Below are 144,179 nucleotides of genomic sequence, written 5' to 3' on the forward strand. Positions count from 1 at the left end.
AAAAAAAAAGTTTGCACGAAATGAGGATTCAAAAATGTGCACAAGACAGACAGCATTTACTGTACGTGACACACCAGCCCGACAAGCTCATACACGGACAAAATGAGCTCAGCCGTAGATACATTTCTCATGGATTTTCCCACACTACTTATTAGCATATGTGTTTCTTAATGTAAAAACTGCAGTGCTGAACAACCAGCAGAGACGGCAAATATTAACTCATGCGTTGCCAGAAACATGTGCAACACATTGCAAAGCTCTTGCTTTTTCCCGAGGAAGGTTCAGGTGTTGACACTTTTTTCGACCACCTACTGATGCAGCCGCCGTGTCTAATCTCGCAACCGTGGGGTTAGTTGATGTACAAGCTCCTATTTGTGATTTATGAGTCGTGCACAAGCCATGCATATAATGTTCCTTACTGTTGAAGGTGTGCTCACTGGACACACACACACACACACACACACACACACACACACACACACACACACGATTTATCTTTAAAAAAAAATAGTCTAGAAAAAAAAAAAACTAATTAAAACCCAAGTAATCATAGAATCAGCAGTTGATCCAAAAAGATGGTTAAAAAGGTGTTCATTGACCCATAACACAAACGGTTGCCTGACGTTTCGGTCCTTCTTCAGGGGTGAGATACCATCAAATATACTTTGTATTTTCACATAGATCAGAAACATCAATGGATATATTTCTATTTATGTTGCTTTCTATATTCTGCTCTTCGGATTTTAACCTTTTTCCTTCCTTCCTGTTAGTATGGCGTCAATCACGTCGCTTGGCAACAAACTCCCGGCATGGGTTGTTTCGGCGCCAAATAAGGGTATTTATGGTTTGGTTTGTCCCTTTTCGTCTATTTCTAATCTCCATCTCTCTTTAGTTGCGATTTATTTTAGATTTTTTTTTGCATGAGCCGCTACGACGTTATATAAAAATCTAAAAAGTCCAATACATCCGAATACAAAACACTGTTGCATTAACACCGATTCATTACCGGAAACCTGTGAAAGTCAATTAATCAAATATGGGTCACATTTTGGCATCCTGCGCTCATAACTTCCCAAGCCGATTAAAGAAACAACGTTTAAAAATCCAGTCTCTTTAACCCTTTCATTGCCACGTAGCTGTGCAAGGTTAAGCGACACACTGTGGGCGCTATGACACAACTAATAAAATGTAACTATTCACTTTTTAATAATAAAAAAAAAAAAAGTTACATCTTCAGTCAATAACAAATGTCAACATTTTTTCCAGATATACTTTCTCCCCTGCTCTCATGTAAACAATGCATTTTAAACCCCTTAAAACAATCCAACCTCATAAGCATGTAAGCAATATACAATCACCTGTTCACTTCCTCTAGTGATCCTCTTTTCACAGCTAACCATGCTCTGGAGACAGGGTCCTCCGGAAGTCATACATCGCTTCATGCAAGTTCTTATTAAGTTCAGTTTTCTTTCATGCAAATGTACATTTAATGAAGCAATCCAAGCCATTTAAAAAAATTAAAAAAATGTTTAAATAAAATGTAACATAGGATTGAAGCAGTGGTTCTCCGGAGCAGAACCCCATTAATTTCAGCTCAGAGGACCCCCCTGCTACCAAAGATACATACCTTCATAGGTGGTGCCGGTAGCCACTCTGGCTCGGCTAGCAGGGTTCATGTAATGGCCGATTTTTCAAAGCTCCTATACCCTGCGGGCCAATTGGAAGCCGTGATGTAGGAGATACAAACCTCTGAAGGGGTACCAGTATCTCCTGCATCACGTGGGCCAATAGGAAACCGCACCGGATGACATCACGGCTTCCAATTGGCCCGCAGGGTATAGGAGCTTTGAAAAATCGGCCATTACATGAACCCTGCTAGCCGAGCCAGAGTGGCTACCGGCACCACCTATGAAGGTATGTATCTTTGGTAGCAGGGGGGTTCTCGGAGCTGAAATTAATGGGGTTCTGCTCCGGAGACCCCCTGCTTTATTCAAAAACAAGGGGGGAACGCCTGCTTGGATTGCCTCTTTAAGAGATTGAATATACTGTAGTTATGTTGGATTTTTTTAAATACAAATATACAATACTCACAGGAATAAAACGTAAAGCATAGCCTTACTGTTTATTACGCATTGATAAAATGTGATACAGTGAAAGCTCAGTACAGTATTCAAGTGATGAATGTACATCAAATCAACATAATTCATTGGTATCATTCTTACATAAGCGCATTCTCTTTTACCAGGTCACTGCAACCCCATTTTTGAAGCAGAAGTTTGATTGTATGGTACAAACTTATCAAAGTGCCATTCAACCAGGAATATTTAAATTGCAACAAAGGAAAGGCACTTAGCTATGTGATCACCTTCACTTCGTATGGGTTTTGTGACTTAAAGCAGCAGTCTTCCCAAATATTATATACATTTTAATCTGGCTTTAATGTAGGAATTCTCTGAAGTTAAAAATAATGTTTGTTTTTTTTCTACTTTTTCTACTATAGAAATCCTAATGGGTTTATTGAACAAGAGAAACACTGCATTCCCCCGTAGTTACTGGCCTGGCTGCAAGGATGCAGTCTGGGGCTCTTTCCATTTCCTGAAGCACCAAAAATACAGCTCAACCCAGTTATAACGCGAATCCGCTTATAACGCGATGCAAGCGTGGCTCCCAATTTTCGTATCTATGAATACTTTACAACACGATTATTGGTATCTTAAATACTTTATTGTACAATGCATACAGTTGTACATTATTTCTAACGCGATCGCTTATAACGCAATGTGATTCTTTGGACCCCAAGCACAGAGTTATAAGGGGGTTGAGCTGTATCTCCTGAGGGATTCCTGGTAGCAAAATAGCAGCCATTCTGCTCCTAGTTTCAGATAAGTGCATGATAATGCCATTTTATTACATTTCTGAGTAGCACAAAAGGATCACCACCAACGGCTGCACAATTGATACTTTTCTATAGTTGGTGAGAATGCTGCAGCACAATGTTATATCGCAGCACTGACAGCAAAGTTAGAGAGATCTGCGACTAGCCCACAAATATTATTGTACATCATTCTTACGAGAAGATGTCTTACTGAAGTTTAAGGCCGCGCTTATTGTGCCGATGACGCGACTGATGACGTCACCCATCGCCATTGGCGAAAGTTGTATTTAAAATTTGAGCGACGTCGCTGGCGACAAGGCCAGTGACATCACCAAGGGGGAGGGCAGAGTGCAATAGGCGCTCTGTGATTGGTTTAGAGACAGTCACATGTGGCGACTGTCTCTCCAAAAATCAAACAATACTGACTACCAAATTTTTGGTCGCTACGTCGTGCTTACTATAAGCGCACGCGACGGATTCAATGTATTTGTTTTGGCGCGACATCGCGTCGCCGGCACTATAAGCGCAGCCTACGGCAGCAGAATACACAGGCTAAAGATAGTTCGTCAAAATAGAAACAAATATTGTCTAAAGTAAACAAAAGTAAACAAGACATTTGCTTTCAATGCCCAATAAATCTAGCAAATGTTAATTCTATTATTTGAAATTATCTGGGATAGGACTGCTGCGGAATAGAAGGAGAGAGAAAAAAAAAAGACAATTTGTCCAAATGTCGTATAAACACCGGACTTAAAAATATTCACATTTATTATTCCAACTAAATCAGGAGTCTTACCGCTGTATTTCACAAAGTACCCAAAGTCGCTTTCTAGCATCCGTGAAGCAGATGTCTGAATACTGTTAATGGCAAAATAATAAGCACGGAAGGCGTAAACAGCATTTTAGAAGGCCTGTTGCAGCACATTTACAGTACATTATATAGACATTTAACATTACATTGGTGAATGCTTTGTAAACCTTCAAGCTTCTTCATATTACAAAGTAATGATTGACAGGATTATATGTATAGATTGCCCTCTTGAAAAGCAGAGAGAGAGAGGTGACACATATTGAGACGTCTGGCTAGGTAACTAGCAAAGAGGGTTGTTCCTGAGTTTGTGTCTTTTTTTGAAATTTTTTTTAAACAGTTCAGAGACTCTATTTAAACAGCCGAGCCAGATATGAAAAGACGTGTGTTTGTACATAGATACTCTCGGAGGTCTCTGGGAATCCACGCAGTCGTTCTCTTTAGACAACACGCCACTGCATGATACTTGTATCCTTCCCTCCAGTGGAGATTAGATGGCCGTCTTCATATAAAAAGTTCACATTGGTGACGTGGCTGCTATGCCCACCATAGGCATGGCCCGCGGCCTGAAAAATACAACATCATGAACTAACACTTCCAAGCATTAACCCCCCCCCCCCCAAGAAGCCTAGATGAGTTTAACTCATGTAACGCTAGTATTTTGCCCGTGAACATTTCCTAGTGTTAGAAATCATTGTTTTCTTAATCTGAGATTACCATGGTAACTCCCAGACTGCACTGGGCACCGAGGTGACAGCCATATTTTGCCTCACAGGCATTTAATATTCCAACGGTTCATATCTCCTAAAATCAGTGGTTCTCAACCTTTTTTACATTGAGCATCCTGTGCTAGAAAATAGTTTCTCTGCAAAGCGCCCAATTAATAAATCTTATTGCCCAATTAGATTATTACCAATAAAACCATTTAACAGATCCCAGGTAGTGTCCCGAGCTTGTGAGGGAACAAACGCCCAGTAAAGCGCTATACTGCACCTCTGTGTATGCAGACAGCATGAGTGGTACAGCAGTCAATTACTGTGGAAGCTTCCAAAGTCACGCCCCACAATACCTTGCAGCGGTGGATGCAAAGCATTGTGGGGAGTCGTTTTGGAAGCTCTCGCTGTAACTACACCACCCACGCCACGGTGCATTTGGGGCCTTACTAAGTGCGCAGTCTCCACATGCGTTCAGGAACACAGCCTGGGACCTGCCATTAGATTTGTTAATAAAAATCACCCCCTGAAAGGGCAACAAGAGATCTTTTAAAATTAAATCTTAAACAATATGCAATAAAAATAAATAATGCAAAAAAAAAAAAAAAAGTCAGCGCAATCTACTACTTTAAATTGTTCTGTAAAAAGGCACCATTAAAACATGCTTACGCCTAAAGTATATAGCTTACCCTGAACTGTGAGCATGGATACGAGAACAGGTGCACTTTGCCAAAATCATCACCGGTAGCCAGAAGTTTTTTATCAATGGACCTGCAGATGGCGTTGATGTCTGTTCCATCCGAACCTTCTGGCCATACACCTGTAGAAAAAGGACACGTAAAAGGGCGAGTTATCTGAAGTTAGAGCCGCAGATCGGGTTCCTCTCAACAGGAATATGCTTTGAAGCCAAGGGAAACCGCATAAACGCGGGAATGCTCCAGAAATCCTGTTCTGAGCACCAACCCTGCACCTGAACCCCCACAAAGTAGCAGTCCTGAACCAGGTTATTTTTTAGCTCCGGGACCTCCCAGTTCATGAGATACTCACCAGCGTTCTCCCTTGATATTTACACGGCTGTCCAATAGGAAGCCGCAACGCTGCGTACAACTAGCAGCGCTATACAAGAACATGCAACAACAACACATTGCAGCATCCTATTGGCCTGCGAGACCAGAGGGAGGTCGTGGCCATATTGACTTCTGAAAGAGGAGTACACCAGCAAGTTAACGGGAAATTATTTTGGTCCCCAGAGCTTTAAATAATACAGTTGAGCCCTGGAAGACACCTCAGTTCCAATGCAGTTGAAAACACACACGGTATTCCTGCATAATTTACAAATTATTATTTTATTTTTTATTATATTGTATAATTTATTATATATATTATATAATTATTATTATTATTTAAATTTTTTATAAATTATACCATATCATACAAGAATCAAACCTTGCATATGCTAGCTCAGCACTGTGTGATGAGATAGAGATATATATATAATTCCCCCTCCATGCTGCTGCTGCTGTTAGTCCAATTGTCAATTGTTAGTCCAAATAAAAAAAAGGTATCACCTAATACTGAAGAACTCATTTATTCTGCACTGGACTAACACGGCTATTTCCGGATATAGATATTTATATCTATATGTACAGCGAGTGCAACAAAAATAAATACAATAGTTACACAGTGGCCAGGCCAAATCACGTTTTAATCTCGTTTTCCTTATCCAAGAAAACGTGCCCCAGGGAGTGTTTGCTTTCAGAAAACTAACCAAAAACGTGGAATCCGAGAGTACAGGTGTACGTTGCCCACTCGATATCTCTAGTCGTTTCAACGCTTACTACTTGCTTGCAGGCTGTGGGAATCCCTAGAAAAAGGGAGGACGAAAACAATCTAAAACGGAGCAAAAAAGTATGGAAACGTGACATGAACAGCGTATTAATATCAAATGTTCTGCATAGATGATCAACGCAGCCTGGCAAACAGAATACAGAATTTATAGCAAGCCCTTCATCCCAAGTGGCATCCTGGTTTTTACCCCATAAACCTACTCAAGTTTAGCGTCCCTTTATTGTGGCAATGCTTCAGGAACTTCTCTATCTAATGCTGCGAAGGTTAAACTGGATAGGTTGCAGCGGGTTGGTGGGACAACTTTTCAGGAGCCTCCATGAATGTAAAAGTAGCTCCAGAACATTAATGTTGAATTCAATGCTAAACTCCAATGAATATTTGCTATAAAAAAAAAAAAAAACACACACTTACAATACAGGATTTCGTAGTCCCCCGAATTAGACATCAAATACTGTGAATTCACAGACCAGTCCAAGTGAGTGATGAAACTTGAATGCCCCTGAAAAGAAAGGACATGGTCAAAATCTTCCCATTGTCTAAATCTTCCAAAGTTTATGGTCTCAGTTGCTGGAAATGGAGACAGCTCGGAACAATTATTACAACACTGAATGCATTGCAGTACCATTTCCAGTGGGTATCAGACACATTTATTTCCCCCTCACACTACAGGTCGGTGCAGGGCCGTATGGGAATGTTGCGGGGCAAGGTGTAGACGTGGTGTGGGTCCTCTTACCGTCTCCATCTCCTCCTGCAAGGGCCCTCATCATGGTGTCGCGTTGTCATGGCAACGCCATTTGATGTCACGGCGCAATGATGAAGGACACTGCAGGAAGACATCGCGAAGGAGAAGGTAAGAGGGTTAGCGGCCCCGCGCTCTCCCCCGGCAATCAGTTTCAGTGTTGTGGGGAAGAGCGCGGGGGCCTCTCTGTTACCGCGGGGCCCGGTGCGAAGGCGCCGCCATCAAGCCGGTCCTGAGTCAACATAATGCTTAAAATGAACATATCAAAACCTATTTATAGCCAAACCCCTTACTGAACATTTTCCGATTCGCCCGTATTTTCTTCCGTTCTCATTAGCAGCATAAATATAGATATAGTTGTCATGGGAACCGATCGCAAGAAAATTTCCATCTATTAGAGGAACAAAAAAAAAGATACAAAACAAATGAGTCAGCGGTAACACTCATCGCAGAAAGGTATTATCTGTCTAATGAAGTAAAGACGTTGCTGTTACGGATACTGACTATTTATTGAACCAATGGGGTCTTTAGGGGCGTAGGGAACGGAACAAAACACTTTCAAACCCAAAAGGTAAGGTGATGGCAAAATAAAGTGCCAGGAAATGGGTCAAAATAAAGACTTTTCCCTATTGATCTCCGTCACCATTTCTTGAACAAAAAAACCTAAATTTGTTATGGCGAGTCAAAATAAAAAAAAAGTGACAAACACCCTCCAGTGTGCAGTGTACAGCAAGTGAAATGACCACTTGTGAGCACATTCACATCTCAGGTCTGCAGCCCTGCCTTTCCCCATTCTCTCTTAGGTCTGAGGCCAGGGTGAGGGACGCACGCTCACGAGGCGTCACATCAGCTCACGCAGGAGGGGTGGAGGGGGGGGGGGGGGGAAGAGGGCGTGCCACAGACGGGAGGTGGGCATGTCACACTAGAGTGGGGCGTGTCAATGACGAGCGACCGTGACGTCACATCCCCCTCTCCCAAAAATGCTGCAATCACAACAAAAGTTTAACAGCACAGCACACCGCCTCCCAGTGCTTGGATTTGATGTCTTAATGCTAGATTTTCATTGGTTTTCCAGTCTGCTGCACTTTGATTGGCTCTTCCCTTGCCATGTGATCAGCCATCGCGCCGGAAAAACGAATTCTTCTGTCTCCCCAAGCACATCTCTGGTCCAAGCACACGCACGCACCAGCACTTAGGACGCGTCTATCAGGAACAAGGTATTTAAACGCACCGAGCGCAAGCGTCTCTACACCCTGGCCGCAGCCTTAGCATACAATGCTTCTAACTGCAGCCAGGGATTGTGGGTAATGACGTGTCACTCTTTACTTCTTGTTTACCTAAACATACAAGCTTATGGCTGCCGTATTGCAAAGCTTTTTCAGCACAGCCCGGGTTAAAGAAGCGGTAACTTTGCTCACAGCCGTTCCGACCTTTTGGGTCTCCGTGTGAGGATGGTTAGTGGCTTTGCAATGTGAAGCTTGAAGTTGTTATTATCAGGCAAGATAAAAAAAAGTGATACCCCGAATGCTCATGTGCATGTCATTACCCAGAATCCTCGGCTGTAGTAGCCTCGTATGCCAAGAGTTAATGGGGACGGACAGGGTTGCAGACCTGACATGTGAATGTGCTCGCAAGTGTCATTTTTATTTAAACCAAAGGAAATTGCTGAGTTGAAACACTGAGCCCTGAAGATCTGTTTGAATTGAATATATTAGGGGTAAGAAAAGCACAAACCTGGTGAGTAACGCATCACAGACAACTGTTCATTGCCATCGGTATGCACGGTGACTAAATCTTTCGTCTCTGTGTCTAAAACAAACCACCTGCCGGAGAAGAGGAGAAATCACAAGATTAACCCTTTGACGGCTACGGGAGCGGCTGCGTCATGTGACTCGAGACCATTTAAGCAGCAATTATTCAGCACTCCTCCATAAGAAAAGCCATGATGCTTTGGCAAAAAGACAAATGTTTAGCAATGGCGACATGTTCACTAGGAAGGCGGCTTTCTACAAGTGCTCAGCTGCGTGAGAAATACTGTCCCAGTAGATAATGGTGCACCCCTAAAGTTACCATTATTACAGCCCATGAATGAGTGATTAACAGAGCATTGCTTGCTTTGTGGGAACATTTAGTTCCCCCCCAAAAATAGGTTGTTTGCATTGTTTACCATTGAAGCAAAAAGCTCAAAAGATGTTGAAGTAGTTAAAATCTAATCCAAAATTCCCCAAAGTGAACCACCGCTCTTCTTTAACCCTTTAAAAATAGCGGACATTCATTCAGTGCATTAAGGCTAATGCATAAAATGCAACATCGCAAAAATCAACCTCTACAACAAAAAGGTACAGGTTCTCTATCAGGCTTAAGAGGGAGTCAAAGAAATAAAAAAACAACGGTTCTCATTTTGGTATGTCGTAAAGGATTTCTTAATAATGGTAATTCAAGCAGGGGAAGGATTAGTCATTTCAGCTCCATATCCAATATGGTTTTTAACTCCAGTTTTTATTTTATTTCCAGAGTAGAGCAATGCAACTGTAATCTGTTCATTTCTCACTCACTGCATGAAGACAGAGAGTAGGATGATGTTTGCTCTGCGATATATATAGGGGGTGAACATTGCATTTTGTTGTAATAGACAGCACCAAAAGAAATAGTTCTTCTTACCTCCCAGTGAGGGTGCCTATTGCTACAACAGAACCAGTTGGATGGAACCCAGAAGACTGTGCTGGATCCTAAAACAAGAACGTTTAACCAAGACTGTAGTAACAAAGGCGGGAGACGGAGTAGGTGTTGGTCCAACTTTTATTGGACCAACAAGTAGTTTAACCAAGACGGAAAATGTAACTTCTATATATATTGTATCTATTCTTCTCCTGATACCAATGGAACACAGATCACAGATCACAGATCACAGATCACAGATCACCGTAGTGTCACTCGCCAAAAAAGTGCAGAATAATTGGGCAGTCTCACAAGATGTGGTGTAACCTACACACTCACCAACAAAAGGTTCCAATAAGTGTGGTTTGGTGTAAAGATGTCTGAATGGACTGTATAACCTCTGGTCATTTAATGTAACCATGTATTGTTATAACTCTGTGCCCAGGACATACTTGAAAACGAGAGGTAACTCTCAATTTACTACTTCCTGTTAAAACATTTTTATAAAATAAATAAGGTGTGAGGCAGAACCGTCAAATCTTATAACAACTTTCCGTGATCTTAGTTGCTACTGGAATTTTCCCAGATACCTCCAAAACTTGTGTCACTTTTTCCGCTATAGATGTTAATTTCTGCCACTTCCCCATTGCTGCGTACCCACTTTCCTTTCCATCTCTTTTCTGTTCTCTCACTCTCGCCCTGGTCTTTTCTCGCTGCCACTTTTCCCCTCTGCCGTTTTTTTCTACTATCTTTCTAGTTCTCTAATACAACCTCTGCTTGTGTGTACAGCTCCCGGGCACCAATAGATGCAGGGGACACAAGGAGCAGGCAAGATCAGCTGCTGCTGCTACGGCCACCGTCTCACTCAACCACATGCACTACACAGCCATTATCCAACTCCGACGATGCACCTTCCAACCTGTCCTATAGTGAAAACATCTCTCCGCTCTCAGCTCCTCAGGGAACACTGGAACATACCTCAATAATTTTGCTCCAGATTGGGCGATGACTGGTGGCATCCCATAGTGTGATTTGCTTGTCATGACCACATGTTAAGAACTGGGGCTTCAATGAATGTGCCGCAAGTCCCCAGAGTTCATCAGTATGACCCTATTCAATGCAACAAAGGAAAAGGATGTGAAAAAAACAAACACCAACAACGACGTGGAAATGCATCTGGTTTATATCAACGTTTCTTATGTAACGGAAAACAAAAAGAGCTTGGTGTTTATTGGTTGCAATATTTCGTTATCACTGTATAGTATGAAGTACACACACACACACACGGTAAACAAACAACATTGAGGTTGCATGCACAGAGGAGCTTATAATAATAATAATAGCCTGTTTTTGTGTAGCGCTGCTAGTTTTACGTAGCGCTTTACAGAGACATTTTGCAGGCTGAGGTCCCTGCCCCGTGGAGCTTACAATCTATGGTTTTGGTGCTTGAGGCACAGGGCGATAAAGTGACTTGCCCAAGGTCACAAGGAGCTTACAATGTAAATACTTTATTCAATCCCTCCCTAAATACCCCCCCTTCTTTTTAAAATTATTATTCATTGGAACTAGGGGTCCTCTGGAGCAGCACCACACTATTTTCAGCTCTGCTCCCGAGATACTTCCGGGGATGTTCCTGGTATTACTTCCTGGGTTTTTAAAGGGGGGGAGGAGGGGATTTAAAATGGCTGCCCAGTTAGAAGCCGCAACCGATGATGTTGCTGCTTCCAATTGATCAGAGGTTTGGCAGCCATTTTTGCTTTCCCTGTAGGGAGATTTAAACCTGGAAGCTTCACTGGTAAGTAACAGTGGGGGGATTGCTGCTTTCGAGGAGCAATCTTTGTCTTGCCCGCCTCTTTAATAGATTTTCTGGCACGAAGGGGCCAGTATAGCAGTATGTGGTACATTGGGGGCCCCTATAACACAAGAATATTGCTAACTGTTCACAATGTGTGATGTGTGTGTGTGAGGGGCGGTGTGTCTCAGGGGACGCCCTGGTTCCAGAGATATGTACCGGGGAAGATGGCGTCAGTTACTTCCTGGTATGCAAGTCCTGTCATGTGGATCAGCAGGGAGCCACAATGGATGCTCTTGTGTCTTCCCATTGGCCCCCACATTGCAGGAGATTTAAAGCCTGCCAGTTTTTTCCCTTAGAGGTAACCCTACCGGTGGCACCTTCTTCGGGAAGTATCTTGAGATCCAGGGGGTCACCGGAGCTGACATTAATGAAAATGAGCTATCGCGACCCCCCTGCTAACCATTCCATGCAAGGGAGTGTTCTAAGGGTGCCCATTACACCACGCAATGCTACTGGAACCCCGACTTTCAGAAAAACACACACACACACACACACACACACACACACACACACACACACACACACACACACACACACACACACACACACACACACACACACACACACACACACACACACACACACTCACACCTTACAGTTTAAACCAAAATGATAGAGTCAAACAATACCAGCAACAACTAGTCTCCCCCACTTACCTGGGTAATAGTGTGAAAGTCTCCTGACAAAGTGCCTTGTAGAACAAAGTTTCTAGTAGTGCCAATTAACACAACATCTCCTTTCCCCTCCGCGACGGTCCGTACTGGGCCAAATTGCTCTGGAATCTGGGTAGAGAAAAAAGAGCACAAATAAAAAAAAACATTTAAAAAGCAATTATTTCACACAGATTTAAAGGTCAACCATGTTTGAATCCCAGCGTCAGCCGCCCTTCTGACTTTGGGCAAAATCACCGTTTCTCCCTGTGTATCAGGCAACAAGATTACAAAGTAGGCTCTAATGCATGTCAGGTTTTCAGGATATCCCTGCTTCAGCACAGGTGTCTCAAGCATTCTGACGTCTGTGAATTTTGAATTGTGAGCTATGGAATTTATTACATTTATTTTTTTTAGTAATAATGCACTAGGATCAGGCGAGAGAGAGAGAAGGAGAGAGAGAGAGAGAGAGAGAGAGAGAGAGAGAGAGAGAGAGAGAGAGAGAGAGAGAGAGAAAGAGAGAAAGAGAGAAAGAGGAGAGAGAGGAGAGAGAGGAGAGAGAGGAGAAAGAGGAGAGAGAGAGAGAGAGAGAGAGAGAGAGAGAGAGAGAGAGAGAGAGAGAGAGAGAGAGAGAGAGAGAGAGAGAGAGAGAGAGAGAGAGAGAGAGAGAGAGTGAGTGAGTGTGAGATAACTTTGTGCGTTTCTGATCCTTACCTTTAATAGTAGGGAGGCTTTTTGTGGTCCTATGAAGGGCAGATGCAATCTTAAAAATGACCCACAATCGAAAGACTAACCAACCATTATCAAGGAATTGCTGATCAATGTGAATGTACCTTCAAAGACTAAAGAAAATCTCACCTCAACTTTACTAAGTTTTTGATAATTCCCATTCCATGAAATGAGTTTTCGATCCTTTCCTCCGGACACCAGCGTTCCATCTCTCTGCATGCAAAGTGCAAAAATGCCCCCCTCGTGTGCCGCTTGCACTGCGTGACTTATTCGATTGGTACCTACAAAAAATAAACCGCAACATTGTCCTGGAATTGCATTCACAATGTGGCTAATATTAAGGATAATGGAAGTATTAAAGCGGACACAATGTACAGGGAAGGCCAGGATCCCTGCAGAATATTTTAGTGATTGCTGCTAGATAATGGTGTTTGATGAGAAGTGTTATACTTCTGATGTTAATGACCTTCTGTTGAATGATATTCTGAAGATGGCACCATTAGCCTAATTAAGTCACTGTTTACTTGGACATTTGTCACCAACCGAAGCTATTCCGATAAATTAGTTTCTCATAGAAGGTAATGAGGATTTCTAGAAAATGTTGAGACAGAGAATGCAATGAATATTATTAGTGCTTAGTACAGCGCAAATCTTACACTCGATGCTCTCAGCACACCAATTTGCACTAAACTACAATACCGCCCATCAATGCAGATACTGCAGCAGGGGTGGCCAACTTCAATCCTCAAGGGCCACGAACAGGTCCGGTTTGAAGGACATCCCTGCTTCAGCACAGGTGGCTCAGTCACCGACAGCCACCTATGCTGAAGCAGGGATTTCTCCAATATCTGGCATGTTGGTGGCCCTTGAGGACTGGAGTTGGCCACCCCTGCTGCAGCACCTCATCATTAAAGAGAGGCACAGTCTGCATTATAAGCGGCTGTGCCGGAGCTTCGGTGTAAATGGTGGGAAATAGTTGCACCAGAGGAATATTTTGTCTCCAATACATTTAGAATGGAAAGTGATGGTATATTTATATTTTCTTTGGTGCAAATAATTTGATTCGATGTCGGCTGGCAGAACAAAGTGACAGAAGATGGGAACAAAGAAAGGGGGGAAAAAACACACGTTGGAACGGCTGTGATGCGCTACGGCGGTGACGCGGTACGGCGGTGACGCGGTACGGCGGTGACGCGGTACGGCGGTGACGCGGTACGGATGTGACGCGGTACGGATGTGACGTGGTACGGCGGTGACGCGGTACGGCGGTGGCGCGGTACGGATGTGACGCGGAGCGGCGGTGATGCGGTACGGCGGTGGCGCGGTACGGATGTGACGCGGAGCGGCGGTGACGCGGAGCGGTGGTGACGCGGTACGGCGGTGACGCGGTACGGATGTGACGCGAGGTGGCGGTGCGGCGGTGACGCGGTGAGGCGGTGACGCGGTACAGCTGGGACACGCGCATATTATGCTTTCCAAAAGGAATTATGTTTTACCTTTTCCCCAAACCAGGAGGTTCCCACTCGAGTCCCCTGTGATTGTATCCCCATTTTCAGAAAAGGTCACACACAGCACAAACTTTGGTTTTTCTTGTTTCTAAAAAGGACACAAAAAAAAAAAAAAGACTAAATGGGCCATATTTATTATTTATATTTATTATTTATATTTATTATATATTTATTAAATAGTGCCACTCTAGAAGACACCTTATAGATGCCTCTATTCAAGTGAACGGGCAATAAAGGGCTATATTTTACAGAGATGTGCTAGCACAGGGGCGGGCATTGCCAGTCCTCAAGACCCCCCCCCCCCCCGCCCCCAACAGGCCAGGTTCTCAGGATATAACTGCTTCAGCACAGGTCGCTCAGTCGTAGAACCTGCTTGAGCACAGGTGACTCATTGTCCAGTTACGCTCGGGAAATGTGGTTGGATATAGAAACATCATGCAATGCCTCCAGGAATTACAGAAAACTTGGCTTTTAATATGAATTCAGATAAAGGAAAGAGCATGGGTAATGTGTTTATCTCCAGTGATATATTTCTCTAGTCCAGGGCTGGCCAACTCCAGTCCTCAAGGGCCACCAACAGGTCAGGTTTTAAGGATATTCCTGCTGCAGCACAGGTGGCTCAATCAGTGGCTCAGTCGTTGACAGCCACCTGTGCTGAAGCAGGGATATCCTGAAAACCTGACCTGTTAGTGGTCCACCCCTGTGCTAGAAGGAGTCTTCTAGAGTAGCACCCCTTAATAAATATGGGCCATTGTTGTTTGGATGGATTATATTTAGCAACATGCTGCTCTGGTAGCTCTTTCTCCTGCTACAAACATGTTATTTCTACATAACTATAACATGTAAGCATATATACCAGGGGTGCGCAGGAATTTCTGGGGGGTGGGGGGGGGAAGGTACAGCATTTGCAGAGGTCCAGCACTCTTCCCCAAGGGGGGAGGCCTCTGTAACTTCACTTACCTGCTCTCAGCCGGCTCTTTGGCGACGCGACGTCACATGACGCCACATAAGTCTAAGAGCAAGCAAGCGAGGGGGGGCAGACAGGGGGACACAAACGGAAACGTTTGCACACCCCTGACATATACGACCAAACTAATACTAGTCTATGTTATACATAGTCTATCACTATATAAACGATCTATATTTATATAGACATCCGTATACATAACATGAAAGTAACACTGGGAAAGGTTAAGATTTTATGTTCATGTATTTATGGCATTTAAGAAAATATACAGAACTGTAAAATGAGCAGATTGCAGGGATAGCAATATTGAATGCATCAATAGCTACAGCACAGTTGTGGTGTAACAAATACAATACAGGCAGTCCTCGGTTATCCGACACAATTCGTTACTCAAAATGGCGTTGTAAAGCAAAATGTTGTAAAGCGAAACACGTTTTCCCATAGGAACACTGTTTAAATGAGAGGTTCCGTTCCTGAAGGCATTTTTAACACTAAAATACACCACATATTTTATGCAGGCAATAAGATATGCAGCACACACATAAATTATATAGTGTGTATATACTGTATTATATATATTTAATATAACATAATAAATAATATATTATATAATATTATATAGTATAATATTATATATATACGCTCTTACGATGCTTTGCAACGTTGTTTATGTGTATGTGTATATATAGATACACATACACAACGTTGCAAAGCGTCGTAAGAGCGTTGGATAAGCCATTTTGGCGTTGTAAAAATGAATATAGGTATGCATTGCACAGCGTTGGATAAGCCATTCGTTGAAAAGCGAAGCGTTGTAAAACGAGGACTGTCTGTATATATCCTCCGGGTGCCAAGATCTGCATCTTGAACTCAGTTCATGCTGTAATGTCTGAAGCATTTCCCCCACATCTGCAAGGAGGTGGTTGATAACATAGTAAGCTCCACCTCACCTCAAATAACCCTTGCTTTTTAATCAAAGCATTTCCTTCCAACGTCCAAAAGTACAGATGTGACTTGCCACAGGTGACTATAATGTTAGTGTCTGTTGGGTGGAAGTCTGTCACAAATACAGCTTCATTTGAGCACTAGAGGAGAACAAACAAAAAAATGCACACACTGAATAACAAAGCATTTTCTTCACGAATGTGAAACACATGGGTGCTTTAAGTAAACACTTCAAATGCTACCAGCTCTTTCTAGTGAGGCTTGGAAAATGGAATGAGAAAGCAGCATAAAAAAAGTCCAGACAAACTGCTGAGAAACATTAGTTAAGGCAACACTCAATGAAGAACCATGTAGGCGCACAACACAGGAGAGAAACGCACAAACATTTGAAATAAGTCAGGAATATATGTGACTATTCTCTTATGAGAAGTACAGAGTTTAGAAAAAAGATACACATGCTATGCTACAGTAAAGTGTCCTTTTTTAATCCAGAAAATGACTGGGTTATTAAACAGTAGAGAACAGGGACCCCAAGGTTTATGGGTCACATATCTCCCTCCCCCCTTGACACCACACACACACACACGTCCTTGTTCCTACATCTATGTTCAGGTATTAAATGCAGCACCAAGCTGTTGGATTAGCACAACCCGAATACTTGTCTATTCTCTACTGTTCCATTTATTGGGCCATTCAACATGACAGCACTGGAAGCCAGAATGGCAGCCACACTGCGGAACATGAACACAGACATCCCGCAAGGGTGCCGGTCACAATCTTTACTCTGCGAACGAGCTGTTATATAGTAAAATAGGTACATACATTGCCATATGCCATGACAGGTTTTGGCAAATGGTTTAGGGCTAGGGCGGCCAACTCCAGTCCTCAAGGGCCACCAACAGGTCAGGTTGCAAGAATATCCCTGCTTCAGCACAAGGATATCCTTAAAACCTGACCTGCTGGTGGCCCTTGAGGACTGGCGTTGGCCACCCCTGGTTTAGGGTATATGAGGTTCTTGGAATAGTTTTTAAATGAAAAAACATTGTAATCGCGTTGGCTTTGCTAGTATCTGCCTTAAAAACATATGTGTAGGTTAGAGAGGACGACTTGTATTCGTGTACACCCAACGAGCTCATCGTTACCTTAACGTCCGCCAGCTTTTCTTCTTTTTGCCAGTCCCACACCGAGAGCACGTGGTCATTGGAGTCGTCCACGGAACAAAGGTTGCCTCCTCCATTCTAAACAAAGGAAAAAAGGAAATTATCTACCACCAGAACCACAAATAATATCCGAGATGGGGGAAAGAGACGAGAATGTATGCATGCATGTAGGTCTCTATTTATATAGCGCCATTTATGTACATAGCGCTTCACAGTAGTAATACACGTGACAATCATATAAATAGCAATTAATACAAATAATAGATCATGGGAATAAGTGCTTCAGACAAAAGTAGAGAGGATACGTGGGCACAGCAGATTTCCAAATGATCTAATTTATTTAGCCAAACAAACACAAGGTTTCGATCATAAGGTCTTTTTCAAGTGAGGTATAGTGCCACTATACCTCACTTGAAAAAGACCTTATGGTCGAAACGTTGTGTTTGTTTGGCTAAATAAATTAGATCATTTGGAAATTCTTTGTGCCCACATATCCTCTCGTCTTGTACTGTTGGATCAGACGCACGAGCACCGGTAATTACTTTACATTTATTCTTATTTGGTGTGCAGCATTTACCACTTTTCAGACATAAAAGTAACATTTCAGAAGAGGAGTCCCTGCTAGGAAGAGCTTACAATCTCATTACGCTACACCAGGCTCCTTGATGGGATACAAAACAAGGCGAGACGGCAGAAAACAATGCAAATCTTTCTAAACAGGATCCAAGCAAATACCCAATTAGTAGTGTGAAATGCATTACGCTCACGGTACACCAAAAACTAAAACATTTATATGGTGGATATTATCAACTTACCCAAGTTACACTAAGCCCCAATGTAATAAATTCTGAGGAATCAATAGAAGAATACTCTTCAAAGTCAGGAATATCGCGAGGCATTATAATCCAGAAGTGTGCAGGAGTCAGGGAGACACCAGGATGAACATATGAGGAGAAAAAACAATAACACAAATGATAGTGCAATCCTGTATGATAGGGAAATGATGCAACTGGGATACAGGATTGCACTATCATTTGTGTTATTGTTTTTTCTCCTCATATGTTCATCCTGGTGTCTGCGCTCCCCGACTCCTGGACACTGCAACTACATAAGGATCTATAAGGAAGATCCGCTGAAGGTCGAGCTGCAATCTGACAGTGGTCGTATATTATTTTATCTTTATTATCTATTTCATATTCTGCATTTACTATACTGTATTATTTCCTCCCATCTGGAACACCCGCACGAGCGCCTGGTGGTTTCTGTGTTATTATAATCCAGAAGCCTGACAAACCCTACCAAGCATTGGATGCTACACGGATTACATGGAAAGGAAAACATACGTTGTGCAGTACTTACAGATTTAGAAAAAGCAACACAGGTAACAGCACGGTCGAAGAAGCCCATTCCAATGACATGTAATGTATTCAGAGTGACGGAATCCCACACACGTACGTGTGGTAGTAATTGCTGGAAAACATAGTGGTGTAGTATGTAAGACAAGACGAAGGATAAATTATATATATATATATATAAAAAAAAAAAATACGCCTTCCGAAGTCAGCTATACAAGTACATTAAAAAGATTGCACTTCTAGGATGCAAGGGTACCATCTGAAGTACAACCACAGGCCACAAGAGGGAGCTATGCCGCTGTAAACTCAGGAACAATTATTCACAGCACACTGAGCATGGTCATGCAATTCTAATTGTAAGTCAGTATTGCGGACCTGGGGAAGAGAGAACTCTCAAAAGTTTGTCTTACAACAGGGGTGTGCAAACTGGGGGGGGGGGGGGGCGGGCAGCAGTTGCTCAGGCCCCACGCTCTTCCCCCCCAGGCATTTAAATGAATGCCGGGGGATCGCGTGAGGCCTCTGCAACTTCCCTTACCTTGTCTTCGTCACCAGGGCAACGCGGCGGGGTCACGTGACCCCGCGGTGTCATTTGATGCCGAAGACAAGTTAAGGAGAGGGGCGCAATCAGGGAGGGAGAGCAAGCAGGGGGCACAGCGGGGAAAGTTTGCGCACCCCTGTCTTATACTAATCAATTGTTAGTCCAAATAAAAAGGTAAAAAAAAGTCATCACCCAATACCGAAATACTCGTTTATTCTGCACTATATCACAACTGGAGTAAACAGAGCTATTTCTATTTAAATGTATATTGTATAAAAGGTAAAACTCACTTCAGCTCAAAAATAGATTTTTCCAACACACTGTTTTTATAAATTGCTAAAAAAGGAATGAGGCATTACATTTTTGTTTGCTGTATAAATTGTGTGTTTCCACACACAAAATGCCTTTAAATAAAAAGGAATAAAAATATGTTTACTATTAATATTTATTAATCACCATCACCTAGGCAAGCCTTAGGCCCCGCGCAGTCTGCCTGCTACGCGATGTGTGTGCGCACGTTCGTCACGCTTTCGGTTTGTTCTATGGGAGTTTTCATTCTGGAAACGACTCGCGGCGGCGCAGTGCAGCGTTGACGCGGCTGCACTTGAAGGAGACAACTGAAGTTGTAATTTCAAGCGGCGGCCGCGTCACGTGTATTTCGCCAGCCAATCACAAACACTCACACTTTGTTTCTTTTTTTTAATTTATTGTTAAGTCCCGCCTCCAAATCGCGTCATTCAGTCTGCTGGGGATGAGTACACATAGCCCAGCAGACAGAGGCGCGCAAACGCTGACGCACGCACCGCGAGGTAGGAGGCAGAGTGAACTCGGCCTTAATTCCTCATTCAGAGTAGGAAGAACAAAAGGAAACACATCGATGCACCAGATCTCGAGACCTTTAACCCATTACAGTTACATTAAATAAGATTAGACAAGCAAAAGGCACAAACAAAAAGCATATGACTGACCCATATAAAAAGCAGTGATTAAGGGGGCGATGAATATACATTGTATTTAATTACAGTTCAACTAAAATAGACAGAAATTAGTTATAGTGTAAAGAGGTTTGGAGGCCCGGGCAGGTTTGGAGGCCCGGGCAGGATTGCAGCCCAGGGCCTGGGCAGGTTTGGAGGCCGGGGCCTGGGCAGGTTTGCTTTAGCTTCTTAAGTCTGCGTGTGAAACACAAGCGTACTCTTCATTACAGAGCTGCAGGTGGGTACTGTATATATTCACACAAACCTAACAGCTCAGAGTCTCCCTGGTGCAAAAGACTAGTGTCAAATTCAAGGGAAAACATATCCCACTGAAAACAGATTTTATTTCTGATAAAGAAATAATATGCTGCTATTTTGTGCATGTAGTTAAGAGACTGATAAACAGCCGTCAATCTCAACCTGCTGAGAGCAGCAATCGTACCTCTTTTTTTTAAATTAATTTGACTTTAAAAAGGTGGCTTCTGCAACCCCATGTGCACAAGCATCGATATCCGTAAGGCTGTAATACAAAACACACACACACAGTTTATAATGGAAAGGATCACTTACTTTTCCATCCTTAGATGTACCTGCAACCTGGCCAGTTGCTATAGTGATTTTATCAGGATGGACAGCTAGGCTGCAAGAGAAACATGTGTAGACCTGTAGACCTCAGCATGGCAATTCATAATTAAACACACTTCTAAGATGCTATAAAAATTACATAAGTCTAGGGAGCAGGAATACCAATACTGTGTCTACCAAGCATCTGTCAGCATGCCGAGGTGCATGAAACAGAAAGCCACAGAGGGCCACTGTTGTCAGGTTCAGATAACACATGCAACGGTCATTATTTCCCCTCCAATTGTAAATCAGCCTGACGGCGTCCGTTTCAGGCTCCTCTGTGGAAACATACCTACAGTATTGGGGACCTTGCAAGGAAATGGGTCTTGCACGTTACAGCAGAGAGAGAGAAACACGCGGTGTCGTGGAAGCACTGAAAGGGCATTTCTGTATACTCACCACTTGACGTCATCATTGTGACCAGTGTAATGTCTTTGAAGCTGTTCTTCGACGTTATACAATACAACTACCGAGGCAATAAAATATACAGTTTCACCGGTTGGCAGAAGGTACAAGTTGCTGCGACAGTCTCGTCCTCTGTACCCATAGCTAGGACAGCAGTAAAGAAGCAATAACACTTGCCGATGTGATCGATAGACACAGATAGACAGAATACAGTACAGGGAATGATAATACAATGTCAGCGGATCTCAACTTCAGGTCTCAAGGCCCCCATCCCCCTTAAACAGGTCAGGTTTTAAAGGATATCCCTGCTTCAGCACAGGTGGCTCAATCAGCGGCTTAGTTGAACAGCCTGCTTCAGCAGTGGTGACAGTCGAAGACGGAGCCATCGATTATCCCTTGTCCTCGACCGAGCCACCTGTGCTGAAGCAGGCATATCCTTAAACCCTGACCGTTTGGTGGGGTTGCCAGGTGGCTTCTCCAAAAATATTGGATACTATGGTGAAAGGTGCGACACGCTCGAGACACACACACAGCTCTCACCACTCCATGCCGTTTCCTTCTCTCATTGGCCCCACTCCCAGCCTCCTGCCACCTCCTCCTAATTGGCTGCATTACCCAGCAGCAACCAATCAGGATGGAGGAAGCTTCCCAGCATCCCTATAAACAGCACATCTCTCCCCCTGCTCGGGAAATCCCGCGGCCCCCCAAGCCGGTCAGGTAACTATGTCCAGAGAGGCAATACCGGACACATACATGTCTAGTATTACCTCTCATTTTTTACTGGACAGTGTCCAAATACAGGACAGTCCGGTTCAATACTGGACAACCGGCAACACCAGCAGAAGAAGGATTGGTTGCAGACAGCCAAGTCCAAAATAAAGCACCATCTGCTCACCAGGTAAGTGGAAAAATTAAAATCGTTTATTGGACTACATAAAAAAACAAACGTAACAGGACAGGAAAAACCTCCCACGCGTTTCAGGCTCTAAAGCCCTTTCTCGTTGAGAAGGTTGTGACGCACATCACCGGCACTCGGGAGCTCCACAGCATCGTTGGAAGAGGAGGACGGCACATTTTCTATTGTGCCCCACACAGCAAAAGGATACAGCTGACGGAGAGCCGAAAACAGGACTACAGAGGTACAATTATACATTTCCTCTGTTATGCATACATCCCTACCAGCTCCTATCCATTGGAATCCGGTCACTGTTTACCCTGCCTGTGTTTACCTCCACTCTCTGCTCAGACCCAGCGCTTGAACCACCCTCACATTTAGCCACTGTTGTCCTGTATAAAACGGATTACTTTTCTTTTTCCTTTACTTTCTGTTCAGAGCTTGGAGTAGCCTTTTTTTTCCATCTGTCCTCAAAGGTTTACAATCTAATCTTTTTGGAAAGCCACAGCAACACAAAAATCAGATTCTCATCCATTTGACCAGGGTACAAATACCCAGTAACATGCATGCAGGATGGTGGCACCTGATAATTGGCGTGCGCATGAACGGAGTGCTTAATAACAAATTAAATGTGCAGTGTTCAACTCCTGCTGGGCTTTCAAAGAACTGCCCAAGACCGCTTTGGTGTGAATGAAACGGACACATTGGATTGCATGCGGAGTCCTAATGGAACTGAAATGCTGCAGAGTACCTCTTGGCCAGATAAAGATTCTGAGAGCGTGTTTAAAAGTCTAATTTGACTAAACAGAAATGCATCAAGCACCACAGGTGTTGAAATATAATCTCAAACAAACAGGAGAACCTCCAAAGCTTTTTCTTTCTAAATTGCATGTATAACAAACGCAAAAAGGTGCATACACGTGTTAGTATCTCCAGATGTATTTCTAAAGGTAAAATGAACCATGGCCCACTCATTCAGTTTTGGCTACAATATGATATTTCACAAGGAAATATCCATTCAATTGAATTTCATTTTCTTAAAGCAGCAGTCCAAGCTGCGTTTTTGTTTTTAATTTTATATTTTTCCCTTTAACATGCGCATCCATACAATCCGCACAATGATAAGTAATTAGCCAAGTTGCCGATCGATCGGCCAAGATTTGCCTCGGGGTTCACTAAATGACTTTCCGTGCAGCAGAAGAGGATCAAAGATGCAAAGTTCTGTGGAGAAGATCATGTGACCAGGCAGTGACTAGATACAATTGGTGCACCGCTAGAGAGCGGGCACGGCTAAAAAAAGGGGTGTGCCGGAGCCTGTTTCAGAAGAGGAAGGGGGGACGACTTTGTAAATAGTTGAAATAGTAACAAAAAAATGTGTGTTACATTATAATACATTAAAAATGTCATTCCATTTAAAAAAAAAGTTACAACTATTTTCTGATAGTACAGAACTGATTAAAAAAAAAAAGTAGGATATGAGCAATGCATTGCAAAGGATACACCCATTCCAGTTTAAGTTTCTTGGCTGGTAGTTCTACTTTTGCCTCCAAATTGTACGATTCAACGTTGTCTTTGGGCATATACATGGTAACTGGACGTCCTCGGAGAAACATTTTTACATATCCTTCCTCTACAAAAAAAAAGACAAAAAAGTCAGAAAAGTTAGTGTTACTTACGTCCTAGCATGAGCAGAAAAGCAAGCTCCCCTTTCTCTTCTTAGCTTTACAGATATATAATTTATTCAAGGTCCTCTCAGTTGTTAGTAGACATTTCACAGGCAAAGTGAAGAAATTATAAAAGCAAAAAGGGAAGAAAAGGTTCAGAGAATCTTTTTTTTTCCCCCTTTCTTTTCTTTTAAGCAAGCAACAGCAATAAAATCACAACAAAATCAAAATACAGAAAAACGCAAGACCACATATTGGAATTTTAGTAATTGTTTTAATGAAATTAGTCAAATCAGCATGCACATACAGGTATGTTAATATTCTCTCTCTCTATAAAGACATCATTAGCACAGTACAGAAATACAGGAAGGTATAACGGACCTCAAAACATAACAAAAGGCTCTACAATAAAGGAATCTGGGAATACATTTGAAAAATAGATCTTTAAATACAGTTAATGGGATAAAGATACTAGAAAACAAATAAACGGAGTAGACATTTTTAAACTAAAATTATGTTGTCAAGAGTGAAGTATTAGGGAAAGTTCAATAGCAAAGCTGGAAATAACTGCTGGAGGACTTGGGGACCTTGAAACTAGGAGATCTAGGGAAAGGCATACTGGTTTGGCTAGGACTTTTAGACAATGGCAGGGACAGCATCTTTCTATCATCTGATGACAATAGTCCACATTCACAACTTGAGGATTCCTGCTGCTCCATCAGATGTTCAATGAATTCCGCCTTGTTCGCAGAGGAATCAAGCAGTTGGGAAGCCAGTAATAGCTGCACAGTTACTAGACAGAATTGATGGACGGCCACATAGAAAAATGGAAGGGCAGAAGTAACCAATTAATGGGTTAAATAAATGAAGGGGTATTCCATTTACACAGATATGAGGCGTGTCATTGGCTGATTGTGTTACAACAGGGGGGCTCAACTCTAGACCCTTCCCACGCTCAACAGGTCAGATTTTAAATATATCCCAGCTTCAGCACAGGTGGGTTACAGGTGGGCAACAATTGGGTTACGGATTGGGCCATCAGTGCTGAGGCTGGGCTATCCTCAAAACCTGACCTGTGGGGGGTGGGGGGGGGGTCTTGAGGACTAGAGTTGAGCCCCCTGTGTTACAATATATTGCAGACTTCCCATACCATTCAAAGGGACTGCTGGAAGAGTTTGATCACAGTATGCCATTACTTGATATTGCACCATACCCAATGGCACTGGTCACATCTGTACAACTGAATGGATTAACACTTCTATTAGAGCAGCAAAGTAATGCGATTGTGAAATGCACTTATCTGCCTCGCTCTCAGAAAAGAAATGAGAAAATGATGGTGCTTTGGATTTACATGTCAGCACTGGGACAAATCTCCTTGATGAAATAATGAACAAAAATTAAAAAAAAAACACAAAAACAAGTGTATGTGTGACACATCAAAATACAAGCTTAATAGAGGAAGTCATTTAATACAGCAAAGCACAATGTTCCTATGCTTTAGACGCACATAAGGAAAGCATGCCAGTGGCGCAATCGCAAGAAAGCAAGCCTACAATGCAGAGCTAGAAGTATAATTAGTCATGAATAGGCCAATTTTCTTTTAAATGCATACACAATATCTAGTTTCGCTGGATTATTCCCAATGCTAGAGTTTGTAACATCTCCCAAATAACCAGGGTTACGGGTCCTTCCAGCAATTAGGGGCTTAAGGAAGCATTCAATTATACTGAACCCTCTCAGAAAGAAAATAGGCTGCAGTATGAAAGAGGACTACGAATCAATACTTCTGCTACTTAGGTTTTCGACCTGCGTTTCTTATTGGAGCCTTACCTGCTAATGACAGCCATCCATCATACCACCCCTAATTCATTCTGACAGCCTTCAAAACATGAACAGGAAAATATATTTGGGGAAAGACTCCAGTGAAATGTTCTCTCGGTGAACACAGAAATGTAGCATGGCAAGGTTAAGTATTGGGGCTACTTTACATAGATACTTAAATATTGTATCACTTGCTTAGAAGATGCCAACCTATTCACAGTGCAGTACAGTCGGGCGTGATAGACGATAAGGAACATAGGAAGGAATCCATAAATATTATATTATCATACACTTGGAAGATAGACAAGCAGGGCCCGGTAGTCTACTCTATAAGGCAAAAAGGTTCATTTGCCGGGAGAAATCATCTCTTCAGACAGGAAATGCTGCCTTAAGCATGCATTCACATGGAGATACAACAGATATACTTTGTGTGTGTCATACTTTCATTAGAATGATAAGCAAACTACTAATGCAAATCACAAAGCAAGCTATTAAAGCCATCTACTTCTGATGCGCGGGACTAAATTCAGCAAGCCATTTTTCTATGCATAGTGGGTAACATCACACATACACAGCTCTCTGAGCAAGGACTGACTATTTGCCAAGATTAAACAGACTTCTGAATGAAAATGTACTGTATCGGTTTTCAAATGTATGCAGTATATGGTAAAAGAGCATACAACGTTTCAGCCACTTTCTTTCCCAAGGGAAACGATGTGAAAGACAGCCAATTAATCACTACGCGCCAGGCAGCGAGTTGCATCCATGTATTCAAGAAGATCCCATCACCTTGGCAACAGTGTTGCTCAGAGAGCTTATGGAGGTTCTACAAGTGAATCGTACCTTTGCAGTGAGTGACACGGCGCTTCCCTTGTGATTACAGAGATAGAGAGAGAAGTGCTGGGTAAAGATGTGTATATAGCAGCATTGTCAGGCTTACTTAGTACTACTTTCATCTATCCAGAGGGCCAACATGCGATAAACCAAACATTGGACAAGAACATTTCTATTCAAACTATAAAGAGGTGGTTGTAACCACAGCAAGTGGATGGCGTTTAAAAATAAATACTAATTATAGTGCTGGGGAGCAATTGCATCCCAAATTTTGCAGGAAACTATTGTCAGAAATGGACTGGACATCTCAAAGTTATGAAGACCCAAGGTCCCAAATGGGGTGTTATTTAAATCAGAACAATGGTTTATGAATGGACTATTTCTTTTTTTACGAGTGATGCTCCACAGAAGAGAGCATTTAAAATGTCCAGACACTCCCCTAGAAACGGCTAGTTAATACAAAGTTATAACCAGTATAATTACATACTTGTAGAGAACAAGGCGATTACATGTATTATAATTACAGAAACCCTCCAATCATTCGAATCATTGATAACCACGGTCAACCCCAACCCACAATAAAGCCACCAACATGGAAAATTCTGCTTCTGTAAGCCGATTAGAGAACAGCGTAGGTGGCCACCACACAAGGTTTTGAAATCGCCATGTTGTGGCTCCTTCCCATCTTCAGAAAAATACGTGTTGGAGACTGAAAATGTAAAAGTAGACTGAAACAACCTCGAGACTTACTGATGGATGCCAATCCGTACGGCTCACTTACTGATGAGTAAGTGTGGCCCTAAATGCTTAATCGCGATGTCCAGGAGGACAGTGACGCTTGGCATTAGAAAGGTCCCATTCCAATTGAGCGAATTTGACAGATCTGCATGTTCAGTACAAACACACACCAATAAAAACAAACAGCACAGACAACTGCAGACTTTCATCTTCTTCTTAAGCAGATCGGCAGAAAAGTGCAGTGACTGAAAATGTTCCAAGAAACTTTTAAACATGGCAACGCAAGTCTTGTTTTCACTGTCCTGCGGCAAAAATAAATACATCCCAGCAACTGAAGGAAAAGTATTATTTTATTTTTAAATTGGAACTCTGGTTGGAAGATGTCATTGTCACAATTTAGGAGCTCGGGCGTATGGATTAGTGTTCAATATACTGCTGAAGCAAGCGGCTATCAAACTTCATTGAATAGGAGTCCCTAATGCAAGGCGAAACTCTCCCATTGGCAAGTGGGCTTAGGAAAGGCCGGAAACGCTGCAAGCAGAGAACTGCACAGACGCATTGTCTGCACAGGTCATATAAACCATATTACATTTTTATTGTGCAGCCTATAAACAAAGTAGAAATGTTGGTGTTTAGAAAAGAAGAGAAAAAAACACACCTATAAGTTGGGGAAATTGATTCCTTCTAAGTCCCAGAATTATGCCATCCTTAAGACTGTACAGCCACGTACAAACTAGAACTTGCTTAAATAGTTCTAAGAGAAGCTTGAGGATAAACAGAGTAGGACTCACCAGCGCTGAACATGGGCTCCTTGGGTTTGCTGCAAAACAGAATTCAATATCAAGTTAGACTTATGCTCACTCATGGTGGACACAGACCGTGGGGCAGGAGTGGCCAACTCCAGTCCACAAACAGGTCAGATTTCAAGGATATTCCAGCTTCAGGACAGGTGGCTCAATCAGTGGCTCAGTCATTGGGAAAGAAGAAAGGATATCCTTAAAACCTGACTTGTTGGTGGCCCCTTGAGGACTGGATTTGTCCACTCCTGCCCTATAGCTATATTTATTTAATTCCATAGCTGGGAATTAATGGTACATGAATGATACAGTAACTTAATGAATAGTACAGTAAGAGGAATTTGTGTTCGGTCTAATGGTGTTCATGCAAGAAGGTGCGTTTTGAGTGTGTGAGGAGTTTAGGGAGCAGTTATAGGAGAAGTTACTTGGGCAATACAATACTATGATCTTTTGTAACTCCCAATGGAAAACATTGTGGATCTTGATATATTTCTACAGATTTCTGTTATTAGTTCTTTTTGTATGGCGCCAATATATTCCACAATGCAGTATAATGTGGGAGGGAGGGCATTAACATTGTATAACAAAGAGCGTACATATATATTTAAAACAAACAAAATTGGAAGGATCTATAAACATTTGGACACAACGCTTGAACCATGCATTCTTGCTCACTTCCCGATTATATAATATAGTGTAACCACAACCCCCCCCAAAAAAAAGTGTAGTTCAGGAAGTTGCTTGGAAACAAATGGTCTGGTTTGATAAAAGGTATAAACGTTTGGGGAGGTTCAGGATGAATATGAATGAACCAAATTCCAGACTAAAATTAAATTCCTTTGAGTGGTTTAAAGTTTCATAGGAGAAATGTAACAGCAGCTTGCACCCTTTTCTAAAGCTTTGCATCAAAATGTACATCATAGGACAGTGGTTTCCAACTTTTTTTAATTAAGGAACCCTATAATTATATTGTGAAATTCTGCTGAAACCCAACCCTCTCTAATAGCGCGTCTGAGATCAGATGCATTGTAAGGATCCCCAACCCTCTCTAATAGCGTGTCTGAGATCAGATGCATTGTAAGGAACCTCAACCCTCTCTAATAGCGCGTCTGAGATCAGATGCATTGTAAATTACAGTGAATGCTTTAGGGATATCAGGGAACCCAAGTGCTCCTAGGAACACCTGTTGAAAAACTCTGTCACAAGAGCTGTCCAAGTAAAATTAAATACAACAAGATATTACAGTACATCAAAATGACACTGCTAAATCATCATTTAGCAGTGTCACATAAATAAAAGTTAATTCCATGAAAAAGCCAAATATTTTGCAACGCAAAGTCATTAGAGACTATTTTAGGGCAGCTGTACAGGCTGCTTAATTACTTGGATTAGAAGGGTGGATAAGCATGGCATCAATGTGCTTGTATTTTCTGCGCTCTTCCTCTAGATGGGGGTACATTTTTGAACTGTGTTTTTGTGTAATGGATCTCAGCTGTAACCCCCAGCAGAGATAGAGATATATATGAACACACAAAGAAAGAAAAGAAAAAAGAACCCAATAAAAGCACACAGATGTTTCAAAAAATAAAGCACATATGTTATAAAGATTATCAAAATGATATTTTAATTTAAATCTAAAACATCTACATAAGACACATACACTTTAAAATGATCATGAAACCAACACACAAACTTCTCCTGCACCTCCCATGTCTTATTCTGTGCGGTGTTATAAACTAGCTATGTCAGTGTATTACACTCTATGATGAACTGTTTATTTGGTGGTATGTTTCATTTGTGATGCATCTGATTATTATTCAGGTTTATTGCTATCTTAATATATAAAATCGAATGGTTAGTGCTATCTGCGGTGAATCTGATTGGCCAGAGGCTGAGGACCAATCAGATTGGTGGGTGTGATGTCACCCAACTGCCACTCTCTTCCCCCTCGGCTCGCGCCACACACACACAGATCTCTCCCCTCCCGGCGCTCATCTCTCCCCTCCCGGCGCTCATCTCTCCCCTCCCGGCGCTCATCTCTCCCTTCCCGGCGGTCATCTCTCCCCTCCCTCCCTCCGCTCACCTCTCCCTCCGCTCACCTCATCTCCATCCCCGGCGGGGGAACAGGCAGCGGACCCCCTTCCTCCCTTGCGGCGCCTAAGATGGCGGCGCCTGGAAGGACCCCCTTCCTCCCTTGCGGCGCCTAAGATGGCGGCGCCCGGAAGGACCCCCTTCCTCCCTCGCGGTGCTGAGTGAGAAGATGGCGGCGGCCGGAAGTAGAGGTAGGTGTCGCGTGTGTATCGCTGTAGGTGATGTGTGTGTGTGTCACTGTGTGTGTGTGTGTGTGTGTGTGTCACTGTGTGTGTGTGTGTGTGTGTGTGTGTCACTGTGTGTGTGTGTGTGTGTGTGTGTGTGTGTGTGTCACTGTGTGTGTGTGTGTGTGTGTGTGTGTGTGTGTGTGTGTGTGTGTGTGTGTGACACTGTGTGTGTGTGTGTGTGAGACACTGTGTGTGTGTGCGTGTCGCCCCTCCTGCCTTTCACGCCCCCCCCCCCTGCCTTTTACGCCCTCCCCCCTGCCTTTCACGCTCCCCCCCGCCTTTCACGCCCCCCCTCCCTGCCTTTCACGCCCCCGCCCCCCCTTTCATGCCCCCCCTGCCTTTCACGCCCCCGTCCCCCCCTGCCTTTCACGCCCCCGCCCCCCCTGCCTTTCACGCCCCCCCCCTGCCTTTCACACACCCCCCCTCCTGCCATTCACGCCCCCCCCTCCCTGCCTCCGGGCAACGCCGGGTATATCAGCTAGTTAGTTATATATGTTTGATGACCGGCCGGTCTTGAGTTAATTGGGTACAATGTCCCCAACGTGCTCATAGTTATATTATACCCGATTTTCATTAATCTTCATCTGAATCCATACCATTAGTTCGTATTTCACTTTAGGAGGTGCAGGAGCAGATGGTGTGTTGGTTTCATGATCATTTGAAAGTGTGTGTCTTATGTAGATGTGTTTAAATTAAAATATCTTTTTGATAATCTTTATAACATATCTGCTTTATTTTTTGAAACATGTGTGCGCTTTTTTCTTTGTGTGTTCATATTTTTCCCATAGCACCGCCAGACCTGGGTATTTTTACAGAGATTTTCTGGCTTTAGATTTCATTTAATTAACAGGAGAGAGAGATAGAGAGATAGAGAGATATATATCCATCCCGGTTTAAGGACACTCACGAGTAAGTACATATCGCCCAATAGGCAAACAGCATCTCACGCATGTGCTTGTCAGCACGTCCTGAACAGCAATACCGGCTCCCTACCTGTACATCAGTTATGCGCGTATATAACGAATATATATATATATATATATACATACACACACATACAATATACAATATATATACATATACACATATACATAACCATTTTGAAATGCTTTAATTTGTGCGAGTTTTCGAGATACACTGATTTTTTCTTCCGGCGATGTTACAATGGATAAAGCAAGAAAGGGTTTACTTAAAAACAGTGCATCTTGGAATGTATTTGTGACTGAAGCCTATCTTAATCTTGTAGTGTAAAAAGATATCAGAGGCAGGGATGTCACTGCAAACCTCGTGGCTATTTTGCCTTGGCCGTGACCGCTTCACTGCTGGGATAACATGGTTCATATTTTTCCAACGTATTCTTCCCAGACAAACATTTATTGCCCTACAGCAGAGATGGACAACTCCAGTCCTCAAGGGCCACCAACAGGTCAGGTTTCCAGGATATCCCTGCTTCAGCACAGGTGGCTCAGTCATTCTGACTGATCCACCTGTGCTGCTGAAGCAGGGATAGAGTATATCCCGGCCGCTTGACAAGGAGAAAACATTATTGGGGTTTCATTTGCACACGTACTGCTATTCAAACTCCAGTATCCTGAAACAAGTGTGTGATAAAATCGCACACCACAGATAAAAAAGTCACATGCTAAATACCAAGTCCAGCAGATAATAAAATCCTGCACTTTGGCATCTGCCTTAACCCCCCCTTGCTGCATTTCTCAGGCTCTCCGGTGACCAGAGAGTTCATTTCAAATCTTTTATTTATTTCCACCTTAGGACGGGAGTTTACCCAGCGGCAAATGCGTTCTGTAATCGGAATAATATTACAGAGGTCTCTGGGCAATATTCCTTAAACCCATCACACAGATGTGGCCGGGATGCCTTCTCCTTATGAAACAAAGGGACTTCCAATCGCCTGGGCTCATGGCAACTGTCCCACAGCCACAGTCGCTCCTACCAACCATTGTGACCAAGCACTGCCATCTACTGCACTTATTCTCTCACCTGCTGTCTATGTCTTCCAACACACCACTTAGATTGTAAGCTCTCCGGGCCAGTATTTCCTATCCTATGGTCAGACTTTGTTGCACTTCTTGTATTATAATCCCCTGTACTGCCTCTTTGTATAGCGTTGAGTACACTGTGGGCTCTATATAAATAAATATATACATAATAAGAAATGTCATACCTTTCGCTGTTCTTTTTGCCACTGGAAGAACTGCTGGTGGACCCGGCCCGATTCCGGCTGCTTTTACCCTCTCCAGGGCTTTCCTTTCTGCCTCCAGGGGACACACGCTCAGTAGAATTGGTCCTTTTGATGGTACTAGAAGCAAATGACCACTGATATTACTATGAATGCAAATAAAATAACAAACGCACGGCTGAAGGTCAGTCTTTGCCAACGTCGTCAATTGTACATTGGGGTTCATCGTAATGCAGCTTTTAATACTATAAGTCAGAGGTGTCATCTGGGCTTTCAATAAAAATTCTAAATCAATTTGCTGGGTTTCATCAGGGCACACCGCATTATTTTGTCATAGCTTCAGTTATTAATGTCATACTTTAAAAAAAATACAATGTTAATTCCCTAATTGCTTTCAAAAAGGACCAATATACATTGTGACAGCAAAAGATTCTCAAAGATGTTTTTTTGTTTTTTGTTTTTTTAGGCGAATCCCTTTGCCATTTGAATGCCAAATATGGAAAGAAGGCAGACTGCACCCAATATGATGATATGTGCATGTAGGAATATACATGTAATTAATGAAGCCTATAAAAAAAAGTGGATAGTTATAAACCACTTGCAAGACTGTATACAATAAGAACTATATATCGAATTGTTAATCAAGTTGATTAATCCCAGTGACATGGTCCTCCGTTCACATTTTTGACTCAGACAAAAAAAGTTGGGATGATAAAATCCTTAATGATGGGCGGCATGTAGCTCCTCAATCTAAAAATAAATGTATTGCTATTTTCAATCTTTGTCCCTCTGAAGCCCTGCTTCAGAAATGGGATACATTTAATTTGGTGTTCTCTGGGATTCCTTCTCAAATAAGTACTGAAAGAAAGTTACCTGGATGTAGATTTAGCTAATTTACACGCATTCAAGAGACGCACAGACTTGCTACGGCCACAATGATGCAGGAGGGAAGCAGAATAGATATGAGTGCAGTAAAAAAGTAAGATCAACAGACACATCACAGACTGACAATGAGACAACCGACAAGATAAAAAAACGAAATATATTCTTTAAATCATGTAGGAGATTTTATACTTTCAAATCAACATCCATTAACCCCTATCTCCCCCACCCCACACACACACACACAATATTTTCCAAATAATTTTTATTTTTGTCGGTTGGAAATCCTGCTAACCAATTACCCACTTTACTGCCAAACCGGTTTAAGATTAATTTATAGCAATGTCCCTGAAAATCCCCTAGTAATTGTCGGGTTGGCATAACTAGTTAAAGATGCACATTACTTGCATTACTAAAGTATATGACACTGCCAGGACTCTGGGAAATCAGCCACCCAGCTGAGTGTTGTAAGAAACCCTTCCACTTAAAGCTGCAGTTCAGGCAATATCCTCATGTGTGAGTTTTTTAATAAATCAGTTCTGTAGTAAGAAAAAATACTTTTAGCATTTTCAGTTTTTAAAAAAACAACTTTGAAAGACCAATTTTCTTGTATTCTATTTTAACAGCCATTTGCTGAGGCACTGCCCCTTCATGTCCTGTCACAAGCCCTGGCCACACCCCTTTGTCAGCCCTGCCCTCCCTCTAGCACTCGTCAGTGCAGGAGTGCTCATGAATATTCATGAGCTTCCACTGAGTGACAGAAACAGAGGAAAAACATTCCCCATATTTAAAGATGTCGCCAAACTTTGCCGATCAATAGACGGAGAACGAATTGACCAGCAGCTATGCAGTTCTTTAGGTAAGTAGAGATTGCCCACATGAAACTATTGAAGTTTTTTTAAAGCCTGAACTGCAGCTTTAAGCCAAGCATTACCAAATATAACCAAGCACACAGAGCCGTGCCAGTATGGCATTTCTCTCTTGCTAGTGCACTTACCTTGTGGGTGCTGATGGAACAATATCTTTCCTGATCCCCGAAGGGGAAGGGAGAGAGCCAGTTGGTTTCTTTGGCAAGATGGAGTCGCTATTCACAGCATTTCGTAACGGCAGTGTTTGGACCAGGGGCCTTGCTGTAAAAAAGTAATGGAAGGAGTAAACTTCCTAAATTATGTGACATTACACGGACTACCATCTGCCCCTCAGGTGTAGTCTCTTATAGGGGTAATGACGGAATCTAAACATATAAACGGGCCAGTGCCTTACAAAAGCTAGAACCTCATCGCCACTGGCCAAACCCAAGGTCATACATCTTCAAAAGACGTACGACATGAGCAGCAGATTCCTTCACTTCTAGATTATGAAAAAGTTCTAATGAGAACTTGCACCTTAAATGGAGACTGTGTATACAGTAGCAATGTACACATAACCCGTGAGGTCATATGACGGTTCTGTATGTACCTAACATGCATTAGAATTATATTACAGTCTGTAAGCTACACTCATTGATTAGCATTGCAAAACCCAAATGGCTCGACATGATACCATAAATATATTTACAAAGTATAAAAGTCAACATACTTTTTAATTGTACCAATTTAAGAACATCAATAATTACAGTGTTAACGTGTTACCAGTGGCAACATTATAATGTGTAAACTTGATGTTCATGGCAAAGAGATGCCTAAAATTAAATATTAATTTCCAGAAATGTCAATCGCAGGTCTAGTTTTGTCAATGGGTTTCGCCAAGCACTTGCTACAGGGGTCTGGGAAACCATGTCTGAGCAAATTTTTTTTTTTTTTTTTTGGAATAAAGTATATTTTTGCAATTCTAATAATTATAAAAATAAAGTGTAACTAGAACCTGAAATGTTAAATATTGCACGCCCAGTGCATACTTTTATTAAGTTGTTCTGTGAACATTGGAATACAATAAAATTAAAGAATTCCTGCAGCAACAATTCCCTACAACTGAAACCATTTGTTTTAAAATATATATTCTGCATTTCTAAGTACAAATCCAACCCAGTTTCCATTACATTTTGAGAGATAACATTTGTAGTAGATGATTCTGAACATACACAAAAAAAAAATGAATGAAAAGTATTATATTGTATGCTAAAATATGTTCTTTGATACCCCTGGTAAAGCTCAGTTAGGATAAAACGCATTGGGTTGATGTCTACAGCACAGTATGTCTATCTTATGGGCCATTTTTTTTACCTACAGAATAGTTTCCTGTTATTGCCATCAAATCTTTACTGTTCCACTTTTTTTTTTTTTTTTTAAAGTAGATGAAAAATTGATAATTTTTTCATGTAGTTGTGATTAGTTTATAGATGGAGGTGGAACTGTGAACATCGCAGTGCGTTTCAAAAGGTTTAATTTTTTCCCCCTACCAAAATAAACATATGTACAGACACATCAAGCAGTGCAGCCATTAAACATATCTAGCAAATTTCATAACAGAAGTTCACTGCTCTGCTCCAAAAATATCATTCTGCATTTACAATAAAGCACGTGATTGAGAAAAGATTTTTTTTTTTTTAAACCACACGTCACAGAACCAAGTAATTAGAAGTGTTTGAAGTCACTTGTGAGCCACGCTTGCATGTAAGGTTAGAGACGCATTAGCACACGCAGCAACAGCCTTTTAGTTTTCACACCTGGTTATTATTTTGGACTGTTGCTTACCTGTGCCAGCAGTACTGCCAGGCTTGTCAGCATCTGACTTGTTAAGCATACTTTGATCTAGAGATTAAACGGGTGACGCGTATTATGCAGGCAGAAAGCGCATAGAAGAAACTAATAAAAACGAGGAAATGGAGAGGTCAATAAAGCAGAAATCTCTTCTGCAAAATTTTTGGAAAACACTAAAAACCAAAAGAGCTTAAAAAAAAAAAAAAATTTAAAAAAGGGGGCATTTTTTCACAATTCTTCTTGTACATCATATAATTATATTTGTTTACACAGGCCCCCTAACTAAACAAGTAACAACATGAGGTGGGTGTACAGTAGCCTCAAAAGGCAGGGGTTGGAAACTCCAGTCCCCAAGGGCCACCAACAGGTCAGGTTTTAAGGACCTGGAGGATTGAATTGCATTTTCCTGGAGGATTGAATTGCATTTTAAGGATTCAACACTGGTGGCTTAATCAGTGGCTTAGTCAAAAACTGAGCCACCTGTGCTGAAGCAGAGATATCCGGAAAACCTGACCTGTTGGTAGCCCTTGAGGACTGGAATGGCCCACCCCAGCTCCAAAGGGCAGCTCCACTATATTTTTCTAAATGATTAGTCAGGAAGGGGAGCAGCTGTAGTATGAAGTCTTCATGAACAAGGCATTCTATAGAAGGCTCTTCTCAAAGTGGAGCATGTCTGTGGCAAACATCATGCAGTGTGCGGTGACCTAAACAAACTCCCACCCACCGGGGCTGACATTATTACAATGTTTAAACACCACCTGCACAAAAAATAAAGAAAGGAGGGGTATGAAAGCAGCATTACGGTCCCCATTTACAATGTGGTGCTATTCCGCAAGACACCCTAAAGTTCACCCTCTTGAGTGAGCTGTAAGGAGTCTTGGGAAATAGCACTGCTTAGTAATATGGGCCCACATGTGCCATCCATGTCAGGCAGTGATCTTGCTGAAATCTAAAACACAAGGGAGGATGCTTAAGCACTTCTTGTAATACCCCAAATAATTGTAACTTCTGATGATCCCAAGTTAAATATCTCGAGAGCAGGGTGTCCCCAGAGATATAAATGTTAATCGCCGGGGTAGCTCAGGATGCAGATAATATTTAAAAAAAAAAAAAGAAATAAAAAAAAGTTTTGGAAGGGATGCGGCCGTAACTGCTTATCTATAGGAAATTAATCTGAAAAGGTATTTGGAGAATGAACATGCAATGTAAGATCACGTGGGAGATGCAGATCGCAATGACAAGTGACATAGTGACATTGCTTCTAGCATACCTTTGGTAGGTCCTTTTCTAGTCTGCATAACATGCTGTTCTTCGGACACATTCAGCCTCCTAACCACATCGGCCAAGGCAGACTTTAACAGCTGGATCTCATCTTCCTGTATCTGCACACGTTGCTCCAGTGAAGCAATACGATCCGTCACCTCCATGCTGCTCGAGGCTGAGGCACTGTCATCTGAAACAAGAAAACGCACCACTCATAGGACCTCATAAAAAGAAGAAGACGCTTACAAAGCATACAGTATACTGTAATGTGCTATTGGCTCATCTAAACTCATATCAATCTATGTATGACCAGATCTGGGATAGTTAGGCTACATCTGCTACCCGAGGTAAGAGATATTGTACAGTAACAACATATTTTAACAAGAAAGACAAACGGAGACCTACATCTCGTTTCAAAGTATGTTGTGGGATGCAAGGATAGAGAGAAAAAAAATACATAGAACTGGCGCCCCTCCCTGTACGGAGTATGCAGCTAGGAAAAAATGGGCTTTACATTTACGGAAAACAGATTCACAATTCCAGTGCTCCTCCCAGAATGGGCTTGTCATTTATCAGTGAGATGTCTACATTTTGAACCCAATGTCTAAATCACAAAAGGAGCCATTTAGTTAGATCTTTAGATCCAAGAATAATTCAAGCCTGCTAACCCAGTCATAGTAAACTCCAGTTTACCTATACTAAAGACATTCTTTATTATCTTATAGACTAAGAACGTAAAAAGTTTCCTTCCCGATTCTCCAATTAGCAAGAAGCTATAATGCACTTCAATATATAACAAGTTGAGTCTGCCATTCTCCAAGCATTATTACCTAGCCAGTAACAAACACACACAAGCTTTATTATGCCCAGAGCAGCCAGCAAGAAATAGCCAAGAAAAGTATTTCAGGCTTCTGGCACTAAATGGTTCAATCTACAGTAGTACAAGAGGTAACGTCCCGCTGCTCCTTATGTTCAGTAATTGCAACATTTGCCAAAATGTATTTCTGCCCCACTGTTTTCTGATGTCTAACAAATAGCAGGATATTGTCAGATTGGCCAAAAACACAAAATCAAACAAATACCATATGTTACAAGATTTTTGTGTAAGTGACCTTCCTTAAAAAAGGTGCATCGGTTTACATACAAACTAAAGATTCTACTTTTGCCGTTTAAAAAAAAAAAAGGGAAACTACTTCTGTGGTATAGAAAGTTTATCACTTTATTAGTAGCTGTTCTTCATTTTTATATTGGCAGCAGAGGATGGGGTATGACCCTTCGTATGACATTTAAATGTCAAACAAAACTCCATTTGACATAATATTCAAACCAAGACTCATATCAGCTATGAAAGGCGATCTTTGTTTTCAAAGAGAGACAGCTACAGTACACACAGTCAAGCAAAGAGATCAACGCAGCAATACAAACACACACAGCACTTGCAGTTCTGCATAATCAGAGTATAAGCTTATTTAGGTGGTACCAGCTCATTGGATTGTTAGCTTGCGGTACACAATGTATTTATCGGGGTCATGGATTGCTACTTTAAAAAGGTATTAACCAATTTAGCAAGTGGTTATTTGATATTTCACTTGACATGACACCACACACACACACATTTCATTTTAAGTAACAAATTGCTTTGCTAAATGGATCCAACAGGTATGGTCCCATTGGTTGGAAATAAATACTATTGTATATTGCATCAATATAATCAACAATTTCCATGGAGGATAACACAAAAACAGATTTAATTATTTTTCATCTATGCTTATTAGACGTGAGAACATTGTCCTGTTTAAAGCTTCTCGATTAATTAGCAAATTATTTTACTCCCATCACTATTCAGCTGGTACTTGAACAGAAAATCCTTAACTGGTTTTCATCAGACAAGATCTCATGAGACATTAGAAAAAGCAAGCAGGGCAGCAGTACCTAGCAAACTAATGTACAAACTAATGTACAAACTAAGTGGCTGCGATATAGGTGAAATTGAAGCAGACAACACTCTAAAAAGCTTTGACGGAAGGTCAATGGCGCATGCCTACTTAAAAAAACGTGGTTTTTCTGTAGAAGACCTCTATAATACACGTCACACTAGTGGGCTATGCAAAAAGAATGTGGCGGTACAGTGCACTGATCATAATCATTTGAATGGATCACTTGAATTTAAGAAAGCAGTACAGTATAACATTGTTGGGAGAAATCCACATGTGTATGTAATCTAGAACTAAAAAGGATCTATAAAATGTAGTTGATCCCAATCTTCCCCCACCAGGAACCCTTATTTTTAACAACCAACTGCTGACCTACACAAAATAGTTATGTTAAAGTTCCCATAAAACTGATTAGAAACTGAAATCAAATACCAAACAACTAGTAACTGTAAATTTAAAATCAAAAGTAAAGATTTTCTTCTTGTCCTCCATGGCAGCCATAAAGGATTAAATACTTCTTCCCGGCAGCTGCAAAGCAAGAACTTCTGTTTTCCCTTTCATAAGTAGCCCTCTATTCCTCAGAAAACAAAAACTCATCCCTGCACTCTCCACACGGAACTAAATAGGGCTGGGGGGGGGGGGAAGAAAAGTAAAAAAAAGTAGCTGCCATATAGGACTGTGAGAAAAGGAATTTTTTTCTTACAAATATTTCTCACTTGTTCACATGCCCTCCTGGCAACCATAGCCAATGAGAGACATACCTCAACAGTGGGATAACATGCAGAACTCTACAGCCAAACATGGCATCCAACGATGCTATTAACGTTTAAATGGTATGGTCTAGAACAGGAGTGCTCAACTTCAGTGCTCGAAGCCCCAACAGGCCAGGTTTTCAGGATATCCCAGCGTCAGCACAAGTAGTTCAATCAGCAGCTGTCAAAGACTGAGCCTCTAATTGATTGAACCACCTGAGCTGAAGCTGGGGTTATCCTAAAAAACTGACCTGTTGGGGGAGCTTGAGGACTGAAGTTGAGCACCCTTGGTCTACAAAATGTGTGTAAGGACAACCGTGTAGGTTCTCTGCAGAAGATGCTCAAGCATTTTCTACCCGTTGCCTCAAAACTACCCGAATACAGTTTAAGCCATCAAGCTTTGGAAGTCTTAGGAGGCCACCAAACCCTCCCCCTACCCTCCCCCCCCCCACCCCAAAAAGGAAGAACGTGTACGATTTTCTACATTCTGTGTTCTTAGAAGATATTCAAAACGTGAACAACTAGTGTAAGAAGTTTCTATTCTTTTTCATTAGCTGTTCCCAGGCACAAATGAAGAAGCTGTGATTAATTGATTCATGTGGAAGCTTTAGAGCACTTGACCTACATTGGGGTACTGATCGCATTTTGATATTGCCCTCGTGAATGTTAACATAAGGGCGATATACATGAAGCCTAGAGCTCACCAGGCTCACACAATCCTTCTACCGGTTGTAATGACCATAAAAATATATAAGGGCGTTCAGGGCAAACTACTTTTATTGATATTTCCTACAGAGGCTCCAAAATATGAGATTTCAATAGATTCAGGGCTCAATTTAGATCCAATGTGGGCAAAGGATTCCTACCCCTTGATGTTATCTATGCCAGTGCTTTTAAGAATCACTTGGGGATTATTGGAAATGGCTTCTGGAAAAGAAAAAAGAGCTGCTAATACTGAAGCCTGTAAGTTTAAAGATGCAGGTCCATCATCAAAACCTTCTTGGATAAATTCCTAAATGCGAGAAATGTCAGTCTCCGCTTATAGAGATGCTTCTTCTGCACCCGACCAAAAATATACTCCATACAGTATGCTGTACTGGCTAGAGAATATAATTTTATAGCTTGCAACATTGTGTGAATCTCCTGGGTTGACAAATTTAAGGTTTGCGGCACAATCTCCTCACCATTAGAGCAAACATTTTCAGATTTGGATGATAAATGGGCCCTTTTTTGCAGATCTGGAAACAGATGCAATGTCCAGTTATTTTTGGTTGCCAAGTTTATGAGATCCGCAAAACAAGGCCATCAAAACTGCCATCACCCTGTCCTTTCTTTAATACCCTTTGCATCACGGCAATCAGCAAAAAGATATACACCAGTTAATAAGTCTAATGCAGGGGTGCGGCCAATATTTTCAAATGGGGAGCAGGCACGGGTATGTTCAAAGCATTAATTTAATTTGCGCATAAACGGCCTTCATTTCACCATTGCATGAGAAGAGGGGCGCTACCAATTACAAGGAAGAAAAGTGGGGCCCGACAAAGTTTGCACAGCCCTATCCCATGTATTGGCATAGCACTTTGATGGATTCGTGATCTGTCCATCTTGAGCAGTATACAGAGGAAGCTTGTGGTACATGCAGCTAGCCAAAAAGGTCTATGGATGATAGATCCAATGTCAGCAAAACTGGGTACAGAATGGTGCTGTTCATGAAGCCTGCTTCTACATTGAAAGCTTTGGCTATACGAGAGCATAAATCCTGGAAACCTGTTGTTCTGCCCATACCATGACCTCAGAGACTTCTTTTATGATGCAACTTCTGGTACCTCCTTGCGTGTTGATAAAAGCCACAGCTGTGAACATGATCTGAGAAAAGATATAATCCTTTGATTATTGCTCTTAGCTTTAGGCCAATTCCTGGTATTCCCCCTTTCCACATGGGATCATACCTCCCGAGCATGGAGACCTTGAAAGAAAGTTACATGCCAACCTTGGATGTGGGCATCTGGCGGTAATGTTTACCATTTGGCAAGCTTAAATTCTTCCTTTAGGAAAGATTGCTTACGTTACACTTCCATTTAGACTTCTCTTTACTTGAGGTGACCGTTTGAGCTTGTGAGACAGATCTTTTGAATCCCTGTTTCAACGGGAATGAAACCCACATTGTAGATTCTCTCCAATTTTCAGGACTTTTTACAGCGTTGGGTTATCCCAATAGCAATATAAAATCCTTTGTGGGTGGAGCGGTTCTGATGGATTTTTTAATCTTTTCAACTTTTTCTGATGGCAAAAATACTTTGCCTATTTGTGTTGAAACTGGATAGAGTGGGAAGGATCTAGAGTGCTCTTTTTCCCCATTGGTCATCTATGATTTCCTGAAAGTTTGTGCTTCCGCTCTTGATTTGCTTTAATGAGACAGTCATCCAAGTGGATAAGCACAAATATGCCATCTCCTGATATGTGCCGTGTCTTCCTATCCACACTTTGGGGTTCACTTCAAAATCACGGTATTGAACTCCGGAGCAGGAAATCCCAGTGTCCCAGAAGCAGGTAACCTTCACAAGTGAGAGAGGCCTCCTGAGACCGTAGGTAGGTTGGCTGCAGGGTTCTTTCCCCCATTCTCCAGCCTCTCCCAACAGGTGCTTCAGTAGCGCAGATCGGGGAGTGGCTGAAAGGGGGAAGTGAAGGCAAACAAAAATAAAAAATACATGCCACCAGTAGGGCAAAATATGATTAATTCCCTGGATGGAGGGCTACTTATGAAAGGGAGTAGGACTGTGTTGCTCTAATCGCAAGAGGCACTTAATCCAGTTATGACTCCCATGCAGGTGGCAAATTTCTTGACGAAATATCATTTTAAATTCATGTTTTTCTACAATTTTAAGTGTGATTTTAGTGAATTATTGATTAAACATTTTGCTTTACATCATTTGTCAAGTTAGCCTAAGGCCAGGTCCCCAGTGGCCGCTACAGTGAGTGCGCAGAACACCAGATACACACCTCTATCAGGCAGGCCCCAGTAGCTTCTTGTGTGGGCGCTCACGTATTGCGCTGGCGCGAGTGCTGGCAGGGAAGACAATAATGTTGTCTTCCCCCACCAAGTGGTCGGCAGCCAATGGAAGGGCAGATATGTCTCGTCATAGCCGTGTCCCCCTCCCCCCCCCCCCCCGTTGTCTTGGCCGCGCCCATCGCTCCCCTACAGACCGCAGCTTTTATCTGTGCACGCGCCATGGAGGTAGCCAGGCGTGCGTACAGCGGTACACACTGGGGCCGTAGCGGAGGCATAACGTTGATTGAAAAGGACTGCCTCATTTGGGGTTAAAAATTAAGTGCACTGCCTGTTTGACCGAATGTTCAGGGTTCAGCAAATAGGATGGAGAACATTTTAGACTTCTCCATGACACCAAGGTTAAACAAACAAAGCAAGTGGTAAATGCAGAGGGGGGTGGGGGAGAATCTGATTCAATAAACGGCCAAATGGTCTTCTAACCATTTACCGATTAGTTTGTCCTTCTAGATTTAAATAAAGAGCATGCTGTACACCATACCGGAATGTATTTGACACAAGTAGAGTCCCTTCTCTGTATAACAATAGACTGCAAAACCTTTAGCCTGTACAGTTGTCCAAATCCAACGTTTTCACATGCAAAGAGAGTGGAATAACTTAGTCATTCCCTGGGTCACTGAACAGAAGTTTTAGGAACAAATTGTGCTATGCACAGTGCAGAAGGAATTTGGCATTTGCCGATTGCTAATGGCAATACATCATTGGGATCCAAATGCTGCTAGTGGAAAATGTACAGTCAGATAAAAATAAAATATGCAAGCTTCGTGCAGAGCAGACATTTAGGAAGGGTTCTGAAGCCTTGTGCACCAAGTTTTAAATGCATTATTATGTACAACGCGGAAGCGAACAGACTGATGTAATGCTATATACCACACATTTTATATGGATGTCTTACTTGGCTGCTATGAACAACATAGCAACACGCAACACACAGCACACGCCTTGGCTCTTGCTGTAAATTCTTTCAAAAGCCTGGATAGAAAATGGAGCTTTTGGTTTATGTAAAATAGAAAGCGCTTCCTACCCATCATGTCTTGTTAACAGAGTACAGAATTAGAAGTATTAGTTGTCATGTTTTGTTGCTTGAAATTCAACCGTTCAGCTCCCTACTCATGCTGTTCACACACTTATTTGGCAGCTTTACAAATGACAGAGTATTTGGCTCTGTAGAAGGAGAACTGACACTACAATCCCTGGTGCCATCAAACTGGGATACTGAGACTTCTTTCATCAAGGACGTGGAGTTAGACAGGGCTGCAGCCCGAGTCCCACACTTTAACATATACTTCAATACGCTGGCAGCAGCCCTAGAATCCTCCTCGGCACCTGGGCTCCCCTTGGCTGGCACAGAGATGACAGCAGGAGCAGATTGTCTGCGTAACCAACCGACCAGGGCCTCCAACCAAATTTGGCGATACTAGAAAAATTTTCAGCCAGACCTGGCCACCCTCTGTGATTTTACACAAAACCTGAATAATAGTATTCCAGAAAGAAAAGAAAAAACACAAATGTAACCAAATCAGAATTCACATTGAATGACAATACACTGGAACAGACCGCGAGCTACACATACCATACCGCAAAGTGGGGGGAGATTCGCTGCAGGGGGCATGGGGTTTGCAGAGGCCCCGCACGCTTCCCGAAGGCATTTAAATTAATGCAGTGGGAGCTGCAAGGCCTCTGTAAACTTCTCCTTACCTTGGTTCAGACGCTCCTGGTGATGCGTCGCCATATGACGCCGCATTGTGACATAATGACGCCAGGACGTCAGAACCAAGGTAAGCGGGGGGGCACAAGGAGAGGGGGACAGACGGCAGGGGGGCACAGGGAAAAAAAACGATTGCACTCCCCTGTTCTATGCATTAAGAAAACAGCTGTACCACCTCAAACCACCACCACTAAGAGTTTGGATGAAAATCTCCCAAAGCATCACTACCCCAATCCTTCTGTATGGCAGTGGAGGTATGAGGTCCTGCGACATACCCAAACTTTACAAAATGGGATACCAACCCCACCGCAATACTCCATATGGAATTATGCAAACACTTTCTCCAAGTACACAGGAGTACATCAAATAGCGCGTGCCAGGCCGCTTTCCTCTACTGCTCACTGTACAGAAGAGAGCACTGATATTTGGGCTAAGCAACAGCCACCCACCGTCTTACTGCTACAGAGCAATGGGAAAAAAAAAACACGAGTTCCTCACTAAACCCTGTGCCATCAAACAACTTGTCCTCTCACTCCCAAAATAAAACCACACACAGAAGAACTATGTGGAAAAATGATATCCAGCGCTCAAAGAAGCTGGAAACCTACCACAGCTTACAAAGAGAACACACCTTGGCACCCTACCTACTGAAGGCAAAGCAGAGAAAAACCTTGTGCCAGTGCAGAAGGAGCGCCCACGGCTTGGAACTGGAAACAGGCAGACACAGTACTGGAAGCCCAGGGAAATAAGACTGTGCCAGCGATGTGAGCTACGAGAGCTAGAAGATAAAACATTTCCTGCTGTGCTGCACAAAAATACTCTGCACTTGCATGCAGATACGAGCGGTCTGCAGTGAGAAATGGGGCGGGTTGAAGAAACGGAGGGTGTGATGCGAGGAGTAGGGGGCTAGCTGATCACTTCGGCACACCTGGGTTGTCAGCCATCCGCGTGAGCAATTGGTTAACCAGGGGGGAGGAAGGAGACGCCCGTTGCCAATCTTTGTATTCATAAAGTCCAGAAAATGGTGCTCAGCTAAACAGACCCTCCCACGCACTATAATGCAGTATAATAAATGCAGGCAGGATGGTTTTAGACTAGGTTGGAACAGGCACAGGCAGTCATAAATAACAAAAAAGTAATGTTCTCAGCCTAGTGAGACATCCCGCAGTACTCACAATGTTGGCAATAATCACTGTAACAAGGTATATCCATGGCGGAATGAAACGCCTACACCATATAAAAATAAGCCCAGTGCTAATACATAGATCTGCCTTGATGTGTGCCTCCTGTCCTTCATGAGTCCCAGCCAGTCCCAGGTGTGCAACCCGTAACGATAAATCCAGAAGTTGAAGATGAAAAACGGAGCACTAACCAATGCAAATATCACAAGGTGGCCCCGTAAAAAATATATTTAGTGAAGTCTCAGACCCATGAAAAAACAATTGCACACCTACCTACAAATGCGCTTTATCAAGGTGAAGGAAAGCGCACTTATGGCGTGAAATATGTAGGTGTGTGCATTTGTTTTTCCATGGGTCTATGAGACTTCAATAAATACTGTATATCTTTTTACAGGGCCACCTTGTGATATTTGCATTGGTTAGTGCTCCGTTTTTCATCTTCAACTTCTCAATTTTTGTATTATACTGCAATATGTACAGCAGGCATACATTTATAGGGGTAAAATGGACTGAAGCAAAAAGGTGACATGGTGTTCATTTGCATGCCATTACCCAGAATCCTTGGCTGCAGCGGAAGCACTGTATGCTAAGAGATAATGGGGACAGGCAGGGTTGCAGACCTGTCAGAGACATGTGAATGTGCTCACACGTGATTTGTATGTGCTGTAATAATATACAAATGTAGTCTAGTGGTAATAATCCTCTCAACTTCAACTCTTCCACCGTGGGCATTAATGGCCAGATAATGCCATGACCCAAGGGGATTTTTACTTAAAAGTAAAATACCAGTGACAGTTACTTTTTTCTGCAACTAGTTTACAAGTAAACTACCCAAATGGCTAAAATATTGAGAATCTAGGCCATGGGTGGGCAAAATACATCTCGCCACAGGTAGGGACCCCTGCTCTCCAAACCCCTCCCCCCTTGCACGGCGGCAGGAAGAGCCGTGGCCGACGCAGGTGGGGCCAAACATGGAAGTTAGGCAACTTTCGTAATCACCGCTTGGGTGGGCCCCCCTCTGCCGCCACTGCGTTAGTACTCAAACCTCAGGACTCTGGAATGGAAGACGAGGGGAGGGGGGGGGGAAGTGAAGGGAGTAAGAGAAAGGGGGGCAGCGTGGGGGGGGGAAGAAGCTGAGGAGGGGAGCGTGTGGGGGGAGAAGTTGTCGAGGAAGGGAGCGTGTGGAGGGAGACGCTGGCGAGGAGGGGAGCGTGTGGGGGGAGAAGCTGGCGAGGAGGGGAGCGTGTGGGGGGAGAAGCTGGCGAGGAGGGGAGCGTGTGGGGGGAGAAGCTGGCGAGGAAGGGAGCGTGTGGGGGGAGAAGCTGGCGAGGAGGGGAGCGTGTGGGGGGAGAAGCTGGCGAGGAGGGGAGCGTGTGGGGGGAGAAGCTGGCGAGGAGGGGAGCGTGTGGGGGGAGAAGCTGGCGAGGAGGGGAGCATGTGAGGGGAGAAGCTGGCGAGGAGGGGAGCGTGTGTGGGGGAAAAGCTGGCGAGGGTGGGAGCATGTGGGGGAGAAGCTGGCGAAAAGGGGAGCGTGTGGGGGAGAAGCTGGTGAAAAGGGGAGCGTGTGGGGCAACACACTTGAATCAACATTGCGTGGCACCCAAAGCTCGGAAAGTGGCCCCCTAACCAAAATAATTGCCCACCCCTGATTTAGGTACATCAAATAAGAACGCTGTGCTTATATCTCATTATGATTCATTATACCTACTTAGCAAAACAACTGGCATTTAACTAAAATAAGTCTGGGAACATGGGAGCGTGTGGGAGAGAAGCTGGCGAGGAAGGGAGCATATGGGGGGGGAACTCATTATCTGACGGAGTGGATGTCAGAGCAGGTAGCTAAAAATCACAAAACAGAGCCAACATCATCCGCCTCATCTCATTTTGACCCAGATGCACAAAATAGTGCCAAGCTTTAGCACGCCTTTACTCCTATACATATTGTGCTTAAGGGGAAAAAACTGAACATGTGCTTATTTGTATATGATGGCTTATAGAGGGCACTGTAGGTATAATCATTGGATTCTGCAAGCCACAAATTAACCCCAATAGTATGTGATTGTCACTTTATTATTGAACCCAGATGGGTATTCAACCCTTCATATTGCAATACACTCCCATGGCCATCTCTTCCCTTTCTCGGTTTTGATTAGAAACATGAATTTTTATACATTTTGTACGAACATGTGATAACTTGTTATTAGGAAAAACCATTCCAAGTTACAATAATATAAAAATTGCTATTATAAACGTATTAATAATAATAATAATAATAGCATGTTTTTGTATAGCGCTGCTAGTTATACGTAGCGCTTTACAGAGACATTTTGCAGGCACAGGTCCCTGGTTACCGTGGAGCTCACAATCTATGTTTTTGGTGCCTGAGGCACAGGGAGATAAAGTGACTTGCCCAAGGTCACAAGGAGCCGACACCGGGAATTGAACCAGGTTCCCTGCTTCAAACTCTCAGTGCCAGTCAGTGTCTTTTACTCACTGAGCCACTCCCTCTCCCCAGTATTAGGTCACTGTTCATCCCCCAATGTACTGCTGTATAATATGCCCGCACCTTTGAAGACAGTAATATTAAATGCAGATGATATATATTAAAGAGATTCAGTGACAACAGGCCTGCAGTGGATTACAAAGAAGTTTACTGCCGGCACCTCTGGCAGCAGATTATAAAGCACACACAAACTGTCAATGTCTGAAATAAAAAATGCCAGTACATAATTATGTATTTTTCATTGTTGGATAGCAACCCATGCTCAATCACATTTAAGCCAGGACTGTAGCCAAGCACACAGGGCATTAAAAGCAAACCTGTCAAGAATGAAAAGTCTGTCTCTGGTTGCTGGGGATTTATCATCCTCTCAATAACCACGGATATTTTCCTCAGCGCTGAGGTCATCATTGAAAATGGAGGCCGACGCACGGGAAGTAATCAATAAGGCAATTTTAGTATTGCAGTGTCATATATAATGTACTTAGCATTTACTTCAACTAAATGGGGTGATAGATAGATAGATTTATATTAAAAACACACACACATCTTTCATAGGACTATTCTTAAAACCAAATCAGTAACAAAAGCCTTACTAGTAAATCCTGCCACTGACCGAACTTTAGTTGAAATGCGAAGATTCAGTTGTCCTTGACTGAAATATGGATTTATAACCAGGTTTTTTTTTTTGCAGAAAAGAGTCATTTCAGAGCAATCTCTTCCTGTTCACTTCACACCCTTTGCTGCTTTCTTAGTGATATGATTTGGGATCTTGGGTCACTACGTTAGTTGACATTTTTATAGAAATCAGTTTGGCTGATGAAAAATCCTCTAAATAAAATTTGCCACAATATTAGCGGTGTGCTTAAACACACACACACACACACACACACACACACACACACACACACACACACACACACTTTTTTCCTGAAGCAAGAAAACAACACAGGCGATCTCTTCCAGTTAAACCCTTGGTTGCTAGAGGGGCCAGCATCACATATGTATTACTGCTGTCTCTCGGCCAACCAAGGAGTTAAAACAGGGGTGGCCAACTCTAGTCCTCAAGGGCCACCAACAAGTCAGGTTTTCAGGATATCCCTGCTTCAGCACAGGTGGCTCTGTGGCAGACAGCCACCTGTGCTGAAGCAATGATATCCTGAAAGCCTGACCTGTTGGTGGCCCTTGAGGACTGGAGTTGCCCACCCCTGAGTTAAAGGGAAGGCCAGCCGAGAAAGGTTGAGGAGGGATTTTGCGCACACCTCAGTCTGAGCCTCTTCCAACAAGATGACCTCTGAACAACTATCTGGAAATCAGACTTCTAGTACTTTCTTTTCTGTTGCACCACAGAACCTGGAAACTCCTGTGGTTGCTTTAGTCCATCTCGTTATTCTACTTTTGCAATGTTTCACGTGATTGCACTTATTTTTCCAATAATCGTGCATTCTTAAGCAGGCATTTTCCAACCATGCTGTTCAAGAGCCACCAACCTTTGAGGAATCTCAATGAGTCACATCACTTTTGAAGAGAATCCCCGCTTTAAGGACACTCACTTTAAGGACACTCGCGAGTAAGGACATATCGCCCGATAGGCAAACGGCACTTTGCGCATGCGCCTGTCAGCACGTCCTGCACACCAATACCGGCTCCCTACCTGTACCGAAGCTGTGCGCAAGCGGGGAGGCTATAGAGCCTGTTACACATGCGTTATTTACATCAGTTCTGCACGTATAGGACGATTGCAGTACAGTACATGCATCGATAAGTGGGAAAAAGGTAATGCTTCACTTTAAGTACATTTTCGCTTTACATATATGCTCCGGTCCCATTGCGTACGTTAATGCGGGGTATGCCTGTAAATGAATAAAAACGTATTGTTTCCAATCTTCTATTATTACAGTCAGTGCAAGTTGACAACCGAACAGATGGGTAATTTAAACTATTAACTGATGTTGTGTTGACTTGGGAGGTGCAACATTTTAATAGCTTTCTTTGACATCGCTAAAACTGACAAGATGACATCTGATTGACAACATTTTATAACTCTCTCACAAGCGCATCAGAACCGAATTGGAGTTTCTTATAAACGAGCCCAGGGGCCCCTGCTGGCGACTCAGTGTCAGGCTTTTAAGCATGCAAGCGGCGTATTCGCTCAGATTTGGGCATTTGGTCTGTCCTTGGGGACTTTACAGATGCCCGAGTTCCTAGTGTTTTATTTTAGAATACATGGATTAAAATTATCCGATGCATATACAAAACGGGCGGTCTTAACAACTAATTTGTGATTGCGACCCACAAAGCGTGAAGTTAGGGACTGGGAACCCGTATTTCCAAACACAGAGCGATGAACCAAAGCAATCATCAGCAATTAATTGTACGCTGTATTCCCAGGAAGCATTGTACATTTTCTAAGGGCGTTAAAAACACAGCCTGTGGGAACAATGCAACTGTGCAAAGAAGTTTTTAAAATGATTCCAATTATTCCTGCTCTTCACAAGCAATATGTGCGCATCATTAGGTAGCTAAGAAAAGGTCTAATTAACGCGCAAACCTTCACACTTTTGTAGTTTAAAGATATAAGGATCATCTTTCACAGCAGAAATCCTACACTCGTAGGTAATGAAACCTCTCGCTTTCCCCTATTTGTCTGAAATATAATTCCCTGTGTTGTTCCACCTGATCATTATGTAGCACTGAACCCAGTTATACAAGCGACACAATATGTGTGTGTATCGTCTGCAACAGTGCATGCTGGAATTTATTCATCTAAATAAATATTTTGATAAATGCAGATCCCCTCCTAATCGTTTTCCTTTTCGACCATATTTGCAATGAGGAAATGCTTGTCCTATTGTAGGAAAAATAGCACTTAATAATTACTGCATTAACTGCAAGTCATCCTTTACTAAATGAAAGATGCTAATGGTTTTAGTAGTGCTGGGTTGTTCATGCTTACATGGTACTTCTTGGGTATTGTTGATTCATGCTTTTACCTATAATGTGCATATTACTTTGATCTATTGTAGTCATTCATTTTGAACAGCAGATCCATCACAGTCTTAACCCTTTGGATGCCAGAGGGGCGTTCAACGGCAACGCTCCGCAATGCGTTGCAGCCAAAGGGTTAAAAGTAGCACTGCAAGTTTAAGCCATTATACGAAAAAGCAGGTTATTTTTTGGAAAATCCTTAAATTAAGGTATTCCCATCCTTTCTTAAAAATCGGTAAACTAATATTTGTGGATAGATAAAAATATGATAACTAGTGATATAAATACTGAGTGTCTCTCTGAAGCCCCATCGCCGGAAACCCTTCCACACCGTTCTGATTCATAATAGTGTTGAATCCTGCGCTATTGCTTTAAGACTTTAGTACAATTGTAGGGTATATAAACAACAAAACAGGTAGCGCTAACCGCAATGTGTGTGGTGTAGTAACTATTACCTTATATATTAAAACTATACATAAGGGGCTGCCTAGGACACAAAGCCTGACCCCCTGGTCAGGAAAACAGTATGGACAGGGAATAGTTCCGTGGGCGCCTATAAAATTTTACCACTATAAAGGATATACGAAAACCAAGCCTGTTGGTTGTGAAGATTGTTGATCCTCACGGTGGGCTTGAAAACAAAGAGAAAGCACTGTTGTGCTTTCTCTTTGTTTTCAAGCCCACCGTGAGGATCAACAATCTTCACAACCAACAGGCTTGGTTTTCGTATATCCTTTATAGTGGTAAAATTTTATAGGCGCCCACGGAACTATTCCCTGTCCACAATTGTAGGGTATGTATAGAAGTCTTAAAGCAGCAAGTGTTGGTCTGTCCTAATACCCAATATGAAACACATTACTCCACTTAGCTGCAGCAAAACAGGTCATTTATTTTCTCCCTTTTAATGCTGTTACATTGCTTTGCAGTGCATTTGCAGGCCTCCTCCATCAGCAAAGAAATGAACTTGCATTTTGGAAATGCAGATTTACAGACAACCTTGGGAGGTCATGTGTATTTTATAGTTGCAAAACAAATTGACAAGTTTCCAGTGGTGCTGTAGGCTACAGCCGGTAGCACCATTTTCCAGCCGGTTTTGCTGATAAGAACTGGTTATATTGTTACTGTACTGCTGCTATAACCCTGTAAAGGGGGCAGGTAGACACTGGAGGGGTTAATTAAAACCGATTTGTTCACTTGCCCTCTCACCCTTAAAATTCTAACATGCAGCACGTACCTCTCTGACCTATAGCTCAGGTAACAATAAATAATGGGGATTTCCCTTTTTCTAGTTAAGTCTATTACCCTACCCCAGGGGTGGCCAACTGCAGTCCTCAAAGCCACCAACAGGTCAGGTTTTAAGGATTACTCTGCTTCAGCCCAGGTGGCTCAGTTGTTGACTGAGCCGCCTGTGCTGAAACAGGGATATCCCCAATACCTGATCTGTTGGTGGCCCTTGAGAACTGGAGTTGGCCATCCCCGCCCCAAACGCTGATCCTACCAACAAGCAGATGGGTTTCAGACGCCGCTGGTAGATTCACAATTATCCAGTCTACAGAATGCCTTCACAGGAAAGCGCTGGATAAACTTCCCCACAGTAATTCCCTATCACTGCAGCAACAGCCTGGGAAAAAAAATGCATTTGTGTCACGCATTCCGCCTCCTTGTCATTTACTAAATGTGGACATCTTTTTAACCCTGTTGCTGCCAGGGTCTGCTCTGCATCTTTAGCTGGAAGCAAATGGGTCAAGATATATCCCGTGAGAGCAGAAAGGTGACAGTCACCCAAACAGTGATAAACACCCACGAAAAGTAACTATGTCACGCTTTATTGTTGCATTGCCAGAGAGACCCGCAACATAAAACCCTTTGGCACAGCATAAGGTAAAGCATGGGCCAGCTAAGGTATTAACCGTGTCAGTCAGTGCTGGTTTTGTAGGTCTTCTCCCATTATGCTGGGGGTGCTGCAGGTGCGGAATTATGGTGATTAACCCTATGGTTGCCAAAGTAACTGAAACGCATCACTTTGTAAGCAGCGATTTCACGTCACCCCGACTCCGCCAGTCCTTGGCTTCCCCAACTCTACTTCCCATTAACATCTGATTTGTAGGGTGTAATGCAGGGGCCCCAAACGCAGTTCTCAAGGGTCACCAACAAGCCAGCTTTTTATGGATATCCCTGCTTCAGCACAGGTGGCTCAGTCGAAGACCTGTGCAGAAGCAGGGATATCCACAAAACCTGGCCTGTTGGTGGCCCCTGAGGACTGAGTTTGAGACCCCTGGTGTAATGTATACAAGGTAACCTGCTCAGTGTTTAAGATATAGGCAACCCACTCACATTCTGGTCATCTTTACAAATTTGGGTTTCATTTGCCCCATCTTTCATAGCGATTTGAAGACAGGTTTATACGCCTCAAATTTGACTAACCACAAATTTCTTTATGTTTATATTTTTTGATACTAAAACCAAATATTCACAATGGAGTACGACTCCCAAAAGACAAATTAGACCCCAGCAAACATTTTAGGTTTAATGGAGCTTTTTTTTTTTTTTTTACGATTGATTCCTATTCCTCGTCGGGAATACACAAGAAACTAGGATATTGCACACTATTTATTCTCTGTGGGTGTGGAGCAACCTACAGTACTTACAAAATATACATTAAATATATCATTTAAAAAAAATGTCAATTATATAAAAAGTACCCAACTTTGCAGAAATAACTGTGCCAGCAATTATTAACCTCTTTCCAAAAATTACATTTGCACTTAATTCAATGTAAAGCACCCCCACTTTTTTTTTTTTAAGCACAGGGGGGGGTGCAAATATATTTCTATCCCCTGGCGGTTAACCCTTCAGCTGCCGGGTGGGTAATACAACTCTTTGCAAGACGGTGGCTGGCAGGAGAAAGGTTAAGTGAACCAACCCCAAAAACCCCTTCCCCATGGAAGGCAAGAAAGATGTCCAATGAATGATTACCATGGCAGAACTGGAGCAGGGAGGCGGTGTCATAGAGGCTGTTGTAGCTGGAGAACCCGTCCTCCATGCCGAGGGATCTTTTCTTGACTTCTCCTTGATGTCTCTTTCCCTCTCTCCTCCCTGGGATGCGTTATCCCTCCTTCCTCTCTCCTTGATACCCCTCCCCACACAGCCCCTCTCTCTCCGGGGGGTCAGTGAGTGCTGCCTCCTCCCGGGGGTACTGTCTCCGGCCTGCAGCCGCCCTCGGTTACCATGACAACCCAGCTCCCCGGGGCCGGCTGCTGCGCTGCACCCTATATGGGGGGCCACAGTTGGAATGAAGAGATGCCCCACGCCACCCACAGCACTTCCCCCCCCTCTCTCCTCCCTTTTACTCCGCTCCCTCCCTCTCTCTCTGGCTCTTCCCCCGCGAATAATTCGTCCTCCCTACTTCCCACCCTGCCGGGAAACTGTTCAGCCGCTGCAGTGAGGAGGGGAGTGGGCGAGGGGGGCTGGGTTGCTGTCGGGATGGGGACTTGAACTTGCAGTGTCTCCGCCCCCCCACTTCCCGGCTGAGACGTCTCAGGCAAAGGGAAGAGCTGCCATATTAACCCTGGCAGTGCCTATGCAGCTCTGGTTAAACCCCCTTGCGCTGCCAGACTGCTCTGTAGGGGGTAGACTGCAGGGGTCTCAAACTCAGTCCTCAAGGGCCACCAACAAGCCAGGTTTTCAGGACATCCCTGCTTCAGCACAGATGGCTCAATCAGTCCATGCTTCAGCACAGGTGGCTCAATCAGTGGATTGAGCCACCTGTGCTGAAGCAGGGACATCCTGAAAACCTGACCAGTTGGTGGCCCTTGAGGACTGAGTTTGAGACCCCTGGGTTAGATCATTGGGCATTATTAGTATTCCTATTGATGGAGGGGGGAGGGAGCTCTATAATTTTTTAACTAAAACAAAGTGTGTGTGTGTGTGTGTGTGTGTGTGTGTGTGTGTGTGTGTGTGTGTGTGTGTGTGTGTGTGTGTGTGTGTGTGTGTGTGTTGTGGATGGCTGAGGATCTTCAGTTCACACAATACAGGCTAGGTGATCCTGCAATATACACACATGGAAGTGTAAAAACATGAGCAACAGGCAGGCTCTCCAATGACTTAATAAAGATTGCATGTATTCGATGTTTTCGGTTCCGAACCGAAATGTCGAATTAATACAATCTTTATTATTCATAAGGCAGCGTCCATAGTGGAACGCGCTAGCATTCCGTGCTTCCTACTCCCGGCGTCGCGCTTGCAAAACAAACTTGTTTGTATTGCGAAGCGCCGCTCTCCCTGTAGCACATGCGCGCACTATGCATTGGCGTCTCAGTGTTCGATTCTGCGTTTTTGCAAGTGTGTGTGTATGTATATATATATATATATATATATATATATATATATATATATATATATATATTCTCAGTGCAGTCGCTCAATAAGGAATGATCGACCCCCACCTAATTTTCCTTCCAGATCTCCCTAATAGGAACATGATGGCGAAAGTGTGTTGGGGGAAATACTATTTTCTACTTTCACTCCCAGGTTTAAGGCTCCTATCCCTCCCTTTAAAAGAACCACAACCCTCATCCCTTGATTAACCCCGCTTCAGTGGTATAATGCCCTACAATAATGCCTGATTTGCAAGATTTACCACGCCCCCTCTTTAAGTACCCTTTAAGTACCCTATGAGAATGTGATGATTCTTATGTGTACATATATTTCATCAAATATAATAACAATTAAATAAATTGTGTTAGATTGGACATGTTGAACTGACTGACCAGGGAAGAAGTACCTGCTTACTTCAGTTGTGTGTGGTTTTCAAGCAAAGGGTTAAAGAAACCATCCCCTCCTTCTACTGTCCCTTCAGTTCCTCCTCCCTGACAAGTAACCTTTATCAGAGTTGGTATTCCCTTTCAAAATACAACTCCAGCCACTGGTCTGTAAAAAAGTGGGAGGGGTGGGATCAGCTCAATGAGAGACCAGTAGCAGGCGAGGGGAGCTGTCTGCTTCATGTGTGTGTCTGGGAACAGCCTGAGGCTCAATATGGCACTCATACTGCCATATATAAGCTTGGGCTGTGTGGGGTTTGTATGCAGGAAGCTACAACTAACCCCATGATAACAACGTTCTAAAAGCTTTTGGGGCTGGAAGAATAACTCATTGTTTCATCAACTTTTGTTTTTGCTGCTACTGAGTTCTGCGTTGCTTTGGGTGCAATCGCTGCACATGGAATACAGAGATGTGCCATTGAGGGGTTAATATTTCCCTTCAGCAAAAACAGCGCTCAACCACTGAAAATCAGAGATATTCGGGGGTTGCACGGTTAAATAAATTGTAGTTTAAGGAAAAAGTTCGCACAATTATCAGTGAGAGAGCACTGAGATTTTTGGGGGCCCTGATGTTAAAATGAGAGATGTGATCTATCTGAATCTCCCCTTAATTAGCAACTAGTGGGAATCTGGAATATTATATTCACTCACTAGCATGTCAGCCCTGTTTTGACCGCTGTAGGTATACAACGGAAGGGGACTTTTAGCCGCAGGCCGTTTCGGCCCTGAGGTAGGTGATTAGCATTAGAATTAGGGGTTAAGCATTTTAGGGTAAGAGGGTTGGGTTTTTAGGGTAAAGAATGAAGGTTTGGGTTTTACAGTAAGGAGTTACGGTTCGGGTTTTTAGGGTACGGGTGGTTAAAGTTATGGCTTAAGGTTCTTCGGGTTACGGGTAAGGGGGTGTGGGTTTTAGGGTAAAAAAATTAAGGTTTGGGTTTTAGGGTTAGAGGATACATTTACCTGCGACAACGAAATATCCCGGCGGTGAAATGGCTGTGGCTAAAAGTCCTAGTCTGGGTATACAGTCCGATGCAGGTAAAGCTTTAGAAGTTTAAAGTCATGCTTGATACAACCTTATAGTGCAACATGTCCTCTGCCAAAGTTTGAACCTGTACAGCTGCTTTAAGCTATGCACTTTATCTGCTATTATAGTTTGTAAATATATATATATATATGCTATTGCCAGCCTATTTGTCCAGTAATAAACATGGCTCATTTACGCACATCATGAAAGTAACTGATTTTTTCTTCATAAACGTACATGTAACTGTATTTTACTATTTCTTCCCCTGCATGTAAGATACATACTAATCATTTCGACACAGATCTTTTTGCTCTGTCACCAGTTTAGACTTGGTGGGGATTTTTGCCACATCACTGCATCAAACACACTCCATGATAAAGCACATGTGCTCTGCAAACACTCCCTAACTCCTATCTGCGCACTTTCCAAATGATCTCAAACAAGTACGGGGAGCAAAAGCGCATGATCCACACATACGAAGAGATACTGTCACGATAAATTTATGTAAGGCTGCGCGCATGGTGCGTGGCGTCACGCTCACCTGTAGCTGGAGCGATACACGGCCTGTAGGATTGCGAGACAGGGGGTGTGACAAGGGCGTTCCCGGAGCGGATCATCCCTCATTGGCTGAACCACGCATGTGACCCGGCCATCGCACCGCAAAATCACTTATTTGATTCCTCCCGCGCCGCGATCATGCGGTCTATGTCTACACTCATAGCCTAACGGCATTTTGATCGCGCTGCAGCGCTTACCATTGACGCGCCTAAAAGTTAACGGTTGTGTGCAGTAGGGGGGTTAACTTTCCTACTAAAAGAACTCTTTTTATTCTGTTCCTCTGGCGTAGCAGGCCTGTCTCATAAAAAAAGCTAGGGATCCATGGCTTAAAATGGCAAACGATGAAAGAAATGCATTCAGTTTATTCGGGAACTAACCGTAACTAACTGTTTATATTAAACTGACAAGGACGCGATGATGAGGTGCATGCACCCATAGGGATACTCATCATCCTATTGTACCGCGCTGCAGAATAAGTTGGGCGCTTTGCAAGTAAACAATAATAATATACACACATGACCAAGGCTGATGGAAAGGCCACTGTATCCTGTATCATAAGATTAACATTAATTAAGATTCATGTTTGGTACAATTCTCAGTGATGTCGGGTACAAATCTGTAAACGACAAATTAATTTGGGGATTATGGAAAGAGAGTTATGGAGTGTTTTATACTTGCTGACTAACTTGGAAATTAAATAATTACCTTCTCCCAAAGCATCTAGGCAAAAAGAGGAATTGACAAATGGGTGACAGACCACACCCCACAGGCCTGTCAGCGATCTCATCAGGAGTTCTTCTCTCATTAGAGTGTGATCTCCCCCCTCAAGTCAGATCCAATTAGGGGAGCATATTGGGTGCGTGGATCTCATATCTTCTCATGATCCCTCAAAGGATCCGTTCCTGTTACAAGACTTTCGCTGGTAATGTATAGGTTTCCTGTTTTACTCCTTTCAATTATAAAAACTGCCTGACCCTATGTTCTGTATGGGATTTTATCATCCTTTCTCTGTAACCAGCACTGTATACACCTTTTTGTAATATTAAATCTAATATGTAATATGTACTGTCTTTTGAGCTCTAATCAAATGTATTACCTTTTGAAGAGAGTGCCCTCATTTTTGGACATTTCCCTATTTTATTTATAAAATATTTTACCAGGAAGTAATATGAAACAGGGACTGAGGACACCTTGGGTGAAGCCAGGGTTGTTTAACTCCAGTGATCAAGATCCCCCTCCCCCCAACAGGTCAGGTTTTCAGGAGATCCCTGCTTGAGCACAGGTGGCTCAGATTGAGCCACCTGTGCTGAAGCAGGGACATCCTGCCAACCTGACCTCTTGGTGGCCTTTGAGGACTTTAGTTGGCCACTCCTGTACTAGAGTCGTGTACTAAGCTTATGAGGAGAAAAATCATTCATTGTAGTAAATGGTTAATAGGAGAAGGATCAGATGCATCCATGACAAATTGAACACATTCATTTATTAATGCAAACTAGAAATACAATATAATGGTATTTTCTCACTGCTTGCACTGCAGCGAAATGATCTAATAAAAAGAGCCTCAGTTGGCAGACCTGTTATTTTACCTGTGGGTCCAACATGAAGAGGAAATTGGCAGGCTCCTCTAACCTACATTGTTCTCTTCCCTGTCCTTGACACAATACAGTAAAAGCAGCAGATTACAGAGCTACTGTTAATAGGGAAATTAGATTCAGATAATTGTAGTATTTTCATAGTATATCATAGGCAAAATCCTAAAAATATACCTTGGCTCTCGTTGTATTCAGTTATATGATTGTGGTAAGGGTACCTGCACACTCTCTCCATATTATATATTTCCAATTCCTCCATGATCATTAGATCTAAATCTCGGGCCCCAAACCCACCAGAATTCCAATAATGGGAAATCACAGCGCAAATCAGTGTGTCAATGGCTAAAGTTTAGACCAGGTGTAACACTGAATCATTTTATTCAATGGTACCTTCCATAGAGCAGGGGTGCGCAAACTGGGGACGTGACATTTTCTGGGGGAGGGGGGGGTGTCGCAGCGCTTACAGAGGCCCCAAGCTCTTCCCCACCACATTTAAATAAAATGCCAGGGAAGCGCGTAAGGCCTTTTAATGTCTCGTACCTGCTTTCCGACGGATTCTGGTGATGTGTCGCCATGACAACGTGGAGTAAAATAGCAACGCGTCATCACATGACGCCACCGATGCAGGAGAAAACGTAAGGGGGGCGGGAGAGAGCAGGAAAGGGGGCGCAAACGAAAAAGTTTGTGCACCCTGTCTTAGAGAATATATCCTTTTGGGCCTAATATGACCAAATTCTTAGCGTTCCCACATAAAACTATTGGAAATTGCTGTGTAATATTGTGTGTGTGTGTGTGTGTGTGTATATATATATTCTCTCAAATTACACTTTCATGCTCAGAAAAGTGCTGATACAGTACAATATTTGGCAACTTTTAAACTTTTCGGGAATTGAGTCTGTTTCTGTAAACTTCAGCTTGTTGCATTACGGGAGACTTTTATTATAAAAAAATGTTGCGCCTCCTGATTCAGTTTCAGCCGTCTACATGTAACCCTTCTGCAACTCATTAAAGCCGTAACGCCCCTTGTTCAGTCAAGCTATGGAGCCTCTTATCTGGCGACTATGCATTAAGTTGCTGAATACACAAGGTTGTATTTAGATGTTGGTCCCTCAGCTCAGTACTCTCCTAGGTAACAGTTGAGGTAGCAGTTATTTAGCCTTGTGCAATTAGTCCAACACAATTAACATCCTAATTTAAAGTCTGTGTGTGTGTGTGTGTGTGTGTGTGTGTGTGTGTGTGTGTGTGTGTGTGTGTGTGTGTGTGTGTGTGTGTGTGTGTGTGTGTGTGTGTGTGTGTGTGTAAAAGTAGCTGGTAGATCAGTACTTTTGTTCAGAAGATTTATGAACAAAGTCACATTTACAAGCTTCGGCTTTATATCAGAAACATTGTTCTAAAAGTAAATCCATTCCTCATGCTTTCGTTGTTCTTTATGCTCGCAGGACTGGGAATTTGTCAGTTCATACAATTCCTCCTCCACCTCCTAAAATCCTGGGTTTTTTTTTTACTTAGCCAAATAAACAGTTTAAGCCACAATGTTGCAGACTTCCTACAATGATATTTTTGATTGCAACTTCAATAATAAATGACAATGCATTCTAGTAGATAATACAGAACATACGACTCCATCTGGTCACAGTGCAATTATAAATACATGTAAATATATGTGCATTCATTTCTCAAAATAATATGCAAAACTAGGACAACATTGGAGTGATACTGATAAGTCAGGGAGAGCTTGTGAAACAGAGACTGCATCATACTGTAGATGCTGTGTGTTTCATCAGTGGTTTGCAACCTTTTTTTTTTAAGGAACTAATTATATTATAATTATATATAATTGTAATTATATTGTGAAATTCTACCGAACCCAAACCCTCTCTAATAACATTTCTGAAATTAGATGCATTGTAAGAAACCCCAACCCTCTCTAATAGCATCTGAGATCAGATACATTGTAAGGAACCCCAACCCTCTCTAATAGCGCGTCTAAGGCCCCAGACATGTTGCCTGCGTGCTGACGCGCGCTCCCACTCAGCACTGAGCCCCTACAGCCGCAATTAGAGCGGCTTTAGTAGGGGCTCACCTGCGCTTCCGCGTGCTTGCGGAAGCGCAGGTCTTCGGGGAATTTCAAATTCCCCCGCTTGCCGGCGAAACAGGCCGGTCACGTGAGCGGTTCGCCCAATGAGGGCGAACCAGCTCCGGGACGTCACTGGCCCGCCCCCGGCCAGTGACGCGCCCGCCCCCAGACCGCCCCCTGACGGCTGCTGAGAGCGCTTGCGGTAAGCAACCGCAAGGCCAGGGAAAGCACCCGCTTTCCCTGCGCCTCAGCGCGCCTCAGCACGCCAGCAGGGAGCATGGACTCGGCCTTAGACCAGATACATTGTAAATTCTTCTGTATTTGGTACAATTTTCAAAAGACCTGAACATTTAACAGAATTCTTTAGGGATACCCGGTGAACCCTGGTTGAAAACCATTTGTTTATATATTTACATGATTGTATATTTAAAGGAGAGTACCATGGGGAGGGGTTCCCAAAGCTCTGATAAAGGGCTCTATCATTACAACAAATTGATACCCAATACCCATTATCGGTGCTTTATGAATCCCCCTGCCCCCTTTGATTCTATTACTATCACCCCAGAGGTGACACCCACAACCCTTCCAAAGTATAAAAGAATTGAATATGTAAATACTAATTATTTTCTCGTTGATCTATAAACATGTCTGACAAGTGGGTTGGGTTGTCGAATGATAAAGCTGACCCACCCTACAAAAGCTTTTCTACACCGAGCACCACGCCTACAAGATGCTAATCACTGGGGCATTCACCTGCAAACAGGTGTGCAAGTATAGAAGCAGCCATGAATCACCTGAGATCTGCTTAACCAGTGAAAAGGATCCGGTTTCCGTACAAGGATTGGTATAAATAGAATTGGTAACAGAGCTCTTTTGAATGGAGGATCATGCCACCATAATCCTAAAATGACCTATTATGCTAAGTCGCCCTCCTTGCGGGTTACTTATTCCCATGACGCTACCTGCTTAGTGTTCAGTAAAAGAGAAATATTTTATTATATCCGTTGTGTTGAAAACCAAAGGAAAATGCGCTTATTTATCGTCGTGAATGGGGCATCGTATTTTTGTTTTAACATAAGGGGGGCTGATTTATAAAACTTTTTTAAACTGCAAAACTGGCACAATACAAGGTAACAAAAACCCAACAAAAGAAAACCTCTAGTTTCTTTCAATTTGGTGGTTTCCTTAATAAGTCTGATGCTGTTTTAACATCCTGAAAATGTTTTGATGCATAGCCCTCTGCCAGGAGTGGTCAACTCCAGTCCTCAAGATCCCCCAACAGGTCAGGTTTTCAGGATATCTCAGTCTCGGCTCAGGTGGCTCAATCAGTCCCTGCTTCAACACAGGTGACTCAATCAGAGGCTCAGTCTTTGACAGCCTCTGAGCCACCTGTGCTGAAGCTTGGATATCCTGAAAACCTGACCTGTTGGGAGGTATTGAGGACTGGAGTTGAGCCCCCCTGTTCTATGTCACACATGACATCCCTGGTTAATACCTCTGACATATATGGAAATACCATTGGTCTTGCCTTGGGATTCCCACAATTGTACCATTGTTCAGTATCATTATTTACCACGCTTTTCTCCCTTTTGTTTCCCTCGCACAAAGAAAACAAAAAGCTGTGCTGGTTATTAAAAAAAAAAAATATATATATATATATATATATATATATATATGTATTATTTAACCCCTTCACCTGACACTGCAACGTGTTGCTAACTCCTATGGCAGCGAAGAGGTTAAAACACTGAGAAACAAAAATATCACGAGGGAATTCGATAAAAACCCAATGCACGTGTTCCACAAGATGTGTCCTTTTTAATGCCAAAATACATCATGCATAAACACAGGTGCAATCCATTGCCCTGTAGAAAAAGCAAAAGACTAACAACACAATCAAATGACTGCCAGTCATTTTAAAAGAGGTCTAGATGGAATGCATCAACACACAATACACACGCATCAATACAATGACTATACATGATGATGCAACTTCTCAATCTCTCATTTTTTCAACCGTATGGGATACTGCATGGCTCTAAGTGATCAGTTCGACATAATCAATGATTCCCTCCCATCGATAACCGACAGGAAATCCGATTTTCTAGTACTGTAAGTAGCTGAGGCTATTAATACATGTAAAGCAAGTTCATTGTAGTTTTAGAGAAATGTGAATGTTTTATTTGTATTTAAAATCTTCTTTTTGGTCAATGAGACGGGGCTGCATCACTGCACCTTTCAGTAGCTGAAACACGTAGATCTGTCATATGGTAGTAATACTGTATAATTTGCAGATTTAACACCCTGTTTGTGAAATGTAAACATTCACTTTTGAAATGCAGGTAAAAAGCTGGCAATGCAACAAATAAATGATGTTGCTTACAAACGCATTACACATCTGACCTATTTTTAACTTCCTCTGCCAAGCTTCGGTGTATCTCGCCCAAAGCCATTGGGTGGATTATCCACCCAATTGCAATGGGGGCTTCCCATTTATGGTAAAAGTATATCGGGCACTCATCTTACTTGAACAAAATAATCAGCCGGTGCTCACCGGATTAAGGGATGTCCTGGAGGTCGCATACAAAGGCACTGTAGAAAAGAAGATCCTGGCACTCAGTCTTTGCAACATGAAGATTTATTCACAGCCAAAAAGGTCCAACGTTTCTACTGCACATGCAGTCTTTCTCAAGGTGAGCCCTCACCTTGAGAAAGACTGCATGTGCAGTTGAAACGTTGGACCTTTTTGGCTGTGAATAAATCTTCATGTTGCAAAGACAGTGCCAGGATCTTCTTCTTTTCTACGGTTTCCCATTTATGGACATGGGCTAGGTGTCATGAGCCCAGGATGATTGTGTATATAGATGCTACCACTGTGTGAGGGTCATGAATAGATCTCCAATCTGCTGCTTCATGCATTTTGGGGGGCATTTCATACCACTAAGAAGGCCCCATGATCAATGACTGCTGGCTACAATATTGGACATTAATTTAATATTTGTTATAAGATTTTAATTTATTTTTTATTGAGAAAAATGTAACTGGCCAGCAATACAGCCATGTCCATTCCTAGTACTATGCAGCTTTCTGTACATCAATACCTCTTAATTTACTGCATTCACTGGTCTGCACAATACAGCTGTTCAGAAGTTAACTCTTCTCCTTGTCTTGCTAATAATGATAGATGGATCGGAAAGTCCTTAGCTGACCCAAGAGAAAGTGGAACTTCTGCTGACTAGTGTAGGGGCTGCAGTTTCAGAACCCTTTATCTAAAACTCCAGTAAACACCCAGTCTTGGGTAGGCTATAATCCCGGTCTCAAAGGCAGTACTGTATGGCTTCCTCTGGAACACAAAGCAGTTGTCAAGTAAGTGAAACTGCAGCTTTGAAGCTGTACAAGAGGTTCTTAAGTGTCTGCTAGATGTCCCATCTTCTAACGTCCAAAGTTATCTTTCTCTGCATAAATCCAGGCACAAGTGAATTTTTTTAAATTACTTTTTTCACTTTGTTTAATCTTTATATAGCTTGTTGTATTCATCTATAAACTGCAAACAGGTTTTTCCAGCCACTTCAATACACTATAGCTGCATCACTAAGCACAGTTGACAAGCAAAGATTTCAGTGTTAATGAGAACACGAAATGCCCACTTCATTGCTTTAGAAATTCCATGTCCCCAAACCATCATAGAAATATTTCGTTTTTATGTTTCTTGACAAGTCAAAAATACACAGTCTAAAAGTCTGAGCAGATTTTTGCCAAGTTAGGAAATACTGTAAGTGTCCATTCGAGATAAACACTTTTGTAAACAAGCAGGGAGGAAGAGTCGGCAGAGGTGCACAGGGGGAAAAGTTTGCGCTCCACTGGTCTACATTCGCCACTCGCCACTTGTGGCAAATAGGACACTGCGTTGTGGCGATTGCAATCATACCTAACTCATAAGAAATAATCATTCTTCAAATTCGTCACACGTGCTCAAGATGATTACCACGTGCATCGACGCGTCGGGGGCACAGGCGCAATGCGGTAGGCAGCGTGACACTTGCGACTGACACAATCAGTCGTTAGCAACGAGGGGTGTTTCCGTACCTGTGTCTGTGAATATTACGTCATCTCACAGTTTCGTGCAAATTCACAGGCCAGAAGGTATTTCTTTTTCTAACTATTTGTCTTCTTCCATTCATACATAGATAATAATTATTTACTTGGCATTGTTACATAATACACCTTTAAAAATATTTAATACAGCTTTGTATAATAAAATGTGGTGAATATGAAAAGACAACAATCATAAGTGTGGCGCGCTTTCAATTCCTATTGTACGCCGCTGGTCTACAATATCCCATTTTTCCATCAACCTAAATGGTTCTAGGAGTGACATTTGATTCTTCCCTTTCTTCTCCATTCGTATTCATGGCATGGCTAAAACTTGTTGCTTCTTCCTCCATACCATTGCCAAGATCAGCTCTTTCCTCTGTCACGCTACTGCTAAAACTATAATCCATGCCCTTATCATCTCCCATCTGGACTACTGTAACATACTGTTAACATGCCTTCCTGCCCCACACATTTCTCCTTTGCAAGCTATCCAAAATTCTGCTGCTAGAAAAAAATTCACTTTCTCCCAAAACAGTCTCTGCCCATCTCCTCCTTAAATCCCTGTCCTGGTTTAGCATCAAATTTTGGATCACCCACAAAGTTTTCCTCCTTACCTTCAAGGCTCTCCCCTCATCTGCTCCTCCCTAAATATCATCTCTGATCTCTCGCTATGTCCCTGCTCGTCTCCTGTGTTCTACCCAAAACTGTCTCCTTTCCACCCCTTTGCTGCTCCTGTGGAACTCCCTCACACTCTGTTTACGCCAAGCACCTTCTTTCCCCACCTGTGAGACTAACCTTAAAACTCACCTCTTAAATGAAGCATTTCATTAGCATAGACTCATGGCTGCTGTTACACACGCACAGTCACTCCTACCAATGACTGCCATCTACTGCAATTATTCCCACACCTGCTGTCTCTGTTAGTTTCCCATCATACCACTTAGACTGTACGTTCTCTGGAGCAGGAATTTCCTTTCCTATTATGGGATCTTATTTGTTGCACTTATTGTGCTATAATTCCCTGTACTGTATTGTCTCTCTTGTAAAGTGCTAAGTACAGCTGTGGTCGCTATATAAATAAAGATATACTGCTGCGGCCCCTCCTATCCTCCTACTTACCCGTAAAAATGCGGGGATGTTCTCCATTTGTCACGGAGTTTCCCGCGCGTCGCCGCATCAACAGACAAGCGCTAATGGCGCTTTAAATTGAAAGCGCTCGCGGTGCGGGAAAACGGACGAAAAAACGCCACGCACCGCCGCGATTTAAAAAATCCCGCGGTGGCGGCCGCAGGAGGATAAAGGCGGCCGCCACTGTACATACATACAACTACTCAATACATACTGCTGCCGTGTATAAGGTTCCAAGAATTGACTGGCAAAGATCTATCAGCATAGATGTCAGGTATACAGGTAGAGTACGGAAACACAATCTTGTTTGCAGTCCAGAGATAACACTGAACCAATCCCTTCTTATCACTGAGTGAACCAACCATTAATGACATTACAGCTAAGGGTAAAGCCTGCGACTTTCCCAGTAACCATCTGTTCAGCTTTGCTGTCTGAGCCCTACAAATACATACTCCGGACATCTTTCCTCCATTCTGATGGACAGGTCATTCTGCACCATTTTTTTATATTGGGTAAAATAAACTGTATAAATAAGTAATTAAAATATTTTATGTCCTTCTATGGGACAAAAAATATATTTTCAACATGTATGATGGAATGTCTACATCTTTAGAAAAGAAAACTTGTTTCTTTACAAATCGTTTCTTGGATTGCGAGTTTAAAAAAAAAAAAAATCCATTTAATTAGCTCCCGTAACTAAAAGATATTGTTGAATTATGTTTCTCTGCAACCATTGTGTCCTGACTGTCAACAAGCAATTTAGGGAGTGGTTGCATAAATGTATAGCGAGAGCTAGGGGCTGAGTTACTCAATGCCAATTATGAATGAAGTAGAAAGCCCATTTAGCAAATCTTACACATCTTCCCATCATTTTTATAAACCATTATAACATAAGATGGAGGTGGTATTATTATACTCCTGCTAAGAAATCTGCTTTGAATATATCAATGGTTAAAAAAAAAAAAACACAAGCCAGGTTCTCACAGATCAGATAGAATACATAGTCTCATACAGGCATACCCCGCATTAACGTACGCAATGGGACCGGAGCATGTATGTAACTATGTAACACAGGCATACCCCGCATTAACGTACGCAATGGGACCGGAGCATGTATGTAACTATGTAACACAGGCATACCCCGCATTAACGTACGCAATGGGACCGGAGCATGTATGTAACTATGTAACACAGGCATACCCCGCATTAATGTACGCAATGGGACCGGAGCATGTATGTAACTATGTAACACAGGCATACCCCGCATTAACGTACGCAATGGGACCGGAGCATGTATGTAACTATGTAACACAGGCATACCCCGCATTAACGTACGCAATGGGACCGGAGCATGTATGTAACTATGTAACACAGGCATACCCCGCATTAACGTACGCAATGGGACCGGAGCATGTATGTAACTATGTAACACAGGCATACCCCGCATTAACGTACGCAATGGGACCGGAGCATGTATGTAACTATGTAACACAGGCATACCCCGCATTAACGTACGCAATGGGACCGGAGCATGTATGTAACTATGTAACACAGGCATACCCCGCATTAATGTACGCAATGGGACCGGAGCATGTATGTAACTATGTAACACAGGCATACCCCGCATTAACGTACGCAATGGGACCGGAGCATGTATGTAACTATGTAACACAGGCATACCCCGCATTAACGTACGCAATGGGACCGGAGCATGTATGTAACTATGTAACACAGGCATACCCCGCATTAACGTACGCAATGGGACCGGAGCATGTATGTAACTATGTAACACAGGCATACCCCGCATTAACGTACGCAATGGGACCGGAGCATGTATGTAACTATGTAACACAGGCATACCCCGCATTAACGTACGCAATGGGACCGGAGCATGTATGTAACTATGTAACACAGGCATACCCCGCATTAACGTACGCAATGGGACCGGAGCATGTATGTAACTATGTAACACAGGCATACCCCGCATTAACGTACGCAATGGGACCGGAGCATGTATGTAACTATGTAACACAGGCATACCCCGCATTAACGTACGCAATGGGACCGGAGCATGTATGTAACTATGTAACACAGGCATACCCCGCATTAACGTACGCAATGGGACCGGAGCATGTATGTAACACAGGCATACCCCGTATTAACGTACGCAGTGGGACCGAGCATGTATGTAAAGCGAAAATGTACTTAAAGTGAAGCACTACCTTTTTCCACTTATCGATGCATGTACTGTACTGCAATCGTCATATACGTGCATAACTGATGTAAATAACGCATGTGTAACAGGCTCTATAGTCTCCCCGCTTGCGCACAGCTTCGGTACAGGTAGGGAGCTGGTATTGCTGTTCAGGACGTGCTGACAGGCGCATGCGTGAGCTGCGTTTGCCTATTGGGTGATATGTCCTTACTCGCGAGTGTACTTAAAGTGAGTGTCCTTAAACCGGGCTATGCCTGTATTTGCATTTCTGTTAACCTGTATTATAAACACCCCGAAGCTTCCACCATGCGTCACCCACAATATTACACCCCGTTGCAGCCACCTAAACATCCCACATTGTTAAAGTGCAGAAGGAAAGGATTCTATGGAGCCTGTCTCGTTTTAGCACAGAAATCTGCATAAGAGTATTGCATTTACCTATTGAGTGCAGGAGGGGCCTGCAACCAATGAAGGTTAATATACATCCGCTGTACAAATGGCCATGTACTGCAGGCCCCTTCTGCACTCAATCCATTACCACTGTGTCTATTGAAGAGCAGAATAAAAACAGACTAAACATTAGTGACCTGCATGGGGATCTGGAGCTCCAAAATGACTCATTGGAAGAGGTTCTTCAGGAATGGAATTCATAGTCATCACAGCAGCCCCGTGGGCTGATAGTTCAACGTGTCCTGTATTCATTCGGCTGCAGCTCCTTCTCCTTTCCTTGAAGTTATGCAAAGGTTACAGTGGGGATACACATGAAAAACGCACACCTGTTCCATGAAGTAAGCCTGCGTTAAGCCAGAGCATTAGGGTAATGTCACAAAAGCCGCTTACAATAACAAGGTCATTGGGAAAGGGATATGTAAATAATGTTGCTAAACTCTTTTGCATTGCAGAGATCTTTGTTTCTGTGGGATGCTTTTTTTTTTTTTTTTGCTACATGCTGTAGATAATCGACATGTTGGTGTGTAAAGAAACGCAATACTGTAATGGGTCCCCACAGGGAACAAGTAATGTTGGGGTCAGTAGATGATCTTACTCACATATTTCCAGTCAAAACCAGCATCGATCCCAATCCGTGGTGTCAGTGGTCGGTGTAGCAGGTAATTTCAGGGGAACAGAGATAGGAGACCATTGTGCAGACTGGCTGGAAGCTTTCTTTAAGTATCAAAAAAATTAAACAAAGTGCGCACTCACAATTTCAATGCTCTTTAAAACATTTGGCTACAGTATGTCGGTGGTCTCAGCGCTCTTGCTCGTGTCAGCGTCCCACGTGACCACCTCGCCAGCGCGTTTAGTACCCGGATGGGGAATGAAGGATGGAGCACCACGTCTCACTCTGTCAACAGGCTCTCCAACTCTACGCGTTTCACCTTTACAGGCTTCCTCAGGAGTCAATGATCATATCCTAGCTAACCACTGACATTTATACCTCCATTTCCATTAACTGTAATTTCTCAAACTGGCTGATAATTAGCCAATTTATTCAATGACTAATGAAATTTCAAAAGAACACAATATTTTCTTAGACAATCCAAATCTATGTCATACATTACCCGCAAGGGGCGTAAGGAGGAATTCTTCCTATGACCATTGCCCATTGGGGGTGTAGAGGTTACAAACCAAGAGTCCATGAATGGCAACAATTAATTGAATGTACTGCTGCCAAATGTCAACTTTTTATTGGCATATATTAACCCATCAATATACACAATATTAATATGGCTTCGTAATTTCAGCAAAGTCTTTCTAGTTATTAATGTTCAATGATAACAGCATTAGCACTTCAAAAATCTTACTTCAATAGATCTCTCACTAAGAATTCCGGTTTGGACGAAACGCGCATCGGGTTATTCTGACGTCACGAGTTTGTGACGCGGGAGTGTGACTAGCTCGGTCAGGGGCAGTGTGAGGAGATCCTCATATGCCCAGCATTTAGCCCTATATTGAGACCACAATAGAGGGTATTAACCACCCTAGATCTATACTACTCCAGAACTAGTTTGGCACGAGTGCCTGCACCTCACGATATCCACTCTTGGGAATATAATATATTCTCACCTATTTTGTTTAGTCTCCGCTGATGTTTCTTTCATTTGTGTTTGTTCACGTTACTCACTTGATAAGTTAATCACACATGGCCATAGGGACTTTTATGCTATATTGTTGAGCCCTTTATGGTAAGTTTCTCACCCAGCGTTCTGATATTCAGGGGGCCCCTTATTACTACAAGAGCAGAAGTCGTCTCCAGATGAGAAACTGAGATTTCTGCTTTTAATTTGCTTGAAGTTTGTGTCCTGCACTAATTTAAGCTACACCCAATAAATGTTAAGTTTTATTTAGGGGTATCTTGAGTGCTACAATAGGGATCTAGTGTATATCGTTTGGTACAAAATCATCCCTGACTGCACCCTTCTAGCCAGCAACTGCACAAACCAGTTTGAGCAGGTAACTTTCTTTCCTACATAGATTTGGACTGTCTTAAAAAAAAATATATATATATATATATATATAATGTTTTTTCCTTTGAAATGTCATTAGTCATTGAATAAATGGACTAATTATGAGCCAGTTTGAGCAATTAAAGTTCATGGAAATTAAGGTATAAATGTCAGTGGTTAGCTAGGATATAATCATTGACTCCGGAGGAAGCCTGCAAAGGTGAAACGCGTTGGGTCGAAGAACCTGTCACAAAGTGAAATGTGGTGCTCCATCCTTCATTCCCCATGCGGGTACTGAACGTGCTAATGAGCCAGTCACATGGGACGCCAACGCGAGCCGGAGCAGTAAGACCACAGCCCAGGAGCTCCGATACACTGTAGCTAAATGTTGTAAAGAGCATTCAAATGGTGAGTGCGCACTTTATTGTTTCATATTTTTGATAAATAGTGCAGACTGCTTTATCGTCTCCGATCTCTGTTCCTCGGAGATTACCTGCTACAGATTGGGATCGATGCTGGTTTTGACTGGGAATATGTGATTATCTACTGATCCCAACATTACTTCTTCCCTGTGGGGATCCATTACACTATTGTGTGTTTCTTTTGTTTTTCATTGCCTACGCTTCCCGGTCTGGAGAAAAAACGGTTCCTCACCTGGGCCTGAGCAGCAAGGATTTTATTACGTTTTTTTTCCTTCATTTTTATTAGATTAATATTTTTGTTTTTAGTGTCACTGCTTCACCCTTTCATTTTTCACATTCAGGTTAAATGCTAATTTGACTATTTAAGTCTTAGATTTGTCACTTAATGACACGTAACAAGAATTACAGCAAGTGATCGCACTGCCCATCTTTAGACTCCTCGCTGACCTTACCCACAGTTGCCAGACGTCTCGTATATATGAGATTGTCCCTTATTTCATTTGCTTGTCCCGGAAAGGTCTGTCGGGACTTATAATTGTCCTGTATGTTGGCACTTTGTCATGAAATGCGCGAACTTAAAATTACTGTAATAACAACGTAATACTTGAGTGTAATAGTTCCCTTTTCCCATAGACGTCCCCTTACTAAATTATTACAATAATAAAGTTAGGACACTGCCTATTCATCTCATAGTTCCATGAAACCCAACCCTGTTGGCGTTACTTTTTCAGTGCGCGTCTTTCCCCGCCCTCCCAAGAGCATAAAAAACAAAGAATACAGCGGCCAAGCGTGAGATACCGTTCAGCTCGAAGCGTTTGCAAATCATCCATCACTCATTATGACGTCGCACTTTCATACTGGATTTCGGCGCCCCTATTATAATGCACTTAAATGTGGCCACCCTTCGTCATCACCAACAGATGGCCTTATGTTGAACAGCTGTATATTTCTGGTGATTCTGTTAAAATAGCAAAGCGGCTGATCCACGCTCGTGCTTCCAATTAGCGTGTGGTAAAGTGGTAACAACGTGCCCTCCTTACAGCTGCTGTGTATAGGAGCCCTCGTAGCTCCTACAGGCTCCACCGAAGAAAAAAGCAACCATGCGGACATAGCAAGAAGGAAAAAACACAGAGAGCACCAAGGTAAGTAACATTGGTGTATTTAAGAATTAAAAAGGAAATAAGTAGAAACGTACAACGTCTTTGCTTCATCTAGTTTACAATCCAATTTTAGTACCGGATCACAAGGAGGTTAAGTGGCTCACAGACACAAGGAGAACCGACCCTGGGATCTGAACTTGGTTCACCTGCTTCTTGAAATCATCAAATGGATTTATCACTTGTTCTCCTAATAAACGATATGTTCCACTGGCATCCGCCGTGGGGCGGGGGTAGCAACTCCAGTCCTCAAGGGCCACCAACTGGTCAGGTTTTCAGGCTACCCGTGCTTTAGCGCAGGTGGCTCCATCAGTGGCTCAGTCAGAATGACTGAGCCACCTGTGCTGAAGCAGGGATAGCCTTAAAACCTGGCCTGTTGGTGGCCCTTGAGTACTGGAGTTGGTTACCCCTGCCGTAGGGTGTAAGAAGCAGTCACAGGAACTATGCACCTTTACAGTGCTTTAAACACATCCTTTATGTCCTAAACCAGGGGGGCTCTACTCCCGCCCTCAAGACCCCCCAACAGGTCAGGTTTTTAGGATATCCTTGCTTCAGTCTTCAACTGAGCCACTGATTGAGCCACCTGTGCTGAAGCAGCCTTCTACTGAGCCACCTGTGCTGACGCAGGGATATCCTGAAAGCCTGACATGTTGGTTGCCCTTTGAGGACTTGAGTTGGCCACCCCTATCCTTAACTATCAATGTTAGATGCAAGAAACTTTTCAATCATAATTGTTCAAAGCAGATTGTATAGCACTCTGTAATTACGTCTTACTCTGTTAAAGCCACAGTCTGCCCAGATTGACACAAAAAAAGACATTTTGTTGCATTTTTTTCTTCACTTCTTGCCCCTCCCAACGCTGTTTTTAATTTAAAAGTCTGATGCTATGTTCAGGTGATATAAGCGTTTGAAATATGAAGGGACTGAGGGGGTTAAAATGGAGCTCTCGCCAGAGCCCAGTGCAGTCTAAAGGTTTCCATAACAACATCAGATGTTGGGGGTTAAGGAAACATGTTTTTTAATACTAAATAACATTTTAAAAAGAAGCAGGACATGCTCAGGCGGCAAAATACAAACATTATTAGAAAAGACATTATGGAACTAGAGAGAGTGCGGAGGAGAGCCACCAAATTAATAAAGGGGATGGGCAATCTAATTTATGAGGAGAGGCTAGCTAAATTAGATTTATTTAAATTAGAAAAGAGGCATCTAAGAGGGGATATGATAACTATATACAAATATATTCAGGGACAATACAAGGAGCTTTCAAAAGAACTATTCATCCCAAGGACAGTACAAAGGACTTGGGGGCCATCCCTGAAGATTGGAGGAAAGGAGATTTCACCAGCAACAAAGGAAAGGGTTCTTTACAGTAAGGGCAGTTAAAATGTCGAATTCATTACCCAGGAAGATTGTGATGGCAGATACAATAGACCTGTTCAAAAAAAAGGTTGGACATCTTTTTAGAAAGGAAATATATACAGGGATATACCAAATAAGTATACATGGGAAGGATGTTGATCCAGGGAGAAATCTCCAATTCTTGGAGTCAGGAAGGAATTTATTTTTCCCCTTATGAGATATCATTAGATGATATGTCACTGTTTTTTGTTTTGTTTGCCTTCCTCTGGATCAATATACTGTAAGTATGGATATAGGATCAAGGATCTGTCGTCTAAATTTAGCAAAGGTTGAACTTGATGGACGTATGTCTTTTTTCAACCTAATCTACTATGTAACTATGTAACTATGAGTTAAACTCATACAGTATATATACTGTAGGCTTCTGTAGGGGATAGCACCGTTTATACAAGGAATGCTAGAAGGCAATTTAATTAAATACGGTGATGTCACAGGGAGACATATGGTGGGGTCAGACGGAATCAGACCTATTGACCAGAGATCACTTTGTGTGCGGGACTTTAATAGAGTAAGTGCTGCAAGATGTAATTAAATTGGATCAAAGCAAAAGCCGAGCGTCTCGGGTCTTTTGTCATTTAAGGAATATGTCAAGTAATATGCACTGCCATATTCCTGTGTTTGTTTGGTTATTTTCAGAAACAATAGATTAGGCATTTAGGGCTTTATTTAGTAAGCGGTGTTAAGCCACGATACATGTTATATCCCATTCAAGATCAACGGCAATGAGTAAATATGGCCCCAAATCACACGGGTAGCCACACTACAACCTGTATGCGATAAAACATTTGCCGTTTTATACAATCTCAAAAACGTAATGACATAAGTAAATAATATATTAATAATAATCTGAAACAAACAAAAAAAATGCACGTCCCATAGACTGCCCATTTTTCCAAAAGGAACCAATCCAGTAGATATAGAAAAATAGAACAAATCTGTATAATCCCATTTTTTGTTGCAACACAGCTGTAGTGTATTACTGTGCACGAATCAAAATAAAAATACCTAGCGAAATAAAAGGGGAATTTATAACAACTATATGACATACTGTACATTAAAGGGCTGATCTTTCTTTCTTAACCCAGCAAGAGCTCTACCTATTGGAAACCCACTCATTCAGAAATAAGAAAAGCTATCAATTGTGGCTCTTCGACTGAGTCACTGATTGAGCCACCTGCGCTGAAGCAGGGATATCCATAAAAGCTAGCCTGTTGGTTTCCCTTGAGGATTGAGTTTGAAATACCTGCCACTCAAGGGAACATTTCAAAATGAATCGCTCCAACTCATGACCCTTGCACCCTCGACTCTCGCCCATTCTGTTTAATAAAAACCACCCAGAATAAATACAAAACTGAAAAATAGGACCAGCTCAAGACATATGCCAAAAAATGAAGAGATATAGCTCATGCACAGGGGACAAAGAGGCGCCTGAAAACCCCGAACACAATATAATAACAAACATAAAAATAGTCCACAGCTCTAATGTAGCAAAATGTGCAAATTAACTTCGCTTGTTGGGCCATTCTAAAGACAGCAGGCTTGGGAAAGGAACATCGCGATCCGAAATGTTGCTGTTTGCTACAATGTTTATGATGTCTTTAGAATTGCCTGACAAACTTGAATTTCTTTGCGCTTTTTGCTGTGGACTCTTTTTATTTTTGTGACCCGAATAAATGCAGGACTCTTTGATTGGCTACAAATGGCCACAGCCTTTTATTAAACATAAACATCAAAACTCATGAACTTGGTCAGCAGGAAGCGCCACCCCATGAACCTGATTATGCTCTCCGCCTCTGCATGACCCAGTGAGCACTCATGGTTCGCGACACCTGGTATCCCTAGTAGGAGTACAGTTATAGGCCCGCCAGACCTGGCACAGACCCAAGAAGCCATCCTTTGGACCCCTCAAATTCCTCTAAATTATCCACTTGGGCAAAACTGAGCAGCCCGCACTCCTCCAGCGGTGACATAAGGAAGACCACCATCAACACCTTTGACCCTTACCCGCCATAACATAAAACATAACATTACCCAATAAACCTGAAACCCCAAAAGGGGGTGCGTGGGCACCTTTTTGGGGAGGTTGTCAGAGGACAAGCGAGGTAGGTCTTGAAGTGACATCCCCTTAAATAACCTTGCCCTGCTTCATCCTCCCCCAACACTCCATGGTCCCTCGGGCCAAGGGTCATGCTTTGCTTTCCCTAATTGGTCAGGTTTTTCTTTACTATAAGTAAATCCAAATACCACTTGTGAGCACATTCCCATGTTCTGACAGGTCTTCTGCAACCCTGCCTTTCCCCTTTATCTCTCAGCATACAGTGCTTCCATTGCAGCCAGGGATTCTGGGAAATGACAGGCAAATGGGCACACAAGTGGAACTGAAGCTAAAATGGAAGGAGATTATGTTGCTCTCATGCCGCCTAACAAAGGGTGTTATGCTGCACACCAAATAAAGAGAATATACATACAATTTACCGGTGCTGCTGGTTCAGTGGGTACCCGTCATGGTAATCCAGATCTGAGCTAAAAAAAAAAAAAAAAAAAAAGTAGAACCAATGCACTACGGATTTGCTGAACAAAAGAATTTATTTTAGCCACACAACGTTTTGACAGTGAAGGTCTTTATCACGTGACAGGCATATCTTGTGTGGCTAAAATAAATTCTTTTGTTCAGCAAAACCGTAGTGCGTTGGATCTACTTTTTTCTTGAGCTCACATGCCGCCCCCATGGTTTTGCAGTCGGGTTCCGTTATATGGGTTCTAGGCTTCTCTGCAGGTCCTTCTAACTCGAATTAGATCTGCTGTATATAAGCATGTATCCAAGAGGATGTTTCAAATGAACTGTGGAGGTCTCCACATTATCTTCCTCAGATGTGAGGCATGGTCTTGAATTTGCAAAATCATTACTTTTGTAATAAAGAAGAGACAAAGACATACTCGAGTACACAAAGAACAGACATAATCCGTGTTAATTTGCGATGCTTCAAAAATAAATGTCTGCCAGAGATAAATGCATAATCCTGGAAAAGGATATGTAGATGTAAGTAATGTTCTAGGAAAACGCCTAGTAAATATTATATATATTTGAATTGCCTTATTACAGTTTAATCTGTTCTCTATTATCTTGTAGGATATTACAAATAATAAGTATTTTTAGAGTTGATAAAATGTAGACTGAAGTCAATATGTTAGGCACAATGCAGTTTAGACACCAGCAATTATTCAGTGAACTAATTAAAATGCGTCTCCAGGGGTTACACGTAGCGAGTGAATAATCACTTGTTATATCACATGCTTTTAGGTGAATCATGTTAAACTAGTGTAGAGAATAACAGACTGCTCAATGTATTTGTCATGTCACAGTCTATCTTCTAAGTAAACCACCTCCTTATCTTCTATTTCTCTCGTCTTTTCAGTGGACAGATTCCTACAAACAATAAAATATAACCGTAAAAAAAGCTCCATTACCGTAAAAACAGATTGCGAACTACAGGGAGTCACACGGTCAGTCATTTACTAATGGACTTGGTAATCCTTAACTGTTAATTCTTAAAGGGGTTTAAAGATGCCCGGCCAGACGTTTGTCATTAAAGTGGCATTTGGTCCAGAATCTTCAAATCTCATTCATCTGCATCCTTTGATATAGGCAGCTGTGCTCTTCTCTCATCAAGTAGTCAATCATTACTGGTTTGTTAGTTCTATCAGTCGGCAAATTTGTGTCGATTAGGTATTGTCAAGTCCAAGGGTCCACAGGAGTGACATTTATTATTATTATTATTATTATTAATATTATCATTTATTTGAATGGCGCCAACATATTCCGCAGCCCAGTACCATGTGGGACGGAGGACAATAACTTTGTACAGTAGGGCCCCGCTTCTCGGCAATACGCCGGTACCAAGAAGGGGGCCGCCATGTCTGCGCATGCGCAGAATGGAGACGGCCGAGTTTGCGCATGCGCAGAAGGGGGAGCGGCCGAGGTCGCGCATGCGCAGAAGGGTAGGAGGCGCCTTTGCGGCGGCGCCATGGAACGGAACCCGCCGTATGAGCGAAGAGTACAGATATGTTAAGACAAACTGAGACGATATGAAGGAGGTCCCTTCCCCAAGGAGCTTACACTCTAGAAGCAGGGGAGCGGAGACACAAGGAATAGTGTGTGTGTTACTTAGCAAAGGTTTGGCTATCAACACCAGGACTCAGAATATGCTGTTCTATAATGAAAATAAAAGAAAGAGGTCAGGAGAGCGTTACATAGGCCTCCTTGAAAAAAGTTTGTCCTTGTTTTTTTAATGTTTTACATAGGATTGAAGCAGGGGGGTCTCCGAAGCTGAAACCCATTCATTTCAGCTCCAGGGAACCTCTGCTTCCGGAGATACCTCCCTAGGGGGTGCCAGTAGCCGCTCTGGCTTCCTAGCTGGGGTTCATTTTATGCAGCGGTTCAAAGCTCCCGTGTCCTGCGGGCCAATAGGAAGCCGTGATGTCATCCAGCGCAGCTTCCTATTGGCTCACGTGATGAGGGAGCTTTAAACTGCAGAGAAATACCGGCACCCCCCTTCGGAGGTAAGTATCTTGAGAAGCAGGGGGTCTTGGGGGCTGAAAGTAATGTGGTTCAGCTCCGGAGACCCCCTGCTTCAAACGTAGGTAATGACATAAACATTTTAATTATATATTTTTTTTCAAAAAAGACTCACTTGGATTACTCCTTTAAGGAACTTTGAAATATATCTACAGTATGGTAGGGGAGAGTCTGATTCTGTGTGGCAGAGAATTCCAGAGTCGGGGTGCAGCACGGGAGAAGTCTTGGAGGCCAGACTAAGGGGAAGTAATAAGGGAGGTGGACAAGCATAGATCAAAAGCAGAAGGTAGGCTCCGTGCAGGAGAGTAAATGGAAATGAGGTCAGAGATGGAGAGGAGCAGTGTTATTTATAGCCTTGGAAGTCAAAAGAATCGAGCACAAATACTGTTTGTATTAAACCCAGTGAACACACAAGTGATAAATAAAACATTTATACAACTGGAGATAGTGCTGCCCCAGAACGGACTCAATCCAAGTTCAAGTGAAGTAAGCAAAAACAGAAAACCAGGAGTGCAAATAAACCCAGATTTTATGGAAAAAAGGAGGAAAAACCCCACAGTGCCATAGTGTTTTCAACATTAAGTGAAAATGAAAAGATAATACATGTCTCGCTCACATTTTCCGTGAGTGGTAAAGGCCGTGCGGTTGTGATGAGTAACCAACTCGTGTGTAATTCTTCAGATACTCGAGACCGCGTCCCACAGAGCCAGGTGGGTAGGTTCAAGGGAACGAAATTCCCATATGTGAAAAATAGAGATGACACACAGATAGTGCAGGCTGCGTTATATAGGAATCAGTAAAAAGTAATACACTTACAAATAAGCTGTATATACCTGTTAGTATGTGTATTGGGCGGATGGAGTGGTTATTATGTGTATTGGGGGCTTAGGGCGCGTTTATAGTGGGAGTGTGTGCGCCTGTTGCCCGAGCGATTTGTGCTCATAGGGTTTGCGCGACAGGGAGGCGGGGCGGAGGCGTGAACATGACATCATGTGAGCGGTTCCCGTCATTGGCTGAACCGCCCACGTGACCTGGCCGTTATGCGAAAAGACAACATTATTTGTCTTTTTAAAAATCTGCCGCGTGGTCGCTTTTAATCGCTCGTGTGGTTACACGCACAATGGGCGGCCTCATAGAGAAGAGGTCTGTTGTTTGTGCCGCAGTGGGGGTGTGAGAGAGCGAGGAGGGGGTGTGAGAGCGAGGTGGGGGTGAGAGAGCGAGGTGGGGGTGAGAGAGCGAGGTGGGGGTGAGAGAGCAAAGTGGGCGTGTGGGAGAGAGCGAGGTGGGCGTGTGGGAGAGAGCGCGAGGTGGGCGTGTGGGAGAGAGCGAGCGCCATCACACCCAGTATAAACGCGGCTTTAGTGTGTATTGGGAGAGGCGGGTTATTGAGTGTGGGAGAGCGAGAGATGGGGGGGGGGTGGGAAAGAGAAGTGGGCGTGTGGGAGAGAGTGAGGTGGGGTTGTGAGCGAGGTGGGGTTGTGAGCGAGGTGGGGGGTGTGAGAGCGAGGTGGGGGGTATGAGAGCGAGGTGGGGGTGTGAGAGCGAGGTGGGGGGTGATAGAGCGAGGTGGGCGTGTGGGAGAGAGAGCGAGGTGGGCGTGTTGGAAAGAGCGAGGTGGGGGTGTGGGAGAGACAGCGAGGTGGGGGTGTGGGAGAGAGAGCGAGGAGGGGGTGTGGGAGAGAGCGAGGTGGGGATGTGGGAGAGAGAGCGAGGTGGGGGTGTGGGAGAGAGAGCGAGGTGGGCGCGTGGGAGAGAGAGCGAGGTGGGCGCGTGGGAGAGAGAGCGAGGTGGGCGTGTGGGAGAGAGAGCGAGGTGGGCGTGTGGGAGAGAGAGCGAGGTGGGCGTGTGGGAGAGAGAGCGAGGTGGGCGTGTGGGAGAGAGAGCGAGGTGGGCGTGTGGGAGAGAGAGCGAGGTGGGCGTGTGGGAGAGAGAGCGAGGTGGGCGTGTGGGAGAGAGAGCGAGGTGGGCGTGTGGGAGAGAGAGCGAGGTGGGCGTGTGGGAGAGAGCGAGGTGGGCGTGTGGGAGAGAGCGAGGTGGGCGTGTGGGAGAGAGAGCGAGGTGGGCGTGTGGGAGAGAGAGCGAGGTGGGCGTGTGGGAGAGAGAGCGAGGTGGGCGTGTGGGAGAGAGAGCGAGGTGGGCGTGTGGGAGAGACAGCGAGGTGGGCGTGTGGGAGAGAGCGAGGTGGGCGTGTGGGAGAGAGAGCGAGGTGGGCGTGTGGGAGAGAGAGCGAGGTGGGCGTGTGGGAGAGAGAGCAATGTGGGCGTGTGGGAGAGGGAGCGAGGTGCGCGTGTGAGAGAGAGAGCGAGGTGGGGGGGTGATAGCGAGGTGAGGGTGTGAGAGAGCGAGGTGGGCGTGTGGGAGAGAGAGCTAGGTGGGCGTGTGGGAGAGAGAGCGAGGTGGGTGTGTGGGAGAGAGAGCGAGGTGGGCGTGTGGGAGAGAGAGCGAGGTGGGCTTGTTGGGGAGAGAGCGAGGTGCGGGAGAGAGAGCGAGGTGAGGTTGTGAGAGAGCGAGGTGGGGGTGTGAGAGAGAGAGCGAGGTGGGCGTGTGGGAGAGAGTGCGAGGTGGGGGTGTGAGAGAGCGAGGTGGGGGTGTGAGAGAGCGAGGTGGGGGTGTGAGAGAGCGAGGTGGGGGTGTGAGAGAGTGAGGTGGGGGTGTGAGAGCGAGGTGGGGGTGTGAGAGCGAGGTGGGGGTGTGAGAGAGTGAGGTGGGGGTGTGAGAGAGCGAGGTGGGGGTGTGAGAGCAAGGTGGGGGTGAGAGAGCGAGGTGGGGGTGAGAGAGCGAGGTGGGGGTGAGAGAGCGAAGTGGGCGTGTGGGAGAGAGAGCAAGGTGGGCGTGTGGGAGAGAGAGCGAGGTGGGCGTGTGGGAGAGAGCGAGGTGGGCGTGTGGGAGAGAGAGCGAGGTGGGCGTGTGGGAGAGAGAGCGAGGTGACGTGTGGGAGAGAGAGCGAGGTGGGCGTGTTGGGGAGAGAGAGCGAGGTGGGCGTGTGGGAGAGAGAGCGAGGTGGGCGTGTGGGAGAGAGTGAGGTGGGCGTGTGGGAGAGAGAGCGAGGTGGGCGTGTTGGGCAGAGAGCGAGGTGGGCGTGTGGGAGAGAGCGAGGTGGGCTTGTGGGAGAGCGAGGTGGGCATGTGGGAGAGGGAGCAAGGTGGGCGTGTGGGAGAGGGAGCAAGGTGGGCGTGTGGGAGAGGGAGCGAGGTGGGCGTGTGGGAGAGGGAGCGAGGTGGGCGTGTGGGAGAGGGAGCGAGGTGGGCGTGTGGGAGAGGGAGCGAGGTGGGCGTGTGGGAGAGGGAGCGAGGTGGGCGTGTGGGAGAGAGAGCGAGGTGGGGGGGTGAGAGAGAGCGAGGTGAGGGTGTGAGAGAGCGAGGTGGGGATGTGAGAGCGAGGTGGGGGTGTGAGAGAGCGAGGTGGGGGTGTGAGAGAGCGAGGTGGGGGTGTGAGAGAGCGAGGTGGGGGTGTGAGAGAGCGAGGTGGGGGTGTGAGAGAGCGAGGTGGGGGTGTGAGAGAGCGAGGTGGGGGAGGGAGCGAGGAGGGTGTGTGGGAGAGGGAGCGAGGTGGGCGTGTGGGAGAGAGCGAGGTGGGCGTGTGGGAGAGAGAGCGAGGTGAGCGAGGTGGGCGTGTGAGAGAGAGAGCGAGGTGGGCGTGTTGGGGAGAGAGAGCGAGGTGGGCGTGTGGGAGAGAGAGCGAGGTGGGGGAGAGAGAGCGAGGGTGGCGTGTTGGGGAGAGAGAGCGAGGTGGGGAGACAGAGCGAGGTGGGCATGTGGGAGAGAGCGAGGAGGGGGAGAGAAAGCGAGGTGGGGGAGAGAAAGCGAGGTGGGCGTGTGGGAGAGAAAGAGAAAAAGAGAGTTGGGGGTGTGAGTTAAAGGGGGACGGGTAGGGGTCTCGCAACGCCGCTGACACTGGGGAGGGGGTGGCCCAGCAAACAACTGTCTGTGGCCCTGAGTACCGACACCTCTTCTTTTTTGTATAAAAAACGCACAATATACTGTGCATGTGTGTATGTGTGTGTGTATATATATATATATATATATATATATATATATATATATATATATATATATATATACATATATACATACAGTATATTGTGCTTTTTTTGTGTATATATATATATATATATATATATATATATATATATATACATACATACATACACATACCTGTACACTCTCTAGCAACAACAATTAAACGATACATTTTATATGCTGTATACTGTAGGATCCTCCCTGCCAAGGCTCCTGTTACTGTATGTCAGGCATAAGTTGAACTTTGGTCTATTTGCTTTCTGCTAATACAGCTCACCTTTGTCTCTTGTCTTTGTGTCAGCGAAGTGAATCTCTGACATATGCTAGAATTCTATGAATGAGGAAACATATCACACAGCTGTTTGTAAAGCGGGAAAGTTACCCTCACTCCTGTTAGGAACGGAGCATCATATTTTAAAAAGAAAAACAATGTTTGAAAGAGAGAATAGATCACACTTAGATTGTAAGCTCTTCGGAGCAGGGGCTCCTTTTCCTAATGTTACTTTTATGTCTGAAGCGCCAGTCAGGACCTTTGGTAAAACATTGAAGGTGCTTTATTTGACATCCGTCTAGAAGGGTCCACAGGTATTGACCCACATCACACTTGACAGAAACTCATAGCAAAACATAATACTCTGAACTCCCTCCCCTTTGTAGCCTACACTCTTATGCTGGGGAGGTACTTGGCTTGTTACCCGTAGCAAGGGTTACATTGGCAGTCTCCTGCATAGAGTCAGTGAGGCCTCACATTAAATGGGCCTGATCCAAACCCACACTTCGGAGTTACTAACACCGAGAACTCCTTGCTAAAAGCATACTTCCTCTTTCTCAATAGTGAGAGCAATCTCGGACCATTACCACTAGCGCTTACTGAAACAACAAACGGGGACAGGGCACGTCTTAATACACTTAGCTATACACTTAAACTTATATACAGGACTCACAGTGAGGATCCCAGTAGAACTCTGGTGAACCGGTTTCTAGAGCATCGGTTGAAGCTATATATACCCTTATACCTCCCTATGGTGACATCACTGGTCACAAGACATACTGGGGAGTGGCAATCCCTTCTGCAAAGTCATCCTACATCACATGATGGGGCAGGAGAAACCTCAGTCAGCCCACACAGTTATCCAGGGTTGCCACTTCTCCGGGTTTGACCCGGAGACTTCGGGTTTTAGGCACTTACCTCTGGGCTACGGGTTTAGACTATGAACCTCCGGGTGCCGCTGTGTCTCCAGAATTCTCCAGCAATTCCCCTGCAACTCCGTTTGAAGTTTATTATTATTTTTTAAAAAAGCAAATAAGAAATATGAGAATAAGGACTGAGGTACCTCCGTTTTGTTACCCCCACTGGGTCAAAGTGTTGTGGTGGTTGTTGCCTCTCTCATGGCGGAAGTTGGGGGGTAAGTGTGCTTATCTTTCCCCAGAGGGGCTCCGTACTTGGTAAAGCCCAGTGGGGCTGGGAGTGGTGAGTGGACGGGGCTCACTTAAACACGAGTTCCGGGGGAGCCCACTCGCATTAACAGCCGGGTCACGTGGGCCCAGCTTGGGTGTCACGGTTCAGCGGTTCAAGGACCATTGACCTTTAACCCTTTGAGCGAGCGCTCTGGCAGGGGTAGGGCTAGGGTTGCCAGGTGTCTAGTATTGAACCGGACTGTCCTGTATTTGGACTCACTGTCCAGTAAAAAATTAGAGGTAATACTGGACATGTATCTGTATACCAGTATTACCTCTCTGGACATAGTGACAAGACTGGCATTGGGGGGGGGGGGGGGGTGGGATTTCCCTGAGCAGGGAGAGAGCAGGACTATTGCTAGAGGGCTGGCCAGCTCCCTCTATCCTGATTGGCTGCATTACCCAGCATCAGCCAATCAGGAAGAGCTGTCAGGAGCCTGGGGGCGGGGATCCAAGAAGAGGAGGAAACAGCATGGAGCAGAGAGAGGTGAGAGGTGTGTGTGTGTGTGTGTATCGCGTCGCACCTTTCACCATTGTGTCCAGTATTTTTGGAGAAGCCACCTTTCAACCCTATACATAGCTACGTAAAGACCTGTGTAGGCAATTCATTTCAAAATGTACTTTTTGAAACATTTCACATACCAAATGTACAAAATATAATATTCATATCATTTGCTTGACTGACAGTGTGCACAGCGCTGTACATTTTTATTTTTTTTGGCAGGCAAAATAAGTCCCTCCCATGAAGATCTCCCAATCTAATTTGGTACTTGAGCTACAGAAAGACTTGCCCACGGTGACAAGATGAACGAACATCATATGAAGCATATTAGAATCAACCCTCATGCCATTAAATATCAATAAACATCTCCCACCTGTTTACCTGTTTAAAAGAGATGAAGGCCGTCTGGTGTGTGCAGAACCTACAGAAGACAGAGTCTCTCTGCCATGCATCATTAATGAAAAAGAAATGCAATACATGGAGCAGAATCGATGTTGTGCCAACATACAAAGGAATATTGGTACCCAGAAGGAACGCTCCTTAAATAATTGATGAGTTTTGCTTTTATCTGCGTGGAGGAATGCCAGAAAATCTTAGCAATCTGCACTAATGGAATATGGGAAGCGCTACTTACGGGAAATGACTTGGTCTGGTCTTTTAACCCCATTCATTACTGGAAACCCTTCCAGAGGTTCCTGAATATTTAAACCTGCAGCTCTTGTGAAATAATAAGGTTTTTTCGTCCTAATAATAATACAACTAATAATTATAATGTTTTTGGTGTAGCAACCTTATCCATAGGCTTTTATTAACCATTAGCCCCCAAAATGAACATATTGCACTATTATGCGGAGTACTGCTTTGCATTTCCAGAGATCCTGAACTACTTATTGGAAGATTTTTAGGGCTTTAGAAGGCATTTGGTGCCAGTGAATCTTAGCTAGGGTGCCCAAATGTCCCGGTTCAGCTGGGACAGTTCTGTTTTTTAGCCGGGACAGTCAGAGGTCCTGAATTTTTGGCCCCTGTCCCGGTTTTTCTCTGCGCTGGCCGCGCATGTGCTATCGGTGCTTGCCGGCCACTCGCTGGCCGCTCCGATCACGCATGCGCGCGAGCTGTCAACTAGCGCGGCCAACAAACGCTAATTGTGCATGCGCACTCGGCGCTCGCTGTTTGCGCAATCAATGCTTGCGACTGCATATCGACGCTCACGACTGCGCCTAGGTGACATTTGTGTCACCCTAATATTAGCAGATGTATTTATATTAGAGTTGGAATACTATTGTATAACCAGACATTAAAAAAATTGTGTTAAGTAGAAAAAGTGACAAAAAAACCCCACCATACAGTGTACAGCAAATAAAAACACCATTTGTGCATTTCAATGTCGACAGGTCTGCAACCCTGCCTTTCCCCTTTATCGCTACCAAACAATGCTACCCAGGGATTCTGGGTAATGACATGCAAATGAGTACAGTGCGTCACTCTTTTCTTTAAAAGCAGCAATACTACATGCCTGTTTTTTTTTTACCAGGAAAATCCACTCAGGTGAACATAACATACTGATATCAAAACATATTTCAGATAATAAAATACCCTGAACGATCTGTCTCCTCCTAGTGGTAATCATGATGCAGCGCACCTTTAGTTTACACAATGTAGGGATACATTTTTATTAGTATCTGTTATTTGTATGGCGCCAACATATTCCATGGCGCAGTACAGTGTGGGAGGGAGGACAATAACATTGTATGACAAAAGAGTACATATATGTTAAGACAAAAAGATAGAGGCCCCTGCCCTAAGTAGCATGTGTATGGAGCGGGGGGGTGGTATGTGATTCATCTGTATGTTGCGGGGGGATGTGATTCATGTGTATGGGACAGAGGGGGGCGTATATGATGCATGTGTATGTGGTGGGGGAGGGGCGTATGTGATTCATGGGGAGGGGGTGCATATGTGATGCATATGTATGGTGTGTATATGTTATTTGTATATGGGTAACCCCTTTTCCCCCACCCTAAGGGAGATTCGGTTCTTGTTACTGGGTGCAGCGCTGCTCACCTGTTAGTCTTACAGGATTCTGAGTGTCCTCCGGTGTTAGTGGGGATAGACAGGACAGGCTTTAGGATCGGTAGCTCTTATCTTCGGTGCAGCTCCACCTTTCCAACAGGGCCTATCGCAGATAGGTGCAATCCCTGCAGGAAAACCTCTTTCCCTCCCCCGGAAAAACTGCAGCCCCAGGCAGGAGTAAAACATAACGGTGGTCTTTATTCTTGTCGCACAGCATACCTCACAGCACACTGACATAACACAGCTACCTCTTCTCTGTGTCCCTGGAGTCTCTCCTTGTCTCCCACACTCCCTGGTGGAATATGGGGTAGGTGCTCCCCTGCGGGGGGGGAAGGTCTGAAACCAGGTCCCTGGTCCAGCACAGAACACATCCCACTCCCCCAGAGGGGAGAGGATGGAGAACACTGAATTTGGCTGCAGCCCCTTTTTGTTACCAGGGGAGGGTCCCAGGTCTTAGTCCTGGTGTGGGCAGTGTGACGGTAGGGGTAAATATGGCTGCAGGTAATAAAGGTTAAGTCTGCCATTACCCCTACCTGCCAGTAATACATTGGTATTGTATTATATGTTATGTGTATATATATGTCTTTGCTTTGTTCCAGCACCTCAGCAATCAGGGGTTAATATGTTTGTAGCAGAGTTGTTGCAACTTGGCCTGTGACTTTTCCCTGTATCCTTGTTATGTTGCAAATGTTTTGTTGCAGTTCTACCCACCAATCAGGGCCTGGGCATTTAGGCAGCACCTTCCTACCCACCAATCAGGGCCTGGGCATGTATGTAGCACCTGGCCCTGAGTGTTGCAATATTATGTTTTAAGTGTATAAAGAGGTGGGGAGGGAGGCCCCTAGGAGACTGAGCCTGCAGAGAGTTACAGAGGTGTTGCTGTGACAGGGAGAAACTGCAGTGTCCACTCCAGTGCTGGTCTCAGGCCTGAAAACCAGTCCTGTAGGCATTGGGCAAGAAGAGAGAACAGGGGAAATCTCAGCAAAGTGGTCCCTGCAACTAGGTATGCAGGGTATCCCCCAGTTTCCCCAGTTTGGTATTTGTGATGTTTTGGTGTTTTGTATAGTTGTGGATATACTTTTCCAATAAATTAATGTTATAAACTCTCATGTTCTGTCTGGCGATATTGATCCCTGGTATTAGTCCTGGTCCCCGTGACAGGCAGTACCAAGGCCTAAGGCATACACCTCCTGTCAGTCTATGGAGCTGTTTACAGCAGCAGGGCATAGATTTAGCCCTAACACTGCCTGCGGTGGTACCAGGATTTATGTGTTAGGCATGGAAATTAGTAGCCTAAGGGGTACCTGGCTACGTATGTGATTTGTTTATGTGATTTGTATACATGATGCATGAGTTGAAGGAGCGGCTCAGTGAGTAAAGACACCGACTCTGTATACAATGATAGTTTGATCAGGGGAACCTGGTTAAAATCCCAGGCTGAGTTCCTTGTGACCTTGGGGAATTCACTTTATCTCCCTGTGCCCTGTGCCTGAGGCACCAAACACTAAAAACACATAGATTGTAAGCTCATCTGGGCAGACAGACACACGGATATAATATACATTTTGGAAGATCATTGGTGAGGCCTCCATCCAGTAGATGGAGTTTGTGCGTTGTATATCTGGTGCATTGGCATGTGTACGGTGCTTGCCTATTGCATGGTGTGTACATGTGTAGCATGCGTCCATGTATGCTGTGTGGGCTGCTGGGTTCCTGGACCAGTTGGTTGGGCTAAAATTTGTGTGTGTTTCTTAGCACTTATCAGTTTCTTAGCTATTATCATCAGGACTCTGACTATACTGTTCTAGGATGAAAGTAAAAGATAGAAGTTGGATAGGTCTCCTTGAAAAAGTTTTATATGTTAATGGAGAGTCTGATTGTGAGTGGTAGAGAACGCAGAGTTGGGGTGCAGCGTGGGCTGCGGGAGTGAGAGTTAGTAATAAGGGACGTAGAACACGAGTACTTGGGTGAAATAATCATTGGCCCTTAATCAATATGCTGAGAACGGAACCACCTTGTGTGTGTTGGAGAAGAGTTCAGATCCAAATAAAAAGGGATTCACATATTTTCCTGTACAAAGAAGACCGCCAATTAAATGGGGACCATTATGGATATCTCTGAACGCCACCAGATTTGTAATAGTTTAGGTAAGCGATGGATTAGGTGGCCTGTTTGTTTCACATCAATTAAGTTCCATATAACTGCTGCCCGTGTATGCAGAGCATTGATCTCTCCTACAGCAGCTTAGGATGCAACACCAAGTTCAGTATTAACGGCAGATATTGTGAGTACTACAAGTGGGTTATCTTGGTAAATGGGTCGTATGAATATAGAAATCTACTTGGTTGATCATCACGAACTGCATTTATTTGACTCTTTTCATAACTTTACCATTTTGAAAATTCTTCAGTGGTTTTCTTCTTTGGACACATGCTCACAAAATAATTGCAGGAGCTTAATAACAATTTGACGCTAATTAATTCATTATTTGTCTCTGCTGCAATATTCTTTCTTCTGTCAGGTCTGAACTCTAAACTAGACTCTAACAAAAGCAACATGTAGTGGTTATTGAAATCTTTAATATCTGTTACGTTGGGGTTTTTTTTGTTTGGCTTCTGGGCCATTTAAACTGTTGAACAAATCTTTTATGATAAAATATGGGTCTGTAGAGCAGAGACGTTTTATGTATCGAGTCATAAAATGTTATGACAATCCCATTATACAGTAGGGCCCTGCTTTTCGGCGATCTGCTGATACGGTACCGAGAAGGGGGCCGCCATGTCTGTGCATGCGCAGAATGGGGAAGTCAGAGGTCATGCATGTGCAGAACGGGCAGTTGCTGAGGGTGCGCATACGCAGAACAAAGTTTGTGCGCGCCGAACGGAGGTTGCGCATGCGCAGAAGGAGGGAATTGCCAGTTTGCGCATGCATACATGGCAAAAATCGCCGATTCCGCTTTCCGACGATTTTCACTTTGCGGTGAGCCCTTAGAATGGAACCCGCCGCATGCCCGGGTCCCTCTTGAACACGTATGATAGGGACCATGTTATGTACCAGGAAATGTGCTCCCGGGTTTCTTCCTGGTATATAAATCTCTGCGTCACGTGGGCCAATAGGAAGCCGCAATCCAGCACCCTAGTAAGTATCCTGGGAACCAATGGTCACTGGAGCTGAAAATTATAACGGTCCATAAAACTAAGCAGTACAATTAGCATAATATTACACAGACATAAATAGCATGGCTGAGTTTGATTTGAATGTTAGGGGTCATAGACACTTTTCTAATCCACCAAGATGGCTTCTGACAGCAAATCCCAAATATTCAGCTCTTAGAAAGCTTACAATGCCTTGCAAACGCGTGTTATCAACAACAAAAACAAGGGAGTAGCATCCAAAAAAACAGGCCTACAATGTCAGCAGTATATAACAGTATATAATAAGCATGTGTGGCTCGGAATGTATTTTGTACTTGTGTGTGCGCATGTGCAAATCTCTCTCCCTCTCACCCTCCCTCCCAGTGTATTCTGTCTGTGCTCACGTACTGTATGCATGCGATCCTTGAAGCCTAAATGTGAAGATAATGCAGAAACTTCAGATAACTCAAAAAAGTATGGAGAGATGCATGCTGGGTATTACCCGAAGAGACAGGAAAAGGAATGACTGGGTTAGAGGTCAAACAGAAGTCTGTGACATCATCACAAGGGTGAAGAAATAAAAAACGGCAGTGGGCCGTACATACAGTATAGGAAAAGAAATGACCATTGTTGGACAAAGATGGTACTGTACGCCACTGGATTCCGAAGGATATCAAAAGATCAAGACCACAAGAAGATGAAATCAGAAAATTCGATGGAGCAACATGGAGAAGAGAGGCAACCGCAGTACCTAGAACAGTTGTTTTCAACCCTTTTTTGGTTAACGAACCATATCATTATATTGGTAGATTATGCAGAACCCCAACCCTCTCTAATAGTGTGTCTGAGATCAGATGCATTGTAAGGAACCCCAACCCTCTCTAATAGCACGTCTGAGATCAGGTGCAATGTAAGGAACCCCAACCCTCTCTAATAGCGTGTCTGAGATTAGATGCATTGTTAGGAACCCCAACCCTCTCTAATAGTGTGTCTGAGATCAGATACATTGTAAGGAACCCCAACCCTCTCTAATAGCACGTCTGAGATCAGATGCAATGTAAGGAACCCCAACCCTCTCTAATAGCGCGTCTGAGATCAGGTGCAATGTAAGGAACCCCAACCCTCTCTAATAGCGCGTCTCAGATCAGATGCATTGTAAGGAACCCCAACCCTCTCTAGTAGCGCGTCTCAGATCAGATGCATTGTAAGGAACCACAACCCTCTAATAGCAACTCTGAGATCCGATGCAGTGTAAGGAAGTGAATAGAAAACACAGATGGAGCATAGACTCTGCCAAACGGCAAAGTCCCTACAACAAGCACTCAGTGTCTGTATACGGGAAAGTACCCATAAACAAGAGGATAGGCGACAAAGATACTGGTTCTAAATGTGTTGCATAATGAGTTGGTTAAAAGAATGTATGTCATTCAGCATCCAGCAGTGGCCTGACAAGGGCTGAAGATTACTTTTTGGAATAAGCATCTATGTCTATCAGCACCCTTGTGTGTGTATTACAGTTATTGTATTTGCATGGTGTTTTGTATAAGTGGATTTGGGCAGTGGCCTTGTCAGCACTTAATTGCAGAGAGCACCAATACCCCATTTACTGCCAGAGGAATCTTTCAAAATTAACAAGGTTTAATGAGTACCACAGATTGCTACATTAAACACGTTAGTGCTGTTCAAGCCTGCAGAAGTGTATGACCCGTACTCTTTACCCCTGAAGTTCCTCATGATACAGATAAAATTAAGGGGCTAGTTAATGAGCGACTGGGGTAGAATTCAGTGGTGCTTTAATTAGTATTTTTAACACAATGAATTGCTTTATAGTAGGAGAAGTGGTTTAGTGATAACGTTACTATACTTGCAGTGGGTGCACCTAGTTTGGATGTCAGCACTGTGAGCTCTACAGAAAGGGACGTCACTGCCTCTCTGGCCAAGAAGGAGTTAATGACTAGAAACAATTCTCTGTGCACCACTGTACTTAATGCAGTGCGCATGTATGTACTGTATGTATATATATAATATTTATAATATATGTATGTGTATATATGTATATTATATATATATATATATATATACATACAGTACATACATGCGCACTGCATTAAGTACAGTGGTGCACAGAGAATTGTTTCTAGTCATTAACTCCTTCTTGGCCAGAGAGGCAGTGACGTCCCTTTCTGTAGAGCTCACAGTGCTGACATCCAAACTAGGTGCACCCACTGCAAGTATAGTAACGTTATCACTATCACTAAATATATATATATATATATATATATATATATATATATATATATATATATATATATATATATAATTGCTTCTATTCTTAAGGGGCCCAGAACGTCCTTCTGGGGACAGGGACCTCTATGTGCCAGTTCCTCTAGGCCTCTCAAAGTCTAACAGTGGCCCTGTTAGTAGAGTTATAGGACGCTGAAACGTGAGACAGTCCCACCCCACTGTGCAGCATACAGAGGTAAATATAAATCTGGCACTTACCCACAGTTATTCCTTCGCTGTCTGACATCATGAGAAAAGAAGCTCTTTTGCCCTCTACTCCGAGAAACACAGGAAAAATGATCGAACCCTTCAGTTAAGTCCAGCAAGAAAAAATACAGGCTTCTCCAGTTTCTGAATGTTACTCAGGCAAACAGCTGTGGCTTTGACTTTTCATTATGGGAGGAATAAGATAAGAATGTAGTCCCGAGCCAAAAGATTGTCCTGCTATTGGTGGGTATATTTGATTTCATCCCTCCCCCTAGTTTTCATCTCCGAGCTGCAGGCTCCCATTAGTCACTAAGCACACAAATGTAATATTTAGAAAAGGAGCTATTAAGACCGACCCTAAAGTTGTATTGACAAATTGTCTAATTACCAGCTGCTGTTCACTGGGACAGATGTTACCACTTTCCTGGTGATCATTACAGTAATGTTGGCAAACTCTACAGAAGAGGATGCTATATGATTACTTAACAACCAATTGAAGGCTGCACATTAGATAACAAGGATCTAGATCACAATAAAACACAGTGCCATATTTACTAAGCAGCACTATTCCTTCACACACCTGAATGGGCCAGGTTCTGGCACCGGAAGATGTCTTGCAGAAGAGCAACGCTTAGGACTGCCACCTTCATGGAAGGCTAACCCGGAGAATTTTTGCAATTCAATTTTTTGCATGTACAGTATTTATATATTAATTTCTCTCACCTGCGGCAGCGGCATCTCATCCTGCAAGGTCCAATCAGCATGGCTCTGCGACGTCCAATGCCGCGCGGTGCCATGACCACATGACATCGTGGTGCCAGGTTGCCATGACAACGGGATGTCTTATGGCTCCGAGGCGTCACGTAACGTCCATTGTCATGGCAACGTGACATCACGTAACGTCCCGTTATCATGCCAACGTGACACCGTGTTACGCCGTGATGTCACATAGCGTCCCCGTTGTCATGGCAATGCGCCTCCATTTAACGTTGCGGAGCCATGTGGACGGATTTGATAGGGGAAGATGCCGGTGCCGCCGCCCGGAGATCTTTCAGGTAAACCCGTAGCCCGGAGATACGTATCCGAAACCCGTAGTCTCCGGGTCAAACCCGGAGTGGTGTCAACCCTGGGAACGCTTAGCAAATATGGCCCTTGCTGTTTAGGTAAACAATGATTTTATCAGGGTCTAAAAACAAATGTAGAATGTTATATTTAGAGTACACATTACAATTGTAACCCCTTTTTCTACCAGAGAATAGTAGTCATGTGCATGAACTTTAACCTCTTTACTTTCTGAGGGGCTTGAAAGGTATGCAGAGCACTGCGTTGCGGGTCCCTCTACGGCAGAAACGGGTTATGATTTGGGATTTATTTTAGCAAGGATACATTCCACAATCAAAGAGATGTCAAACAAATAAGTCTTGGGTCAGGGTCAAATACTATGTTCAAAATCCATGAATAGGATCTTTCATATGGGATTTATAAAGGCCAAACAAGCACTAAAGGAGTTAAATAAATCCACTGGACGCGTAACATTTACACGAGTTTAGTTATCTAATACTACTACCCTTGGGCAGCAACATACCCCTTTATTGTTAGAGAGAGTTTATAGCCCACTGAATTGAATTTGCCTTCGGTTAACAAAGTCTCCATGTCTAGTAGGTTCCAATATCAATGGCAGACCTGTCCATCTACTCAAAACAGGACTCTCACTGATACAAGACGCACAGCGGCGTTAATACCTCGTTTAATAGTAGATTTGAGCTATTTTCACAGCTCATGTGGAGCTAATGGATGAGGTTTTGCTAATCTCCTCTAAACCCCTGAAAACTAATACTCGCTGTGCGAATGCTCCATATTGATCCAGTGACAATGATATGGCAACCAGGCACAACGAGCTTTTTAGTTCAGGGGCTCTTTAATACACCAGCGCATGACACGCAGAACAGAAACTGGAGAAATCCATAATGTACCCAGCACATCATACATGGTGTATGTATTAGACATGTTCCCGTGTGGGCTTGTATAACCAGACACTGGAGTCGGGTGACATAGCCATGTTAGTGCGATAATAAGATATGACGAAGGTCGATGTTTGTATTTTTGTTATCACGGTATTACTATCAGACATGGCATTCACTGGCGGTTGAGGATAGCGTTACCCCCCTGCATTGACCCCATTCTCCTTATCCCAATCTCTTATGTCCAGGGATAGGGCAAAGTAAGGTTTTTATTTTCAAATGTAGTTTATTTTAAAATGCTTTTATACTTGTTAAAAGTAATACCTTGCACAAGCTTTTTTTTTTTTCTTAACATTTATTATGAAAAAATGCATTCCTAATAATTAAGGGATTGATACCTGGATTTGTATTGTGGGCTTAGTGCTCTTTGCTATGCTTCCCACTAGATATTGATCCCGATAAATATCGTTATCATGATACATTTCATCCCTGTCTGTAACATTCCTATGTGCTGCGTACCGCGCGCTGTGCTGTAATTGTGACGCGTTCTGAGTTCCATTGGGAGAAAAGTGCTACATGAAATAAAGTTATTATTATTATATCGTCATTGTATAAAAGTTTTGGTTCCCAGACGCCGTGGGGTCAAACGTCACATGATTTCACAAAACACCGGACACCAGGTACGGGGAGGGAGGAGGGGGAGGGAGGAGCACGAGTAGGCAGGGGGGCACAGACTGGAAAGTTTGTGCCCCCCTGCCCTAGACTGTGAGTCGCACTTGACAATAGCTCCCTAAGCACAGCCGCAACCCTTCCGGACTTCTGTCCATAGTGTGTGGACAATGGTGACCACTTCTCCCCCTCCCTCCCCACTATCCTCCTCCCACACTTTCCACCTTCCCCCCTCCATTCTCTCACTCCCTCCCCCCCACACTCTCCACACCCTCCAATCTCCCCCTCCCTCCCACTCAAACTCCCCCACCTTACCCGCCCCACACTCTCCTCCTCACACTCTCCCCCTCCCTCCCCCCCAATCTCCTCCTCCTTCTCCCCCCACTCTCCCCCTGTCAACTCTACCCACTTCTCTTTTTTTGTATTATGTAAATGGTAGTGGTATATGCATGTATTTACAGTATGTATGTATATCTTGATTTATATAGCGCCATTCATGTACATAGCGCTTGACAGCAGTAATACACGTGACATAAGAATATAAAATAACATATAATACAAACACCACATCATGGGAATAAGTGCTTCAGACATACAAGTAAAAATAGAGAAAGGAGTCCCTGCCCCGAAGAGCTTACAATCTAATTGGTAAGTAGAAGAATGCACAGAGATAGTTGGAGGGCGTTCTAGTAAGTGCGTCTGCAAGGGGCCGTGGTTTATGCATGAGGTGTATAGTATTAGCCATGGAGCTACTCATAAGCTTCGGTAAAGAGTTGGGTTTTAAGGTGGGTCTTAAAGGTGGATAGAGAGGGTGCTAGTCGGGTATTGAGGGGAAGGGCATTCCAGAGGGATGGGGCAGTCATTGAGAAAGGTTTAAGGCGGGAGAGGGCTTTAGATACAAAGGGGGTAGAAAGAAGACATCCTTGAGCAGAAGTTTTTATGATTAAAGATGTTGCTTATGGTTTCTATATGATTATGTTTCACGTCATAACTACTGTTATCACTTTTATGTCACGTATTCCCATCCGTTCCCGTTTTCTTTTTGTATTACTATTTAAAACTGTGACTAAAAACAAGTTGTGGTTATAACCCAGCCCTGCCAGAAGCACAAAGCTTTGCGCATTCAATCACTCCCATATCCAGCAGCCTTCTGTAAGCTTTGCAATCTGACATTATTATCCTGGGCTATTTCTCCGCAATACTCCGCATTTTCCAGTTCTTTTTTCTCTTGTTACCCTGATGATGTTTGCTTATGCTCACGTTGGCACTTGGCGTCCAGCCTATGAGTGACGCGCGCCTGGAACACCGCCAAATTATGGGTAAATGGGATTAACCAATAACTCTGCGCTCAACATTTGCAGATCGCTGGATATTGAGCCGGAGGAGCAAGGACAGACGCATTGAAGACTTGGATCAAATAACACAAAGTGCAGAGCACTCATTGTCCAGTTACACTCGGGAAATGTGGTTGGACATGAACATAATGCATTGCCTCCGGGCTACAGATATTAGAGAGGAAACTTAGCTTTTAAATGAATTCAGATAAAAGAAAGCGCATGGGTAATGTGTTTATCTCCTGTCCTTAAAGGCCACCAACAGGTCAGGTTTTAAGGATAACCCTGCTTCAGCACAGGTGGCTCAACCAGTGGTTCAGTCATTGACTTAGCCACCTGTGCTGAAGCAGGGATGTCCTTAAAACCTGACCTGTTGGTGGCCCTTGCGTACTGGAGTTGGCCACCCCTGCTCTAGTCATCTCTTATTTTTCTTTATTATTTTGGAGCAAGTGGTGAAATGGTTAAACTAGGAATTTAAATAACCAAGACGTTTTCCCCGTTGCGGGTGTCTTTGGCAGGGATTGGGGTTAAATGTGTCAATTTGTGTACTGAACATACAATATATAGCCTTGGAAGTGGAACTATGTATCAATGCTTCCCTGGTACAAAACAAAATAGCATAAGGCTTGATTATTCCAAGAGCTGCAGGGCGGCAGCGCTATCCTGTGATGTCACTCTGGGCTGCCGCCGAGCGGCATCTTGATTATACCAGGGAGACAGGCGAGGAGAGTAGCAGAGGACGCTTGGAGGCGTGGCCATGAGCGGTTTGCCCTCATTGGATGAACTGCTCACGTCACGCGACCGTCGCCGACCAATAACAAAATCCTCTTTCTCCTCTCCAGTCGTCCGCCCTGCAGCTCCAGGCGGCGTGCACGCCGCGACAGGTATATTTACTTGAATTGGATTGATGTATTTAGTTTTTGTGCCGTGCGGCGCCATGCGACGCCGCCGGCATTTTTCGGTATAATCACAGCCCAAGGCCTAAGCGGCAGCGTGATCCGTTGACATCACCCTGCGCTATCTTGAACATACAGGGGAGACAAGAGAGAAGAGGGAGGAGACAGGGAGGTGTGGCGGAGGCGTGGCCTTGAGCGGTTCACCCTCATTGGCTGAACCGCTCACATGACGCGGCCGTCGCCTCAAGAACACAATTTTGAAAGTCTCCACGCGGCTGACGCTTTGCAGTATGCGCGGCGCGCTGGGTATTAATTACATTTGATTACGGCAATTTGTTTTTCAGCTGCGCGGCGTCACATGTCCGGCGACTTTCGGTATAATCACGGCCTAAGATTTCACTAAGAGCAATCGAATTTTATTCTTTAATAAATCCGTGGCTGTTCTCCGTGAGTTATTGCGCCAGGGAACCTGCTTTAAATAGCATTGTTTGCATACCACTGAATGAGAGCGTTACACTGAGGCACAGTGGCATTTGCATCACAGCTGATAACACCATTTCCGAAACTGGCTTTTTATGGTGTATGGGATAAAACAAGTTATGAACGTTGCATTTTTTTTGGCATCAGGGTAAGTTTGCAATTATCACCGGTATTGTATTATCTTAATGGTTTTCAAAAAAATATCGATATCTTGAGCTGGTAGATGTAATTTTGAAGACAAATGAAAGTTATATAAAACTATAGTGATAATGATAAAAGCAGTGTCATATTTTACTTTACCAAGCCATTACTGAGTTTGCTTTACCCGCTCTGTGCTGCTCGCTTCCATCTCAACATGGGGCGTGGACGGGACTTTGCCTGAGGTTATGCATTTTGGGGCTGGTGGTGGGGCACTAATGGCGTTCTGCACAAAGCGCAGTGTGCTGTCGGAAGGAATTAGCACCACACCGCAGAGGTGACCTGGCATTGCACCAATACGGTCTGGTTATACTCCGTGTCAATGTATAGTGCCGTTGCCTTGCTTGCAAAGCTTGGCACCTCCCGGATGGGGGCAGTTGGTGACATAATGGTAGAAATATAAGATTACCTCCCCCATTATATCGCAATGCTGTAATTAACCCATAATTATCGGTGGAGATAATTACCGCATTGCGACTCACCCTATCGCCCCCCGTACAATGGTACCGCGATGTTGGTGATTCTACGCCAAAGCCACATCCACTTGAATTAAGCACAGGAGCTGTCAATCTGATCCTCATCAGAAGTCTGCGAATGCCACAACTCCTACAAGTGTTGTCCCCAAAGAGAAGGTCTCGGGTTGTCCTATTTGTAGTCAGACTTGGCAGAAGCAGAGCGGCATGTTACCTAAAACATTAATAGTTTTCAAGACATTTGCCCCTAAATTCCAATATGCACCAAGGTCATTGACCGCCTCCACTGAGCCACTAAGCTGAATCGGTCTCAGGCTCTCCAAAATAGCCTTCGAGAAGTACAGATTTATTACAGACCAACAAGACAATTACGTGTATTAATAGTTTTACATTGACTTTCACTACCTCACAGGTCTCTTCTATACAGGGGTGGCCAACTCCAGTCCTCAAGGGCCACCAACAGGTCAGGTTTTCAGGATGTCCCTGCTTCAGCACAGGTGGCTCAATCAGTGGCTCAGTCAAAGACTGAGCCACTTGTGCTGAAGCTGCAATATCCTGGAAACCTGACCTGTTGGTGGCCCTTGAGGACTGGCGTTGGCCACCACATCTCCATTAGATTCACTGTTAACGACATACTGCTTGTCTGGCAGCCCGTCTCCAGACAGAACATGTGAGGTGTGAAAACCTCATCTATAAACATGTTCACGTTATTTTTTGACTTGCTTTAAATCGTCTCCCTTTTCCTTTCTAAAGCTGGTTTTATCGGATGCTTTGTTCAGGAGATATCATTTTTTGGAATATTAAGTGTCGGGAGGTTAAAATGAAGCTCCCCCCCATTGTCCAGGGCAGTCTATACGTTTTACCATGGTAACATCCAAAGCTAGAGAGTAAGAAAATCATGATTTGTAACACTTAAAACCCATGAATAAAACAGCAGCTCATGCGATAAGATACCAACATTATAATAATAATAATAATAATAATAATAATAATAGCATGTTCTTGTATAGCGCTGCTAGTTTTACGTAGCTCTTTACAGAGACATATTTGCAGGCACAGGTCCCTGCCCCGTGGAGCTTACAATCTATGTTTTTGGTGCCTGAGGCACAGGGAGATAAAGTGACTTGCCCAAGGTCACAAGGAGCCAACACCGGGAATTGAACCAGGCTCCCCTACTTCAAACTCTCAGTGCCAGTCAGTGTCTTTACTCACTGAGCCACTCCCTCTCCCATGAGATGATTTCATCCCACACACGGATATGTTGGTGTATGACAAATAAACACTAATAATAATGCTACTTGGGCTTTTGGGGGGGATTGCTGTAACAGGTCTGACCACACTCCTTCCTTCCCTCTGTATTAGCACTGTACTTACTACAGGGACACTTAGTGAGTGCGGTGGGCATTCTTCTTTTTTCTCTATGTTTGGATGTTGTGGTGGTGACATCCGGTCTTAGCTGCATCTCCTGCTTTTGTTGTGTTAACGACTGAGCCACTGATTGAGCCACCTGTGATGAAGCAGGGATATCCTGAAAACCTGGCCTGTTGGTGGCCCTTGAGGACTGGAGACAGCCACGCCCCGTGCTCGGTTTTTAGGGGCTGTACGTGATCGTGTATCGCACTAAAAGGCGGGTCATGTCCTGCCGCAACAGAAATAGCGTCACGTGATCGTGTCGAAGAAAGGTCACGTGATACGGATTTCCTGGAGTATCCATGGTATGACCCTCTGGCACTGAAAGGGTTAAGGTCGTATGAGTAGGCTATAGTTGTGCTGCAGCTATGTGACATGATCCTACTGTACTATGTATAGTGCTATATTTTTCTTCTGAGCAAGTATGTATACCATGTGTAGCCTACTCAGCTATTTTTAAATGCAGTTTACTTCTTAGCTTAGGTTTCATGGTGCGGGGTCTGGTGGATTCCCCCTGAGTGTCTATCATGCTCATAAAATAATCAAACAATCAAAACAGTCCAGATTTCATGGCTCTGATGTAAATCATATATATATATATATATATATATATATATATATATATATATATATATATATATATATATATAAAAAACAGAAAAATACCACGCACATTCGGAACTCATACTGTAACATGCTCTGTGACATCTGCAGCTAGTCGCTGCTACATATGTGTAGAGATGCTGTGATTTTTGTGTGACATGGGGTATGGCTGCTTATCTTGGCAGGTTTTGGAGGTATACTGTTTTCCCCATTCACATTTATATGCTTCACTGTAGCAGTTAACCCCTTGAGGATTTTGTCTCTATTGGCACAGTTATATCATTCTCTGTAGTACTTTACCTCTATTTTGGGTGCACATATTTACCTGCTGTGCTTTACAAGTCTTGACAACTTCCTCTCTAGCCCAGTAGAACTATCTTTACTGAGCCTAGTCACTCCAGATATACTGTATACTTTATTACCCTCTCTTGAGTATAAATCATGTCTGTCATGACATTTTTTGTCCATTAGGGTCTGCCGAGGAGTCACTCTGGAGGTTCCCATGCATTTTATTTTTTTCTCTCCCCTATTTTTACAATGTTCTATTAATAAATTGTTTATTATTCTCTGGTAACCTGAGTGCTCCTCTTGGGAATCTTTTCTTGTTGCGTGTGTGTGTGTGTGTTATATATATATATATATATATATGTGTGTATATATATGTATGTGTGTATATATATATGTATGTGTGTATATATATGTATGTGTATATAATATATATATATATATATATATATATATATATATATATATATATATATATATATATATATTAACGAAAAGAAGACAGCGCGGCTCCCATAGCATAATATTGTAATGTAATGGTTAAAATGAGCATGCAAGTGAATCGAGGACACTTACAATGTGCACTAAAATAAATGACATTGAATAAAGTCTTGTCAGTCACCCGGTCGAGCCTCCGTAAATCTCTGCTGTATAGAGAGTCCAACACTCTCCCCTCTCGTGGATGCCTGAAGGATGCGCGCACCCGTTCTCCCCCTGAATGGGAGTCCCGCGAGAGTATGTATCCTCCAACGTGACAGGGTATGGACACAGCGGTCAGATTCCCTTAATGCAGTCCAAAATAAATGAGACACAGAAACAGCTCGGCAACAGGGCAGGACAAGACTCCTCACAATTGCACAACTGAAAGTAAATATACGTAAAGGACAGTGCCAGCTATTTCCCTACGCGTTTCGTCGCATAGAGCAACTTCCTCAGGGGATAAAGCTCATATATGTGTGTGTGTGTGTGTGTGTGTGTGTGTGTGTATATATATATATACAGGCATACCCCGGTTTAAGGACACTCACTTTAAGTACACTCGCGAGTAAGTACATATCGCCCAATAGGCAAACGGCAGCTCGCGCATGCGCCTGTTAGCACGTGCTGAACAGCAATACCGGCTCCCTACCTGTACAGAAGCTGTGTGCAGGCGGGAGACTATAGAGCCTGTTACACATGTGTTATTTACATCAGTTATGCACGTATATGACGATTCCAGTACAGTACATGCATCGATAAGTGGGAAAAAGGTAGTGCTTCACTTTAAGTACATTTTCGCTTTACATACATGCTCCGATCCCATTGCGTACGTTAATGCAGGGTATGCCTGTATATATATGTATATATGTGTGTATATATATGTATATATATATGTGTGTGTATATATATATATATATATATATATATATATATATATATATATATATATACCTACACATACATATATATATGTGTGTGTGTATATATTGTGACATAGTCCAAAGATGTTAGGCAGCTTTCTGCCCCATTTTAGAGCAGAAAGTGCAGGAATAGTTACAAATGATCCGTTCCACAGCTTCCCATTACCTCAGGCAGCTGGATGGAAAATCCAGACCACAGATTACAATGGCTCTAGTTCTCCCTCACCTGCTCTTCTAATCACATGCACAGGTATTTAGAGCAGAGAGGTTTTGCATTTCACTCTCTCTCCTTGGAGCCTGGGGGCTGGGGGTGTCGCTACTCTCCTGCATCCAGTATCGAGGTTGACGGCCTCTCCACGTATGACAGTACCAGAGGATTTGCCTGGACACCACGAACAGATAAGACAAAACAAATGATTACTGCTGTTGCTAAAAGACTGTGCTGTATCTTGTGTCCCTAAATGAGAGAGCATTGTTTTAAGCTGGGGAACCAGTTTAGTTGGCCAGCAGCTGTTAGAGAGACTGATTCTGATGTGTAGTTAGATCCCTGAAAGGGATAGGATTTGCTTATATGATTTTGGTTTTATTTCTTGAAATAACAGTGTGGGAAATATTGTAACACTGAAATGTGTGAACTGCTGAATGAAAGTATCTGAGTACCTCTAACCTACACATGTTAAAGCTGCAGTACCTTACTTGGATGAAAATAAAGCAGGCAGAAGCCTGAGTTAAGCAGCATAATACTTTGCATGATCCTGTTTGTTGTATAATTAACCCTAGAAGACTGTGTCGGGAAGAACCCAGACAGACGTCAGCACTACAAAAGAGGGGCGTTTGTCACATATGGTGGAGAATGCGGGTCGACACTAAAAAGTCTGTGGGTTTGCAAATAAATGCGGGGGTTTAAAATGGCCGCCGAGCTGAACTAAAGTACAGATGCTATGAGTGAAGTCTGTCCCAATGTGTATATCAGTTGTGCTTCTAGCATACACAGAGAATGTGCGAAGTGTGGATGCAATAGCACCCTGAACCCAAACAGAAAACCAAAATGTTTTGCTGAAGAAGAAAAAAAAAAAAAATTGCATCTAGCAAGTGCTGTTTGTAAAGCTAATGCATTTTGCTGAAGTGAGTGAATTTGCAGCTAGCAAGTGCTGTATGCAAGTTGCTGAAGGGAGTGAAATTGCAGCTAGCAAATTGTTCCTGCCGGGTTTCTAAAATGGCCGACGTGAAATGTTTATTTTGTAATGTACATAATCATGAAAAACAGTGTCCCTTCAGGCCATACGATGATGATGATGATGATGACGACTCGTATGTGGCCCCTGGAGGAGAGCCGTACCCACAGATGAATTTAGTATGCTGGGCCTGTCATAAAGTAGGTCACATGGAAGATGTGTGCCCCAAAATTTTCAAAGACAAACAGCTGCAAAAGCAAGCAACGCCCTATGTGTGCAAGCAAGATGTGGAAGCTGATACCAGTGAGCGTGTGCCCAGTACCACTGATATCTCTGGAGCTAATAAAGCAAAAAGAAAGAAGAAGAAAAAGAAAACTGTCCCTCAAGTCACAGGGGAAGTGACCGAGCCACTTAAACCTGCGCTGTCAGGACATGCGTCAGAAAGGCGCCGAGATGTGCTGCAGACCGGAGTGATCGGCAGAATTGTCACGGGAACAGTGGCAAAGGAAAAGGAGGAGCAGAGGGAAGCTGAATCCTTGAACCAGGATAAAGAGGCTTTGGTTTCTGCACTCCAAGCTGCCCGCCATAATTATGAAGTCCTGTGGCAGGATTTGGTGAAGGAGCGAGAATGTTGGAAGAAGGAGCAAGAATCTAACAATAAGGTGCGAGAAGCGAACGCCGAGTTACAGAGGTGTATACTTCCAGCTTTACAAGAGCACGAGGCTTTGAAGAAAACAGAGTCTCTCTTACGGAGTGAGCTGGAAGAGGTGACGACTAGTCTGGAAAAGGCCAACACCGTAATTGTCACCATGGATGAAAAACAGATTAAGTCTGACAAATTGATTGCTATCCTAAAACAGAAATACGGGAAGGCTCTACAAGAGGTTCATGCGCTCAGCACAGAGGTGCAACACTTGCGCCTGGAGGGCCACGGTCTGAACACAGAGCTGGGAATGTTGAAGCAAACCCATGAGATTGCCCTAAGTGAGTTAGAGACTGTAAAGCAAGAAAATGAGACTCTGAAATTGGAAAATTCAGATTTGACTGACCAAGCAGAAAAAATAAAGAAACAGTTGACTCAGGAAAAATTAGAAGTGCAGGAAGCACTGATGCACACTCAGAGCCAGCACCAGGAAGAAATGGACGCTCTGAGAACAGAATTGCGAGATGTATGCACAAAAGAGAATTCTCTCGTGGAGGAACTTAACATTTTGAAAAAGGAGAAAAGCATTAGAATAATTCAGAAGCACTGCAAAGCTCTTATCCAAGGAAGAAGGGAAAGAGAAAATTATCAGCGTAAACGCGCCGCAACTATCATCCTACAGGCTGCCTACAGAGGGATGAAAATTCGTGTGTTCAATCACCGGAATAAAGCAGCCTGTGTTCTTCAATCATTCTACCGTGCCCGCATGGTACGAAACAGGTTCCTCATTATGAAAGGAGCAACTATAAAAATCCAGTCTCTGACTAGGATGACACAGAACAGGATTCGCTTTCAAACCCTGAGAAATGCGTCACTGGTTATCCAGCGGTACTTCCGCCTGAATAAATGTAGACCTCAGGAAAGAGAGGTCCAAGACTACATGCCTGCCGGCTGCAAAGGTAAAATGCCACAGGGTACAGCCAGAGTTAGTGAGAGCCCCATCAAGGTGAAGGTGCTCCAGGTAATCAGTGCTTCATCTTCTAAATACCATATAATTGCCCCAAAGGAAAAATCCCAAATCTCTGTGAGTGATGGTCATGAGAAAATACATGGCAGTAAGAAGTACCATAAAGGTTCAAAGGTCGCAAATCAAAAGCGACGAAGGTCAACGCTGGCCTTGAATTTTTCCGGATCTCGCCACTCTGGGCCACAATATAAAGACAAAGACTATCCGGGCCCAGAGTTCTGTCAGAAGCTAAAGAAACAGTCCAGTCATTTGCAGTTTGCAGCGGCCTATGAAATAAAGTCAGGAAATGTAATGGACTGGAAGTCAAAGAAAAAAAAAAAAATGTGTTTGGGGAATTGACCGATATTTTTTTGTTATTACACGTGTGGACTATGTCACGGACACTTAACTATGCAAATAAGCTATTGTAGTTAAGGTATATTAGGCCTCTAGAATAAGCATTTTGTCAAGGGTACAGTGTTATATTGGTTCTCTGTGTTGAAAATGTATCTAAACTACAAATTAATATACAGGGTTGATGGACCTTTCAGTTGGTAAATTATATAATGAAGTTCATATTCGTGTCATGTGAATACTTAATGTTGTACTGAGGAGTTAGCTCAAGTATTTCAGGTAGGACGCTCACCCCAGTGAGGTCCATGGCCGCTCACCCCAGTAGGTGTGAGCTGGGGAGGGGGATATGTGACATAGTCCAAAGATGTTAGGCAGCTTTCTGCCCCATTTTAGAGCAGAAAGTGCAGGAATAGTTACAAATGATCCGTTCCACAGCTTCCCATTACCTCAGGCAGCTGGATGGAAAATCCAGACCACAGATTACAATGGCTCTAGTTCTCCCTCACCTGCTCTTCTAATCACATGCACAGGTATTTAGAGCAGAGAGGTTTTGCATTTCACTCTCTCTCCTTGGAGCCTGGGGGCTGGGGGTGTCGCTACTCTCCTGCATCCAGTATCGAGGTTGACGGCCTCTCCACGTATGACAGTACCAGAGGATTTGCCTGGACACCACGAACAGATAAGACAAAACAAATGATTACTGCTGTTGCTAAAAGACTGTGCTGTATCTTGTGTCCCTAAATGAGAGAGCATTGTTTTAAGCTGGGGAACCAGTTTAGTTGGCCAGCAGCTGTTAGAGAGACTGATTCTGATGTGTAGTTAGATCCCTGAAAGGGATAGGATTTGCTTATATGATTTTGGTTTTATTTCTTGAAATAACAGTGTGGGAAATATTGTAACACTGAAATGTGTGAACTGCTGAATGAAAGTATCTGAGTACCTCTAACCTACACATGTTAAAGCTGCAGTACCTTACTTGGATGAAAATAAAGCAGGCAGAAGCCTGAGTTAAGCAGCATAATACTTTGCATGATCCTGTTTGTTGTATAATTAACCCTAGAAGACTGTGTCGGGAAGAACCCAGACAGACGTCAGCACTACAAAAGAGGGGCGTTTGTCACAATATATATATATATATATATATATTATATATATATGTGTGTGTGTGTATATATACACACACACACACACACACACAGTTTTCAGAAAAAACGGACATGTTTATTTTTTTTCGGCATATCTTGCAGAAAAATCACTACATTTTCATGAGAATGTTAGCACATTATAGGCCTGTCACAGGAGACTATTACATTTAAGAAATATTTGATAATCTAATAAATATTATTTGGACTTGGTGACAGCGTGATGAGCTCATAAAGTGCCTAGTTACAAAGTGTTGTTCAGAGAAGCAGATAAGCACGTTATGTATGTATATCTTTATTTATATAGCACCATCCATGCACATAGCGCTTCCCAGCAGTAATACATGTGTAACAGTTGTTCCCCCACCTGGTGGGAGATTCTGCCATTACCGCGTGTGTGGTGCATGCTACCTGTTGGTAAGCAAGAGGGCTGAGTCGTCCGCTGATGGTTGTGGGAACACAGGACAGGCTTCTGGGGTAAATACCCCACATGGTTCTCTAGCAGTACAACGCCTTCATCTGCTTCAGGCTCCAGATGTATGGAGGCGATCTCCTACAATAGAAATACACCCTCTCCTTCCCCAGTAAGATCACACACCAGGCAGGAGGTATATGAAATAGGAACGGCCTTATTTGGGTCAGCACTCACAAGCACGGCAGTGGCTGGCCCAATACAGTCTCTGAGTCGACGACCTAGCTCTAGGATGGTTCCTGGACATCCACTACGGGTCAAGGGTCCCCGCAGCTGTCCTTGCTCTTCCCTGCCCCTCTAGCAAGAGCAGGGGAAAGGTGCACACTCACTCTCCCCCGAGGGGAAGAGGAACAGAGAAGGCCCAATGTCAGGCAACCTGCTGTGTGACCTGCCTCTCTCAAGCGGGGAGAGGCACTCCTGAATTTGGGTGGCAATCCCCCTTAAGTACGGCCAGGAGTAGGGCACCAGGTTTGACCCAGGATTGGGTATACTCAGGCCTAGTTCCACCTCCTCTCCCTCAAGGGTACTGCAGGGAGTGGGGAAACCCCATGATTAGTACTGGCAGGCCTGCTCTTATGAGGGCTTACTGCCAGGGAGGGCAAACTGGTAGCCACAAACCAGTCCTGGCTACACACATAACATAATAATATAACACATAATGAGAAGCGCTTCAGACATAAAAGTAACAATAGGAAAGGGGGTTCCTGCACCATAGAGCTTACAATCTACGTGGTAATTAGGGAGAACTTACAGAGACAGAACAAGGGTGTTCTGCTAAGTGCGTCTGCAAGGGGCCAAGGTCAGTGCATATAAGATGTATAATAGCCACGGTGCTACCCATAAGCTTAAAGGTGGAGACAGCGTGCGCTGGTCGGGTATTGAGGGGAAGGGCATTCCAGGGGTGTGGAGTAGTGAGTGAGAAGGGTTTTAGGCGTGAGAGGGTTTTAGATACAAAAGGAGTAGACAGAAGACATCCTTGAGCAGAACGCAAGAGTTGGCATGAAAAATTAGGGCTGAGATGTAAGTAGAAGAATGTATAGCAATAAAAGAGAGGAGGAGAATTTTGTAATAATACCATATTTGATAGGAAGCAAGGAAGGGGGATTTAGAAGAGAGTAAAGTGATTCTAGAAGCAACGTTGAGGATAGATTGTAGGGGAGACAGGTGAGAGGCAGGAAAGCCGGACAGCAGAAGGTTACAGTAGTCGAGACGGGAGAGAATGAGGGTCTGTGTTAGCGTTTTAGTAGTAGAGGGACAGAGGAAAGGGCGTATCTTTGCAATGTAACTGAGGAAAAAATGACAGGTTTTAGCTACATTGTTAATGTGAGGGAGGAGTCAAATGTGACCCCTAGGCAGCGTGCTTGTGATACTGGGTATATGGTAGTAGTGCCAACGGTAAAATAGAAGGGGGCAGTAGGGCCAGGCTTTGGAGGAAGTATGAGCAGCTCCGTCTTGGACATCTTAATTTTGAGTCGGCGGAGGGCCATCCATGATGACATAGCAGAAAGACATTCAGAGACTTTGGTCTGCACAGCAGGTAGAGAGGTGATATTTGAACCCTAGAGATGTGATAAGGTCACCCAGAGAGCGTGTGCAAAGAGAAAAGAGAAGAGGTCCCAGGACAGAGCCTGGGTACCCCCACAGAGGGTTATAAAGTGCTTGAGACAGAGGAAGAATTGTGGTCCAAAACATAAAATGTTTGCTGATAAAGATCAGTCGCTAGGAGGATTGTAAAATCTAATTTGTATCATTGAGGAGTGGGAGCAGCTGGATCAGCGCGTTCCCGATTATACAATCAATCGGGTGTACGTTTCAGCAGAAGGAGGACATTTTAAACATAAACTTTGAACCATAATTTGAACTCAAACTTTATAGTAAGCTTAGTGCAGATTAGATTACAACAGTTAAACACATTTACGAGCTACAAAGGAAAAACTTCCAGTTTAAGGCTTTGTCCATAGTAGGAAGCGTTAGCTTCCACGCTCCTCCTCCTCACCGACGTCACGCAGCTCGCGCTTGCAAAACAAACTTGTTTGTATTGCAAAGCGCCGCTCTCCCTGTAGTGCATGTGCACTATGCACTACTACATTGCCGTCCTAGTGTTTGTTTCGGCACGAGCTTCGTAGCCTGTAGTATGGACGAAGCCTAATGAGCATGAACCTACCGCAGGGTATCAGGTACTTGTTGACATAACACAGTGACATCAATTTAGTTAACAGCAATTGATTGTCTACATTGTGCTTCTTATATAGTGTTAATCTACATCACAGACCTACAATTGTGCAAATATTCATGGCGATTGAGAAATATATAAAATATGATGAAAAACAAGGAGAGGAGGAAACAGCATGGAGCGGAGAGATGAGAGTTGTGTGTGTGTGTGTGTGTGTTTGTGTGTCTCTGTCTGTCTTGAGCGTGTGTGACGATGGGGAGGATTTGGCCCGGGATTAAAGGGGTTACACCCCAATTGGCCACCCCCTGACCTCACCAGGGAGACAAGGGGTTAACTGGGCTGAGGTCCAGAAATGTGATTTAACCCTTGTTATAACATGAAAATGTGTATTCCCCTGTTCCCAGGTTTTATTGTTATATCAGTGTCTGCATCACACACACACTAGGATCCATCCGGGAGTACAAGGGTTAATAGTTCTTTAATGATTATAGCCCTTTGTGTAATTTTCCTGCCTTTTCAGGCACCATTTTGCAGGGTCCCATAGGCCGCCATTAGGGCTTAATGCATTCTAATGGCGAATCTTGCTGTTTTGGTCCTGTTTCCTGTGAAGACCAGCAGATGGCGTCCGAGAGGAGGAGTGGCGGTTTCCCATTGTAGTCAATGGGCCCATTGACTTCAATGGAGATTCCTCGAAGGAGGTTTCCAGGAACGAGTTGGCTGCCGTTCAAACCGCAAAGCGGATACTTTTTCTAAAAGAGAGCTTTGATCACTTATTAGCCAAGTTCAACGACAAGTGGCGTGGGAATAAACAGTTCTAGAGCACCTAGAAATAAAATTCTTTTTGCCCCTAGTTCCTAGGCCTCCCCCCACTCGACCACCACCGGGTCCCCGAATCCTGGACCCTCGATAAGGGTCGAACTTAGAAGAGCAGGTCGCGCCATAGGTTCCAATGGCGGCAGCAGAAAAAGCTCAAGAAAACGGCTAAGTGTGAAAAGCTGAAATTTAGGAATCCATAGCTCCGGTTCCGGAGGGTCCAGAGGGCCAGGGTTTGGGGTACCTGTAGTCACTGCTCTGGCATTTCTGCAGAACCATCCTTGACCCTCTTGGACCAACCCGACGGAGTATGGACCCCCTTGAAAGTTCGGGACTTTTCCCATAGATTTCAATGGCGGCCAATTTCCGTTGACCGGCTATGGCGGAAAACCCCCATTGACTTCAACGGTGGCATGGCTCCGTTTAAAGTCTATGGCAGCGGAATTCGATAGCCGCCAACGGCGGCGGTTTGCCATTGAAAGTCTATGGCGGCGAAGCCCGTTGTTTTCAATGGGGATTTAGTGAAAAAACGTGATTTAATTTACAGCGGAGATTATTGTATTAAAATAGGAAACGGTTTAAGGTGTATTTGTGTAACTCCGGCTCCGAGGGTCATAGCAAGTCTCAAATTGGACCCTAGGGTGCATTGAGAACTGGGAAGTTTGGACCCGCTGGTCCCAACGGACCCGGATATTTTAATATGTTTGTGTTTTATCCTTAACACTGTGTCCCCAGGTAGGGACAGAAACCAGAGGGAATTCCTTTGGCCATAAGTTAGCAGATGGCCAGGGAAGCGCCCTAATGTCTAGAATTTAAGTGCTGTTCAAAGGAGTTTATCCCCTACACTGTTTACAGGAGGGCGGAGATGACTCAAACCAGAGCAGGCTATAAGTGTCCCATTTCACACCTTACAACCAAGGGTTTCCTGCCAGAAATTCCATTTAGTAGACTGGCTGGCATTCCTGATGCAAATGTGGGGCTGCAGAAATGAGACCCCAGAGTCCAACTGAGCATGTGCCAACTAGCTGGGGGGCAGGTATCAAAATGTGTTCCCATGTTAGTGAGTGGCTACAGGTAATTGAAAACCAATCACCTGTACTTAATGTTAAGGATAGGGTTACAAAAGGTATATAATCTGTGGTCAACCCTTTGTCCTGGGTTCTTCTATACAGGCATACCCCGCATTAACATACGCAATGGGACCGGAGCATGTATGTAAAGCGAAAATGTACTTAAAGTGAAGCACTACCTTTTCCCCACTTATCGATGCATGTACTGTTCTGCAATCGTCATATACGTGCATAACTGATATAAATAACGCATGTGTAACAGGCTCTATAGTCTCCTCGCTTGCGCACAGCTTCGGTACAGGAAGGGAGCCGGTATTGCTGTTCAGGATGTGATGACAGGCGCATGCGTGAGCTGCCGTTTGCCTATTGGGCGATATGTACTTACTCGCGAGTGTACTTAAAGTGAGTGTACTTAAAGCGGGGTATGCCTGTACCATCTTGATTGCTGAGAGAAATGCTATGCAATGTCTGCATGCAAGGTCTTTTCATGGCTTTTCGTGTCTTGGGATGATGAAGAATGTTGTATGAACTGCCAGTCCAGATGTGACTGTTTCATCATTTCCATCTTTAAGTAAGTGTCCATATTTTGCCTGTTATTTGTATATTTTGTGTGTTCACCTTTATCAAGGAATAAATTATATTTGATCATATCTAAGTCTCGTACCAGTTCAACCCAGTTATATATATATATATTATATATTATATATATATTTTGGTGTAAATTGCAGCCTGTCATAAGTCACCGTGACAGCGTGTCACACCTTTCACCATTGTGTCCAGTATTTTTGGAGAAGCCACCTGGCAAGCCTATTTGTAACAGATATCACAGGGTGTATTTAAGGCGCATAGTAGAGTGGTGAATATCTTTAAGTGACTTTACCTGCTCATTTATTTCAGAGAGATCCTTTATACATCCCACACTATCTACTGTATGCCTTACCTGGATTAACGTGAGTTTCTCTCTTCACAGAGAAGTACTGTACATTAGCATTATCAAATGGCAGTAATAGCCGATTAAACTAATCAGACACGCAAAATGCAGAGCCCTTGTATCAGACTTACAAATGGAGCTTAGCAAATCCATCTTCGACTGAGCCACTGATTGAGCCACCTGTGCTGAAGCAGGGATATCCTGAAAACCTGACCTGTTTGGGGATTTGAGGACTGGAGTTGAGCACCACTGCTGTAGACCAGTGTTTCTCAACCTGGGTGCTGGCGGAACCCTGCGGTGTTGCGATACCAAACCTTTGCCAAAGGTGCCGCGGTCTACTGGGGAAAATCTCTGCTGGCACAGCCTACTAACAGAGGCTGCAGTCCATCTCTCCTCTCCCAGCATGGCACTGCCTACTAACAGAGGCTGCGGTCCGTCTCTCCTCTCCCAGCCTGGCACTGCCTACTAACAGAGGCTGCAGTCCATCTCTCCTCTCCCAGCCTGGCACTGCCTACTAACAGAGGCTGCAATCCATCTCTCCTCTCCCAGCCTGGCACTGCCTACTAACAGAGGCTGCAATCCATCTCTCCTCTCCCAGCCTGGCACTGCCTACTAACAGAGGCTGCGGTCCATCTCTCCTCTCCCAGCCTGGTACTGCCTACTAACAGAGGCTGCGGTCCGTCTCTCCTCTCCCAGCCTGGCACTGCCTACTAACAGAGGCTGCGGTCCGTCTCTCCTCTCCCAGCCTGGCACTGCCTACTAACAGAGGCTACGGTCCGTCTCTCCTTTCCCAGCCTGGTACTGCCTACTAACAGAGGCTGCGGTCCGTCTCTCCTCTCCCAGCCTGGTACTGCCTACTAACAGAGGCTGCGGTCCGTCTCTCCTCTCCCAGCCTGGTACTGCCTACTAACAGAGGCTGCGGTCCGTCTCTCCTCTCCCAGCCTGGTACTGCCTACTAACAGAGGCTGCGGTCCGCCTCCCCTCTCCCAGCCTGGCACTGCCTACTAACAGAGGCTGCGGTCCGTCTCCCCTCTCCCAGCCTGGCACTGCCTACTAACAGAGGCTACGGTCCGTCTCTCCTCTCCCAGCCTGGCACTGCCTACTAACAGAGGCTGCGGTCCGTCTCTCCTCTCCCAGCCTGGTACTGCCTACTAACAGAGGCTGCGGTCCGTCTCTCCTCTCCCAGCCTGGTACTGCCTACTAACAGAGGCTGCGGTCCGTCTCTCCTCTCCCAGCCTGGCACTGCCTACTAACAGAGGCTGCGGTCCGTCTCCCCTCTCCCAGCTTGGCACAGAGTTGGATCCAGATTCTAGGTGCCGACAGGAGAAGGGAACATGGGCCGCAGAAGCCGGCCCTGCTTTCCCTGAGCCATCTCATTTGATTTCTCCTCTGCCCATATTTTTTGGGCTAAATTATGCAGAGTGCCATAGGTGACGCTGTTTATTTAGCCAAATGGAGAACGACGAACCCTGGAATATAATCCTGCTAATGCCTCTTCAAACAATGACGTCAACGAGAATTTCCATGAGATAGTGCGCCAGTCGGGGGCCCTATCACAGTTTGACGAATAACCCCCAAAAAAGTGCAGCTGATAAGGGGTTAAAATGCCTTCCTGCTGACACAGCAAGTGGACAGATGCCAGTGGACCCAAGTTTGCAATCTTTATAAGTCAGGGGAGGGCAAGTCCAATCCTCAAAGGCCTCCAACATGTCAGGTTTTCAGGACATCCCTGCTTCAGCACCGGTGGCTCAAACAGTGGCTCAGTCAAAGACTGAGCCACCGATGCTGAAGCAGGGATGTCCTGAAAACCTGATCATTTGGGGGGCCCTTGAGGGCTGGAGTCACCCACCCCTGTTGTAAGTGCTGACTGCCCATTTTCTCAGACATTGAAGCTGCCCTTCTTGGCTGATTCCGGGGCATATTTCTTTCCCAGTCTTTTGTACAACCTGTTTGTGTCTAATTGAGTGTCACCAGGGAGGCCGCAACACATGAGTACTTCCCAGCGCCAGAGAGCGGGTTCCCCAACACTGTATCATCCATCAGCGTTAATAGAAGAAGCCAAGGCACCCACCCCATGAAACACGAGTCTCTGATTCTCAACACAACAGCGACTCCATTCAAATTGCTTTTCTTGCTAAACAAATGACGCTAATAAAGGATAAATGAGATTCATTTCTTTTTTATTTCCCCCAACACCACCTGTTCTCTGGGAGAATGAGACAGGCAGGTTCGGAGCTATTGTTTGCATTTCATCAGTGAAAGTGTTATTCAGAAAACATTTATAATCACATCACTTATCTGCTGCTCAGCACAGCGGGGGCACCTGTGTAATATATATACAATTTGTGTGAGGGGGGGGATAGGAACTTTATCAGTAAAGAGGGTCACATATACACAACGGGTTGTACAACAACAGGGCTATTTGGGTGTTAAATTAGGGCGACCAGATTTACAAAAGTAAAAACTGGGACACATTAAAGAAAAATATTTATAAAACAAATGACATCATCAACTGCGCTTTGTCTGTCCGCCCCACACACACACAGCCTATTCCCTCCCCCCCATCCCTCCATTCTTGTTCCCCCCCATCCCTGTTCCCCCTCCCATCCCTCCATTCTCGTTCCCCTCCCATCCCCGGTCACCCTCCCATCCCTCCATTCTCATTCCACCTTTCCCATTCTCTGTCTCTCTCACTCCCCCCCATTCTCTGTGTCTCTCTCTCCCGCATTCTCTGTGTGTCTCTCTCTCCCCCATTCTCTGTCTCTCTCTCCCCCATTCTCTGTGTCTCTCTCTCCCCTCCATTCTCTGTGTCTCTCTCTCCCGCATTCTCTGTGTCTCTCTCTCCCCCATTCTGTGTGTCTCTCTCTCCTCCATTCTCTGTGTCTCTCTCCCCCATTCTCTTGTGTCTCTCTCCCCCATTCTCTGTGTGTCTCTCTCCCCCATTCTCTGTCTCTCTCTCCCCCCAATTCTCTGTGTCTCTCTCTCTCCCCCCCAATTCTCTGTGTCTCTCTCTCCCCATTCTCTGTGTCTCTCTCTCTCCCCCATTCTCTGTGTATCTCTCTCCCCCATTCTCAGTGTCTCTCTCCCCCATTCTCTGTGTGTCTCTCTCTCCCCCATTCTCTGTGTCTCTCTCTCTCCCCCATTCTCTGTGTATCTCTCTCCCCCATTCTCTGTGTGTGTCTCTCTCTCCCCCTCCCCTCCCCCCCATTGTCTCTCTCTCTCCCCCATTCTCTGTGTCTCTCTCCCCCATTCTCAGTGTCTCTCTCTCCCCCTTCCCCCCCTCCCCCCTTCCCCCCCATTGTGTCTCTCTCTCCCAAATTCTCTGTCACAGCAGAGCAATCTCAGATCCCCACCATCAGGCCCATTTGGGTGTTAAATTGATGCTAAAAAAGGCATTTTCACCCCGCATCTCCTCTCAATGTCATTGTATTGTAGTGATTTGCACCCACCTTTGTGTAATATGGAGAGTATACATATTGCCTATAATAATGGCGTGCATGAAATGCTACTCTTCTTTTTTTTCATTTTTCTTAACATCCAAAAACTGCACGGGGTCTGAAGCTGCCATCCTATTAAAACAATTTTGCTAGAATAGAATTCAATGAGGCCACATAAATCCAAGAGGGTTTTAAAGCAGCAGTCCAATCCACACAATGATAAGTCATTTGCTTAGTTGCTGATCGATCCATTCTACTGTGATCGATCGACGAAGATTCGGCTCGGGGGTTCAATAAATGGCTGCCAGTGCAGCAGAAGAGGACCAAAAATGCAAAGTTCTGTGGGGAAGATCATGTGACCAGGCAGTCGCTAGATACAATTGGTGCACTGCTATAGAGAGGGCAGGGCTCGAAAAGGGGTGTGCCAGAGCCTGTTTCAGAAGAGGAAGGGGGCGTTACTTTGTAAATGGTTGCTATAGAAACAAAAAATGCTTGTTACATTATGATTACTTAAAAATGTAATTCAGAGTTGTTTAAAAAATTGCTTCAAATATTTTTTCATAGTACAGAACTGATTTTTTTTTTTTTTAAACACACACGTAGGCTATTGCTTGGTCTGCAGCTTTAAAACTAATATGAGAGGGGCAGAGGTGTTCGCTGTAGGGTAGACCATGGAAGAAGCTTTTAAACTCCTGAAGGGTTCACTGTTAAAAAAAAAAAAAATTCCGGTGTTTTTTGTAGAGAAGGTGGTTTCTTGTTTGGTTCAAGCAATCCTCGGATCGTAAAATGGAAATTCAAAAATGGCCGCCGGCCAAATCAGTGGTCATGAAAAGGCTGATTTTAAAGCATCAAATAATTACATGTAAATGTAGTGCTCCAATCCCCAAATGAGACTTTCATCACAATGAATGTCCTTCGAGAAGCTGAATAATCAGTGCCCCTAAACCAGCAAAGCTACCCAGAATCCTTTGTGAGTTTCACTCATGTACTGTACGAGTGTAACTTGCACTTTTCTTTCTTCTTCTTTTTAAGTTAGTGTTAAATCATGATTGTCTTCATTTCTAGCCTCCAAGGTCGCCATGGTAACCGTGCCGCTGCGCTGAGCTCTGGGGAGAGTGCCATTTCCACCTCCTTGACCCGCGGTGGCCAACTCCAGTCCTCAAGGATCCCCAGGAGGTCAGGTTTTAAGGATTTCCCTGCTTCAGCACAGGTGGCTCAATCAGTGGCTTAGTCAAAGACTAAGCACCCTGTGCTGAAGCAGGGATATCCTTAAACCTGACCTCTTGGTGGCCCTTGAGGACTGGAGTTGGCCTCCCCTGTCCTGGACTAAGACGCTTCTAGCTCCTGAACAAAGCATCAGATTGTCAAAATAACAGTGCTGCAAAGGGCAAGAACAGATTTCTTAAAGTAAATTAAAATAAATGGGAATGTTAAAAACAAATCTGATCAGAGCAGACTGCTGCTTTATTCACCAATGATGTAACGCTGTTCTAATGTCAATTTTGTCCACAAGGTGGCGCTAATATGCTGTCTACACCTCTCACATGGCTAATGGAAATGTAAAACAGCATTTCCCCACCAAATGAATATACTTATATTTAAAATCATATTACTTGTCCCCCTTTGCCCAGTGATCCTGCGGTTCTGGAAATGTGTGTCTTATTTGTGCCAAACTCAACAAATATGTCCAAATAAAGACATACATACATACATACATACATACATACATACATACATACATACATACATGTCCGCCTGACTACAATCATGGACGTGGGGTCACCATTTGAAAATGTATATTAGCCGCTGAGCTCTGACCCCGCCGCCATATTATGCTGGATGCCGGAGTGGGAGAACTGGTGGGGTCCCCATCTTCAGGGGAGAAAGGAGCAGCTCCGTGGGACCCCAAGGTTCAGGTTAAAAAAAACAAGCAATGCAGAAATGCTTTTTTTTTTTTTTTTAATTAATCAGTTCTGTAGTATTAGATAATACTTCCTTTTTTTTTAAATTCAACTCAATGCAATTTATAATGAGTTTTACTATACTGATCATCCTTTGATTTTATAAAGCAGGAATTATTAGCACACATCCCATCAGTGCAAGATATTTGCAACACTTTCCTGCTTGTTATAATTTGTTGCCAATGTTCCCAGCAATTTGAGCTGCAAACTGTAACAATAGATAATGTTACCGCAGTAATATAAGGATACATTGTAGCTGCTGAGTTACACTGACTGAAGGATTGCTTGAAAATGAAAGGCGGCCATTTAGGAACCCTAGGAAGCACGATTTGGCTGATCGATCACAAGAGAACTAAACGATCGGCAGCTTAGATAATTAGGTTTCAATAAAGGTAATCAAATGCTGCATACATTAAAAAAAATTCAAGTGCCACTTGAATTGCCTCTAAGGATGGGCAGAAATATCCACTAAATCAATTTAGTGTCCTTACACAGCCATGTGAAAATAGGCCCAGGTTCACTAAACACTGCAAGGACATTTAAACCTTGGCCATATCAGTTCTCTCTGTGAAAAAAAAATGTGGTGCCTCCCCCCCTCGCTAGGGTGCTCCCCATTTTTTTTTACATTGATAAAGTTTCAAGTAATTGTTTTTTGGGGAGGGGGGGTTAACGGGTGCAACGCTCGTAATCACTTTAATAAATAGATCCAGATATATACATTAAAAACTTCCATCCATCGCTTCTCTCTCTCCCCCTCCCCACATATCCCTTCTCTCTCCCCACATCCCTTCTCTCTTCTCCCCCACTCCCTCCTCTCTCTTCCCCCTCAATCCCTTCTTTTTCCCCAATCTCCTCTCTCCCCAATCCCTTCTGTCTCTCTCTCTCCCCCAATGTAGATGTAAACATGGCACTAGTATATTTTAGCCCAAACTGGTAGGGGCGCAGGGCCTGTTATTTTGTGTTCCATGGGCTAGATTGCTGTTTTAATAAAGAACTAATACACCAACTACATTTATTTTATCCGTACATCTTTTAAATTCAGACGCCAACAGATGGTGCTATTACCATACAAAATAGGGACAATTGGCTCTCAAAAAGATATAGGGTAATGTTGAACGATATATACACAGTATATGTGAGAACATAATTCCTGACCTAGCTGTATTTGTTGACCTGTGGTGGAATCTTTCTTAAGACGATATTTGAGCTTCCTGGAAGTTGTAAATAACTGTGCAAATGTGTAAATAGAGTCCCTTCTGTCAGGGTAAGGGTGCCTTTTGTTTCTTCTCCTGCATGACATTTGCAAACAGCAATTGTATTTATAGATTGTAGTATTGGTGCACAGAGTTACGGAGAAGAATAACGTCGGTGTAATATAACATTTTTAAAGTAAGCTTATATAAATACTTTTTTGTTATTAAATATTATTTTAGTTGAATAGAAATCCTTTGTCATTATGGCTGTATTATTATGAATGACTTGTATTAACATGGTTCATTTATTTAATTATGCAATGGATAGCCATATTATATATTCTCTTGAAATTAGCTCACTTCATGCTTTACGTATTGGAACTACCTATGGAATAGTCCTAGATAGTGGATTAAAATCATCTTTCAATTGAGCTACCCCACCTATTTGACACAGGTGCCGTCCGCTCCCCTCGGTCCTTGGGTACCCTCCTCCCTGTGTGCGCTGCTGCTCAAACGCTCTGGCCTGCAATTCATTGGTTGGCAAGGGAGGTAAAAGACCCCCTGCCGAATCACGTAGTTGTGAAATGCGTAGACGTCACGTGAGGCTGTTCAGCGCGCCTTCCCATTGGCTGGTGCCAGATCGCCGGGGGGCTGTAGCGGCTGTTGGATCGGTGCAGTCCAGACTATAACATGAGCGCTGATCACAGAAGTCCCGCTTGTATACCGTTCCCGGTCAATATCTCAGCACCCCCCTTTGTGGTTTGTTTGTATGTCTACAACTGAGTTATTAGTTACTTGTTATTTGTACTCACTGTATTTTTTTTTATTGTATCCAATTGTATTTGCATTTTTACAAGGGTTGTGTTATTAGTGGCTATCACTTACACACATTTCTTTGTGTGTATTATCATTTTTAATAAATATTGTGTTACTGTATATTATATATAGATTTTTGGTCGTTTTTACTGAGCCTTATCTATTTTTTTGGTGACCTTTCCATCTATTATTTATACAACTTACAACTGTATAATTTACTTGAGAATATGCATATTGCTACGTTATTCTTTATTAACCCCCGGTGTGCTGTGTGATGCTGTTTGTTTCTCCCTCTGGCCTGCACTCTGTTCTTGCACTGCCTGCACCGAACTCCGCTGAGCTCCACGTGACAGAGTGAGCGAAGCTCACAGCTGGGGAGAGCCAGGCCCGGCGGCGAGAGGACTGGCAGCCAGGCCCGGCCAGAAGTCGGGTCCAACTTGCAGCCCTCCACAGCCACCGGTCCTGGTCTGACCAACCCCAAAGTAAATGTATTTGGGGGTCTGGGGTAGGATTTTTTTATATGTATTTAGGGGGCTTGGGGGTTCTTTTATATGTATTTGGGGGGGGTTCTTTTATATATAGTTGGGGTGGGGTATTATTTTGTGGGGGTTGTCTGTGTCGGGGTGGGGGGATTGAGTGAGAGTGGGGTAATGATGGGGGGAGAGGGAGAGGACAGATTGAGGAAAAGAGGGAGTAAGAGTGAGACGAATGAGAGAGAAATACATACGGGGGGAAGGGATTGAGTGGGAGTGGGGTAATTGATGGACGGGGGAGAGTGAGGAAGAGATGGAGTGAGATGTAGGGGAGAGACATACATGGGAAGAGGGGGAATTAGAGGAGGCTCATGAGGTGTGAAATGGAGGGGGGGGAGGCTCACAAGAATGCCGACATGGGGGGGGAGTGGCCCGGTCATAACTATAGTCCTGGGTCCCGGGAAATCTGTCAGTGGCCCTGAGTGCAGACACAGTCTTAGTCACAGTTCAATCTGGATTGGATTTCTTCTGACATATTAAAATAAAAAATGAATAGACGATACCATTCTGTGGCTAACGAAATCCCTTTATTTGTGCGAGCTTTCGAGATACACTGATCTCTTCTTCGGGCAATGTTACAATTGATTAAGCCAAGATATTTACTTTCACACAGGACAGCTAGGAATGTTAACTCTGTGGGTGAAGCGTAACCCATTTATGTATTTGTGTGTGTGTGTGTGTGTGTGTGTGTGTGTGTGTGTGTGTGTGTGTGTGTGTGTGTGTGTGTGTGTGTGTGTGTGTGTGTGTGTGTGTGTGTGTGTATGTATGTATGAATATACACACACCCATCTCATTTTCTTACACTGGCCCCTACAGCACTTATGGGGAAGGGTTCAGAATTGCCTGTCGTTATGATACTGTAGTCCTGTTTTGGTTCTCCAAGTCTTTCTTTTCACAAAAATAGAGGGCTGTTAAGACACAGACCTCACTGGATCAGAGCAGTAGTCTTCAACCTTTTTTAGGTTAAGAAACCCTATAATTATATTGTGAAATTCTGTGGAACCCCAACCCTCTCTAATAGCGGGACTGAGATCAGATGCATTGTAAGGAGCCCCAACCCTCTCTAATAGTGCGTCTGAGATCAGATGCATTGTAAGGAACCCCAACCCTCTCTAATAGCGCATCTGAGATCAGATGCATTGTAAGGAACCCCAACCCTCTCTTATAGCGCATCTGAGATCAGATGCATTGTAAGGAACCCCAACCCTCTCTAATAGCGTGACTGAGATCAGATGCATTGTAAGGAGCCCCAACCCTCTCTAATAGCACGTCTGAGATCAGATGCATTGTAAGGAACCCCAACCCTCTCTAACAGCGCGTCTGAGATCAGATGCATTGTAAGGAACCCCAACCCTCTCTAACAGCGCGTCTGAGATCAGATACATTGTAAGGAACCCCAACCCTCTCTAACAGCGCGTCTGCGATCAGATGCATTGTAAATTGTTCGGTATTTGGTACAATTTTCAAATGACCTGAAAAATTGCAGAGAACCCTTTAGGGACGCCCCGGGGAACCCAAGGGTTCTTAGGAACCACTGTTGAAAAACACTGGATCAGAGACTCATATTCACTACACAGTGATAAACCTCAGTTCTTAAGTAACATTCTCTTGAATAGGATTTCCGAAATGCAAAGTCTAAGCACTATTTAATGAAGCTGGGTCAAGAAGACTGGTTTAAAAAGGCGGCTAGTATTCTGCTGGCCCATTTGTGTGAATTCTACATTTGCAGCGTCCACTTACAGCAAATACAGGTTTGTCTTATTCAGTACATATTATTCTGTGCTTCATGATTACTTTAAAATTGCACATGTGCAACATGTCACTAATTAACGAGCGTTGTATTCAGGATGCTGCTGACAGACATCCTGTTCAACATTAGCATTGTAAGAATGCAAGAAATTATACATTTGTTGGCAGCCTTTCAATTGAGGATAAAAGATTTAGGAGTTTTAAGATTCCTTTAAAAGTTTGGGCCTGGTCTGGGTCATTTCATTGCCTTTCTTGGTGATAATGAGGGTGGTGTCTGATGGAAGAAAAACGAGTGGTGCCTGGTTTCAAGTAATAGTAATTTTTCAAAGATTAATATAATATTCACACTTTAAAGTAAAAAAAAAATGAGTCTCTTTATGGAAAGGGCGATTCTCAGGGTCTGTGGAATAGTCTCCCAGAGGTGATAGAGAGAGCAATTGAAAGTAACTTGAGTTTACCCTTTGATAAAGCTGAAGCAAGTCTTTAGTGCTGTTTTGCTGCAGGTTGGCAGCTGGGAGAGTTTAGTAAAAATATCCTTATATGCAGGACCGCCGACAGGGGGGGTGGGGAAGGGGGAGTGCCGGGACGGTCCCGCGTCCTGGCGGCTGCTGAGGGGCCCAGCCAGCCGGCACTAGAAGTTGGGCCCGACACAACTTTTGCATCAGTCTACCAGGCCCCTGGTTGTCGCCAGGCCCAAGCTCTCCCCTACTTCTGTGGGACACCTGCCCCTATCTCCCCCCCCTCTCTTTTGCAGGTGCGTGCCGGAAGCTGGCCCAGACTTCTGACCAGGCCCAGCAGGAGAGGGGCCCGGCGTGGGAAGAGGGGTAGTCCTGCAGCTGGTGAGAAGTCCGGCGGGGAGAGAGACCCGCAGGAGCTGGGGAGAGCTGGGGCCCGGTGGCCTCAGACCACCAGCATGGTAAGTGTGTGTGTGTGTGTGTGTGTGTGTGTTGCATTTTGTGTGTGTGTGAGGGGGGGTAATTATTGTGGGGGCAGGATTATGTGGGTATTATGGGAGGGAATTTTATGGGTATCGAGGGGAGAGGAGGGAAGTATGTATGTGTGTGTGTGTGTGTGTGGTGGCCAGTGGGGGGAATGAGTATGAGGAGGAGGGGATTGAGGGAGCGGGATTGAATGAGAGGGGGGTAATTAAGTGATAGTGGAGGTGGGGGGTGGGTGGAGAATGAGAAATATATAGGGAGAGGGGGGATAATAGAGGAGGTGGCTCACATGGGTGTGAAAAAGGGGTCTCGCAAGGCCACTGACACTTGAGGGGGCCCCGGTTGAAACTCTAGTCCTGGGTCCCAGAAAATCTGTTGGCGGCTCTGCTTATACATGTGATCATGCGATGATGCTGAAAGTTGATAGACTCAAGATCAAACTGCCCTTGTCTACCATTAATCTTAAGGATTCTTACATGGTAGTAACATTACTGTGCTAAATTTCATCTATCACGATGAGGAAAAATTATTATGTGCAGTAGGAGAGAAAGATGATGGCTGTCACATTTTTTAAATGTAAGAATAACCATCTTTAGGGTTGTAAAAGCACATGTGAATAGAATACAGCAGGGCCCCGGGTATATGGCGAGTTGCGTTCCAGTGGCCCTCCGTATAGTAAAAATCGCCGGAAAGCGGATCCGGCGATTTTCAGTTCTGCGCATGCGCAAACCGGCTTTTTCACCGTTCTGCGCATGCGCGACCTACGGTCTGCGGACGCAAACTACGATCTGCGCATGTGCAAACTACGATCTGCGCTTGTGCGCCGGGCGCAACCGCTTGTTCTGCGCATGCGTGACTTAGGATCCAACATGACGGCCCCCTTCTCGGTGCCGCCGTATCGGCGGATCGCCTTAAAGTGGAGCGCCGAGAAGCGGGGCCCTGCTGTATGTGATTCTGTGAAGAGCACTGGGCTGTGTAGGAATTCCTCAACTAGAGAGGCACAGTTTGCCAAAAACTCTAATGCAGTGGTTCTCATCCTTTTTTTTTTTTTCCTGTCTCGGGGGTCTTTTTATTCATAATGCTCAGTTGCTAAGGCTCCCCTACAATAGTGGAAACGGTTATGCACACAAATCAGAGCACAGTCACACACACACACACACACACACACACACACACACACACACACACACACACACACACACACACACACACACACACACACACACACACACACACACACACACAGGTGAGTCTGTCACAGAAAAAAAAACAGGATAGACAGGCACGATTCCTGACCTCCCTCTGCTCACAGCTCTCTCCTGCCCATGCTGCTTCCGCCTCTGCTTGGCTCCGTTCCCCATGCACATATTTCCACCACCTCCTCCTGATTGCCTCCATTACCCAGCAGCAGCCAGTCAGGATGGAGGGAACTGCCCTGCTTTCGGAGAATGGAGAGATCCCGCTGTACCCCTTTCTTCCTCCCACAGCTCCCCAGAGTACGGCGGAACCCCAAGTGAGAAACACTGCACTAACGACTCTTCATATAGAAGGTCAGCTAAATGGAAACAATGTGCCGCTTTACTTTATTCTGTTGCCTACTCATTTTGTTCACTATAAAAGAAAATTTAACAAAAAAACATGAATTTATATAAATGTTCCATGAACTTACCCACAAGTCAAACCAAGAAAATGTCCATATTTTTGCTTGACAATCCCTATACTAGTAGAGTATACTAAATGAGAGGGTGGGGGGTTGTGAGTTGCTCCAATAGTTAAAGATGGAGGTATCATCAATAATAATATAACAAATACACATGAAGAGAACTCTATCACAGAGTGGGTAAAGGTAACTGAAAAAGTTCAGAGTGATGAGAAGTCTTGCATTCTTCTTCATAACATAAAGACATACAATACAATAACAAAAAATATACCCCGAAGATGAAGGTGCGTGAAAGAATCCACACATTCTGAAACCCCATTGGAAATGTCTGTTCAAATACATTTCTTCATCAAGACCTGGTACCCACATTTTCTTTTTTTGCTCCTTTTTCCTTACCCGTTCCTTGAGTCTCTGTTGGAAGCGCGACAAGCCGGAGATGTAAAAAATCCAGGAAAAGCAAAGTGACAGCCGGACACAGCCAAGGGAGTCAGGGTCAGAATAGTAATAAAAATAAGTTTAATAGTTGGACATAACCAAAAGGAAGGTAGAAAACCCCTCCTATGCGTTTCGCACCTTTGGGTGTTTTATTATTTTTGGTTATATCCAACAAATAAACGTATTTTTATTACAATTTTGGCCCTGACTCTCTTGGCTGTGCGCTGCTGTCACTTTGCTTTTCCTACTTTACTAGTCAGATCCCACACACACCTCATGATTCATGTCATGATAATATCATGAAATATTATGTAGTTAATCCCTTTGGTGCTTGAGGGGTTAATGAGCTACACTTGTGTTAACAAAATACAAAATGCTGGGTTTTAAACAGGTCAGGCCTGTTTCTTTGGTTTACTCTGAACTTCAAAGGGACTTAATTGGAGTGGGGGTCCATCCTGGACAGCCCACTCAAGGTGTCAACTGTTCTACACAAATTCTATAGACATGGTCTGTGTAGAGCAGCTTCAAAGCCTCCTCTAGAAGGGGTGGGCTTATGCCAGTGCCATGAGGAAAAATTTATTTACGACATGGCAAAAGATTTTAAAAATCAGATGTCTATAGAGGTGTATTTGAGACCAGATACAGGATATTTCATCGTCTCTTACCAGTGACCTCTCTGGGGGAAAATCTATGGCATTTGGTAAAGTATAGGTTTTCTTTTATGTTTTCCCCCTTTTTTTTCAGAAGCTGATTTGCCTTTTATTGTAACTGTATGTTTTTTGTAATACCTTTTCTGTAATATAAGCACGGTATTTTTATATATATTAAAATATTTAATAAGTAATGCTTTGGGCTGTGAATGAGCTGATTGCACACTGGGGAGAGTAATTACGATTTGGACACATTTAGCTACAACTGATTTTGGTGTGTGAAAGTGCATAGTTTATTCTATAATAAACAGGGACCTGAGGCCCTGGCAATATTCATTTGACATCTTATTTGCATACCCCAGGTGGTGGCAGTGAATAGTAAAGATTTGCAATTGAATAGGGGTTAATATTAACTCACTGGTTCCTTGCGGAGGAGAAAGGTGGGGCGGCTAGAGTAGCCGTGGGTATTAACCCTTGTTGCATATCTAAGTTACGTGCTCACTTGTGGGCTGTTCGTGGCGGTGGTCTATTGGGACGGATTGAGGAGATACACAACTCTTTTGAGGGACTTTTTGCAGAGGTGAAGGGTGGGGCAGATTGCGATCTGTGTATTGATCCTGGATCCTGTAGTGGAGATATTGTTCATTTGATGGACTTTTGCAGAGGTGAAAAGTGGGAGCACTTGAGGGCGTGAGTATTAACCCTTGTCCCGTATGCAGGTCGTGTGCTCGCAGAGCGCCGTACGTGAAAATTCATAACAACCATTCTCAAGTAGCTTTGGGCATCTTTGTTCGTTTTTTGTTGTATACATTTAGCCACACCCACTAGCACTCCTTTTGACACACACACACACACACACACACACACACACACACACACACACACACACACACACACACACACACACACACACACACACACACACACACACACACACACACAGTAATGTTTGGAGTTTCTCAGAGCTTGGTAGGTATTTGTGTGTTTGTTAACTATGTGCAGCTGGTCTCAGCTGTTTTTGGGAGGTTAGTGCCCCCCTGCCCCCCAAGGTTTACGCTTGCCCCTCCCCACTTTTCAAGTTTGCAGGTCAGTTTCATGTTGCTGGGTTACGACAGATCCAATGCTGATCATTCTTCCCCTAATTATAGAGGTAAATAAGAATTTTAACTGTGTTGGGACCTGCTAACGGCCATGCCTTGAAGTGGCTAGCAGGCTTAAGACGCTTTGGCCAAAGGGTTGAATTAAATTACCCTTTTTCAAGAGAATATAGGTATTGCACTGTGTATTTTTGTCACATTGGAAGTAGCTTTGGGCATCTTTGTTTGTTTTTGTTGTATACATTGTATACATTTACTCCTTTTGACACTTATATACATATATATTATGCGGTAATGTTTGGGGTTTCTCAGAGCTTGTTGGGTATCGGTGTGTTCATTCTCAAGTCCCCCAGCGTCCAATATTAAAGGTAGTAAATGTAATATTATAACGTAGATGTAGTGTTTACTGGGATTTCCCTTGGAGAGCTTAATATTACATACTTAATATTAATATTACAGATTTACCTTTGGAGAAAAGGAAATAGTCCTGCATTACTAATGTTTTTGTCTTTCCTGGTAAGGACACTAGAAGTTAACTAGCTAAACTATATTGTTTTGATGCTCATATTGGCACACATATTAAAATCCCAATATATCTGCTCACGTCAGATCTTTTATTAATGGGAAAATAAAAAATAAAAATACTTTTTTTTTAACAAATCCCTAAAATATGCCATCATTGAGCTGCCCAAGGAAAGGGAAGGAACTACACTGCCTATTCATGTATACCTCTCCCATGTCTCCAGCTTCCCCAACAAGCTCCTATTCCCTGTCTTCTGTGCGATTGTGTAGATCGAGCCAACCTTGGAATTATAAGCCAGTAGAATAGGGATTCCAGACAATGTCACTATAGACTGTATAGGGTCTATAGGTATAGACTTACCAATGGTCATGAGTCACTGATCAAGCCCCTGGCTCAGAGGTATGACTTTCCATGAGTGAGTTAGGTGAATATGATAGCGTGTGTTTCTGTCTGTGTAAGTATATGTATGTAAGTGTGTGTGCCTGTATTAGAAATATTCTTGCTTTTTTTTTTTTTTTTTCAACTTTATTTTTATTAGTTTTTTGTGCATACACATCATAGCGTACAGAATATTGTCAAGTGTTTCAGGTATACACCAAACTTACGGAAACAAATTACGAAGAACAGACGGACATTGGGGGGACCACAGGACAGGACAAAGACCGACTGACAACATCTAGGGACAGGGCAAAAAGGGGAAGGATGGCGGGGAGGGGGGGGGGGGGGTAAGGATGGGGGGGGCGGCCTGGGAGAATCGCTGTTCCCTCGTTTCTCAGGAGTCCTGCACCACAACTGCCGTTGCTCTGCTCCAGTCCACCTCACAAAGGAGCCTAAACCCGGTTCACCTCGTTTTTCCGATGATCAATAAATCGGTCCACCGCTATACCTCGGGGGGAGCCCTACTGTCAGATCGTCCCATCAAGCTCCCAGCCCGACATCCAAGGAGAGCCCACCTATCTCTATCAAAGCCATATTGTGGCCTCATTCATCCCCTGAATATCAGTCTGAGCAAGCCATAATGACCACACTTTTTCAAATTTGTCGGCTGAGTCGTTAACTAAACTCGTTAACTTCTCCATTCTGCAAATGAACCAAATTCTGTTTCTGATTTTATCAATAGACGGAATCGCATTCTGATTCCACAGTGCTGCGGTCTCGCACCTCATAGCGGTAGCAAAATGTGCTATCAGCTTGTTACCCGATCTAGATACCTCATTTGTAGGTTTACCTAATAAAAATAGCCACGGGTCCAGCTGGATGTTGAGCCCTAAAAAGATCCTCTGTAGCCAATCTCGGATCTGGGTCCAGACCGGCACTAATCTCGGGCAAGACCACAGCATGTGCACCAGATCCCCCTGTTCCCCGCACTGCCTGGGGCAGAGCGGGGAAGCACCCCGGACGAATTTAGCTAATCTGATTGGGGTGAGATACCACCTTAATAATACCTTATATGAGTTCTCCTTCAATGTCGTGCATATGGAGCTTGAGGCCGCGGCTTTAAACACCGCGGCCCAGTCCTCGTCCTCTAGTTGAGCCTGGAGATCCTCTTCCCATTGTGCCATGAAACGGGGTTTGACTGTCCTGTCTGAGTCAGTATTCACCACCTCTCTGTACAAGGCAGAGATCAGTCCCCGCGTGTCTGCTCCGCTCACGCTGAGCTGTTCGAATTTAGTCAACGGTGGTCTCACCGGGTGTGCGTTATAGAATGCCCGAACCTGGAGGTACCTCATGAAATCAGTGTTAGGTAAGTCCGTTTCTGACTGTAATAGTTCAAAAGATTTGATCTTGCCCTTAACCTCCAGGTCCTTCAATCGACTAATCCCTAATTGCCGCCAGCGCGGGAAGCGTTTTTCTGCCAGCCCTGGAGCAAAGTCCGGGTTGCCATATAAAGGAGCCATCAGTGTGTGTTTGGAGGTCAAAGAGCAGCTACTTTTAGAAGCCTCCCAGACCGAGAGTGAGTTGCGCACAGAGGACAGAGAAATGAGCACATCCTTCACCCGTGTCCTCGGGTACCAGATCAGGTCCCTGAGCTCCAGTGGGGCGCACACCTCCCTCTCCAGTGCCACCCACCTCCTGAGCCCCGGGTCCCCATGCCACTGCGTGATTTGGCACAATTGTGCCGCTTTATAGTAGGATATGACGCTCGGAACTGCCAGGCCACCAGCTTCCTTAGCTTTCTGCATAATTTTTACTTCAATCCGTGGTTTTTTATCTTTCCAAATAAATTGAGAAATAGCTTTTTGGAGCCCTGCAATGTCTGCTCTAACCACGGCAACTGGGAGAGTTTGGAACAGATATAGAATTCGGGGAAGGATGTTCATCTTGACACTATAGATCCTCCCCAACCAAGAAATACCATATGCCTTCCACTCCTGTAGCTCTTTTTTGAGAGTCCTCAACAGTTTGGGATAATTTGCCGAATATAAGGAGCTCGTCTTTTTGGTGATCTGCACTCCTAGGTATTTCATGGAGGAGGGGCGCCATCTAAACTCAAAGTTGAGTTCTATCAGCTTCTCCATTTCTCTTGGCATGTAAAGGCTTAGGGCCTCTGATTTAGATTGATTTATTTTGAAACCAGAGATCTGGGCAAAACGCTCTAGAAGCTCGAACAGATTGGGCAACGAGATGAGCGGCTTGGCAAGGGTTAGAATGATATCATCCGCGTACAGAGCCACTTTGTGCTCCTGCGAATGGATCTGTACCCCAGAGATATCAGCGTTGTTCCGAATTTGTGCTGCGAGTGGTTCGATGCATAAGGCGAATAGCAGGGGCGAAAGCGGACATCCCTGTCTCGTACCACTTTGAATTGGGAATAGTTCCGAGGGGAATCCCTGGTGAACCACCCTGGCTGAAGGTGCCGTGTATAATGCCTTAACAGCCTGTTGGAATATGCCTCCAAACCCAAATGCGCCAAGCGTGGACTCCAGGTATGGCCAATCAATCCTGTCAAAGGCCTTTTCCGCATCTAAGCTTAGGGCTATACCCCGAATCTCGTTGGCTCCCATATAGTCTATTATATCCACTATTCTCCTAGTATTGTCGGCCGCTTGTCTACCTCTAATGAAGCCAACTTGATCCGGGTGGATGAGCCCTGGCAGGATTATATTTAATCTATTGGCCAGTAATTTAGAGTAGATTTTTACATCTGTGTTAATTAATGATATTGGCCGGTAACTTTGGCAGCTAGTGGGATCTTTGTCCTCTTTATGGATTACTGAAATCGACGCCTGGAGCATCTGTCCCGGGAAGGGCTCCCCTGCTAATACGAAATATTCTTGCTTTTGATGCGTCTGCAAGCAGGAATTGGTGCAGTGTGTCAAAGCAAAGTTTTGTCTTTGCGCTGATGCATAGCTACTAAAGATGTGCAAAACTTTCCCCCATAGTCACAAACCTTGCAAGATTTTCCTGTTGGAGTTTGCAAGCGATTCTCCGAGCATTGAGCATTGCAATTTCGCCAACATGCTAATTTACTAAATTCTCGAAAATCTCTAGATTTGCTTACTGCTGACACTAAGTAGGGCCCATACACTATGTTTCGCTCACTGCCTGGCGATATTTTGCTGAACGCTTGCCGCAAATAACTATATCACTTGTGAGCACAGTCCGTGCTCACAGACCGCTGGTCTACAGCCCTGCTTTTCCCCATTATCTCTTAGCATGCAATGCTTCCACTGCAGCCAGGGATTCTGGGAAATGGCATGCAAATGAGCATGAATACATAATCTTAAAGATTGCAAATTATAAGCCTCATTTTGCAATAACACCAGCCCATGAGGCTCGGCCAAACATTTTGCCATATAGCAAAATTGGCCGAAAAACTCCCCCCACTAAAAATGTCGTGACTGCATTTTGGGTACTTTCACACACAAATAACCAGGTGGGCACAGTTTTGTGGAGAGCACATACTGAGCCACATAATAAGCGCCTTCAAGACATGATTGCAAATTACAGTATTACCTAAAGAAAGAAAAAGACCATCCACCCAAACACGTCGACTCTTTAGAAATGTTTATTCTTTAAGCACATATTGCTTGGCACTTCCAAAATTACATTGCAGAGAGACTCATCTGTTTCAGTGTAATGTCACCAACGACCTCGATATATTTAATGTTGCTGAGAGGATGCATACGTGCCTTGAATTGCACCAAAAATTTACCATTCAGAAAAACCTTGAAATATTGCTCCTCACATTGTATCCCAAGCTGAAAGGTAATAAAATATCAGCATGAACAGTGTTAATGTCAATATCATTAATACAATTAAAACATGAAATCCTACAGTACACACTCACGAAGAATAAAAAGAAATTCCTATGGATGCCACCAAACGGCCGAATACCAGGTTGAGTTATGAGTTGCTTATGACTTGGCTTCTATTACAGAGCTTGAAATATACAACAGAAAAAACAGATAGGTAGCGCTAATCTCTGAGGTGAATATTATATAGTACTAGCTGAGAGACCCGGCGTTGCCCGGGATGTAAATGCGTAATAGGTAGTATTATTTATAAATCGCGGAACAATAGGTGAGTGTTTGTTGTAAAGGTTGGATAATAATGTTGAAAAGAAAGATGGAATAAAATGTAATACGATGTTGTATAAAAATGGTTTATTGTAAACACACCACAGTACAATGTATATTTTGGTGACATAACAGATGTAAAAATGTGAGTCGTGTGTCCTGCTAGGGTGTGAGGCGGCGGGTGGCACGTGGGTTGTGAGTGCTGTCTGTGAGTGGGGGTCCTGCTAGGGTGTGAGGCGGCAGGTGGCGCGTGGGTTGTGAGTGCTGTCTGTGAGTTGGGGTCCTGCTAGGGTGTGAGGCGGCAGGTGGCGCGTGGGTTGTGAGTGCTGTCTGTGAGTGGGGGTCCTGCTAGGGTGTGAGGCGGCGGGTGGCACATGGGTTGTGAGTGCTGTCTGTGAGTGGGGTCCTGCTAGGGTGTGAGGCGGCAGGTGTCGCGTGGGTTGTGAGTGCTCTCTGTGAGTGGGGGTCCTGCTAGGGTGTGAGGCGGTGGGTCAGTGATGTCGGTGCGTAGGGGCGGGAGGCAGCAGGTGTGTGTGGCGGCAGGTATGTGTCGAGTGTGGCGGGAGTCTGTTGAGTGCATGCAGCGGCTGTGAGGTGGTGGGTGAAAGGCAGAGGCGGGCGGAGTAAGGGCGGGTGAAAGGCAGAGGCTGGTGGGCGCGAAAGCAGAGGCGGGGAGGCAGGAAGGCGGGCAGGAAGGCGAAGATTGGTGGGAAGGGGGGAAGGGTGTGGGAGGGGGGGGTAGGGTGTGGGAGGGGGGGTAGGGGGTGGGAGGGGGGAAGGAGGGGGGAGGGGGGAAGGGGGAAGGGGGTGGGGGGAAGAAGGGGGGAAGGGGGTGGGGAGGAGGGGGGAAGGGGGTGGGGAGGAGGGGGAGGGAAAGGGGAGGAGGGGGAGGGAAAGGGGAGGAGGGGGAGGGAAAGGGGAGGGAAAGGGGAGGAGGGGGAGGGAAAGGGGAGGAGGGAAAGGGGAGGAGGGGGAGGGAAAGGGGAGAGGGAAAGGGGAGGAGGGGGAGGGAAAGGGGAGGAGGGGGAGGGAAAGGGGAGAGGGAAAGGGGAGGAGGGGGAGGGAAAGGGGAGGAGGGGGAGGGAAAGGGGAGGAGGGAAAGGGGAGGAGGGGGAGGGAAAGGGGAGGAGGGGGAGGAAAGGGGAGGAGGGGGAGGGAAAGGGGAGGAGGGGGAGGGAAAGGGGAGGAGGGGGAGGGAAAGGGGAGGAGGGAAGGGGAGGGGAAAGGGGGGAGGGAGAAGGGGGGAGGGAAAGGGGAGGAGGGGGAGGGAAAGGGGAGGGGAGGGAAAGGGGAGGAGGGGGGGGGGAGAAAGGGGAGCGGGGGGGAAGAAAGGGGAGCGGGGGGGAAGAAAGGGGAGCGGGGGGGGAAGAAAGGGGAACGGGGGGGGAGAAAGGGGAGCGGGGGGGGAGAAAGGGGAGCGGGGGGGGAAGAAAGGGGAGCGGGGGGGGAGAAAGGGGAGCGGGGGGGAGAAAGGGGAGCGGGGGGGAAGAAAGGGGAGCGGGGGGGAAGAAAGGGGAGCGGGGGGGGAGAAAAGGGAGCGGGGGGGGAGAAAAGGGAGCGGGGGGGGGGAGAAAAGGAAGCGGGGGGGAGAAAGGGGAGCGGGGGGGAGAAAGGGGAGCGGGGGGGAGAAAGGGGAGCGGGGGGGAGAAAGGGGAGCGGGGGGAGAAAGGGGAGCGGGGGGGGGAGAAAGGGGAGCGGGGGGGGGAGAAAGGGGAGCGGGGGGGTGAGAAAGGGGAGCGGGGGGGTGAGAAAGGGGAGCGGGGGGGTGAGAAAGGGGAGCGGGGGGGGAGAAAGGGGAGCGGGGGGGGAGAAAGGGGAGCGGGGGGGGGAGAAAGGGGAGCGGGGGGGGGAGAAAGGGGAGCGGGGGGGGGGAGAAAGGGGAGCGGGGGGGGGAGAAAGGGGAGCGGGGGGGGGAGAAAGGGGAGCGGGGGGGGGAGAAAGGGGAGCGGGGGGGGAGAAAGGGGAGCGGGGGGGGGGAGAAAGGGGAGCGGGGGGGGGAGAAAGGGGAGCGGGGGGGGGGAGAAAGGGGAGCGGGGGGGGAGAAAGGGGAGCGGGGGGGGGAGAAAGGGGAGCGGGGGGGGGAGAAAGGGGAGCGGGGGGGGGGAGAAAGGGGAGAAAGGGGGGGGGGAGAAAGGGGGGGGGGAGCGGGGGGGGGGAGAAAGGGGGGGGGGAGCGGGGGGGGAGAAAGGGGAGCGGGGGGGGAGAAAGGGGAGCGGGGGGGGAGAAAGGGGAGCGGGGGGAGAAAGGGGAGCGGGGGGGAGAAAGGGGAGAGGGGGGGAGAAAAGGGAGCGGGGGGGGGAGAGCCGGCGTTGGCCGTGAGTTACATTTAGCGCTAGGAAAAGGGGGGGGGAGAGGGGGGGAAAAGGAGGGGGGGAGGGGAAAAGGAGGGGATGGGGGAAAAGGAGGGGAGGGGGGCGGGGGAAAAGGAGGGGGGGACAGTGGACAGGAGGAGGGGACAGTGGACAGGAGGGGGGGGACAGTGGCCGGCGGGAGGGGGGGGGACAGTGGGCGGGTGGGGGGGAGGACAGTGGACAGGAGGGGATGGGAGGGGGGGAGAGTGGACAGGAGGGGGGGAGAGTGGACAGGAGGGGGGGGAGAGTGGACAGGGGGGGGACAGTGGACAGGAGGGGATGGGAGGGGGGGAGAGTGGACAGGAGGGGAGGGGGAGAGTGGACAGGAGGGGGGGGGAGAGTGGACGGGGGGGAGAGTGGACAGGAGGGGGGGGTGACAGTGGACAGGAGGGGGGTGACAGTGGACAGGAGGGAGGGTGACAGTGGACAGGAGGGGGGGAGAGTGGACAGGAGGGGGGGTGACAGTGGACAGGAGGGGGGGGGCAGTGGACAGGAGGGGGGGGGGGCAGTGGACAGGAGGGGGGTTGGTTTGCTTTAAATTGATGGGTCCCTCCTCTCCACTCCCCCTGTATCTTTCTCCGCTCCTGACCCCCCCACCCCCCCCCATGTGTAGCTCCGGTCCCCACTCTACAGTGTCTGAGACACAGTGTAACACACACACACACGCACACACACACAGTGTCCCACACACACACACTGTCACGCTGTGACACACACACTCACTCACTTACTCAGTCACTCACACACACTCACCTCTCCTTCTGGCCGCAGCCATGTTAGTTAGTCCGCGAGGGAGGAAGGGGTCCTTCCCTCCGCCGCCATCTTAGGTGCCGCGTGGCAGCAGTAGGCTTCCCTGGCCAATGCCTGTCCCCGCGCCAGGGAGGTGAGCGGGAGGTGAGCGGGAGGTGAGGGGAGGGAGCGGGAGGTGAGCGGGAGGTGAGTGGAGGCAGCGGCAGGCTGCCCTGCCCACTGCCTGTCCCCGCGCCGGGGAGGTGAGTGGAGCAGGAGGTGAGTAGAGGGAGCGGGAGGTGAGTGGAGGCGGCAGGCTGCCCTGCCCACTGCCTGTCCCGCGCCGGGGAGGGAGTTGAGCGGGAGGGAGGTGAGTGGAGCGGGAGGTGAGCGGGAGGTGAGTGGAGAGGGAGGTGAGAGTGATGGGGGGGGAGAGGACAGAGAGGTGTGTGTGTGTGTGTGTGTCCCTGTGTGTCCTTTGGCCCGTCACTCCGCCTCAGGCCAATGAGAGGTGTGCGGGGGCGGGCGGGCCAAGGGACCAATGAGATTGCCGCTAGGGACGCAGACATACACTGCTTTCAGAAATATATAGTAGATAGATGGCCAGCTGGCTGCCTGCGATATAACACTGACCCCAGGTCAGGTGATAGATAGTGAAAACAAAATTATATCTATGGCGCTCGGCTTTTTAATTATTATAGTCACCTGTTGTTCTCAGCATCTGTTTTCTCTGTTTGTTTTTAGTTTTCATTAAGTGTTTTACAGTATTATACTATGTATTTTCATTTTTCCTTTCATGTTTGATCATCCACACGTGGAGTATCATATTGGATCTGCCAGCATCATCGTTTCTGGTTGTGTATATATCCTTTACAAATGTATAATTATTCTGTGTAAGCCGAGCACCATAGATATAATTCTCTTACCGTGCACCCCAAAACTGGAACAACCTACCGGAGACTCTCACATCCACCACCAGCTTAAGTTCTTTCAAATCTAAGGCTGTCTCACACTTTAATCTGGTCTGTAACTGTTTCATACGCTCATAATATATATTTTCTTTAACTGTGCACGCAATGTCTTGTATATAATGTATACCTTGTTCATTTACGTAACTATATTTGTAACCATGTATTATTTGTTTTACTCTGTGCCCAGGACATACTTGAAAACGAGAGGTAACTCTCAATGTATTACTTCCTGGTAAAATATTTATAAATAAATAAATAATTTTGTTTTCAGAACTTGAAATATAGTTCAAATAAGGTATATAATACCAAAAATATATTCAAATGTGAGTGTTAATGTGATCTCTTAGTGATGAACAAGATGACAGAAATAATTTACTAGCTAATATCAGGTAGACCCCTGGTTAACTGGTTTCCCTGTGGCACGTGACAGAGTCACTGTCTGCACAGGTTGGAAAGAGCTTGCAGAGTGTATGTTCCAGCATGCAAGCAGTTAACCTCCCCTGGAGAGGCTAGATGCAGATGGCGCTTATTAAGCAGACCTGAATGAACTGGGCTTTAAAGGCAGGAAGGAAGCGGTCACAAAGAGAGCTTGTTTTTCCCCAGGAGGGTAGCAAGACTTCTCCCCAACCAGGAGGAAGAGCTGATTGGTACAGTTGCCCAGGCCTGCTGTATGCAGGGCTAGCTGGGACTGCCTGGAATGCACACCCAGGACAAGACTCCATAAAACTGAAATCCTGCTGGATGTGGGGTTTCACTACAAGGAACCGGTGTTCCTTAGACTGATGAGGGAGCAGTGCTGTCCTGTCCAAATTATTGTGTCCAGAGGGATTGCCTGGACTCTCCTGAGATCGAGTTCCCACAACAATAGATATGGACTTTGATATTGTCATTTATATTATCTCTCTAAACGTATGTTTTGGGGCTGGTGACTGGCTTAACTGGCCAGCTAGTAAGAGAGTGACCTGCTGTGTAGTCAGTCTCCCAAAGGGGAGGGGGTTTTTATTTTATGGTTTGGTTTTCTTAAAGGGACCATGTGCCTTATGTTTAGTTGTTATTGTAGAGAATAAATCACTGCAGTTACAGTTGAAACAACATGCCATACACACTGCTGCTAGTATGTGGTTATAGATGTGGTAAACAGAGATTGAGTATACAAATCTACAGCAGTGTCTGTCAATAAACTGAGTTAATCACAGACGTCTTTCTGTGTCTGGTTACAATTTGTTCTAATGTTTGGAGCCATTCACTGGAGATAATGCAGCAGTGAAGTTATTGCTACAATGATGGGAGGACACATACACCTAGAGTAGAAGTAGCCCGATATGAGTAAGTCACTGAATAACTGAAAATATTATATGTACACAATATGGTGATACTGTAGCTACACAAAACCTGAATAAATGTATACTTCTACCACAACAAGTTTAACTCAAACACAACAACTACTGGAGTTTTACAGTTTCCTGCGGGAAACAATGAGTTAATAACCTCAGTTCACTAACTGAACACCCTACTAAAAAAGGGCCTGGCTGGGGGGGCGTCCATAAGCCTTGAGAAATCATAACTCAAGTGAAACGTACGTCGGCTGTTTATGATGTCATCTCTGAGAGCGCCACTGATAATGGTGTCTGCACACATCTTGCTCTCGTTCACATAATTGAAGTTATAAGTAACTCACAATTCAACCTGGTATTAGGGAGTTTAGTGCCATCTATAGGGTTTCTTTTTGTTCTCGGTGATTATATCCACTGATCATATCCCTTTTTTGTGCACCTCCCACTTATATGCATTCAATAATATGCTGGCTGAGCAAGGGTTTCTGTGTTGTTGTTAGTGAAATACTACAGTTCAGAATCACCGAGTAATATAATAGTTTAGTAACACATTTTTCTAAATATGTTTTTATTTGACGGATTTACTGATGAAGCCAAGGGAAATAAACTTCAGAGTAACAAGCTTCTATTGGCAAATGCAAAGTTATTTGTGATTTTAGGTTAATAACTGCTTCTGATGGCTTAATCCAGAGGTGCTTAACTCCAGTCCTCAAGCCCGACAAAGGCCAGCCTCGGGCTTTGTGGGGCCCAAGGTAATATGCTGCCAGCAGGACCCCCCTGTTAAAAAAAGAGAGAGAGACACATACCTAGACGAGTAGCCCTCTTCCTGCATCGTCACGGCGGCATCAAGTCACGACGTCATGTTGCCATGACAACGCACATCACGGCGCCATGTGACATTACATTGTTATGGCAACGTGACACTGCAGGAGGCGGCCCGCTGCAGAGAAGATAAGAGGGGACACACACCACCCAGACACACCTATCTGCCGGTGCAGAGGCCCCGCGCTTCCTCCTCACCCTCCTGTCAGCGCCGGGATCCAAATTCACATCAGTGGGAGGGAGCTGGAGGAGGGGGGGCCCCACGCTCCTTTCTCCAGAGCCCCCCTCTGGTGGGTGAAAGTTGGATCCTGGCGCCGACAGGAGAGAAAGGACAGAGAGGCCTCTGGAGGCGCGGGGCGCTAGGCGGCAGCCGTGCTCGCCTTTCCCTAAGGCTGGCCCTGCTCCCCCCCCCCCCCCAATAGGTCAGGTTTTCAGGATATCTTTACTTGAGCACAGGTGGCTCAATCAGTCCCTGCTTCAGCACATGGGGCTCAATCAGTCCCAGCTTCAGCACCAGTGGCTCAATCAGTCCCTGCTTCAGCACCAGTGGCTCAATCAGTCCCTGCTTCAGCACAGGGGGTTCAATCAGTCCCTGCTTCAGCACCAGTGGCTCAATCAGTCCCTGCTTCAGCACCAGTGGCTCAATCAGTCCCTGCTTCAGCACCAGTGGCTCAATCAGTCCCAGCTTCAACACCAGTGGCTCAATCAGAAGCTTAGTCTTTGACTGAGCCTCTGTTTCAGCTACATGTTCTGAAGCAGGGATATGTTGTGTAACGGGTGTATCCCCTAGTCTGACCCACCCAATCTCACATTGGCCCGTGTGGTCTATCCTGTCCCCATTACGTGATCGTTTATGGTGGTGCACCTGCAAGTAACAGTACTCCTGAGTCTCCCGCTTGATGGTATTAGGGGATGTCATCAGGACAGGTAGCTGAGGTAGTGGGTACGAGTCCAACTTACTTCACGTGCAGCGCCTCCACCTCATCAGGATCTGTGCTTTCGCAGGGAGATGGTCCTGGTGAGGAACACCTTCTTGGTGCCGTCCACTGTTGAGTAATCTCACACTCACACAGTGGGGATATCTTTAACAGGGCATCTTTATTGATAATCGTTCGGTAGCAGACTGCCCCATGCAGCTGCCGGCTCTAGCCGCACATTTCTCCGTGCTGTCCCTTTGCCAGGTACGCCCTCCCGTATTGGAGTGGAATTCCCTCTCCTCCTAGGGAGATCACCTCTGTGCCAGGTCCCTGGCAGACTTGATTGGTCAACCTGTACCGCTAGTTACTGCACTAGGGTCACAAAAGTGTTCCTACAATCCCTTATGCAGGAGCATACACTTTTCCAGCTACTTCACCACACACTAACAACTAACAGTGTTGTGCCTTATATACTTCAGGAGGCAGGCACATCTCTGATTTCACTATTCAGGGACTCAAAGCATATGGCCACTCCCCTCCATACATAGGGCACCTCACCAGGGTGTGAGGGAAAACCTCCATAACTACTGTTGGCATACCTGCTCTTACCAGGACTTACTGCCAACAGGGAAGATGTCTGCAGTCCATTATTATGCATGGCTACATTGAAAGCCTGACCTGTTGGGGGGGGGGGGGGGAGGAGCTTGAGGACTGAATTTGAGCACCACTGGCTTAATCTGCTGTTGGAACGATACAAGCCCGTCCCTCCCCCATTTTCTCTCTTCTCTACTTAGGGGCTTATTTTGTATCCACCAAACAAGCTAATTGGGCCTCATAGGCCAAGATTCTCACAACTGTGAGATTGCCCGCTCCGTGTGCGATGTGACCCAGAAGCCCCACTGACTCCATGACAGATCTCACGGATTGGTGATCTCGCAGCTAAGAGAATATCGCCCTAAATATTTTACACAGAGTGCAGAGGAAGAGAACGAGCTAATGAGACATTAATACACTGAAACCAATATCATATATCAGCGGTGCACAACGTGGGGGCGCGAGAATCTCTAAGGGGGGGTTTCAGCAGTTACAGAAGTCCAGCGCTTTTACGGGAGGCGTGAGGCCTCCGTAACTCTCTTACCTGGTCTCTGCCCAGTCTTCGGCGACCCATCGCCATGACAATGCGGCATCAAATTGCACCGCGGGGTCATGTGCCGTCACGCTTCGCCATGGCAATGCGCGTCAAATTACGTGGCTGGGTCACGTGATGTCAATGACCCGTGACGTCATTTGACGCCGAGTCTTAGGGGAGGGGGGAGCGAACGCTGCGGCTCCCAGCAAGGGGGCCGCAGCTCAAGAAGTTTGCACCTCTGTCATATATGAAACCATGACACCATCAGTGTATCAATGTGTGTTTACTGAGTGCATCAGTGTCTCAATTTGTGTGTGTTATATGAGTGCATCAGCGTGTACTATAAGTGCATCAGTGTATCAAATCTGTGTACTATGAGTGTATCAGTGTATACATCGCTGCCTTTTTTCTCTCTAGGACCAAGTCAAATATTTTGCCGATTTCCATGTAACCTTTCGTATTGTATAATTCTTGTATACTGTACATAAATGTAACATTTTAAGATTGCATTTTGCCTATTAGAAAACACCTCTTCCTCTCCGGACATAGTAGTTTCATGTGGTCGTTTTTATTTCCCCTTCAGCACAATATAAGAATTGATTATTACTAGTTACCTTAAATGTGTCCCCAATCTTTATAGGATTATACTTCAAAGACTCTTCTTTTTGCCAGCCACCGTTGAGTAGAGTGTTTAAAGCTATTTTTGGGGGTTTGAAGAAGCGTGGGTCGAAATGAAAAAACAATGTTTTTTTGTCCCTTGCAAAGTTAACTGTAAACCTGTGAAGGAGATGAATGAATTATTGTGAATGTGACGGCCAGGGGCATACAATCCATATAGAAATATACAGAATCAGACAGTGTCAGCAGTATCTATTACAGTATATGTTTAGACATAAAAATATATTCCACTCAATGCTTGTGTAACTAAAAAACACCTATATGAATTGTGTATTAAAAATTAATACAGGGTAAGAGCGACCCCTAATAAATTAAAAACAGTATACATAGGTTACACAAATTCAGCCAGCGTGCATGCCAATGACAATAATTGATACAAGATGTACAATGTATAATGGAATAAATTTACCATGAATAGGAGGCACAATGAAAAACGTCCAAAATGTGCAAAAATAAGGAAAATATCCAGTAATGTTATGGGTATGCAGCTTACTTCGCCAGATCCAACCCTCGGGTCTGGATAGAAACTACAGAAAACAGAGAAAATAAAAAAGCGCAAAGCCCATCGTGTAGATAGTTTAATAATAGATGAGAGAAAACGGTTAAAAATCACTTACAAGCGTAAGTTGATATCAGGCACATAAATATGTGTGAAAGTCTGTGGAGAAGGATCCGCTGAAACAGACGCAGCTTCCTTGCTCTCCTGTCGGGGGATCTCCTCCGATCTGTGTAGTCTTCCCCAGGGTGACTGTTGTGGTCCCGCTTCTGCGTCACGTGTCGTGATATCAACGCGTTGCGACCTCACGTTGTCCTTCGGGGGTTGGTCTCATACTGAAGCTCACTCGCTCACTCCCCCACTGGATACCACAAGCAAGCTCCGAGCACTCCAACGGAGCTTCTAATTAGGCAACCTTAGTAGACACAGCCCTACGCGTTTCGAGGATAGATTTCTCTTCGTCAGGACACTGTGTCTACAAGGGTGCCGTAGTCTTTATAGTGTTACCTTGCTCCTGTCCACCAATGAGAACGATTGGAACATTAATCCAATCGCGTATGTTTAGGATAAGAGACATTACATCAGAAATTTCAACAATAAAAGTTCTAAGTGGGACAGGACCAAGAGTAATTGCAACATAATGTGCTAAAGTTCAATTATTAAAATTGGATTGAAACTAGAAAACTAGTGGGAGATAATAGCTAATAGGAAGATAGTTGATATAAAAAAAGGACCATAATATCTGCAAGTGAATCTAACAGGGGAATACTAGATGAACTTTCTAATTTATTGGTGATCATTATGAAGGGCTAGCATTGTAGAAATCAACAATTGAGGTAGAATATTATAGCACATTAGGGTGCAAGACAGCACACTAGTTTTCTAGTTTAATGTTCCAATCATTCTCATTGGTGGACAGGAGCAAGGTAACACTATAGAGACTACGGCACCCTTGTAGACACAGTGCCCCTGACGAAGAGGAATCTATTCTCGAAACGCGTAGGGCTGTGTCTACTAAGGTTGCCTAATTAGAAGCTCCGTTGGAGTGCTCGGAGCTTGCTTGTGGTATCCAGTGGGGGAGTGAGCGTCAGTCTGAGACCAACCCCCGAAGGACAACGTGAGGTCACAACGCGTTGACGACACGTGACGCGGAAGCGGGACCACACCGGTCACCCTGGGGAAGACTACACAGATTGGAGGAGATCCCACGACAGGAGAGCAAGAAGCTGCGTCTGTTTCAGCGGATCCTTCTCCACAGACTTTCACACATATTTATGTGCCTGATATCAACGTACACTTGTAAGTGATTTTTAACCGTTTTCTCTCATCTATTATTAAACTCTCTACACTATGGGCTTTGCGCTTTTTTCTTTTCTCTATTTTCAGTACAGTATATGTTTAGGCCTGTGTGTATCTTTGCATATCTTTGTGTGTGTGTGTGTGTGTGTGTGTGTGTGTGTGTGTGTGTGTGTGTGTGTGTGTGTGTGTGTGTGTGTGTGTGTGTGTGTGTGTGTGTGTAGCCATTTTGTGAAAAAAAATTTTTTAACCTATATAATGAAACATCCATGTTGCATCAAATACATTTGTTGATGTATCGCATCTTAATTCTTAAGAGAATAGCGCCTTTTAGCTCTGGGGACCACAAGCTTCCCGTCTATGTAATAATAAGGGAGGGAAATGGAGCTGTGAAAGGGGGGGAGAAATCTGACATGTGAACGTGGGAGGGGGACGCAGCTGTGAAGGGGGGGGGGGAGCAGAAAGCGAGGGGGAGCGGGAAAATTAAATCCCGGGAAACGCCGGGTATATCAGCTAGTGTAATGTAACAATGTAATTATCTACCCTAACCTCATTTACACCCTTTGCTACAGGGGACGTGAAACCATATATATTTAGTTCTAGGGTTCTGTTTTGCTTTCATGAGGAAATTTTGGGTGCGTTAAGAAGAAATTCACTTGGTCCTATTCAAATATGCAGCATCAATTACAGTTTTTGGAAAACGTGACCCAAGAAATAACACATACAAGTATTTATTCACCTTTTGGCATTTTTGTTCACTTGTCCAATTACTGTTACTAAGGTGTGAGGAAGAAATCCTGCGTCGAGTTTATACACAAAGGGCATTTTCTGTAAATAAATAAATATTAACATGAGTTTCAAATTGGGAAATCAGTTTTGATCCTTCTCACGTTACATTTAATCTCTTATGAATATGACAAGTGGGACAGGATGTGGGAAGTAACCCTTGATACGCTATGATTTGGGAAATGTTAATGTCATATGCGCAAACCTGGATCTTTCTCCAATGACATTATAAGCACTGAATTCCTTGCTATATCTAAATAAACGATTTAGTTTAAACGCACTTTATCAGAAGCCCTCCAGCTTCAGTTAATATTTGCAGATCACACGATTAAACGGAATCGCAATTGTATTTTCAGCTGAGTTATGAAAACAATGAATATAATTAAAATTGATCGTCTAACGTTTAGATATCAAGAAGAAAGAGTTATTAGTGAGGAGCCGGACATCTGGCTGGTTAATGTAAAGGACTTAACTGTCCCTGGAAGGTTGGTTGCCACGAACTATCTAGTCAATCTTACACAGCGCAATGCATGGGTGAAACAACGAGGTTTCTAATCAGATATTGAAGGAAATACAACGAAGAATGGAATTAAATCAGTAATCCCCTATCAAGCAATTCTGGGGTTAATTGATGTTTTGAGCTGTTTCTGTCTTGTGCCTCTTAGCGTCAATATTATCTAAGTACTTTACACCTGTTTTGCCTCATGTCACAGATTGCGATACTATTATTATTATTATTATTATTATTATTATTATTATTATTATCATGTATGTGTCTGTCATTTTTGGCCCCCTGTATTGTGGTAAATTAAGATAACTTACATATTCTGCACTTGCACCATCCTATAACAAAAAAACATATAACAATAATT

General features: G+C 44.5%; 1 protein-coding gene across 12 annotated transcripts; it reads right to left on the minus strand.

Moving 5' to 3' along the window:
* Positions 1 to 2,089: 2,089 nt before the first annotated feature.
* On the minus strand, positions 2,090 to 102,158 carry EML1 (EMAP like 1). 12 transcript variants are annotated; one of them, XM_075615106.1, is made up of 24 exons: positions 102,136 to 102,158; positions 37,470 to 37,652; positions 34,498 to 34,630; positions 33,492 to 33,542; positions 32,604 to 32,738; positions 28,095 to 28,123; positions 26,575 to 26,601; positions 23,747 to 23,876; positions 21,346 to 21,495; positions 20,893 to 20,962; positions 18,815 to 18,925; positions 17,438 to 17,533; positions 16,301 to 16,435; positions 14,372 to 14,471; positions 13,005 to 13,156; positions 12,153 to 12,278; positions 10,620 to 10,751; positions 9,645 to 9,712; positions 8,718 to 8,806; positions 7,277 to 7,374; positions 6,656 to 6,743; positions 6,165 to 6,260; positions 5,086 to 5,216; positions 2,090 to 4,249 (listed from the first exon to the last, which is right to left on the minus strand). In XM_075615106.1, exons 2-24 carry the CDS (start codon positions 37,624 to 37,626, stop codon positions 4,124 to 4,126), a joined length of 2,430 nt encoding a protein of 809 aa, XP_075471221.1. In that variant the 5' UTR covers positions 37,627 to 37,652; positions 102,136 to 102,158; the 3' UTR covers positions 2,090 to 4,123. The 12 variants fall into 12 exon arrangements, with proteins under 12 accessions (XP_075471221.1, XP_075471218.1, XP_075471215.1 ...); XM_075615103.1 differs by lacking the exon at positions 102,136 to 102,158 and adding an exon at positions 92,811 to 92,968; XM_075615100.1 differs by lacking the exon at positions 102,136 to 102,158 and adding an exon at positions 69,689 to 69,854.
* Between the last annotated feature and the right edge of the window lie 42,021 nt (positions 102,159 to 144,179).

Source organism: Ascaphus truei, chromosome 9, assembly GCF_040206685.1.
Source record: "Ascaphus truei isolate aAscTru1 chromosome 9, aAscTru1.hap1, whole genome shotgun sequence".
NCBI lineage: Eukaryota > Metazoa > Chordata > Amphibia > Anura > Ascaphidae > Ascaphus > Ascaphus truei.

What these genes read in the sequence shown, in the direction of transcription:
- EML1 (XM_075615095.1), bottom strand. Translation starts at nt 67,347, where the DNA reads ATGTCCGGAGTATGTATTTGTAGGGCTCAGACAGCAAAGCTGAACAGA. An exon ending in GGAGCCCATGTTCAGCGCTG is followed by an intron (nt 26,602 to 28,094) that starts GTGAGTCCTACT and finishes TGTAATCACAAG; the next exon opens with GGAAGCGCCGTGTCACTCAC. An exon ending in GTACATCTAAGGATGGAAAA is followed by an intron (nt 18,926 to 20,892) that starts GTAAGTGATCCT and finishes TATGTTTTCCAG; the next exon opens with CAATTACTACCACACGTACG.